General features: G+C 41.1%; 4 protein-coding genes and 1 long non-coding RNA gene across 27 annotated transcripts in view; 4 read left to right on the top strand and 1 right to left on the bottom strand.

The window, feature by feature from the left end:
- rgs12a (regulator of G protein signaling 12a) overlaps window positions 1–38689 on the top strand; it is a 40143-nt gene extending 1454 nt beyond the window's left edge. For 3 of the 16 annotated variants that reach the window (XM_078936461.1, XM_078936460.1, XM_078936459.1), the window contains 18 exons: window positions 2132–3901; window positions 5588–5680; window positions 22354–22375; window positions 24146–24268; window positions 25483–25649; window positions 26733–26825; window positions 27035–27178; window positions 28781–28963; window positions 29055–29205; window positions 29289–29380; window positions 29569–29760; window positions 29830–29903; window positions 29984–30110; window positions 30492–30588; window positions 32196–32254; window positions 32997–33099; window positions 33268–33828; window positions 37611–38689. In XM_078936461.1, coding sequence (XP_078792587.1) covers window positions 2183–3901; window positions 5588–5680; window positions 22354–22375; window positions 24146–24268; window positions 25483–25649; window positions 26733–26825; window positions 27035–27178; window positions 28781–28963; window positions 29055–29205; window positions 29289–29380; window positions 29569–29760; window positions 29830–29903; window positions 29984–30110; window positions 30492–30588; window positions 32196–32254; window positions 32997–33099; window positions 33268–33828; window positions 37611–37834 — 4224 coding nt within the window. In that variant the 5' untranslated portion in view covers window positions 2132–2182 and the 3' untranslated portion in view covers window positions 37835–38689. Of the gene's footprint in view, window positions 1–2131; window positions 3902–5587; window positions 5681–22353; window positions 22376–24145; window positions 24269–25482; window positions 25650–26732; window positions 26826–27034; window positions 27179–28780; window positions 28964–29054; window positions 29206–29288; window positions 29381–29568; window positions 29761–29829; window positions 29904–29983; window positions 30111–30491; window positions 30589–32195; window positions 32255–32996; window positions 33100–33267; window positions 33829–33998; window positions 34409–37610 lie in introns of those variants that run through there. The other 13 variants (XM_078936467.1, XM_078936466.1, XM_078936468.1 and 10 more) reach the window with 9 other exon arrangements.
- Window positions 3908–5421, top strand: LOC144987260 (uncharacterized). Its single transcript, XR_013651135.1, has 2 exons — window positions 3908–4862; window positions 4980–5421. It is a non-coding gene; the product is annotated as an uncharacterized LOC144987260 (long non-coding RNA).
- A 6375-nt stretch (window positions 38690–45064) lies between the features above and the next one.
- On the top strand, window positions 45065–64279 carry hgfac (HGF activator). 2 transcript variants are annotated; one of them, XM_078935737.1, is made up of 15 exons: window positions 45066–45179; window positions 45322–45400; window positions 45473–45536; window positions 45676–45763; window positions 49433–49506; window positions 49583–49726; window positions 50738–50869; window positions 52468–52578; window positions 53007–53181; window positions 54437–54534; window positions 58284–58548; window positions 60135–60283; window positions 60457–60597; window positions 62172–62311; window positions 63970–64279. In XM_078935737.1, the coding sequence occupies exons 2-15, from the start codon at window positions 45347–45349 to the stop codon at window positions 64141–64143; spliced, it is 1809 nt and encodes a 602-aa protein (XP_078791863.1). In that variant the 5' UTR covers window positions 45066–45179; window positions 45322–45346; the 3' UTR covers window positions 64144–64279. The 2 variants fall into 2 exon arrangements, with proteins under 2 accessions (XP_020567298.1, XP_078791863.1); XM_020711639.3 differs by lacking the exons at window positions 53007–53181; window positions 54437–54534 and having other exon boundaries at window positions 45065–45400.
- Window positions 64280–65852: 1573 nt separating this feature from the next.
- Window positions 65853–108780, top strand: LOC101161092 (protein Dok-7). Of its 3 annotated transcripts, none has more exons than XM_023966183.2 (13): window positions 65853–66127; window positions 66226–66271; window positions 67875–68105; window positions 76903–77103; window positions 82290–82409; window positions 90505–90603; window positions 92266–93029; window positions 94221–94272; window positions 94421–94948; window positions 96831–96919; window positions 98246–98315; window positions 104072–104251; window positions 106925–108780. In XM_023966183.2, the coding sequence occupies exons 1-13, from the start codon at window positions 66074–66076 to the stop codon at window positions 107059–107061; spliced, it is 2571 nt and encodes an 856-aa protein (XP_023821951.1). In that variant the 5' UTR covers window positions 65853–66073; the 3' UTR covers window positions 107062–108780. The 3 variants fall into 3 exon arrangements, with proteins under 3 accessions (XP_023821951.1, XP_023821954.1, XP_023821952.1); XM_023966184.2 differs by having other exon boundaries at window positions 65914–66127; window positions 92269–93029; XM_023966186.2 differs by lacking the exon at window positions 94421–94948 and having other exon boundaries at window positions 65895–66127.
- A 3469-nt stretch (window positions 108781–112249) lies between these two features.
- Window positions 112250–121464, bottom strand: LOC111946328 (uncharacterized). 5 transcript variants are annotated; one of them, XM_078935995.1, is made up of 9 exons: window positions 120114–121440; window positions 119858–119970; window positions 117790–117857; window positions 117418–117471; window positions 117116–117340; window positions 116636–116883; window positions 115796–116013; window positions 115051–115137; window positions 112250–114768 (listed from the first exon to the last, which is right to left on the bottom strand). In XM_078935995.1, exons 3-6 carry the CDS (start codon window positions 117823–117825, stop codon window positions 116737–116739), a joined length of 462 nt encoding a protein of 153 aa, XP_078792121.1. In that variant the 5' UTR covers window positions 117826–117857; window positions 119858–119970; window positions 120114–121440; the 3' UTR covers window positions 112250–114768; window positions 115051–115137; window positions 115796–116013; window positions 116636–116736. The 5 variants fall into 5 exon arrangements, with proteins under 5 accessions (XP_078792121.1, XP_078792125.1, XP_078792123.1 ...); XM_078935999.1 differs by having other exon boundaries at window positions 115051–116013; window positions 120114–121464; XM_078935997.1 differs by having other exon boundaries at window positions 115051–116013; window positions 119858–120004.
- Between the last annotated feature and the right edge of the window lie 22715 nt (window positions 121465–144179).

Genomic DNA, 144179 nt, shown 5'->3' with positions numbered 1-144179 from the left:
TAAAAGCTTTACTTCAATGAAGTATTTAAAGGAAGGGGTTTCAGATGAACAAAAACATATTTTTGACTGTAAATAGACCAAAATAGCGATTCAGTACCCCTATTCAATAAAAATGGACTCCACCAAAAATCTCACTGAGATAGTTGTTTAAAGAAATATCAAGGTTAAAGTTAAAATTAGTAATTCAACATTTATGAGTTCAAAAGTAACTTCAAAGGTTTTTACAAGTAGTTTTCACATATTTAATTATTTAGTCCAAAACTGGTGGAATGAAAATCATTTACAATTTTGAGATATTGAGATTAGGTTTTGAATTATGGTACTTCTTAAAAAAGAGGTACCGTATTTATTTCAGATTCATTGCGTTTGGAGTATCGACAATCACCCTGATTCTTTCTTCTTCTTCTTCCACTTTCGGCTTCTCCCATCAGGGGTCGCCACAGCGAACAAGTCGCATGGTAAATTTGGCAATGTTTTACGCCGGATGCCCTTCCTGACGCAACCTTCTCAAACCGGGCTTGGAACCGGCAGAGGTAGAGAAGGGAACAGGGAGCAGCCCGGAGTCGAACCCGGGTTTCACGGACGGAAGGCGCCGCAAACCAGCACGAGCTAAACTGGCTCCCTAATCACCCTGATTCTTTCAATGTGGGAAAAAAAACTCAGATTCACCAAATAAATACCCAATAAATAATTAACGAAGGTGCAACATCAGTATGAAATAAACACAACAAGGACTAAATAAAAATAAGACATTCAGTGTACACAGGTGCTGTAGTCCATGTTAATGTGCAGCAATGCAAAGTCCAGTTCACAGTTATTTCGAAGTGGATATGGTTATTGTGGAGAAAGTGTGGGGATAGTATATACAGTCTGATGGGATATGAAGCAGGGGATATTTATGATTTTACTGTTTCAGTAATAACAAGGCCGATGTGTACAGTAAATAATACCAATATTTAAACTTTTTTTTCTTTTGTTGAAGAAATTATATGAAGTCTTGAATGCTTTTGAACTAAAAGTGCAGTGTTTCTCTTAAATGTTTTTTTGTTTTTGTTTTTACCACACAGTACATCAGTGATGCTTTACATATCAAACTGCAATGTTTTTTGTCTCTTAAGTAAAAAAAAAATGATTGCAGGAGCTCCTAATTAAACTTTAATACTATAGGATACTTTGTAGTGGCCAATGCAAACATTTAGTTTTTGATGCTAACGTCGATGACACTGTTAAAATATCATTGTGCATTGCTAGAATAAAACGAAAAACAGAGAATAAGGTAGTACACAATAACAGCCCACTGTAACTAAGAATTGTTGTGTTTTTTTCAAGAAAAATCTACACAAGTAATAGTAGAAAATACAAAGCTGTAGACTAGTACTAAAAGTTGTTTTTTAGTAAATTGTACTGTTTTTTTTACCTTTCTGCGTTTTATGTGAATTATCCAAATTAAAAAGTCACAGCAAAGTGCTGCTAAGCTCATTAAAAGGATTATCACTAATTCATCTAGATAATGTTGTTCCTGTTACTGCATTTTCCATCGTTTTTAGTTTGTTTAAAATGCGTTTGAAGTGCACATATATGCAGATAGTCCTTTTCACGTTTTCAACATGCAAAGTCTGCAGTATATACTGTATACTGTAGTATCTGTATATATGTGTGTACGGTATATATATATATATATATATATATATATATATATATATATATATATATATATATATATATATACATGTGTGTGTGTGTGTCTGTGTGTATCATGAGTTTAAATGATTCTTATAGTTTAAATGAGCTAAATTGTTACAAAATATCAATTTGACCTCAAGGGCAACAGTTGAAGACACCAGTAATGTGACTCCTGTGTGTAGAAAATGACGGCGTCCTATTTGCATAAAACAGACTGAACTTACGGTATTTCATTTGGTTAAAGCCAGAAGTAAAGCATTTTCTATGGTGACGTCACACTCACTTGGTCTAGTTGACATGAGAACAAGAAAGGACTTAGAACATTAAACATTGAGCAAATTCTTAAATCTCTGAGGCTCACTCTCATGTTTTCCATACAAATATTTATGTTTTTTCTCATATTTTTTGGTGTAAAACTCTTAATCTTTGATCTTCCTTTTTCCTGTAGAATGACAACAGAGTAGTGTGGACTCTCACACGCTGAAATCCTGCAACAAAAATGAGGATTCAAGGACAGCCCGAGGGCACGCGGAGGCGCCTTGATTTCGGGGAGCTCAGGAGTGTGGAGATCATCCGAGGTCGCGCGGGATATGGCTTTACCATTGCGGGACAGAGGCCGTGTCTGCTGAGTGGAATCATGGAGGGGAGTCCCGCTTACCTGGTGGGGCTCAGACAGGGAGATCAGATCATGTCCATCAATGGGGCGGATGTGTCGGCGGTGTCGCACGAGGCTGTGGTGCAGGTCATCGGCAGCTGCAAAGGACCCCTACGATTGGTGGTGTACACGGAAGGCCGAGTAATGGGAAATCCCATCCTTAATGATGCCAAGTTTGGATTCGCTCACAAAGGTAATGTTTTCCAGAAGCCCAGTGTTTTGCGCAGCGTATCGGATGATCCCAGCCACCCCTCCTTTAACTCTAGCCAAGCGGCTGCTCCTAAGCAAAGGCCGGTTTCAGAGCCCGACATGTCGCAGTGGAGTGTTTCAGCCCATGGCTCAAAGAGGGAGGAAGCCTGGGTGAAGGATACCGATTCTGTGTTCACAGACACCGAAGAAGCTAGCCGAGACTGGGCCAATATAAATATGACCTTGGTGGTGGGGTACCTGAGCTCCACTGAGCTGATTTTGAACCCCAGAGAATCCGACGACAACTGTGTGAAAGCCATTCGAGAGAGAATCCGACAGCTGGGCATGGAGCAGGACACCCACACTCTGGTGATGATGAAGATTATGTTTGACTGCGTTCGACTGTGTGACGACTCGGGAGCTGTCTTGGCTGCCTTTCCTGCAGAGAACCTGGTATTGGGAGCTGTTTGCGCCGAAGACCCCCGATTCTTTTGTTTGGTTACCACTGCACACATCATCAATGGCCGTGTCCCTGACGATGGCCCTCTGAGGGCCTCCTGCCATGTTTTTTTTATTGACCCCGACCTGGGAAACCACGACGACCACTTGGGGATTGCTGGTCGTTTTGGCTTTGACTGCACTCCAGATCCAGAAGCTATGGGCTGTCTGGAGTTCCCTCAAACCCCCGCAGACGTCCTCCACTTCGTAACGGTTCTCTACAGTGACATGGGGGAAGCCGTGGAAAGGCTTCGGGTCAAGCTGGACGCAGAGGTTCAACACCAAGCCAAGGAGAGTGACGAAAGCAAGCAAGGCAGCACCAGTAGCAACGGGGACAGTGGGATCGGAAATGCCTCTCCCCCCGAGAAGAGAGGAGACAGGGATTTCCCTTCCGAAATCCAAAACCACCCAGAGGCCCACCTCCCCAGCTGTCCTTGGGATTATCCTCCGGCTATAGACCTCACCCAAATAAACCTCTCCAAAGATGGCCAAGGTCTTAATCCGGAGGACAGCTCTGGCACACATTCCCTTTCCGAATCACTACCAGGCCCGGATTCCCTAACTAGCTTTTATGGAGGGCCTCCCCCCAGGCTGGAGTTCCAGTTTAAGCCCCCACCCTCACCCCTACCTTTGTGTAAGAAAAGCTTCTTCTCAGGAGATCCCCTCAGATGTAGCCAAAGGTGGTTCTCAAAACCTAAGTGGCCTAAAGTACCTCAAGAAACAGCCAACAAAACATGCAGCTTGCCCCCTCAAACCCTAATACCCCCATCGAACCTGGAGTCAACAGATCTCATGATGCTGCCCCCCAGAGAGGAGTGGACCAAAAGGTTTTTGGAACAGAGACAGAAACAGCGGACAGATGGCAGCAATAAAATTGTAAGCACTGCACCCTTTTTTTTTTCTTTTCCTCCAAGTGTGTCGTACAATGACTCTTTGTGTTCATTTGTGTTTGTTTAAGGCCCTGGTGTGCCCAGTTGGTATTTAGGGCCTCCTCCACGTTAAAATAGGTCACTAATGAATCAGCACAGAAAGGTTAAACTCCTAAAAAGAAAAGTCTTTAGTTTCATATTTAGTAGATGATATAATGGGAAGTCATTGTTAGGCTGCTTTAGAGAGGTGCTTAAAACGTAATCCAACACTACCACTTTAACAGTCGGTTGTCAGCGTGAATACAGTTCAGAAAACATCTGGTAGGGTTCTTTCCAGCATGATTCGATACATAAGAGTCATCTAACTTTGTGGCGATACGACACAGTCTAGTTCTTTCAGCTAAATGGACAATATCTACTAGATATTCATTATTCAATTGGTGTTTAAAGTTATACATAAAAATGCCTTTTACATAACAACTATAAACATAACATAAGCGCAACATGACTTTGTGTTATGCTTTTATATGAAAAGTGCTTTATAAATAAAATTTGATTGATTGATTGATAAAACATAGGCATTTCAGGCCTGATTGGATGTATTTTTGTTTGCATCACGTGTACATGAAAAGAAAAAAACGTGTACATGAAAAGGCAGACAGGAGAGACACAACGGGAAGAGTCACAATCTATTTGATACCTTTTTACCAACATAATATTGTTCATATCTGTGGTTTTAAACCAATACTGCTGTTACTCTCTGTACTAGATGGGTTTTTCTCAATGTATCTGTCACATCCCTAGAATCACTGATGTCTCTGTCAGAAATTTAAAAAAGGAACTCCCAAGTCCGCTTCTGTTGTTAGTTTCTTCTTTGCCCACAAGAGGTCCCTCTGCATCCACATCCCGGTGCTCCTCTGAAGTCAGCATTCACCCGAAGCCGAGTGTTTTCTGTCATCCTCAACCCAGTACGGCCACGGGCTCCCGATTAGCCAACGTGTTGGTGAACCCACGCCAATGCGGGGTCCACACAGATAAAGTTGACCCGCTCCAGTCTGACATCCACCTACTTTTTCTGGTTCTAGTCTGAGCCGGATCACGGCTTCATCGCGCCCTCCCTCTTCCTCCAGCTCGCCTTAAGATCAGAAAGAAGACAATCTTAGACAGGAAGCCGGGCAAATTACAGGGTTCAGCCCATGTCATGCAGTGGTAATTATCTGCAATTCTTCAACTGCACTTTAAATATTAGGCACAGCCGCTCCAACCATAAGAATAAGGAGAGCTGGAATGTTTGGTTTAAAACACCCTGTGGTGGGTTTAATGGATATCTAAGACTTACCAGACTTGAAAGAAACAGTCTGCACTGGGATATTTCCAGGTTTTTTAGTGGCAATTCAAGGCATCACAAACTCCAAACTGTTTTTATCTCCAGAAAAACTCCTGCCGTTTAGCATGAAATGTGCATTATTCTAAGGGTTTGATATATATACCGTAAATATTTTTATGGGGTTAAAAAAAGAAAAGAAATATTTTCATATTTTGCCATGCGATGGACTGGCTTCATCCAGCTGGGGATAGGCTTCAACCCGTTGACCCCAAGAGGGAATAAGCGGGTTTGGAGGATGAATGAATACACTTTCAGATGCTGACAAAAGTGTCAGTAATGTTTGTGTCTTTGTGTTGTTGTTGTCAGACGTCCAGGTTTTGGGGGATGGGAGGGATCCGTGCCTCCAAACGGCGTTCGGCCAAACGTCTCAGCCTGGCTCGATCCCTGGATGACCTTGAGGTGGGCATCATCTTCTTTGTCTTTTCAAAATGTCAGCTTTCATTTGTGTACGTCTAATGACGGTTTCAAGCGATCCTCCGTACCTTCCATCACGCTTTCTGCTCGCATAGAAGCTGGACTGGTTTTTCTATTGGTGGACCGTCACCTTTTCAAACCTTTCATTTGCTCGGCCTTCAGCTGCGTTTGCCGCTTCGCTTGTGGCAGGAGGGTCGCTCACAGAGTGGTCTTTGTTGCGCGCCAGAGGCACGGACCAATTTGTTTGGTTGCTAATGAGCGCCGCTGCGCCTGCTGACTGTGCGGCGACATGCATTCCCTCGCATTAATGTCAGTCAGGGCCGCTGCTTCCTCAGTTGTCTGTGTTACTCATGCACTGTGAGTCATATTCAGATCATGCACACTCCCGACTTCCTCCATGCTTTTAATTGCTACAGACACACTCAAAACAAAAGTAAATTGTCTTGTTGGATACTTTGGTCCTTCAGAAAACAGACAGCAGAGCTATTCTTCATCTTCACCTCATTCTGAAACTGTCCTGGACGTTGCAATCACGTGTGACGTAATCCTTGTCTGCTTTACTCACCAAAGTTCAGGTTCAGAAGACAATTTGGATGACCTTTTTAGGGAGTTATTACAAAAATTTTAAGGTAATGGCTGCAACTGAAATGATTGTTAGGTCATCCTGCTGTATCTTGTTGCAATTTTAATGTCAGTTTCTTTTATATTCTTATAAATATTGCATTTTTGAGTTTCTACAGTCTCTCATAGCAAGAATTGGTACTTTTCTGCGAGATTTGGTTTAAGTATGTTTTCAATAATGTGAAATAAGTCTATAGTCTTTGGCGGTCAGGCTCTGGGATGACCCCTGAAACCCAGAGGCTACACACTAGCTGTGCTTACATGGAAAAAAGTATTTGGAAAGAATGACTGATCGGAAGAAACATGCGTCATACAAAACACGCCGTTCGGAATACTCTGCCCCGATCAGACTCGTTCGGATCAAAATTTCTTTCGGATCAAGATAGATGGATTATCCCAATTGTTGATCCGATCGTTTTGCATGTAAACGGTTTTTTCCGATCGTGTGTCTGGTTTAACGCCACACATAAACGATGCGGTGCTCCAGAGAAAGCTTTGGAGCGCATAGAGTACCGGCCGGCTGCTCCACACGAGTGAACCGTGTCTGCGAGCAGACAGCTTTGTGTTTGCGGACAGGGGGGTGGGGCTTTGTTACGTGTTTGTTACGGGTGCTTTGTTATAGGGGTGTGTATTGGCAAGAGTCTGGCGATACGATACGTATCCCGATATGCGCCCCCCGATGCGATACGTATCCCAATATTATATTATACCAAAACATTTTTTCTTTCTTTTTTTCTTTAAATATGAATTTGAAAAAACTAAACCTGAATTTTAATGTCTCATCTGTAATAAAATGGTCAAATTCCGTTTATTTAATAATCATAATGTTAAGCACTGCAACTGGATCTCATATATAAGTTGCGTTTACCAAAGCAAATTCCTAGTGCTTTCATTTTGGTAAGTTAAAATAAAGAAAGAGAACAGGCAACATTGTCTGACTTCCACAACAAAATATTTTTCAGTATAAGAAAAACAAAGAATGAATGAGCCTTAACCAATACGTTTCTATTAGGGAAATAAAATGCTGTTTATTTACAACAATGCTCAATGTAGCTTCACCAGTGCTTTTAAACAGTTCAGGAGCCTGAATGGTGATTCAAAAATTAGGGGGGGGGGGGGGGGGGGGGCGCACTGATTCTTTCCAGAAACAATAAACTGTGATGATGAGGCAGGATGACAGAATGAAGGAAAGTTGCTTTAATGTGACAAAGAAGGTGCTTTGTTTACATATCAGTCTGCTCTGCTGAACCTTTGCAGCCACGCTTCTCACACACAGAAGTAATAAACTAACGCTCCTCGCCGCGATGTCGGCCTTTTTTCAGAGCGTTCTACACATTCCTCTGATCCATCAGGTCGCTAAACTAGAATTCATTGCTGGGAGGTTCTGTAGAACTTTAGCCCGCTTTGCCCGCATTTTAGCCATGCTTCACTCGTATTTATCTGAGCCGCTAAAAAGCACCCCAATCCTTGCTTTTATATGTTGCTGGCAGCAACATGGCTCAGAGTTTCTGTTTGGTATCCATCCCAAGTAAAAACGAAGTAGTTCATGTCTCATAACAACAGAACAAGCTGCCTCTGGCTGCAGTCTTCCTGTTGTTTTGTGCAGAGTAGAGCTGCTCTAAGAGGCTCAGTGTGCTCTGCTGCCAACTAGCGGTCGGAGGGTGAAGTGGACATCAAGAGTCAGACACTGAAGGACACTCAAAAAAATATTAAATAAATATCGTCCTGGCAACATTTTGAATCGATAAAAGTATTGCCAAATGAACTATCGCAATTTTTTCTTACACCCTTACTTTGTTAGGCTTCCGTACCGCTGCTCTTAGAAACTATTGAAAAACAATCATGGATTTGTGTTTCCAGTCGTGTCCGACAAAAAAAGCCTGATGTTATTCCCACATATTTACGTGCAGCCAAGATGCAGGTTGCGGCATTTCCCGCATGGATTTTGTTGTTCATCAAAAAAAGGCTAATGTTGTTAACCTTCTTAGCCTACTCCTAACCCTGGCTTCTTCCAGCTCCGTTCTTCCACAAAAAAGCACTGACCACACGGATTAAAAAAAAAAGAGCGAACAAGCGCTTCATAATATTCATAACACTAATAAAAACACGTTTAGAAGATCATCTCGTATATTACCAAGCTGCCGCATAAATGTATGTGGCATCTCGGTTTGTTTACAGCGGGAATCATTTCCTCTTCCGGTATTTTCAACACCACTGCGCATGCATATGACATCACCCATTTGGGCAAAGTAAAAATGCATAACAAAGACTAATCCACTGTGTTCTGACAACTTAGATAATTTATAAAAAAAATATGTATATATACATTTTTTTAAATGAATAATTGTTCAAATGCAATGCATTGTGGTCTATATTTGCTAATTTAGTAAGCATGGAAATGGGAAATTTCTAGGGCACTGGATTTCAGAATTGTAGATTTGGATTCTTAAATGCATCTTTCAGTTGATGCTCAGTCCTTATCTGATCATCATCAATTTTTAATCTGCCCAGTTTCCTCTTATACCTCTATGCATTCTATCCAACTTTGGGAATTTATTCTGCTTTTTCATTGTTCTCTTTAGTTTGACTCGTTTTATGCTTTGTTTCAAAGCAACATTGCATTTTAGTAGACATTTTTTAAGCTTTTTACCTACTGTGGTTAAAGTGGGGTAAGGGGTTGGTTGAAGAACAGAGTGATTGTCAAGATCAGGTGTTTAACCTCCAACTAGTTGACTGATTGAGCAGCAAATCAACTTTTTAGGGGGTTAATTTGGGGAAAATGCACTAGACGTCTGTACACAAGTCTTCTAATTGGCTGAGATGAAACCAGATGAGACTATAGGTATATTTCAATGCATCCATGTAACAAGAACATGGTTAGCATTGAGTACCTGTAACCAGTGATTTCCAAATTTCACAAAAACCAGAAAGTCTGTTCCTGTAACTGAGGTAGGGATTTACAGAAACATGGTTTCCTCAGAAGGGCTGCACGGAAGCGTAGTGGCTAGCGTTCTCGCCTCACAGCTAAGCTCTGGTTTTAATCCTGGCTGGTACATTTCTGTGTGGAGAATGCATGTATACATAACTATACAAAATAGTTATATCTACTTTACATAATTATGAAGTAATTCAACATTGTCATGTGATTTATTGATAATTAAGCATACGTAATGACCTGAAACTGTGTTGGTAAAGCATTGATATCAGATGAAAAGTTATGAACCAGGTATTGATAAATCATGTAATAAAATGATTACGGTAGAACAGGGGTGGGATTATATAAATTCGCCTCCTTCCACCCCCTTTCAAGCAATCTTTGATTTAATATCTTATTATCCTAAGTTTGTTACGTCTTTGTATGAATGATTATTGTATCGTTTTGTGCATTATTCCTTGATTGCTTGGAATAAACCATTTCAAATCAAATTAAAAAAGAAAAAAAGTTGTTCTCTTGATCCCATCCCCAACTCACTTTTTGAGTCAGTTTTTTACATCCTGTGAGGAGAGTTACGGAACATCTTGAACTGCTCTCTTCAGACTGGAGTCTTCTCTGCATCCCTAAGGAATGCTATTGTGAAGCCCCTTCTGAAGTAGAGTGGTTTAGATGTCTCCAATCTAAACAACTGCCGGCCAGTATCCAACCTGTCATTTTTAAGTAAAATTTTAGGAAAGCTTGTTTTTATTCAACTGAATGATTTTATTAATAAAAATAAAATTTTAGAAAGGTTTCAGTCTGGTTTTAGAACTCACTGCTCAACAGAGATGGCATTTGTCACAAAGAAGGCTAATCAAATATGAAATAGGAGTTACAATCTTTATACCTATCCAAAGCAAAGTGATCAAGCAAAATACCCAAAATAAAGTTGGCAGCTTTTGGAGCCAATTTATACTTTTGTTCCCCTTATTTTACTGCTACGCTACTAATTTAGAATTAATTTAGACTGTTAACGAGTGTCTTTTTACCCTTGGTTGGGGTGTTTGTGTTCGTGTTCCCAGAGTTTTGGCCCTGTTTGTCCTCTGGCATCTCTTGTTCTGGGTCCGCCCACGTCGGGCACATTGGTCTGGGGGGTTTGGGGACTGGGAGGTGCTGGGGATGAGTTGCGTTCGTGCTGCTTGGATGCTGACACCCCGGTCAGCAGTTGGACAGGGCGGACGGCGGCGGCGCCTTCTGGGTTCTCTTTTTTAATTTGTGTTCGTTTTTGTGTATTTCATTATGAGGGGCTTATTTTATTGTTTTTATTGCATGTGTGGGGATTGCTGTTTTAGTGTTCTAGGTTCTTGTTTGTTTTTATGTACAGCACCATAAGCTGTTCTTTTTTCATGAAAGGTGCAATAGAAATCAAATTAATTTTAGTGTGAATTTAGCCGATTTCTTGTATGTACAAAACTTGTGGCGATATGCTTCGGGCACTAGTTCATGTGCCCTCAAAACGGTTGCTTTTACCACATCAAAATCCCAACTCTCTTTAATAGAAAAAGCAGAATGCACTTCTTGCGCTGGACCCACAAGTTTACATTGGAGTAGCAAACTCCACACATTTTTCGGGCATGCCAAAGTGGCTGCATGCGCCCAAAAGCGCTGAAATACTAGTCCACCTTAGATTCTTGAAAACTTTGAAAAAGAGCAATTTATTTACTTACTTAAAACATTTCATGAGCAGTGGATGTTAAGGGGACATCAGGAGCAGCTGGTTTGACTTTTTGCGTCTCCAAAGCCCGCATTCGCAAGTGCATTAGCTCTACTTCCAGAGTCTTCCACACAAGCTCCACTTTCTTCATCCAAAGCATGAGTTTTAAATCCTGTGGCAACCCCAGCCTGGAGCAATGGAATTGGGACAGCCCCTGCATTGGCTACGGCTGCAGGAACTTCCGCACCTGCCTGCGCCTGATCGGGGTTAGTGGTATTAGCAACAGCTGCAGCAGCCTCCACTCCAGGGAGTCTGGAGGAGTCTCCTCCAAGTCTGCAGGGTTAGGGTTAGTCTGCTCATTTAACTATTTTATCAAAATGCTCTTGATCTCAGGTTTGCGTACTACTGAGGAAACGTGGCAATAATCAACAGATTGGCTTTTTCTAGTGTCATCTAATTTCTCTTTGTTCGAACAATGACAAACAAGGTTATTTCAAGTACAATACAAATTATACAAAACTCAAATAGACCAATTACCAGCAAAATTAAATTAATCCATATGGTTACCCATCCCAGACTTAAAGACTTGTATGTAGACTTATATACTTCTATGTAGACTTATAGACTTTTTGTAGACATAAACTTTTATGTTGACTTCTATACTTTTATGTGGACTTATAGACTTTTATGTAGACTTATAGACTTTTATGTAGATGTATAGACTTGTATGTAGACTTATAGACTTTTATGTAGATGTATAGACTTGTATGTAGACTTATAGACTTTTATGTAGATGTATAGACTTGTATGTAGAACTATAGACTTTTCGGTAGACTTTCTAGACATTTATGTAGCTTTCTAGACTTATATGTAGTCTTATAGACTTGTATGTGAACTTGGACATTTGTACATGGCTTCATAGACTTGTATATGGACTTGTGGACTTCTATGTGGATGTATAGACTTGGTTGTGGTCTTATAGACTTGATGTGATTGCATACACCTGTAGGTGGCCATGGCACATTGATTTAAGACACATATACCCTGCTCTTTTTTTTCTAGTTTCACATTTACTATTGAAGTAAATTTGTTCCTTGCATTCACATCGAACACACAAGTCTTTGCTCATGTTCATTACCACTCATATGTGGCTGTGCAAATGTGTGTCTGGGCATGTCAAGGAATGTACTACTTTGGGTCTTCCTCCTCTTTCCAGAACTTGTCAGAGCACTCCTCCGGCAAAAATGCCCTGACATCACTCTGTATTGGTGCGGCCGCTGTGAGCCATTTCTTGCTCATCTGGTTTGCAGCTCGATTCAGACACGTTAAGCCTCAGCAGCTGACGGTGCGTTCAGCTTTTTAAGACCATTAGCCTCTGTTTGCACTGACTCCGTCTGAACTAGACGTGTATTAATGTCAATGTGATCCATTAGCAGGATTGTCATTCAGAGGAAACTTGTTTCTTTTCTCTTGCTTGAACATCCCCCTCTTCTTTTAGGTGTAGATACATTAGCAGCTCTTGTTTGCGCACATGTGGGTAATAGATCCATCCTGTGGGTGTAGCAGAAGACACACAGACAGGGAGGGGGGGTAAATAGAGAAGGAAAGAGGAGGAATTCACAGGGAAGGGAAGGAGGGAGGGAGAGGAACCGGCAGTGGAGGAAGAGAGAGGGAGCTTTTGAACTCCCAGTAGCTGTCAGGATTTTCGGTTCATCTGCACACACTCCTTCTCCTCCTCCTCCTCCTCCTCCTCCTCCTCCTCCTCCTCCTCCTCCTCCTCCTCCTCCTCCGCGTGCAGCTCTTGCGTCTGCCTTGCAAACAGACTCGCGCCGTTGAGATCCAGCCGATGGACTCCTTTACGCACAGCAGCAGCCGCAGGAAACAGCGCTGAAGACGAGCCTGGCACCCAGCGCCATACATGGAGCAAATTTTAACTCTTAACTCAGTAAGTGATGAAATCCCCTTATTTTGTCTGATGACTCCGCCGACTTTTCTCCCTGCTGTAGCTGCATAAAAAGCTTGTGTGGTCTTTAAGGAGAATGTTTTGACCCATGTGTCGTGTGACACACACCGCACTTCTGTATAAACCAACACTACAGCAAGAGGTGCTTCTGCAGCAGAACGCGCGCTGACTTTTTTGGCGTTTTAGGACACCCAATAGACTCATTCTCCATAAATGCACTCTGTTGCACTTGCCCTGAGAAATGACCCCCAATCCGCTGTCAGTTAGCCGCACTCAGAGACGTCTAAGTCAGTGTGAAGGACACTGAGATGTGAGCTTGTTGCTGCCTGATAAAATCAAGCCTACAGTGGATGTTCATCGCCATTGCGCTTTGAGGTCACCGCGTTACAGCCAGCTGTTTACTTTGAACTCGACACGGTCGCCTCTGGTTTTACTTCAGCTCTGATTTGTTTTGCAGAAGCCCGTTTCTGTTTCCAATCACTGCCCCTTCATTGTTTTCGTCTCGCCTTTAAGGCTTTCTTGCTCATAAATGAACTTCACTGCACCATAAGTTGTTGATGTTTCTGCTCGTCAAGGTGCAATATCTTTTTTATATGTGATGGGTTTTTTTCTTGATTTTTTTGTTTTTTTTTTACATCAGATGATGTAGTTGTGGAGATTAGCAGCACGGACCAGCTCTAGAGTGTGGGCGGACAGTTCTGCTCAAAAAAACTGTCCTTAGGCTAGCATTAAATGATGCACAGACCGTACAGTACAAGCACAGCAAGCTCCCTTACTGTCTTGCATTTTTTTTCCCCCCTGAAGCTTTTTTTTGATTGCACATTGATGGACCGAAACCCACCAAGTGGTAAAAAACCCCAAGTAAGACACCAGAAGTTGTGCAGTGGGCGTTCTCGTTGCTATGAGCATGCAACAGTCACCAGCCAGAAGACCAGATGTGGCTGTTGGCTGCTGAGTTTGCTGTGTGGTCACACTGTAACCACAAAAATACAAGCTATCTATCCCTGGACATCCATATTTAAGAAATAGTTTTTTTTTAGTCAAGACCAAGGATTAAACTTTGAGAATTGATTGATCCCTATTTGTTTTTTTGTGGTTTATCCTCCTTAGTATAACTCTCATTTACTACCCTGATTTTATGCTTCACTTAGGGACAAACTACTACAAGAGTTTGTGGAGATTACTCAACCAGAACCAATGTCTTCTCCTCTGTGTTGACAGTTTGGACATAGCTATCTTACGTGTGTCGACTTGGCGTGTTCAATCTTTTTTTTAACCTAAACACCCAGAGCTAAACACATGCGGCATGTTTGGGCCTGTTTCCTTCGTGTCCCTCCTTAAATGAACTGAAATAGGTGTGAATGGGGGATCTTTCCAGGCTTGGATTGATGCAAAATGTTTTAGCTCCAAGCTGAGGGTCTTGTTCTATCAGGCCTTCGTTGATTGACGGGGCCTTTTGTTGGCTTTAATTCTTAACCCCCAGCTTTTCTCTCATAGTCAAAAAGGAAACCTGCTCTTAAAGTGAAAGAACTGTGTGTCAAATGACTCATCATAACATGTTTTAGTTAATTGAAAGACGATTGGCTGAGCAGCATTAATAAGTGTGTCAGATAGACAAAGCATCCAAATTATGTAATCAAAATGTTCCACTAAGCCAAACACAGCCAAAATGAGAAGATGCCACCTACTGTAGATTCCTATATGAAAGTAAAAGCTTTCAATTGAAAAAGCACTAATTACAGTAATTCTAACAGATGCTTTGGGTAGTACTGTTAAGACATTGAGATTAGATGGAGGAAACATGTCACGTGTTCTGAGTTGGCACACTGTGGGTCCATCTTCAAACTGCTGCAGAGTGATGGGCACATCTGTCCATCCCTGTAGGGACCAGATCACATTTGTGTGACACCTGGAGACAGCCCTTTAACTTCCGGGTTGAAGCACGTTTAAAATCAAACGTGGCTTGAAACAGGTCAGGTCCCCAATAATCACCTGGAGTTTGTTATACACAGCAGATGTCAGTCTCTCCTTAGTTTGAACTTAAAAATAAATGAATATATTTTTTATTCATTTAGTAGATCTAATTTTTTGTTGTGTGTTTTTTTTACCCTCTTACACCAGAACTTTTAACTCCACTGTTTAAATTCTTTCAATTACCGTAACTCTTCAACCGTCTTGAAGTGGAGAAAAACAGCTTTGCGCTGATATGCAACACTTTACAGTAGTTTAATGCCTACGCAATTGATGTCGATCAGCACTTAATGTTTGGACAGTATATGTTCTGATTAAACAAAAAAAAAACGAACTCTTCTATCAGTAGATTGTTTTCTTATCCCTGATATTTTTTGTGTTAGTCAGAAAAGTCCCAAAAGTATTTGGGAAGACTTCACATATTGAATTCTTAGGTATAAAACGACCCAGATCTTAACGCCTTAAAACAGAATCAGTTTGAAAAATAAACCATCAGACTAAAGATCTGTGTGTTTCAAAAATCTTTGCCTACAAAGTAAACATTTACCTACAGGTTTATTTCACTTAATTGTCGGTACTTGTGAACCTCCAGGTGGGCGATACTGTTGTTTTTTTTTTTGTGTACTCGATATATCCCATCACAACAAAAACAAACATTTTTTCCCTTAAATATTGCACAACAAAGCCTTCCTTTGGTTCTGTGGAAACTTTGTGGAGACTCGCAGAGCTAATTATAAGTGTCGAGTTTCAGGTTGGAAATTCCGTTTGTGTTTTGTACTTTTTTTTATGGCAAAGAAAGGCATTGGTGGGAGGTTGTGGTGGCATCTCATGTGGTTGATCTACCCTAGCCCTTCAGGCTCATGGAAGCAAATCCCTCTCTGATAATAAACTGGGGGTTGATCACTAGTTTCTGTGTCCCTCCTGAATGTGGTGGAGTTCAGCTGTGTCTTAAATCAAACCTTTCATACTTACTTCCTATCTAGAATTTCCTCCACCCAGTTGGATCACGAACAAATTATTACTCCTCTGCTCTTTAGTACACAAAAAAAGCTAATTTTAGCAATTGGTCAAATCTAAACTTAGAAAAAAAAATGTATTTAGCTAGCAGAAAAGGCTGCAACGTGTTGTCATATTTGACATGCACCATAAACATGTTGATGCTTCATAATATATGATCTTGTTAGATAAACACTGTGCAAACAACAGAGGTACAATAAAAGAAAGGGGTGGAACTATTGTCTATTTTAGTTTTTCCTCTGTGGTTTTTCAGACTGTTAAATGTCTTTTGAAAAGTGCGTCCTTCAGGATAAATGACTTGACAAGGCCAAATAATTCCAAACTTAGCTCTTTCACACCAGAGAAGTCGCCGGCGACACCTAGATAATACGCTTTTTTTACAAACCGTAACTCTTTGACCGTTTATGCCATCAACATAAAACAGCTGCTTCTGTCTCGGAGAAAAGAGGCTTTTTATATTGGCTTTGCGCTCATATGCAACATTTTACGTTAGCTGCTTTGCTCCGCTTTGGAATCCGATGGAATTAAGTTAATTGCATAAACAGTTGAAGAGTTACGGTAGCTGAAAGAATGTCAACACTGGAGATAAAGCTCCATTTGGTAAACGTCATGGGGTTGCTAGCATTGTAGCATGATGCTAGCAGCAGTTTGCGAAGCTTTAATTTAAAGAGTAAATAAAACCAGAACCGAAGATCGTTTCTCACACACGTCAGTAGATAGAGATAGAAATAAAGCTTCCAAAATTTTTGCAACTAATTAAGAAAATCCAAACTGCTTGCAGCTGCGAAAAACCAACACTTAAGCAGCAACAAGTGGTCGATATAGCGGACTGATTAGAATAATGGCATTTTAATCCACGACACAACATGGCAGCACCCATCTGCTACGGCTTACCTGTTTGGGTTAGGGAACAGGCAGGAGGATTAGTTGCGATCAGAAGGATTAGGAGATGAAATGTGGCTTGATGATGACCTCGGTTTACATGTAAATCACTCTTGTAAGTCTTTTGAACGACTGAGATCACATTTAAAAGGCTGGATTGCTTTCGTAGTCAGTGTTTGATGGAGCGTCCTCATCCATGGAAGCACACTTTTGTCATTTCGGTTAGGGATCTTGAATAATTTAAATACGCTTTACTCATTAGAAAGACCATAGTTACCGGTATTCCTCATCAGATGATTCTTAATATAATGGACATTAATCAGAATCTGTTAAAATGTCTCGTCACTTGCTCACTAACTTTCAAAATAAAAGTGTTTACTCCTAAATATTGTCAGAGGACTTTCTTCCTCTCTTCCTCTCACACCCAAACTCCTTGCATGGTTTAGGGAGAAGCATGTCTCCCAATCTTATCAGCTCACCCCGCCCTTACCCTCCCTCAAAAGGAAGTTGCCCCCATGCTTGATTCTTTGTTGATGTTATTTTTCAGTGGTTGGTTTGTCTTCTGCCGCAGATAGCAGACTTGGATAATTTTCGAGACTAGGTTAAGAGGATTTCCATGGCTATACCTTCCTTGTGTAATTTTTTAAATCTATTTATTTGATGACAAATTGAGTTTTTGCATCTTAAATGCAGTTTGTTTGCATAAAAAAAAGAAGGTTTGAGATTTCAAAAGAGATTTTACTTTCAAGTGCTACAATATTCTCTGACCTTTCCAAATTATGTGACCTCATTATTATTGATAAGTTGTCAAGCAATAGATGTTATTTTCACACCAAAATGCCACCATTAAGTGTACAAACCAGTAAAGTCTTTCTGCTGCTAGTAGACCTCAAATTCATAATTTTAGTTTAAGAATAAGAATGTATCTTCAGTGCTCTTTTCTTTAGGTGAAGCCCCAAAAAAATGAAACCTCAGGTATTTCCCATTTTCTCTTCCAAGGTAATGTAATGTCGTTGAGCAGGAAGCTGAGCTCTTTATCAAATAAAAGCCTCATTTCTTCACTGCGATGTGAGGTCCTGCAGGCATGCACAGCGTTAGGATCATTGCGCGGAAAATGCATCGCTGATTAACAGGATGACTCCAACCTAACAAAATAGAAAATTAAAGACAACCCACCGGCATCTGCACCAAAATGTATGTTCAAACCATCCAAGTGATCAAAGAAGCTCTCTAAATTGGCCACACAAATGAAAGATCCGTCATTGAAGCTACTTCCAGTGGATGCCTGAAGCGGTTGAGTTTGGGTTGGTAGAAATTGTTAGAAGTTAATGTGTTGGAAGATGATCCGTTCCTTCCTCCTTTTCACTCTTTTCTAATTATATCAGCTCACACCGCTCCTTAGATATCTGCGCCACTTCTCCCCGCCAACCAGGAACCGAACGCACAAATCAAATAACTATGGTAGTAAAAAAAAAAAAAAATCCATCACAAACAGAAGGGGGTGGTTATTGAACGTCTCATCCGGTCATCACGGCAAAATTGACTTCAAAGATGGCGTTTCATCTCTGAGCCACCTGCGCTGGAAGAACAGCTGGGAAAAAGAAAAGTGAAATCTCACCTCAGGAGAGAATCCGCCCCCCCCAAAAAGAAGTATTTTTTGTTGCATGAGTTCAAGAGTTCCATTACTGGACGACCAAACTTTTACTTACACTGACGAAGAATTCATATGGCTTCAATTTTCCAGAGTGCCTGTTTCTTGTGTCTTTCATGAAATGCACCAAAAGAGAGGGTTTGTGGACCCTTGTGGTTTTTAAGTGTGTGTTTTTTTATGGGGGGGTGGGGGGGGTGTTAATTCCTCTGATTCCTTCTTGCCTCTGTGGCATAGTCAGTATGTATTGTCAGCCTCGTTCCCATGGCAACAGCCGCCGAGTAAGGGAATCTTTCTTTCCTCTTTTGTGCCGCCTCGTCCTGTTTGTTTCTCCCCCCTTTTTTCTTTTTTCTCTCTCTGTCCTATTACCTTGTCAAATCTGTGCCTCCTACTCCCTCCCTCTTTTTTCCCTTTCTCCAACTTGTACAGACATGGTTTGTGGAGATTTGGGTGGAGAGTGTTCAGGTATGCGTTTGCACACACACACACATATTTTGTCTGCATGCTGCTAGTGTAACAGACCAGGGAACAATGAGTCTTAAAAAGAGACTCTCCTTCAAGAGGAGCTGGAACTTTAACTTTGTAAGTAGACAGTGGCTCGCCCGGTTGCGCCTCCTCTTCCTCAACAGGATAAAGCCAGGAGCCTCCTTTTCTTCCGTCAGCTGTTTTTCTCATTAATCTCCTTCTTTTGTAGCTCATCTCTGCCTCTTTCTGTGTGGGGCTCTTCCTCTTTGAACAGCTGCTTGAAACGATCGGCGCTCCTGCTTGTTTGTTTGTTTGGAGGCTTCAGACCTGTGTAAAAGTGAACTTTTCCGAGCAGTAACCAGAAACCGGGAATGTGTAAAGTCAACGTTTAAAGACGGGGACATGTCTAAACAGGTTTCAAAGTTGAAACATTTTAATTTTGACCAAAAAAGTTTGACAAGTAGGGAAATATTGTGTCCTGTTGATATGGTATCACCTTCAGCCTCTTCTCCATGGAAACGTCAGACCGTACGGCCAGGTGGATCCACCACCACCCTAAGGTTTCAGACTAGACAGCTGAAGTACTGCTATTTTCTGCCCCATCGTTTGACTTTGGCATTGATCTGATTGACAATCTGAAGTGGATGACAACATTCCAGGTAGACAGCGAGAAGTGGTACAGACTGAGTCGCCCACCCCGCAGCCGTTTGTGTACAGAGGTGTTAGCAGAGGAAGGGAACGGACGTTCAAGAGGTGACGATCTCATCGGGTCATCTCTGCGACCAAACCTGTAGGCAAGAGAGCAGATTGTTAAGCGCACAGAGGTGGTGTGTGTTTGATCAAACCCCCTTAAGCATCAAATTATTTGTTTACGAAGCTTTTTTTTTTTTTTTTGCGTTCCGATCATAATAATATTTGAAAGTAGCCCCAAACTAACCATACGGCTAAATAATTAAGTGAAGATTTTCCATATTTTTCCAGCGTGGTTTGATGTTGGACGCCTCTTCCTTGTAAGGAGATCGGTTAAACAATGCGGTATTGCATCAACTCTGAGAATGATTAATTCTTACTCTTTCGCTTCCCAAATGTGTCATGAAGAGCTGTCAATAGTTCATGCCTTAGTCACAACTGTCCTTATGGGGCAAAAAACTTGACAAATGTGTTTGAGCCATGAAATTTAAAAAATTGTCAACAACTCTGAGTGAAAATGTTCATGCACATTTTTTTTTTCTACTGCAAACAACAGGTTGTAGCGAAGACTTAAACAAGACGTAAGGGTGAAGTAGATGAGACGCAGGCAGGTTGTACAGATTTTTCTTTACTTTTTTTCAATCTCCGCCCAGCTCAAGGGGCCTCTAAGTACTGTTCAAGTTAGAAGTGCACGCTCCTCGTCTGTCCACAGTCTGTTAGAAATGAGGAAATTAGACCATCAGAGTGTAGAATGTCTGCGTCCTACAGGAACTTTTGTATCACCTGCACACCCCGTCCATGCAGCTTCAGTACAGGAGTTAGTCCCATATGTCATAATGTGTGCAACTTCCATTACCGTAACAAATACTTAACGATACACTTACCACACGCATGACGATGGCATGTTCCATTTATCCCCACAAACCTCAAGGGAACTGCAAGACACACCTGTGCTCCTCTTAAGATGTGGTCTACGAGCCTTTACAGACCTGGACAACGCAAAATCCCTCAGCACCCGTACGGGTCAAACCCCTTACAGGTGCATGTGACCAAGCCATAAACTGGACTTCTCAGGGTACAAAGAAATGGACTTGACATTTAGCGTCATTATTCCAAATCTTGATCCTCGCTTGTATCAAAGGCTCGAGCCTGAGCTGTTTTTAGATCTAAAGAGACACATGGATTGAGTGGGTGTTTCTGTGTTCCAGCTTCACGTTGGTCCTCATCCCACCCATGATTACTGTACACATGCAAACCACCACAGAAGTGGTGGCCTGCTGCTGCAGGGCTGGACTCCTCATGGAGGAGTTGTAAAAAAAGGCAGTGACAGACAATTAGTGGCTCGGCGGTCTGTGTCTGATAGAGTTTTTACATGTGGAGTTCTGTGTCTACCATTGCTTTATGTGGGCAGGAAGACATCCACAAAAGAACCGGCCGGGTTTTTGTGTGTGTGTGTTTTTAACAAAACAACCACTATTGTGGCCCTTCAACAGCCTGGTGATCTGTTTAGGGTGTACCTCATCTTCGCCCAAGAGCAGCTGGTTTGGCTCCAGCAACCCCATGACCCCAAATAGGATCCAGCAGGTTCTGAAAATGGATGAATGGACCACTATTGTTCTTTTATTTTTTTCCTTTATTATCTTTTTGCTACATCCCAGTTCACTAAATGAGGAGCACTGCAGCAGAAAAACCTTGTGCTTTTTCTGCCAGCTTAAACCTAAAGCTTGGAAGGAAACGCATATTATCAGCCTTGAACATTCACACTTTGAAGTGGCAACTCTGTAAACACTTTTCTGGAAATAGTCTTCCCTTTTTTATTCAGATGAATCCACCGACGCATCAAGAAGCGAGTGTTCTTGGACAAAGTTTTTTTTAAGATGTTCTCCACGTTTAATTAAAACCGTGCCAACCCCGTCCAAACTTCTTTTAATTAGTCTTAAAAAACATCGTTTTAGTTCAGTCCTGGACAATTTTTGATGAATAATCGCATACGAAAATGACAAAAAAAGTCATGTATTTATCTGTGTAGTCTCCTGTTAATTTGTTTTTTCAGAAATCGCCACATCTCCCCTAGAACATTGGCTTTTACCTTGACTTCCTTTCTTTTTTTTATGTCGATCAGATACAGCAGACATCAGTGCAGAAACACTCAAAGGATAAAGCTTCTCAACAGGCTGTGAAGACAGTACCGTTTCCCTAAGCAGGTTTTTTTTTTTTTTGGTTCTTATCTTCTGACTCAACCTCAAGACTCAACATTTGCTCAGTTTTGAGGTCTTCGTAGGCAGAGCAAATACAGATTTCGACTTTTCCTTTTTTTTTTTGCTTTTGTCTTGTAGTCAGGGACCTTCTTCCATGTGTGAAGCACTCGGTGCTTCATTTGCATGTGAGCGGAGGGCCGTCGCACACGGAGACGGCCTCTTCAGCCCACTGCCTTGATGAGCTCTTATCAATGTGACTGCAGTTAGCAGGAATGCAAACAGTTGGAGATGTGGATGTGTGGGCATGCGCGTGTGTAGAAGAGGGCACTAGAAACTGAAGTCCAAACAGGGAGGTGTGAACAGCTGTGGGTCCACCCACTCGCAGATCAATTGGTGCGTTTAAGGTCCCAAACTCTTGAGAGCCAACCCAGCAGAGGCACACTCTTCAGGGACAGAAGCCAAGAAAAAAACAAAACTGCTCGGATGTCTGCAAAAACTCATGGTTTAGTGTCTTTCTCAACGCCGGAGGTCATGAGGGCAGCTTCTCACTCATGTCTCTCTTTGTTTTCTTCCAGTCTGCGGCTTCTTCAGATGGTGGTGAGTACAAATCCTTTTTTCTTTCTTTTAAAACCCTAAAAAAAAATCAAGAAAATGACAAAAAACAAACTTTTGTTTCGTGTTTTCTAAAGTTTTCTGTAAAAAAAAAACAAAAAAAACTTCCTCTTGGGTTCTTTCCCTTCCTTTGTTCATTTTCCCACTCGATCCTTAAACCCGTAAAATGGTCTGGTAAAACATCTTTCTTTGAGTAAGACTCGCCGTCGGCATCATGCCTCATTAACGATGTTTGCTTGGGGTGTTTTTTGGGATTTCCATATATTAATGCAGCTTGGCTGCACTGGTATGATTCATAGCACTTGGAGAAGAAAAAAAATAAGGGGGGAAATTTCAAATTTTGTTTCGACATCGGAAACTAAAACACAAAGAATGTGGAAAGAAAGAAGTCCGTCTGCCTCCATATGAATAGCGTGGGAAATAAAAGCAACAAGCTGTTCATCACTTGGTAAACTGACAATCTGTAGGTGTGATTGCGCCTATAAAAGCAGAAGTTTAAACAAACAGTCTATGGGGGGGGGCAGATGGAAAGCAACGTTTGCCGCCTGTCAATCCAGAGAAAGCTCATATTACATTTTCTATTGTGTGGTGATCCGTTATTTAGAGAATATTTACAGTTTGAAGAAATTCCAGACAAGAAGTGGATGTCCCCGCCAATCATGTCATGGTCAGACCGCAACGTGCCTGAGAAAGCAAAAATGAAAAAGTGAGACTGATAGAGAAAAGGGCAGAAGACTGGAAATGAGGAATAATTGATTAAAGTGAGCTTGGACATCATTTGATTGGTTGGAATCATGGGACTAGGGAGCCTCACAGCTACAGATCTAGAACTTTTTTTTTTTTTGTAGACACAAGGGATCTAGATTTAAGGTTTTGCCAGAAGTGGGTCATTTGATAGCCCAAATATCTCATGTATCCTTGAAGGTCCAAGACAAGAAGCTATCATAGAAAAGCACTGCTTTATCAGAGCTTGAAAAACCTACTGGAGTCATATTTTTGGAAGTGTCTAGTTTTTTAATGACCAACTTTATTGTCAACTACTTTAGCAAGAAAATATTAGAAAACAGCACTGTCTTTAAGTTAGAAATAGAGCTAAACAAATACAAATAAATATTATATATTATATATGCATACTCTAAAGGTAATTCTATATCTGCTGTCTTTTACAACAACATTACAGCAAAAGTATAAGGATGCAGCAGTAGATGTGGTAAAAATTTACAGTAGAGAAGGAAGAAGCAGAGGAAGAGGAGGATTTGTTTTGTTACTTTATGCAACTGTTGAGAAGATAATGAGGGGGGGATAAAAGTAGATTTCTTGAATCTGACCATGATTTCCAATCACAGCATGTGCCAAAAGGAAAGCCTTTTGACTTCCGGGTTGAAGCATGTTTGAAAACAGAAGATGCCCATTTAGCTTAATGTCAACTTTGTTCGGTTTTAAACTTTAGGCAGATGTAAACATGCTCTCTTTTTCAACTCTATGGGTGAAATTCTTACGATTTTATTTGTGTGTGTGTGTGTGTGTGTGTGTGTGTGTGTGTATATATATATATATATATATATATATATATATATATATATATATATATATATATATATATATATATATATATATATATATTTTAGAACTTTTCTCATTTTGAAATCCCCCACAGGGAAAAAAAATCCACACAGTTGTTCATCAATTTGACAAATTTTATATCATTTTAAGCTAATTTTTTTTTTAAATGTCCTACTTTTTCTTTTCTTTTAGCTTTGATCCAATATAGGCGCACAGGTAGCGACAGAGAGACAATTCTTCTTTTGTGTACATTCTTTATCAGCCTTCGTCCGCCATCTACAAATAAGAAGAGGCTCGGAGTGCAAAGTCAAAGAGGTGTAAATTCCACAGATCTTCCTCCAGACTTTTTGTTTTCTCAGCTCTGTTCTTATAAATGTCCGTATCATTTTCATCCGACCGGAGAAAAACCACAATTACTAATGTCTCCTTCGTGATCATGTTTACAACAGCTGGTACTTCCGTGTCTTGAAGCGAACGCCACCCACACGTCACAAACAAATCTGAATCCCCGATTGGTCACAGGGCTGTGTTGCTTTGACTTAAACTTTTCATCTTTTATAAGGTAACATTAAAATTCATGAACTATCCATGTAAAATTTCAATTTCTGTGATCACACCAAACGCCGAGTATCAGCAGTACCATACATTATGCGAACTTCCACTGACCAAAACTATCACCTTTTATTAAAAGAATAATTGCCCATCACCTTATGTACACAGTAATCGTTGACTAATCAAAAAAATAATCGTTGACTAAACGACTACTGAAATAATTGTTAGTGACAGGCCCTACCGTCAATGATAGAAACCGGCTTGTGTGTGTGGAAACAGGACTGTTGATGTACATCGGATTCAAGTAAACCCTCCCATGAAGTGAGCAGCACACTCTGTGGTAAACACACATCCCAAAAGCTCAGCCTGAATATATCAAAGCCAATCCAAACACGGGCTTGAAATAGAGACTCGGTGTGACACAAAGCAACACACCATTTGGCTGTGGAGTCGAACCCCTCCCTCATTGTAATGCTCTTCCCAAAAGCAAACATCAAGGCAATGATATGCAGGCTAGTTGAAGAGTTTGTTCAACTCTTCATATTCCAACACAGGTCAAACTTGCTCCATATTTTCTGATGTCAGACAGGTTTATTGCTCTTATACTTCCTAACTAAAGCTGTGTGTAAATTCCTCCCACCCACAAACAATGAGGATCTGCAAGATGGTTTTAACCTTTACAGAGTATCCATAACTAATGGTTGACCCTGACCCTTTTGTTTGTGATTCACGGAGCATTCTTTACCCTGTCTGCCCACAGCTTTAAAGTCTTGGGTAATATTTTCTTTACCACCTGTGAAAATACAAGTGCTTTATTAAAAAACAATTTTTTTTTGTCTTTTTTGAAGATCTCTTAAGTGCTGGTAAAGCAGATTTAAGAAAAGGAGCATAAACATGAAAGAACTAACCAAGAAGAAGGGTTTCAAAACGCTTACAGGACATACAGATTTCTCATATACGTCTCATTATCTTTGCAGACTACAGTGGGATCCAGTTGCAGGGGTGCTGCAGCCAGACCAGCTTGAACAGCAATGGCAGTCTCCCCGGAGCAGGCGGTCAGGGGAGTTCGGAGCATCGCGTTGAAAGCTGGTCCTCCTGCTTCGAGCGGCTTCTCCAAGACCCCGTGGGAGTGCGCTACTTTTCAGTGAGTTTGGCTTAGACAAAAAGTCTCATGGGTTAACTAATTTGACTTCAAGGAGCTGACCTGAATGCTGTTAGTGTCGTAGACCTGCTTATCCCTTGTGCTATCCAAGGCACTTTAACGTTGGGAGTGGGGTCATCTAGACCCACTAGACAGTGCACTAAACCTTTTTTCTTCAATGATTTGTGATCTTCACTGGTATTCATGGATTACTGACCCCACAAGATAGCACAAGGGTTGTAGAAGTTTGGCTTATATTAGTAGTTCCACTGAAAAAGGTAACAGTAGTCCCTTGTCTATCGCGATAGTTGTGTTCTAAGAATAACCCGTTCAAGTAGTGATCTTTATATTTTATGCTCTCCAATTATCTTTTGATCTATTGTAAAAACGTTCCTTGTTGACAATGATGATTATGCCTTTTTTAGCCAAAATCTTGTGGGCGGGATTGTTAACCAGGATTGAGCCCACCCCCGCTTCCCGTCATCCATCTGTTTACACGCTCTCCTGCTAGCTCAGAGCCCTTCATAACACCAACTTAACATTAGCGGTGCAACAAAAATGGCGAGCAATATTGGAGCTACCCAGGTCAGACGTAGAAAGCAAGTTTTCAACGGAAGCACTTTCATGTTAACAGCCAGTTTCTCACATACAGACAACTTGTATTCGCTAATAAAATCGATTCCAATGAAACTCCTGAGGTGTACTTGTCAGGAGGAGTACTCAGTTTCAAAGACTTAAACCAAAGTCACAGTTTTCAGCATTTTTGGTTTTATTACCAAGTACTTTCTCCTCCTCCTACACAAAAGATGTGTCTTTGTATCTGGTCCACAACACCTTCGGCTTGCTTCCACATTAAATTCTGGCTTCCCAGATCCACCTCCCTCCTCACCTTCCCTCCACACACCGATCAGCTGCGGTCGCCCACACCATCCTGTGCCCACACTGGCAAGCGCACCGTTCTCATTACACTGCACCCAGCAGTTTCTGCCTTCGCTAATGGCCTCAACAGCAGCACAACTGGCAGGACGAGAAAGCGATCCTCTTTCCACGTCTTACCAAAAAACATCCTCTTGTGTGCCTCCGTAGGAATTTCTCAAGAAAGAATTCAGCGAGGAGAATATCTTGTTCTGGCAGGCCTGTGAATACTTCAGTCATGTCCCTGCAACAGATAAAAAGCAGGTAGGTACAGCTACAGATGTGGTAAGAATTTATTAGGCAGGTGATTCATGTTGAGCAAAGAGGTGTTATTCAAAGGAAACACTGTCAAGTCTCACTTTCCTGGACTTTTTTTTGCTTCGTCAAAGCTTTACCCTTGGTAATGAAACACAGCTTTTATTGTGAAGGGTCGTCTTAGAAGACACACTCATTTCTCACCTTCCCTCCTGCAGCTGTCCCAAAGAGCGGGAGAAATCTACAACAGCTTCCTGTCCAGCAAGGCCACCATGCCGGTCAACATCGACAGCCAGGCCCAGCTGGCTGATGACGTCCTCACCTCCCCCCAACCCGACATGTTCAAGACCCAGCAGCTACAGGTGCACATCTACAGACTGAAAACACCTCCTCACGCTTCAATCGTTTCCCTGGATCTTTTATCGCGCCATAGATCAAGGCGTCTTCCAGAAAGCCTTAACGAAACGCAGGATTCCTCGTCCATCGGGGGAGGGGGGGGGCTTTGTGCTCAGCTGGCCGCCCCCTCGCTGGGCTTTTCCACATATTGGCTCTTCTTTTTGTGGCCGTCTGGGTGTGTTGACACAAACAACGGCGGCTTTCCCCGAGAGATAAACACAAACTGGCGTCCACCCACAGACAAACGAGACAGCTCTTTTGACACGCTTCCAGTCAAAGATCTGAGGATTTTCATCTCCCAGATAGGCGTGTTTAGATGTCAGTTGCTGAGACTGCTGTCATGATATTAGACTAACTACATGCTAACACGTTTCCCCTTGTGCATAATGTTGTTCTGATTCACTTGTTTTTTATTTTTTTTATTTTCGGAAACCAGTGTAACAATAAAAGCTCAGCAGTTAATTAGCAAAGACAAAGTAGTGTATTTTCCACACTGTAAGGCGTCAATGAATGGTCTCTTTTCAAACGTATGTCATATATAAGGAGTCCGATGGAAGTCAGGCAGACTTTATGGACTGCATTCACAGTTATTCTAGAACTTGTTTTTTTACCCGCTACACTTTAGCCACGTTAAAATCGTTAGCTGCATTAGGAAATTCACAATACCTGTAACTTTCGACCTTGCTTGCAACACTTAAAAAACACAGACTGATATCACTAAAACAAATGTTGCTGTGACTATGCTAACTCCCAATCTTGTAAAAAATAAAACAGTCCGAAACCGCTACATGTTAGCAGTGTTTGCATATTCACAATAACACCCAACCATGGTTTGGACATCAGTAAGCAACCAGAAATAATCCCCATTCGCTCCAGATCATATAATAGTTTCCTCTCTATTTTTAGTTCATAGTATTGGTAGTTAAAATATTAGTATTATTAGGGCATCAACATCATTTTTTGCACTATAGGTGTGCACCGGATTATGAGGCGGACCATCAATGATTGGTCTATTTTTCCCTTGTAACTCGCTCCACTTTAGCCACATTAAAAGCATTCGCCGCATTAGTCCCAATACCTGTAACTCCTAACCGTGTTTTCAACACGTAAAAAAAAAAAAACAACCGATGCAGCTAAAACAAACGTTACCGTGACTACGCTAAAAAACAGTCAGACGGCACTTAGCGGTGTTAGCCGCTTTAGACATTTAGACAGAGCGCAGTGAAACCCTTAAAATCATGTCAACCTTAGCAAGCACGCCTAGAATGGATCCATATATAAGGTGCTCTGGATTATCAATCAATCAATTAATCAATCAATCTTTATATCTTTATTTATGAAGCACTTTTCATATAAAAGAATAACACAAAGTGCATTATGAGGCGCACTGTCGTTTTTTTTTTTAGTTAAGGCTTCAAAGGGCGCCTTTAAGTGCAGAAAATCTAAGTGAAAAGAAGAAAATCTATGAGTTCTGCAGTTTTTCAACTCTGTTACTACAACCATTGGCTCATCTTCCTGAAAATCATTTTGTGCTTTTCATCTTTTTTCTTTTTGTGCCTTGTCTGCAGATCTTCAACCTTATGAAGTTCGACAGCTACTCCCGGTTCCTCAAGTCCTCTCTGTACCTGGAGTGTTTGCAAGCTGAGGCGGACGGTCAGCCACTTCCAGATCCGTACCAAATTCCCTGCAGCCCTGCGCCGTCCAAACACAGCGCAAGCTCTGACCGCTCAACGGTCTCTACCCCAAAAAAGGTACCCCAACCAACACCACCACTCCATCCACTGCATCAGCAGCTTGTTACACTTTAGGGTCCATTTCATTTCTCTGTTGTCTGATCTGCAGGAAGCCAGAAAGCAGAAGTCAGGGAAGTCGCTGAATGAAGATAGCAGGGACGAGAACGCAGAAAAGAAGCGTGGCATGTTCTTCCCGTGGGGCCGCAACAGGAGCTTTGGGAAGGGGCCAAAGAAGAAGGACATTGGTGACATCAGTCTTGGTGAGAATGGCGCGACGTTGTTGCCAAAGATCTGCGGGTTGTGTGTGTGTCTTTTTAGCTTCAGTCTTGTTTTTGCCGCGCAGACTTCCCAGGCACCAACGGACGGAGAGAGTCCCAAGGCTCCTTGTCTTCCAGCGCCAGTCTGGAGATTCCAACCTCTGGCTCTAAGATTGAGGTAAGCTGCCTCTGGTCAGATCACCATGGTAACAAAAACGCTCATAGAGCTGCCATAACACCACCAGAATTTCCTTTTATTTTCTTTTTTTTTTTCTTACTGGTGGAACCCACTCACTTTTTCATCGTACATAATACAAACAAAGATGATTAACCCTTTGAATCCTGCGGCCAACCTTTTGACTTTAGTCGGATAATCGCCACTCAGTGGGAGCGTGGGAGCGCTCACCCAAACACTGCGGCGTGCTGCTGCCTTCCGGCTCCTGCTCTTCCCTCACCCTCCGCCCCGGCGCCTCCATCCGAGAAGTCCTCCAAGATCTGTGTCAGAACATCGGTGTCAACATCGCTGCCGTTGACCTTTTCCTGGTGGGAGGAGAGAAGGTAAGGAGCATCCTGAGGAAGTGGGTGACACCAAGACATTTTTTTACTTTTGTTTTCCTCCTCTTGCAGCCTTTAGTGTTGGACCAAGACTGCATGACTCTTAACTCCCGGAACCTTCGACTGGAAAAGCGGACTTTATTTAGGTAGGCCTCATTCTAAATTTCCATCCTTTCGTGGTTATAAATGTTCTCTTGTTCACTTGAGCTCCTGGTTTTGTTCTCAGGTTGGACCTGGTCCCCATTAACCGCTCCGTGGGGCTGAAAGCCAAACCTACCAAGCCCGTCACCGAGGTCCTGCGACCTGTTGTGGCCAAATACGGCCTCCACCTCAGTGATCTTGTGGCCAAAGTAGTAAGTCACAACGCTTATGTGTCTTTCAAGCTGACGTGCTGCTCGTGACGCTGCAGCAGGGTGGAGTACGGTGGTCAGGAGACCGCATCCCCTTTTCCATCTCCACACAGTGGTTAGCCCTGTGACTCAGCCGAGCATGCGAAGACGGAGCAGCAGGGCTGTAATTAGGAATGACGACACTCCTCAAACATGCCGACTCTTTATTCCAACCCCTTAACCTCTGGATTTATTTTAGTCCGCTGGCTTGAAAAGCATCGCCGCTGCGTTATGCCATGAACTCCAGCTGAAAGGCAGCTTACAGGGCTAATCAGCGACATCCATATGTAGGATCTGTCAGTGTCCCGTCCAGCAGGAGAATCTCTAACAATCTTTTGCTCGTAGATCGGAGAAACCGAGCCGTTGGATTTGGGCGCCCCCATATCGAGTCTGGACGGCTTACGGGTGGTGTTGGAGCGAGCGGATCCGTGCTCAGGGAAAGGTCAGCTCCTTTTTCCGTGGATTCAAATCAGTATGGGTATCAGGGGCGGAGCTACAGGCGGGGCAAGGGAGGCCAGCTGCTCCCCCAGCGTAAAGCTCTGCCCCACACTTGCCCCCCAATTTTTGAATCAATACTAATAAATTATTGACAAAGATGAAAAAATCATCAATACAAGCCTCTTTAAGCTTTGCAAAAATAAAAAAGCAACATTTTTAAATAAAATAAAATTAATAACAATTATAAAAATGTATTTTTAATGCTTTAAGCCTTCCACTATTTTGCCAGCCTTCCAAAGCTCCGCCCCAATGAAGTGCTGGTTTTTAACCCTTTAACATCGGAGATGTTGGTGAAAGTGAAAGCTGACTGTCTCCACCTCAGAATCAGGTAATATATGTTGATTGCAAAAACCGTCAAAAAGTTACAATACTTGAAAAAATGTAAACACTGATGCTGAAGCTCCGATGTTAAAGACTTAGAAAGGTCAACATAAAAATACTTTACACCAAAGAATTGGCAGAAAATTCAATACTTTTGGAAATCAGTTGCTTTTTAAACCTTTTGGTGAAATCCACAAATAAAGTTGCAATGCCATTTTTTCTATGAAATATAAATAGCATAAATTATGATACGTTGGTAGGTTTTTACTAACAAGTATGTTAGATTAAGAAATATTAAGGTGGGTGTTCAGGATAAAAACACCTAAATTATCTGCTGTCTCAGATTTGATCCACACATTTTTAACATCCTGTAACTGTTTTAGAAAGAATCAGTTTCATATTTTACATTTTTTCTAAACAATAGATGAGTTATTCTCACTATAAAGTTTAGAAAGTTAGCTAAACCTTTTCCCGCCAAAAGTGGTTTTGAGATTTCATGGAGGCAGCCGTTTTGAAAGGAGCAGGAAAAGCCCTTCTTCTGCCCCTAGTGGAACAATGATGAAGTACAAGGCAGAACATATGGCCTAAGTTGTTTATAATGCATTTTAAAGAAAGGTCATGCTAATGACATATACGTCGCAGAAATGTGTGTATTACATAAGATATGGATAGTTATATCAGGTTAAAGTTTAAAAAAGACAAGTTTTTACTGTAAAAGTTTAAGACTTTCAGTTATTTGGAAAAAAAAAGGTTTTTAGGCTAATTGTGTTCATAATAAATTGGGGGCATTTTATATTACAAAAGCTGTTATTTTAGTCAGTGTTCATTACTTCACCTAAGCTTTTTCTCTTTTTATTAAAACAATTGTTATATTAATCACACTGCTTTTTTGACGGCTATAATTATTGAAAACAGTCTGGATTTGTACTTAAGTCAATTCAAAAATGAGTACACATAAGTGGAAAAGTTAGTTTTTTATTTTTAATATCAGGACAGTTTAATGAAATTAGTTTTAACCCCTTCATGCCTGACATTATTTCCAGTTATATTAAAAAAATGTTCTTTAATGTTTTTTCCGTTTAAGGTGGTAAATGAAGTGGAGTTCATTATTTAATTGTACATTCCCAATTAGTGACATACAGGCTGAAGGGGTTAAACAAAAAAAATGTTTTGCTAGAGCCCACCCTTCCATGTCCTTTCTGACTCGTATGTTTTTCTTTGTCAAAACAGAGAAACTCAAGTCTTCCTCTCTAAGAGGCCACCCTCCACCAAGGAGTTTTTCTGCCGCCGTGAGTATTTCCACCTTTACTCTCATCCATGTCTGTAAAGACAGCAACATAAAGGTGTTTTGTTTTTTCCTGCTGTGCTGCCTTTGCATCATTCATCATCAGAATGAGTAACCTTCTTTGGATACTAACTCCTCGTTGGGTGCTTCATGGCTCGAATTCTTGCCTCTATGGCTGCTTTTCCCGCCGCGCCACAATCGGGCAAGATGGTAAAGTCCCACTCCGATCAGCTTTTGATTTACTGTCAAACTGTTCCCAGTGGTCTTTTATTTTGATTATGTCATTTTTAGCCAAAGTTTAAAAAAACAAACAAGACAAACTGTCGTTTTCTAAGACGTCTTCTGCAGAGCAGCAGTAGTTGATTAAAAAAAGCAATAGCCGAGCCATACAGGTTGGAGCCTGATGCCAGTTTAGACGAGGAAGATGAAGATGACATTTCTTCTATTTGTCTACAAGTGGATGCATCGGAAGGGAGCGGGCAGCATTTTCTACGATCTATTTCAAACGACATCGTGTCACAAGAATTTGAAAAAGAAAGAGAAAAAAAAGAATAGAAAGGCAATTTCCAATGTTCACCGGAGTGGGTCTTTAAGAGAGTAAAGTCACAACACCAACAGATTTCTGTATATGGAGGGGTGGGGGTGGGGGGTCCTTCTGCAGTAAGGTGCTTAGCAGCTCGCCCCCTTATGCCCCCCCCCTGCCACCCCACCCCTAACAGAGTCCGTTGTTATTGTTGCATCTGCAGGGAGATGACAGGTCAACACCAAAGGACTTTGCTCTGAGAGCGAGTGGACCCGACTCAGCACTGCCAGGGAAAAACAGAAAGATTAATATAGATGAAGCCGAAGGTAAACCCTCCTCTTCCTCCGTTTGTTCACCTGTGTCGGATGTCTCTGCCTGCTTTGCATGGGGGCTCACTTTGTCGGGGGTGCTCCTCAGGGGGGGGAGGCTGCATGTTGGACGCTCAGCTTCATTGCTTTGCAAAAGTGTCCGACTTTTGTTTCCTGTTTTTCCAGAATTCTTTGAGCTGCTGAGCCGGGCCCAGAGCAGCCGAGCGAACGACCAGCGCGGACTCCTGAGCAAGGAAGACCTGGTGCTCCCCGACTTCCTGCGCGTCACCCCACCCACCTCCTCCTGCTCGGCCTCCTCCGACCTGGCCAGCTCCACCCCCTCCTCGCTGAGGCAGGGCCGAGAGAACGGGCCCCCCCCGCGGGGGTCCCTCACCTCCGGCATGCGCTCGGAGAGCCTGGACTCCTCCCTCAGCTCCAGCGCCAACGGACACTCCGCGGCCAGGCGCTGCCTGCTCCCTCCTCCTCGCCACCCGACGTTCGGCACCCACCTCTCCCCCATCCCGCGGCCCCCGGAGCCTCGCTCCAACCTGCGCACGGTGGAGGAGACCCCCGCCGACCTGACGCTGGTGGGCGAGGGTGACATCAGCAGCCCCAACAGCACGCTGCTCCCGCCTTTACCCACCCCAATGTCCTCCTTCGACAGCAGCGTCCCCGAGGCCGACTTCACCCCGCCGCCCCCCTGCTCCCACCCTGAAGGCACAGGCGGAGGCAAACAGTCCACTCCAGGTATTTCTACAGTGTAACCACCCAGTGTTTGTGCGTGCGCGCGTGAGTGTGTGTGTGCGTGTGTTTCCTGAGGTCACAAATGGACCAAAGTCATGACTTCCTCTATTGACTGATGCACTTTAAAGACTAATCAATGTGGATTCTTTTTGTTTCTTCCGGATAAATCTCAGTGAAGCAGCTGAAGGCAGACAAAAACAAACAAATCTCTGCTCCACGTTTACCTGGAGGCGTGCTCAACTTTTCTTCACTCCGAATCATGTTGTAATGTTTGTGGACGCACGCAAATGTGACTCCTCTACAGATATTTTGGTGATTTTGGAGCATTTTCCAGGTTTGTGCTGTAGATGTTCATCAACATGTAAAAGCTGTTCTGTCTTTAATTTCTAAATTGTTTGGTTTTGGACCGGCTCAGCAGACTGAGCAGTGGTGAACGCAGTTAGTCAACGGCGCCACCGCCGCCGCTGCCGCCAACAGTGCGTCCGTCCCACACTTCCTCTCTAGGTGCCTGTTGTGGATAATCACTGCCAATAAAACTCTGTACCTGTGATTGAATAGATCTAATAAATGTTAGAATTGGAAATCACTCTCGTTTGTCTTTTTACACGTTGTGCCCCCCCCTTTCCGTTCCTCCCCCGCACGCCTTTTTTGTCTGTCCTCCTTTTAGCCTCATCTTGTCTTGTGGCGTTCTCCTCTCCTCACCTCCCACTCCTTTGTGTGTTTTCCCGCTCGTTTTGCGGCGGCGCTGCTGTGTGTTTGCTTGGCCTTCTTACCCTTCAGTTTAAGCTGAACGCTCTTTTTTGAAAACCTTTTTTGCGTCACGTCGGTGATCTGTCGGGTCTTGCTTTGGCTAAATTTTATTATCAGATCTTATCAGATCCATTGCTTCATGTCTGCTTGATGCTGCGTTTCTTCTTTTTTTCTACCTGTTTGGATATTTTCACTCACTTGTATTCTTCTGGAATTTCAACAAATTTCACCATCAATCCAAAAAATGTAATCCCTTTTTAAGGGGGGGGGGGGGGGGGGGGGGGGGGCATGACCTCAATGCCGATGAGGAGATATGAGCAGACGAAGACGACGGATGATGATGGAAGCCCTTCAGTTCTGGCGCTCGGTTTCTTTTCTGGTTGCTAAGCGCATCAGGCTCATTCTCACTCCCACCGCCGGGCGCCATGGTAACCTTATCCATGGGTTGTGCTACAGATAGAAACTGTCACTTTTGTTTTTCACCCGTCTCCTTGCCTATTTCTCCCTGCCTTTTTTTTTTATTATTGCTCTCTCACGGACGGGCTAAAATAGAAAGTATGATTCAGTGCAGCCACCTCGCTGCTAGAAACCTGGAGAAGTGCAACAAGTTCCAACGCCTCCACTTTCCCACTTTTATTTTGAAATCTTCGCCGCGCCAATCGGGATTCAACATAAATTTCAAAGGCGTGAAGAATAAAGCGCCTTGTTCCAGGGAGCTAAATATAGCCTGAAAGCCTTTTTTCAGGATGCTTGAAAACCCCACTGCACATGAACGTTCGACTGTCACCCTCTGCTGTACAGATTGCCTCCCTTACCAAAAGAAAAAAAAACGCAGATCAACAAATCTTTGAATTTCATAAATAAGTAAAAAAACAAATGTCAGTGTGTTTAAACACACACACATTTGCACTTGTATAAGCTTTGTGTTTTCCAGCTAAACTTGTGGTTTCATTGTTTAATTTGATATTTTTTAAATGTAAATCAATAAAAAACAGTTTTTCTAATCTTAATCCAGAAAATCACAGCTCCAATCAGATCGGCAGGAGATAAAATGTCCACTAGGGGGCAAAATAACACAGTTATCAACACAGTTATCAACACCCAAAATCTGTTAATACTACCATAAGGTCAGCTTATTTACAACATTTTGGAGGAATAATAAATAAGAGATCGGATTTGAAATGACAGTTAGATGGCGTGTTATTACCAGAGAAAGCATTTTAACCCCTTTCAGATAAAAAAAAACAACTTTTTTGGAGCTTTTAAAGCAACACTTACTTTAAAGGAAGGAACAATTTTTTTCATCATGTTGGATTCACACCTGAGCCTCTGCTTCCCATTTTTATGCTCTGTACCTCTGAGCTCTGGGACAGTCGCTGCGGTCGGAGCCGGGAGGGTGGCGAGCTGAGTCTGTTGGTGCAACAGGGTTCATTCCAAAACGACTGATCTGCTGACCGGAGGCACGCTCGTGCTAAACCCTTGTTTTTTTTACCTTTCAGAGCAGTCAGAGCTTTGCTTCCTTTCTTTTTCTTATAGAATATGGTATATATGATATATTTCTTTCTGCCAAACAGCTTCTTTTTACATTTCAGTTGTAAACTGTCTGCTTTTTTCACTGTTTGCGTTCAATACTCATATTAATTTTGATTTATTCCTTTATTTTGAAAGGCAAAGTAAATTAAACATAATTTTTAGGTAATTTCTGGATCAAAGACTCAAGAAAACATTAATACAATTTTTAAAAATATAGCATCAACCAAAGCAGAAAAGTGCAAGCTACAAAATAAATATATTGGTATAAAAACAAGCTAACTTTTTTAAAAAAATGTTTAAAAAAAACCACCACTTTTGGTAAGGAGGTGTCAGCGAGCGGTTAGCCCACAGGGCGTGAGTTTACACTCGACAGCAGTGAATCACGGCTCCTGTTTACCGCCAGCGGGGGCCTCGCTTGAGCCACTTATCGCTTATCCTAACCACGATGTCGGCAGCACAGGAACGCTGTGACTCCTCACAGGACGGAGGGGGAGTTTTATTTACAACAGAGGAGCAAATTCACATTGCAGCCTCTAGTTTTCCATTAGGATTTGTGCTTTCTGTGAGTGTTTGTCATCACAGCAGCACTATAAGTCCAGATGACATCACTGCGGCCATAAATAAGGAAATGTCAAAGGTCAACGTGCTGATAAAAGTGTCTTAGGAAACAGGCTTTGGTTCCCACAACTATAGTGGCACTTTAGTCATTTACTCTAGCAACTTTTCAACCATTTGAAGCTACTTTTTGTTTTTAAATAGTGTGGTTTCTGAAAGAAAAAAAACAAAAACTTTTAAAATATGAATTGGCTAACAAGCTGCTAATTAGCGAAATACCTTACCAACCCTTTGTGGTGACCATAACAACGTGCAAATGACAGTGTGCCAAGCTTCGGAGGTTAGCTAGTGTTGTCGTATTTAACCTTTGCAAACTATACTGTATGTCCAGCACTATACTTTGTTTTAACGACCGTGCGCCTTTTATTCTGAAGCATCTTATACATGGATGAATTCTTGTTGTGTTTACTGATGTCGAAGTGATTTTGAGATGTACACGGCGCTCTGTCAAAATGTTTGGAAGGATGTTGTTGTAAATACGATAATGCGACTAACATGTAGCGGTGTCAGACTAGTTTTTTTTTTTACGTGTTATTAACAAAGTTGGGAGTTAACGTAGCATCAGTAACATTTGTTTTAGCGGTATTAGTCTGTTTTTCTTATGTGTTGCAAACAAGGTTTCAAGTCACAAGTAGTGTGAAAACGCTAACGTGTCTCACGGGTAGCGGTGTCGGACTTTGTTATTTTTGACACGTTATAATAATAATGTAGTAATAGCCATAACTATTACTACAATGTAAATATGTATTATTCTTTTTTTTTAATGACAATGGGAATTGGTGTTGATTTGGCAACATGCTAACAGCAGACATTAAGATCAACTACCTCAAAATACTTCATCGGTGTAAACTCATGAGAACATATCTGTCTTCTTTCTTTCTTCCCAGCGCCCCAGGAGGTGGTAAACGTGGAGGGGGTACACCTGGAGGAAGGTGCATCGGAGGCTTCCCAGGGAGAGGACTCGGAGCTGAGCCTCAGCTTCCAAGGCTACGTCGCCGAGCTGCGGCAATGTCAGACCAAAATGAGGAACGTCCAGATGGCTCAGAGCACCCGCACCTCGCAAGAGGTCAGCGACTGCCAGAAGGACCTGTACAAGGCCACCATTGTCTAGCGTTAACTCCCCCGCCTTCTCCCCATCTCCAGTCCACTACAGCACTTTGAAATCCAGAGCCACTGTCGTCTGAAACGAGTCCAAAAAGCGGCTGCATGCTTGAGCTGTCAGTTCTTTACTAACCATAGACGTTTGTTTTTGTCGCATTGTGGTTTTTTAGTTTTAGAGCTGATTGTACTTTTGGGACAGTGGCATGTTTTTGTTTCTTGGTTCTATTTATGATCGAATTGAAGTTTTTTTTGTTTTGTTGCCATTTTCAACTAGTCTTTTTAAAGCCATACATTAGAAGCGACTTACAAGTTACGATTTCCCAACCCGATAGCGTCAAGGTTTTCCCATTAAAAGAGGAAAAAACATTTCGATAAACTTATTTTCAACTCTTAAAAAAAAGGAAGAGATTTGATTTTATAGCCTCAACAAAAGAAAGGGGGAAAGTTGACTTATTTGAACTATAGTAGCTTTGTGATGATCGGATTCTTGGAAAAATCCGAAAGATTCTTGAAAAAGATCTGGGAAATGAGATGAGAGAAAAACAAGTTAACAACATTTAAATACAAATGTCAATGTTTTCTCTTGCCGTCTGCCGACAAACCATCAGCTCAAAGCTCGGAACGGAGGGCGCCAAAACGTTGAACAAAGTCCTTTTTAAAAGTCGTCGTCCTTTGAACAGCAGAGCACATTTTAGGATCAAATAGTGGAAAAACGCTATTATTTCAGTGGTTTTACTGTTTTTGTTGTTTTCTATATAATAATACACGACAGTGACTTTATTGTCTGTATTTCCCGCTTGTGTGGTTTCCAGGTTGTTAAATACTTTTTTTTTAATGGTTGCAATTAAAGGAAATAAAATGTAAATATTTGACTTGTGGCATGATTTTATGAAAGAAAAGCTTATGACATCCAGAGAGCTCTTTACTGAGCATGTGCAGAACTGTCTCCATGCGCTCCGGTTTGTAAACAGAGTCTAGCACTCCTGGCCCTTGTGACCTCCTTGCTAGCTTAGTTATTACTGTCAATAATTAGCGGCACAGTTGAAAAATTTGCGTCCTACAGGCTCCTTCACGTTTCGTTTTTTTTTTTTTTTTTAGCTCAGCATCTGGGCAGAAGTTGTTCCAGGTGGGGAAAATTACAGTTTCGATTGTGGGATCGGGCAGTTCTGTCTTGACGCCGCATGTCACTGCAGGAATGCTGACACAACGTGAAGCCTAATCGTCTATTTAAGCTCCTTTCTCTTTCTTTGAAGCCCCTTCCCTTATCTGAAAGCTACCGTCGTTAGGAAGGGCTTTTGTTTGAAAAGGAACTCCTTCCAGATGTTGTTTCAAGAGAAAGAGCCACCTGCAGCTGCTCAGGCTGCTCTCACGGCGCCTCAGAGGGACAATGCATGAGGGATCAGCTTTCTGGTTTGCAGCAAAATTCACTGAGCTGAGAAAGGAAGCTTCTTTTCTGCTCTAACAGGGTTACAGCCAACTAGTGTACAAAAGACTAGGTGAACATCTCCTACATTTGGTTAAAAACAAAAGAACAAAAATTTCTGGCACCATCTTTTATTTACATTGGAGAGACCTATAAAAGGAAAATTGTAAAATTTAAACAAAACTACCACAGGTAATTAGATGTTTTTGTAGAAAATGTTTTTAATTTGGGTGTCATTGTTTATTTTTCTGATTTAAAAAAACTTTTAAGTCCCAGTCTGATCATCTTTTCATTGTAAAAGCGTTCCCAGTGTTTATTTATTTATTTATTTATTTTAACTATGCAATTTTATCCAAAAAAAAAAAATCAGTGTCTTTTTCTAAGACAAAGTTTCTGCAGGTGTTCTTTAGAAATTCACTTGTGGGCGGGACTATTGGCATGGAACAACCCCGCCCCTTCTTCCCCTTACTGTTGCTGAGAGCTCTCTGTTTACATGCCCTCTTGCTAGCTTACAGACCCTCACAACCTCAACCGTTAGCGTTGCAACCAAGACGGCGAGCAATATTTGAGTTGTCCAGCCGTACAGTTTGGAGCCAGACGTCACGAAGACGAGGAAAACGAAGACGAATCCGGATGTCTGCAAGCGGATGCATCAGAATGATTGCAGAGAGATTGTGACCCGCCCAGCGTATTTTCTACGTCACAAATTCAATCTTACAATGCAACCTGCATTTTTTGTCGGATTCACAATGATTAGATTAAAGAAATACCCAGAAATTTCCTTTTGAGCTTAATTTCCTTTAGATATGTCCTCCAATCATGAGAAAAATGTGATCAAAGAGGGTTTTTAGAAACCTTTACACTTCACAGACAAGACTGCAGAATGTTTCTATTTTTTATTTTGCAAAATAAAAAAATATGTACATCAGTGCTTTGAGCTGGTAGCAGTTACAACGGTTCATTTCCTTGAAAAAATTAAGATAATACGCCTGTTCTTAAACATTGCATATTTTTTAACAACAGTTTAGTAGTAATTACTGCTTAATTATACTTAATTATAGTATTATGTGGAAAGAATCCCTAGTGTTGTTGCTGATTAAGCAGATTTGGTGTGTGTAACTGCTTCCCTGAGATTACAACAAGAATGATGAAATAATGATAAATCTCAAAAAGCTGCACTTTGTTCTGGAGCATTTAATGGAAGCCACCAATGTTGTCAAAGTTCCTTCAGATTTTTACTCTGAAATAATCTCCGTATTCAAGTTTTCAGCAACATGTTTGTTAACTCTCCCCCGTGAACCGCCACCTTAACGTGGTGGGGGAGTTTGAGAGCTCGAGTGATCCCAGGAGCTAAGCTGTCTGGGGCTTAAGCCCCTGGTAGGGTCTCCCATGGCAGACAGGTCCTGGGTGACGAGCCAGACAAAGAGCGGTTCAGAGCCCCTGATGAAAGGAAACAACAAGGACCCGATTACGTCGCCCGGATTGGCGTAACCGGGGCCCCACTCTGGAGCCAGGCCCGGGGTTGGGGTTCTCAGGGGAGCGCCTGGTGACCGGGGCTCTTCCCACGGGCCCCGGTCGGGCACAGCCCGAAGGAGCGACGTGGGACCACTCTCCCAAGGGCCCACCACCCATAGGAGACCTCAAAAGGGACCGGTGCAATGTGGTTTGGGTGGCAGTCGAGGGTGGGTGCCTCGGCTCCCTGGTTTCGCTGGCGGGGAAAGAGGCCGGAAAGACTAGGAAGACCCAAAAGTGCTGTGAGGGTCTGCTGGGAACATCTGGCTGAGCCCTCCGTCAGGGAAGTCTTTAACTCCCACATCCGGGAGAACTTCAAACACTTCAAGCTGAAGAAAGAGTCCTACCACGCCTGGCTGGCTTGCGGGACTCCAGAGGCAGCTGACAGGTATTGGCAGTCTAAGCGAGCTGCGGCCCGGACTGTTGCGGAGGCAAAAACTCCTGTCGGGAACTGTCCCACTGGACTGGCAGACAGGGGTGGTGCTTCCCCTCTTTAAGAAGGGGGACCGGAGAGTGTGTTCCAACTACAGGGGAATTACACTCCTCAGCCTCCCTGGGAAAGTCTATGCCAGGGTACTGGAGAGGAGAGTCCGTCCGATAGTCGAACCTCGGATTCAGGAACAACAGTGCGGTTTCTGTCCTGGTCGTGGAACAGTGGACCAGCTCTACACCCTATCTAGGGTGCTGGAGGGATTGTGGGAGTTCGCTCATCAAGTCCATATGTGTTTTGTGGATTTGGAAAAAGCGTTGGACCATGTCCCCCGTGGTATCCTGTGGAGGGTGCTCTGGGAGTATGGGGTCCGGGGAGCCTTCCTGAGGGCTGTCCGGTCTCTGTATGACCGGAGTAGGAGCTTGGTTCGCACAGCCGGCAGTAAGTCAGACCTGTTTCCGGTCCACGTTGGACTCCGGCAGGGCTGCCCTTTCTCACCGGTTCTCTTCATAGTTTTTATGGACAGAATTTCTAGGCGCAGCCAGGGCCGCAAGGTGTCTAGTTTGGGTAGTGAGGATGCTGTTGTCCAGGGTGCATTGGGGTGGTTTGCGGCCGAGTGGGAAGCGGCTGGGATGAGGGTCAGCACCACTAAATCTGAGGCCATGGTTCTCGACTGGAGAAAGGTAGTTTGCCATCTCTCGGTGGATGGAGTGTCCCTGCCCTAGGTGGAGGAGTTTAAATATCTTGGGGTCTTGTTCACAAGTGAGGGAAGACCAGAGCATGAGATTGACAGGGGGATCGAAGCGGCGTCCATAGTTATGCGGTTGCTGTATCGGTCTGTCGTGGTGAAGAGAGAGCTGAGCCAAAAAGCAAAGCTCTCAATTTACTGGTTGATCTTCATTCCAATACTCACCTGTGGTCATGAGCTATGGGTTATGACCGAAAGAACGAGGTCCCGAATACAAGCGGCTGAAATGAGCTTCCTCCGCAGGGTGGCTGGGCGCTCCCTTAGAGATAGGGTGAGAAGCTCGGTCACCCGCAGAGAGCTCGGAGTAGAACCTCTTCTCCTCCACATCGAAAGGAGCCAGTTTAGGTGGATCGGGCATCTAGTCTCCTGGATGCCTCCCTGGGGAGGTGTTCCGGGCATGTTCCACTGGGCAGAGGCCCCGGGGAAAACCCAGGACACGCTGGAGAGACTATGGCTGGCCTGGGAACGCCTCGGGGTCCCCCCAGAAGAGCTGGAGGAAGTGGCTGGGGCGAGGGAAGTCTGGGCATCTCTGCTTAGACTACTGTCCCCGCGACCCGGATAAGCGGAGGAAGATGGATGGATGTTTGTTAACAATCTGAACATTACAACAAATGCAAGTTTTTCTGCACGTTATGATGTAAAGATGGGTGGAGATAAAATGAAGCTGGAGAGTTTACGGGTGTATTCAGACTGGATTTATTGGCTTCCCTAAAAGCTCAACAACGTGCGTTCAAGCGCCTTCTTCCATTGGAAAGTCTAGATGAACGCACTTTCAGGCTTCTGGGTTCAAGCGTCGCTACACAAGTTGCTACAGCTGTTTCTATGAACAAAGCTCGCGGCCGTTGAACAGGCGTAGAAGGTTCAACCAGTTCAACTTTGACCAATCAGGAACTCTGGTTTAGGCATATGGATAGTGTCTTTTTTAGAGTCTGAAAATTAATCATGGAGGACTAATGAATAATTATGGTTTGTGCCCGACTGGAATTCTACGACACCAAGTCGGAATAGACCTAGGAAAGAAAAAGCTTGGAACAAGATTGAGTGATTGGCACCAAGCCTCTGCAAATTGTGAGTAAGTGTACAAGTATTAGCTACAGTCCAGTGTGAACACCATGTGCTAATGGTGCACACGCGCATCACATGCCTGGTGTGTATGTGGCTTAAGAGTAGATTTTCTTAGCAGATTCATGCTTTATTTATATAGAAGAAAACAGATCTAAAAAGGGTTGTTCTTGACAATTATCTTGTTAATATTTGTACCATATATTCTAGTGACAACATTAATATTGACAAATATATATATTTAAAGAAGAAAAGATAATTGTGTATCTAATAAAAAGATATCTGCCAATAAGTGTCTCCATGAAAATGTTGCATCCCTGAAACAACATTTTAAACCTTTGCTGTTTTATTAAACATGAAATCAATCTGTGGGAGTGCGATATTTGAATATAATGTTAGAATATATAATTAGAAAGAACACTGAGCCTATTGTAAAAGCAGCTGGTTAGTGGGTTCAAGCAACTTCCTGCTTCATGGGTGAAAGCCTTGTTTTTGCCAAAAGGTTCTAAACAAAAGGACATTCCTTTTTAGTTCTGTTATCTTAGGATTTTATTTGAACACTTTCATATTTTCGTTTTTTGTTAACCTCGTTTTGTGTTATAAATCAGAAACGTATAGATGGCTCTTCGGTCTTGAGCAGCTTTATTGTTCCCAAAATGTTGATGTTTCACCATCCAGTCTTTACTTCTAGAATAAAAAGATACTTTAGAACTTACAATTTTTTTGTTTGTTCACAAGATCCCTTTGGTAAGATTCTCTACCGCTAACAGCCCCTCCCACCCCCAACCTAACATTAGCAGTGCAACAAAAATGGCGAGCAATATGGGAGCTGTCCAGTTCTGAGCCAGGTGCTGATCGGACGAGGAAAACAAAGACGTATGTGGATCTAGTTGTCCGCAAATGGATGCATTGGAATGGAGCAGGGAGTTGCGGCCTTTTTTTCGTCTGCTCCTGATTAGCAATGATTTGAATAAAGAAATATTCATGACGTTGTCCAGTATGAGAAAAAGGCTACAAGAATGTTAAAAACGCCAAAAACACAATTTTCATTGGAGTGGGTCTTTAAAGCCTTGTTTCAACTGAGCAGTACAGTACGGTAAGGTGTGGTATGGTCCAGTTAATTCTGGTGAGCGTTTCCACTTAGTTGGATTCCACTTAGTTAAGCCTCGCTTCCACTGAGCGGTCTGTTTTTACTGTGTTTGCGTGGTGTAGACCGCTAGCGTATCGTGCGTCATTGTAGTGCGACAAAGAGGAAAGCAACAACAAGGGCGGTCATCCAGCAGCTCGTCTTTTCATTGCTTTACTTCTGATGCATCCTGTATAGCAAGAATTTTATTTAGTTTGTAAGAAGATTGTGGGCAGCTAAGAAGGCTTACAAAATTTGCTGACTTTAGCTTTAATGAGCGGCGCTTTCTAATGTCGTCATCACTTTCTGCCAAATCAACGGTAGCCACAGTGGCTCCGCCCCAACCGTTCCATTCCACTTATCAATGGACCTCCAATCGATAGGGGCCCTCAAGAGGTTCGGTCCGGAACTTTTTAACAGAAATGCTCAAAATACCGGTCAGTGGAGACTTTAACGTTTGGAGTGGGGTCATCTGGACCCCACAAGACAGTGCGCTGAACCTTTTTTCTTCTTTTCTTCAATTATTTGTGATCTTCACTGGTGTCTCTGGATTACACGAAATCCCCTCCACCTTTATCCACCTTTGTCATGGGAGGGATAACATGTCAATGTAAGGGTGGGGTCATTTTGACCCCACAAGGTAGCACAAGGGATACTTGAGTATGAGTACTACTACAGACCACGCGTGTGTAGTGTAGGAAGTATACTAACTAAATACTTCTTCAGACTAAATTTGAACATTTGAAGTTTGCTATAGATAGTATATAAAAAGTCGACTTTAAGTATACCACCCCACTTTCAGTACAGACTAAGTATATTTGGATTTCCTTTTTCCCCTCCATGATATTTCAGTAAAGATGTCTGCATATCTGTGCAAAAACGTGAAAATGGCAGAAAAAAAAACAGAGTAGTTTAGTGAGACTGAAAGGAGCTGCTCTGCACACAGTTGAAAGAGTAAACCCTGGGCGTGTGCGCAGAGGGAACACCAGCCGGGACATACATATGATGCCTCAGCCTGATGACGCAACAGGTTTACTCAATCGGCCCTGAAATGGTGAGGGACAGGATAATACATGCAGGCTTTCTTATGACCAAAAGCGGGCTGCGGACTCTGTCACTCACAGCTGTAACGTGACATGGTTACTGTCTTCTTCTTTCTTACTTCCCCCCCCCTTCTTTCGGCACGAGGAAATTAGCTTCCCGGGACCCACGCGACCTTTAATGATGGCGCACGTTCGGCTTCTGCTGGTGTCGGTCGTTTTCAGCGCGGTGGCGGTAAGTTTTAAACGTCGGCGGCCGTTTTGACACCTGTAGCGAAGAAACTGAGCGCGTGCCGTTTGATTTCAGCGAACTTCAAAGGCGGCTTCTGAACCTGGGGTTTCCACGGACGCGTTCAAAGACAGCAGGAAAGGTAAACTTTCACTTTAAAACCAAAAATTATTTGTAGATGCACAGTTAAGCGATTATATGCTTTTTCGTGTAAAAAAAAGCCAATTACGTTTTTTTAGCATCAAGATAACACATTTTTTTAACTTTTCTTTTTCATTTAGTTCTTACTACATCAGGAAAAGAATGCAAATTTCCATTTAGACAGGGAGGAAGGATCCATCACCACTGCATCTCCTCTTCCAGACCCTGGTGAGTCCTTTTCATTGACTTTATAAGAGAACTGGACCGAATCAAGTCATCCACAGAAAAAGACTTTCGTCGGGCTTCATCAACATAAAGTCAATTCAGTGGCCTTTTTTACCCTCTTCTTCTTCTTTTTTATATGGATATCGCTAATGTGGAGCCAGACGACATCAGTAGGCAGTGGTTGGTCCGAATCAGTCTGAGTCATTGTTTCTATGGCAACTGCTCTTGTCAATCTTGTTGTTGGAAGGCGACATCCCTACTACTCGAAAGCAGGCTACGCAAAATCTATCGAACGTTTGCCGTGAGACCATACTTTTATTGAGGCTTCTGATTGGTCAGTTTACAGCTTGATTACTCTTAAGAAAGGATATAATAATAAAGAATAGGATTAGCAAGAACATTTTTGAAATAAGTATCAGAGCAAGAATAGTTACTGTGACAAATAGAATAACTGAGTAATAGCTGTTTGTTTCTCTATAGAAGTCAGCAGGTACTTCCTGTTTGGAATGTGAGTGTGTGTGTTTGTGTGTGTGTGTGTGTGTATGGGGGGGGGGGTTATTCAGTCCACTTCTCATATACAGTCAATGGTCATTCTCCATACGTTTTAATGTAAAAGCTGCTAAAACAGGTCAAACCTTCTTTATTAGGTTCACATGTGTGGCGCCTAATGCAGCGCACATTGATGCTGCTACACCTAATTTACAGCTGGCAGTGATGAGGCAACACTTTGTGGTTTTTAATGAGGCAAAAGGAACTATTTTTTCTACTTTTTCTAAAGATCATGTCAGGAAAACCCCACATTATCTCACATTCCTACGATTTCTCCTGGGGGATACATCAACAGCTGCCACAATAAAACCTTTCTAATGAAACACATTTTTTCTCTTTTTTTTTTTGTAACCTGGCAACATCATCTTTTTTATTATTTTGGAAAAAGCGCTAAAGGGCTTTTCCAGCCCTCTTTGCTTGGAAGTGAGATAGGGGGGGTGAATGTTAAAAAGCTGAAGCAACTTGTTTTGCGACTGTTGCACGCGGCCCCACATCTTTTGTCCACCTACACGAAAAAGTTGCTGCAATATGTCACCACGTGTTTTTGTGTGTGTGTATGTGTCAGTAAGTGGCAGAGAGGTGAGTCACGCTGTTAGAGAGTGTCACGCCGCCTTCGCCGCTTTATGTAGGTTGGTTTAACCAAAACAATGACGTTTTGGGAATTTTGAGAACGTTTTTGCTAAGTAGGAGGCCAATTTTCTGGAGTAGATCTAGTAAGTGGGGATAGGCTCCAGCAACCCTGTGACCCTGAAAGGGATTAAGTGGGTTTGTAAAATGAATGAATGGATGGAATGTAGAACCACATGAGGACAGCTGTCATTTAGAATCACTTGCTGAAAAAAAGGGTCATAAGGCCCATAGGTCTACTACGTCAGGAATTATACAAAAAAGCATTTTAGCATATAAGCAGACTTCAGTGCGTCAATCATTGGGATTCATATATGTCTGGACACCCCACATCACAGAGTCCTTGTCCAAGGCTGCAGCAAGCACACAAAATTGCTGTTTTTACCTGTGTATCGCTCAGTCGCACATGTCTACTAGCTACATTTTAACTGTTGAAATGCTGACATTCTTCCGCATACTGGAACTCTTCAGCTGTTGATGCATTTCATGTAATTCCAGCAAAGTAGAGAAAAGGGATCTTGCACTGAAATGCAACACTGTACAATAGTGATGTGCTTATGCAATTTTCGTAAATTTGCTGAGAAAAGCAGCTTTGCACTGATATCCAACAAACTTTAAGTTTACATCAGCATAAAGTGTTGTTTTTTTCCGCTTCAGAATCAGCTGATTAACGTCGATCACATAAAGGCTTGTGATATGTCAAAGAGCGTGACTTATTTAGGTGTCATCGCCGAATCTCTCCGGTGTTAAACCTTGTGCTATCCTAGGCACTTTAACGTTGGGAGTTGGGTCATCTAGACCCACTAGACAGTGCGCTGAACCTTTTTTCTTCAATGATTTGTGATCTTCACTGGTGTCCATGGAATACATGAAATCTTTCAACCTTTATCCACCTTTGTCATGGTAGGGAGAACACGTCAATGTAAGGGTGGAGTCATCTAAGATAGCACAAGGGTTAAAGGGTTATTAAAGAAGCCATAGAAATCCCCCAGTCACTGTCATGAGAAGAAACTAGCGCCCCACTTCACGCCCAACTTTGCCCCCAAGTTTGTAAAACTCAAATATAAGGCTTTCAATTTCCTGAAATGCTTTGGGACTTGATCCATGCTCCTGCAGCACTGAGCTTGTAAAAATAACCCCCTTTGTGTGTAAAGAGCTGGACAAGTGAAGTACTTTTGCTGTATTTTTTTAATACTTATGTTTGAATACCGAAAATCTCTGGACTCGTATGGAATAACCACACACAGCTAGAAAAGTCTCATTAAAGGCAATATTTACACAAATTTTGGTCCAAGGTTACTTTGCTCCGTCCTTTGGGTTTCAGTTTGAGTCCTATCAGGAATGCAGTTTATCAGTAATCATCCACCCACTATGCTGGAAGGCAATGGCGGAACTAAGTGCAAATGGACACGAAATTGGGGAATATCAAGAGCAGTTACGGCCCGAAACATCGACAGGATAGATCCTTACTGTCTAAAGAAAGCCCAATCTATGATGGAACCAGCTCCAGAAATAATATATCTTGACTTGGTGAATTTTCTCCTGTCATGGAACCGGGTTTACGCTATGCTAAAGATGTGTCCACACAAGGGGCTACACACTCCAGTGTTCGTACACACACGCATCGGCTACACTAGCACGAGTGCTAAGTCCTAGCGGATAAACTCTGAAGTCAAAGGAGATTTGGCAATAATAACATTAAAAACATCAATTTTATCTGACTTTTGCCAAAATGAGCAAACTTATAGCTTAGTTTGAGTCACGTCCTGTTCCTGCTGTCGCTCAGTCAATACCATTTTTTGGTGGTTTCTCAACGATGACTGCAGGGGATCTAAAATATCCACGATCTGATCGTGGTTTTATGGTTTTTCCAGTTGTGGCAACCATAAACATCAGAGGTGTTGACCTTTATGGCACCTCAAATTTAAAAGAATCAACTCAGTGTCCAGCTTGTTGATGCTAGCAGTTGTTAAAGTATGTTCGGCATGGCGGACAGGAAGTTCGGGGATGTCATTTGCAACCCCTCTAAAGACTGGCTTTGGCTCCATCCACAAAGCTCTTCTTCCTCTCATCATTTGCTCTTCCTTGTTTCGGCTTGGTTTCCATGCCGACTACTTTTGTAATTTGGGATTTCCTGCCAGGGCAGCAGTTTAAGTTCATGTTCTACTCCAAAAAAACAGCATAAATCAAAAAAGGGCGTTTAAAATACCGACTAAAAAAACTGACAGGTAAAATTTAGCAGAGATAAAAAGAAAAGAGTAAAATGATTTTTATATAATAGTTTTTTGGTATTAAAATGTAAAAACTTCATTTTTAGTGTTACTTTTGTTGTTTTAAAAGAAACGTGAACAGATGTGGCATGTTAAATGGTGGAACCAAACAGTTTTTTTGCTGAGGGAAATTCCCGCCTTTTTGTTTACAAACCCTTTGAATATTTAGTTTAACTTAAAGGTGACTAAACCATGACTGTGTGGCCTTCCTGTTTGTCCGCCGCAGGTGTTCTCTCACGCACAACTTTGACCGGGACCGGCTGTGGGGCTTCTGTGCCTCAGAGGAAAACCAACCAGAGGGTTCGTTTATCCAACAGCGGAAATGAGCCGTTGATGCCGCTCCTCCTTTTCTTTAACTCTCCATCTCCACTCTCAGTTTTTCTTCACTCCCCCCGGCGGCTCGGTGATCCGTGCCGGCTGAAGCCGTGTCAGAATGGCGGCGACTGTAGGCATATCCCCGACACGCTCTCCTTCGAGTGCCTCTGTGCGGAGGGCTTCGCTGGAAGACTGTGCGAGCAGAGTACGGAGCTTTTCTGTGCTCATTTTCTCTGGTTTCCATTTGGAATGAGATAAAACCTTTCTGTGTTAGCCAGACGATGAGCAAATATATTGCACCCAAACTTGGAAAATTTTAAAAATATGTAATAATGCAGATTTATTTAGCAAAAGAAATGACAATTCTCCGTATTTTCCGCACTATAGGGCAAACTGAATTATAGAACGCAATGCAATGCCAATGAATGGTCTATTTTTTTTTCAGGTGCCACATATAAGGCGCATAAAGTGAGACAGAAGAGTCAGAGTTTTGTCTGTCAGTCAGACTTTATCAACTAAATTTATAGTAATTCTAGAACTTCTTTGTAACACGCTACACGTTAGCAACGTGTAGATTGACATTTTGGCAGAAAGCCATGTACCTATCAAAACTGCTTCATGATCAGTAAACACAACCAGAATAAAATCCTATAAAGTGCTCCGGATAATAAGACACATTGTCATTTTTTTGAAAAAACTGAAGGCTTTTAAATATACTATAATTATAGTATATGGAAAATACAGTATTTTTTTATGCATATGATGAATGAAAACAAACAAAGAAGAATCACAAATGTAAAATCTATCCTTAGATTGGATTCTCCACTGGAATTACGTCAATTGCGTAAACAGTTGAAGAGTAGTCAAAATTATGTCAACACAGAAGTTAGAGCTAATATGTTAAAGGGTTAAGCATGTAGAAAGGGCTCTATGGTGCCATTGATCGGCTTCAGTCTCCTCCATGATATGATGAAGCAGGTTTGGATGACGAATAAAAGGAAAATCTTTTAACGTATTTACCTTTTTTATGTAATAGATAAATAATTCATTATTCATAATTTCTCTTGTCTCCCAACAATTCAGAAAAGCCACATTTGTCTTGCAACCAAAACAGACAAATATAAAGGGAAAAAAAACCAACCCATCCATCATTTTTGTGCCTTTAGACATGTCTTCTCTTTGATCCCTTCTCACATTTCAACCTGCCTCCTTTCAGAGAAATGCTATGAAACCACACACTTGCGCTTTTATGACACCGGAGAGTCTTGGGGACGGATTCACCTGCGGAATGTGGAACAGTGCACGTGTGTGGAGGGGGAAATCCAGTGTCAAAGAGTTCCCTACACAAGTAAGAGCTGCGGCCAGCCTCCTTCAACTACCTTTACAGCTTCGCTCTGTGGCTCCATTTGTCACTGTTTGCTTTGACGACCTGTGCAGGTATCCAAGCTGTTAAACGGAAAAAAAAAGAACAAATTTCCTGATTTCCTGGCTCAGACGGATCGGACCTCCACCCAACCTAAAAGAACTGGTGTTTCTTATACGTAAACTCTCAGCAGAAGCAATAAAAGACAGGCCCCACCCTCTCTTTGATCACACCTCACCGCTCTAACCTGGCCATGGAAGTGCGGGCTGATTACATGAGTCATTGTGACTCAGGTGCTGTGTTACGGGACACACCCCGTGGGTCCTTATGGCGTGTTTTATCTCCACTTGTGGGATGATAATGGCTGTTCTCTGCAATTTTCTTTTTTTTCGTTGGACATCTCTGACACTGTGACGCAAAAAGAAAAAAAGAAAAGAAAAAATAGTTTTGTTTTACTTTCAGTTAATCCCCGTTTGTTTATTAAAATACAGTTATTTAAGTGTTTCATTCTGGCTGCATGCTGAAGAAATTGTAAAATATGAACGTGAAAGCTTTTCCCGTTTTGGGTTTTAGACTGGTGATGCGATGCATTTGTGTTTTGTTTCTCATGTTGCTTTGATGATTTATACGGGTTGACAGCTGTTGAGAATGAAACCAGTCGTGTTTTTTGCCTTGCACAGAATGCTGCTTCTAGAGGATAGATGTAGAAGTAGAGCAAGAGGTAACCCTTTCACTTCCGAGTTGAAGCTCTGTTAAAAACAAAACCAGCTGGAGCCAAGTCAGTTCATGAATTAACCAACAGGGGGCTGTTATACAAGGATATTAGTCTTGATTTAGTCAGAGTTTGAACCTGATTTCAAAGACTTTTGTTGTCTAAACCAGCCTGTCTGAGGCTGAATTGGGCTTCCATTTTTTTAGCCTGCAGTTACCCTTAAAGTCCAACTCAGATCATCTTTTGATCTATCTTCAAAGCGTTTCCAGTGGGTTTTTAAATTACGATGATGCCCTTCTTAGCCAAAATCAAAAAACCTGTGTTGTTTGCTAGGACATAGTTTCTGTAGAGCGGCAGTAGTTAGTCAGAAATTCACCCCTGAGTTGTGGGCGGGACTGTAGGCATGGAGCAACCAAACCCCCCTTTCTGTCACCCATATCTGAGTGGTTGCTGTTTTACATGCTCTCCCTCTAGCTCACAGCCACAAGCTAACATTACCGGTGCAACAAAAATGGCGACCAATATTGCAGATATCCAATAGTTTAGAGCCAGATTCCAGCTCAGACAAGGGAAACAAAGACGTACACGGATCTATTTGTCTCCAAGTGGATGCATCAGAATGGAGCGGAGCAGGGAGCTTGTGGCCCACCCAGTGTCTTTTCTATGTAAAAAACAACAATTTGAAAAAAGAAAAACTCAGAAATGCAAATTAGGCTTTATTTTCTCCTCCACCATGAGAAAAAATGCCACAATAACATGTCAAAAACACCAAGAACACCATTTTTATCAAAATGGGTCTCTAAATGTTGTACACATGCTGGTTCAGAGTCCGTCATTCAAAGGTTTTTTGTTTTGTTCTCTCTTTGTCCAGCGTGCCACTCAAACCCTTGTCAGAACGACGGAACGTGTCGTCTGATCACCTCCACGGGAAAGGAGGTGTGTAGCTGCCGGAGCAGCTATGCCGGTCCCCACTGCGACCTTCGTAAGTAAACCTAACAGGATCTGGCTTCATCCCAAAAAGTGGATGTTTCAGGCTGAAAATGCAGAAAAGCCCGAGTTTTTAGAGGATGCCGCATGTGCGGGAATGAGCTTTGGCTCCCATTAATCAGACTGGTGAATGACACACGCTCCCTCTTGGTAGTTTGTGACGTCTGCATGCCGGCAGTGTTCCTGCATGTGCATGTGCTTTGATGAATGGCGGCAGCTGAAGTCACCGCCGAGCGTGCATGCAGCTGCTGCAGGGAGACATCCAGGCATGCTCCCTAATCGCCTCATCACAAAGAAGTCTGTCGTCACAAACCGGCTCCGCTCGGGGGTGGGTGGGGGGGATGGGTGTGGTGTTGCCAAACCTGCAGAAACCACTGCATGTTTTTTTCGGCGTGTGACTCCCTGTGGTTTTTGTGTGCGCAGAGCCGAACACAGAGTGCTACAAGAGCAGGGGCACAGCTTACAGAGGAGTGGTGGACACCACGGTGTCCGGCGCCCGCTGTCTGCCGTGGAACTCAGATCTGCTCTATGACGAGCTGCACGTGGGCACAGTGGTTGCGCCCAACCTCAGGGGCCTGGGCGAGCACGGCTTCTGCAGGTGTGTGCGCTCAAAGCAGCTGATTGATGCAGCAGAAAAAGGATGTCGAGGATGTTACCGAGCGCCACAAACACGGCGGAGGTTATTGGGGAAAGTTCGCCTGTCTATACATAAATTCTATTGGAGCATCCAGCTTATGCTCCTTATCCTCACTTGTCGCTCAGGGGGTTGAAACATGAAAACAGGTGCCTAGCTTTGACAGTTACTATGGCAACCCAGCAGTCGCGGGACCCGCCATCCAAATGTTACGACCTAAAATGTCCATAAAAAACATTGGATTCAAAGACAGAGTCAACCAGCCGCTACGTACAACTTGCGCATATTGCACGGGTGGGAACTGGTCATACGTGAATAAGGAAGTGAGAAAAGTTGTTGTCTATACGAGAAGTTTTCACAGATGTATCACAAATGCACCACGGTAAAACCACGGAAGAAGTACAAACAAACGGAAACCGGCACTTCATGGAATTATTTCACTTTGACATTCAGAGCACTGAGCAGAAACCACATCGCGTCAACACCACGGTCAGCTTTGTTAATGTGCTAACCATTTAATTAAACACTCAGATTCCCCTGGTCCACACCGAGGGGAGGGAAGGGCCCCAGTGGGTGTCCAGAGCTGCAGCCACGCCCACTGCACCTGGCCACGTACCACGACTCAACTTCCGTCACATAAAAACGCCAATCATACGTGGGCCGTGTCTGATAATTGCACTTTCTTAAACGCAAGTCATTATTGATTTGTGCAGCAATTGCACAATTTTAACGTGATATGTGCGTTGTACACGCGCTATAAAACGTAAACATTGGTGGTACATACGTGAAAAGTCCATTAGGCATACATGGAACAGTCGCAGAAATTATGCACAATTGCATTTGATTTATGTAATCATTTTGCATAAAATGCGTAGTAATCAAACACATTTTTTTTTCAAATCGGTAGACTCGTTGGGTGAAACCCTTGACGGACATATGCACGCATCGACAGACGCAGGGAACACTTTGTATTATTATGAATTACGTATGTATCACAAAAGATCGAGATTTCATTCCTGGAAAATGCACAAATTGTACATAGCGACAGCGTGACACGGTCTTAAGCTCACATGAATGTGTAGCAAAAACTGGGACCCATCTGGAAAAGTTCTGTAAGAAAAATTTCAGCTTTAAAACCAGAAGCAACAAGAATAAATCATAGCTTATTTGAAAAAAAAGTTTAGAAGCTGCTGCTATAACTGTGTTTCTGTGTGTGCAGAAACCCAGATGGGGACCAGAAGCCGTGGTGCTACACAGTAAATGACAGCGCCATCTCCTGGGAGTACTGTGATGTCCCTACTTGTGTGAAGCCTTCGTGTGAGTAATGACAGGAAAGGGGAGCAAAGTGTCGCCTCTGTGTGGTCTGTTGAAAGCTGTCTAATGTCCTGTGGATGTCTAGGACACACTAAATGGCAAGAAAATCCACAAAACAAGACAGAAAAGGCTTGTTTCGCTACAAAACACAATTTTAGAACTTGTATTTAAATTATAAAGCAGGTAAAGATGGACAGAAAAAAAGATGACTAGAAATACTGGAAAAAGACCACAGAGACAGAAAAAAAGCTTGATAATTTATTTGCATCATTAGGCATTAGGCAAATGTCCTTTTTTCTGTCTGAATGTCTTGGCTTTGTTGATTTTTACAATTTTTTGGGACTAATGTAGCCTTAAACATTTTTTAGGTGTAAAATGAGAGAACTGAGCTTTTTTCAGGGTGGCTGGAATGAGGTGGGGTGCTTTTGGGATGTGGGAATGCCTTTGTCTTCTTTACATGGAGTGTATATGAGAACTGGACTGAGTGACTGAAGTACGCACTGGCTCAAAAAAGTCAAAATCCCAAAGATTTTTAGTAGGAACATTTTTTTTTCACGATTTTTTCTCTGTAGTAAAAGTTACTTAAGTTATAAACTGACCAATCACATCCATCGATAAAAGTATGTGGTCTCACATCAAACATTTGAAACGTTTGATTGAACAGATTCTACCAAGTCAGCTTTCAGTTAAATTCAATTTCAATTCAATTTTATTTGTACAGCCAAAATTCACAACAACAGTCGTCTGGGCTTCGTATCGGTTATAAATGGTAGGGGTGTGGCCTTTCAACAAGCTCACTCCTGATTGGAGAGAGTAGTTGCCATAGAAACGACGACTCAGACCGACTCACTGCTTACTTACTCTGGTTTCAACATAGCAGCGTATGTATTGCGAAAAAATGCCGACTAAATTAAGTAATTTTGTCAGAACCGGAGGTTAAGCATTTTCTATGGATGACATCACACTCACTCTGTCCAGTTCTCATATACAGTCAATGGTTCTTCACGGAAAAGCTGGAGGAGGTGCTTTGGGAAGCCACAAACGGCCTACTCCCCCCCCCATGTTGTCGTGTTAATGCCATCTATTATCACATCAGCACAAAAATTCTTGTGATGACGAGATGTCATTATTGCAAAAAAATGGAAAAAAATAAAGGTACATGTCGTTATCACGAGAAAGTTGGGGGGGGGGCAAGGTAGGCCGTTCCATAAATACTTTGGCCCAATAATTGTAAAAATAACTTGAAGGTCTTGTTCTGTTGTCATGGTAACATTTTTTCCAACGTTGCTTATTTTGCTAAAAATTCACACCCTTCATACATAACATAGTTCCACATGAGAAAGAAAATCTGGTGGCGTGTCGGGAAAAAAAGTTTAGAAGAATCTCAGCTTCTCCTTTCATTTGCCTTTTTATTAACATCACAACAAGTGATACTGCATATATATAAAAGCAATAATTATTCATGAATGTCCTTCAGTATCCTAAACATCTCAGCCTTGTTTCTTTTTTGCCGTCACTGACACTTGACATTTTAAAAAAACAGATCTGCAGCTCATTAAAAGCTCCCACGTTTGATTAGAAAGCTTGCAGTTAAAATCAGAGTAAAACGTGCTGCGAATGCAGCTCATCTCTGCTGAACCGAGCACTTGAAAGCTGAGTTAAGGTCCAGTTAAAACCTTTTTTTCTTTTCTTTTTAAACTCAAGGAAGATATGTCAGGTGGAGCCAAATGTTTATGTAGTGAGTGGGATATGGCCCAGTTGGCTGTCTGACACCATGCCAAGGCTGTGAACAGAATTCACAAGCCTTCCCCATCTGCTGGGCCCTCTTCAGCATATGATTTATGTCACCAGGATGCTCCGTGGCCCAAACTTTATTAACATAAAGAACAGGAGACGACAGGTCGGTTCAAGAATATTCTGAAGTCATAGGAGAACCAGGAAAAATCCAGGAATTTATGCATCCATGCTAGGGCTGAAGGGGTTCATAGAATAAAAAACAAAAAAAACTTTATTGATACCACGAAGGTGGAATTACTGTTACCAAAGCTCTATTAAAAAAAGCAGATAGATCATAAATAATGCAAAAATACAATTTAAAAAAATATTAAGAATTATTAATTAATAACAACAATAATCATTGTTCATTGGGAATACTAAGCCATTTTAAAAAGCTAAAAATGTCCTAAAGATAACAGGTTAATAGGTGTTAGCTAAAATAACGGAAGTATATACAGTACAACATACCAAAAAGATTTAATGAAAAAAAAAATGAAAAAACATTTTTTAGGTTGCAAACTCTTGTAGCTAACTTCCCTAAAATAATGAAAAATATAAAAAGCTAGGCTAAGCTAAAGCCAAAATGTGAACTTTTTTTTTCAGTCAAAGCTAAAGCTAAACAGGATAGTGAAAAAAATAAACGCTGTGTGTTACCTATTTAAACCAAAAATGTTTAATGATGCTAAACTAAAGCTTTTATTTGTTTTGTTTTTGTCCTTTTTTGCTAAAGAATACGGATGAAAATGCTACATTTTACTCAAAGAAGAACAAATGATTGGAATTATCTGCTACACTTGTCAAGTTAAATGCTTAATGCTACATTAAAGGGCCTATTTTATGCCATTCTTTAGCTTTTCAGAGTAGGAAAAATGTATGACTATATTTGATAAAATATTACCTTTGGCACACTACAGAATTATATTTTTAATGAAATATTAGTTATTTATAAAAATGATAAAAGGAAAGCGTAGCTCAACGTGAAAAGTGTTAGCCTGGGGGCGGAGCTGGCAGCACAGACACTTCCAGGAAGGGGCGGTTCCCCCACCTTCATGCAAATGAATTTGAGGACCCACCACTTATATGGATTGGTGCATGAATGGATCAAAATACGCTTTGAGGTTGTCGTTTTTTGTGTGGGATGAACATTATAATACACTTAGAAGCTCAAAAAGTTTATATGACCCTTTAACTTCATAAACTAAAATATATGAGAAAAGCTGAACAATACTGTGAAAAAATATTATATTACATACCAAAACAAGTGACATTAGCTAAAATTCGATATTTTAAAATTGATATAAAAAAAACATATTCACTCATAAAACCTTCGTAATTAGTGCTAAATTAGCTGAACAATGTGAAAGTGTTTAAAAAAGCAGCATAAAGCTGGAAAAAAAACTATACTTAGTTCTAAAAGGACACTTTTATAGATCACATGGTTTGGGCATTCTTTGCATTATTCTAAGTAAAGATGTATTCCACCATAGCTAAATAATCTTTAGCATATAGCAGAGCTAGCTTTTTCATGCCTTGTTTTAAGCAAAAAGAAATGTTTTTTTAGTAACTAAATACACCAACTGGTGCAGCTCGGACACATCCTCAGTGATGAACCCAGGGTCTTGGGGTGTTTCGGGTCTTAGATCATCATACACCCTCACCTGGGCGACCCAGCCGGGGGTGATCAGTCCCCAGGTTGTGTCCGAGCAGCGCTACACCACGAATCTGCCCTCTTGATCCACAGCCACCTAGAGGCTCTTTCTGCTGCCTCACTGATGGTTTTTTAAAGATTTATATAAAGTACAAACTGATTTTTTTTAAAGTCCAGAATTTATTTTTGATTTTACATGCTGAAGAATATTGGTAAAGTATATAGGTAACACGACCACATTATTGTAAAATGTTGATTAGTTTTGAGCAGATTTGAGTTGGAATTGCCCGCCTGTTTCAGAAATAATCTCCGTTTTGAACTTTTTCAGCTTTTTCTCCGAGGACTTCGCCGTTCAGGGTTTCTACAACTGTGAAAAAGCCCACCTCCACCACAAAAACCAAAAGCCCCACGTGCGGGATGAAGCACAAGAAGAGGCTAACGCTGCCCAGGGGCCGAATCCTGGGTGGATCGTCAGCTTTGCCAGGTAGCCATCCGTGGATGGCAGCCATTTATATTGGAAAGTCAGACTTCTGCGGCGGCAGTCTGATCTCTTCCTGCTGGATCGTCTCTGCAGCTCACTGCTTCCTTAGCAAGTACGCAATGCCACACAGGTGCAGTTGTCATCAGCTGTTGTGTTCGCCTTGCTGCAATTTAAACCACATTACGGCAAATAACACAGGAATACAGGCTAGTTTGGGGGAAAAAAGGGAACTGTGCTCTTTTAATGGCTCTCAGATGCTCATGGTTGAAGAAGAGGTCAGAAGCAGAAAAAAAAATTCTAAGGAGGAACATAAAAGAGAACCCAATAAAGCAAAAATGACAGCAGCACAAGCATCTCCTTTGATGTCAGAAAGCAGGAGCCTCGTTACCCACCAAAATCTGACTCAACAGAGCTCAATTTTTTACAATCACGTCCTATTAAATAGATCAAGGCGTCATCTATCAAAGGTTTGACATTGTAATTGCTAAATGATGTTTAGGCCTAGTTTTAATTGATCGGTTTATGATACAATTCCATTTATGATGAAATTTTGAAGGAAGAGATCAAATTACCTTAAAACAAAGCATTTTGAAAAAATAAAAGCTGACCACAAAGAGAAGGTAAAATGCTGATAAGATTAAAAAAAAAACTTTTTGGAAAATATATCTGTTTATTTAAGGAGCACAGAAAGTTTAATCAATCTCTCCACTGTTTTCTTTTTTTGACAGATGTGCTAAAAGGGTTTAGTTTGATCATTTTCTTTTCAAAATAAAGTCTTTTTTTTTCAAGGTCTGTATTTTTAGGTCATAAAAACACTTTTTTTTTTTTTTTTTGTCTCTCACAGCTGAAGTGTATCCATGACACTTCAACATTACAGACCTCTCTTATCTTTTTAATAGAGACACAATCAAAAGTGGTGGAGATACAGAAATAAGGACATTTCTGTCCTAGTGTGCAAGGGAATGATGTGTGCTGCAGACAAATCTACTTTTTTCCCTCATTGCAATGACAAAAATGCAAAAAAGGGTCTTCTTTTATTTTGCAGTACAGCTATATGGTTACTGCAATAAAAATAATATTGTTATAAAAATGCAGAGAAACTCATACTTTTTATTTATAAATTTACTTGTTTCTTTTTTATTTTTAGTTTATAGTATTGGTGTTCATCAACTTCATCAGATTAGTACTATTACACCTACTGAAAGGTTACAATTTAGACATTTTAAGACTTAAGACGCATTAAAATTGCAACATAACTGACTGAATAGTTCAACTATTCGAATTGAATTTTAAAAACATTGAAATAAAGTCCTGCATTTATTCGAGAGATTGTAACTGTAAAAAACAGTGTGCAAACCTTTATGGAAAGGTTTTTCACATTTTTCTTTCAACAACAATTTAATTTCTAGCATAATAGGTTTGTAAAATGATCCGGAAATAGCAAAACAAATGAATTATTTTAATAAATAAGGATGCAGGATCAAAATTTTGCAGCAGCATGCGCAGGTTGTTAGAAAATCTCCTCTGAACTTTCCCTTATCTGCCTGCTGCAGCTGTCCAGCAGACCTCAAACATGCAATGGAGGAGAAACGTTGTGTTGAGATAATCTGGGATGTGCCCAGATGGGAATATTTGTAGGGAAAAGTACAGGTGTTTTGTGAGATTCTTTGACTAAACATGAAAAGTGTCTCCGTACAGCCCCCTGAAGTCGCAGCTGCGCGTGGTGCTCGGCCAGCACTTCTTCAACAACACCAAATTCCTCAGTAACCACTCGCGGATCTTCGAGGTGGAGGACCTCATCTTACCCAAACACTTCTCCGTGTTTAACCCGACGCTACACGACATCGGTAACAATTCAGACAGTCACTCCTGACCTCTCTCTGTCTGCGCAGCTGTGCATCATTAAGCAGCTGCTGCCCCCCCCCCCCCCCCCTCCCCGGCATAAGCACAGTCTCAGAGTCTGCCTTCTGCTTTCAAGCTCATTTGCCTGTTTATCATCGGCCGGCTCTCTGTTTGGCAGTTCTGATAAAGCTGAAGAAGCAGGACGGGCGGTGTGTGAGGAAAAGCCCCTTCATCAGGCCAATTTGCCTCCCAGAGAAAAACATGCAGTTCCCTGACGGCTACTGCTGCACCATCAGCGGCTGGGGGTACACGCAGGAGAGTGAGTGATGCTTGCTTTGTCCCGAAGATTTTTATCCCCTTCCAAAAGTTTGAATATATTTATTTACAAGCAAAGAAAACAAATAAGTCATTTTTCAGGAGCTGGATTTCCTCAATTATTCCCAAAATGCATTGCATACACAAAGTACAAAAAAAAGAAGTAACAGTCCTTTTTCTTTGACATTTATGACATTGAATTGGCCTTCAGTTTGGAGACGGCACTAAAAGTCAGGGAAGCAACTTGGTTTAGCCTAAAATGATGACGATAATGTAAGATAATAGAAAAAGTTTTCCGAAAAAAACTTGTACCAATACAAAGGAAAGATGGGATTTCCTAGAACAGTACCACTTTAATGACCCACTAGAATGAAAATGGTGTTTTTGGTGTTTTTAACATGTTCTTGTGCATTTTTCTGATGATGGACGACATATGTTAAGAGAATTAAGTGTAAACTCGTACTTCTGAGTATTTCTTTCTTCAAATCGTCGTGATTTGGGAGCAGATGCAAAAAAGGCAGTCAGAGAAAGCTTGTAAGTTTGATGTAGAAGCTTTTACGGCAAGCCACAAGCTCCATTCGGATGCATCCGGTTGCAGACAAATAGATCTACGTTTTGTTGCAACATAGTCAGAGATTCTAGGATAAAGTGAGAATTGTCCCTTGTTTATTGGACAATATAGACTATCACGTAAAAGTTCAAAAATGTCCACAGACTTTTTTCTGTTCTCTGCAAACTTTTCTACTCAATCTTTTCATTTTCTAAACTCTCTTTATCCATTGTGGAGTCTCAGAGTAGCTGGAGCCTATCCCAGCTACTGTTAAACAAAGGCAGGGTCATTGACTGTATATGAGAACTGGACTGAGCGACCCCCTCCCCTCTTGCATTCTCTCTTTGACGTGGTAGGGATGTGAACTTCCAATAAGCTCGCTCTTATTTGTCGGGAGTGGTTGCAATAGAAACGTTGACTCATTCTGACTTGAACCAACACAGTGGAGCCCATATCACGAAAAAATGGCGAATGAACCAATTTCATTTCATCGGAGCCGGAAGTAAGCCATATTTATTTATGGATGAGATCCCACTCCGTTACAAAGTGGGCGAGGACAGCTCTGGACAGCTCGCTTGTTCAATATTTCACAATGTTAGCAACTGCTAAGACAATTGTCTAGAACAAAAAGAGAACATTTGTCGCATTTTTTACTTCCTGGTGTCACATTCTTCACTGTTGCCTGTTTTAAAGACCAAACAGGCTTTCCAAAAAAACGTAATTTTATTGCCAAAAAGTGACGCAAAGAAGTAGAGAACCTACAAAACACAAACTGTCTTACATTTTTGTATAGCAAAATATAATTGTTCCTTTACAAAAAGTAGAAGATATGATGGATTCTGCATTATTTATTATTATTATTTTGCTTTTATTCCCCTCAAAGCTAATAATGTCAAGTATAAAGAGTATCTGCACAATTTTTAGATACTTAGTATTATAGAAGCTTGTTCTGTACAATCTGTACAGATAGAGGAAGACAAATATTAGACTAGAGTGGAGTTTCATTTTCTATTTTTTTGGTTTTACAGAAGCTCGGGATTATTCTCCACTGCAGGAGGCAAACGTTCGACTGATTCCTCATGAAACCTGTAAGAAACCGGAAGTATATGGAAACCATGTGACGAGTGACATGATCTGTGCGGGCCTGGACTGCGTGGACGCATGCCAGGTAGGAAAACACGTCTCCATACTGGCCGTTTTGATCAACTAAAGCTCATTTTGACAACAAAGTGTCCAAATGCAGATCGATGTTTAAGTCAAGCCTTAGTCACATGCACCCGTGCGGGTTTTTGGGTTGTCCGGGCCCGGGCGCCATTTTAGCTGGAGTACAGTTGTACCTTTGAGGATGGAACGTACCATTGTTGTGCGTGTGGTAAAGGCCGTGTCACACAGTCACCACGTACATTTCGTGCATTTTCCATGTATGTAATTTCGTTCTTTCATGATACATGCATGATATAAGTAATTCAGAAGTTGTACACGTCTGCACGTGAAATTAGTTTTGAAATGTTCCAAAACTTTGGTCGGTTGAGAATTACGCAGTTCATGTGTAATTTACGTAGTCTATACCCAAAATTATTACATAAATCTTACGCTACTGTGCGTGATTTTTGCGAGATGTTGTAAATTTGTGGCTTTCCACGACTGTTCCACATATGTTCAATGGACTTTCCAAGCCTGTATAACCTTTTAATATTGCACGTATGGCGCACATATCACATCAAAATTACGTAATTGATTTTAGTGTGGGTCACCTGTGTGCCCCGTACAGATATTCCCATTTTTTTTAAACCGTAGTCCGTATCCTACAACGGAGTTTTACGGCACGGTGAGAGAAAATTTCTGGAGGATACTTTTATTCTCTCCTCATTTACAGGAAAAAAAAAGTTGAAATGGCAACATTAAAGTCAAATCAAAGTTTCGAAAAAAAGGCGAAATGTTAATTTATGTTACTTTATTTTCCTTTTCATTCACATACCCAGACGTCCATTTGTCACATTACGTCATTAACCTGTCATGTGCAGAACACCAATGGAGGAGGGGGGAACATTGTTTTTCCCGTTTCAGCATAAAACAACAAAGATAAATGAAAATAGTCTTGTTATATTAGCATTAGAGCGTTGAAATGCCAAAAAGAGTGTGCCTCCTCAGACTGATTGAAGTGGACAGCTGCAGGGTTACCGATGTCTTCATCAACGGGCTGCAGAGATCTTGCAAACCACCCATCAAGACTCGGCTTTACTTCTCTCGTGCAACATTTCGACTTTTTTCTCGAAACTTTATTTCAACTTTAATCTTGCCATTTCGACTTTTTTCTCTGTAAATGAGGGGGGAAAAAATTATCCTCCAGAATTTTTTTTCTCACCGTGGCCCTAAAACTCCGTCATATTGCATATATGGCACACATATCACATCAAAATCACGTGCGGGTCACCTGTGTGCCCCATCCAGATTTTCCCATTTTTTTATTCCAAAGTCAGTCCGGATTCACCTGGAAGGGCAGTTGTGACTTCAGTATAACCCTTGTGCTATCCTAGGCACTTTAACAATGGGAGTTGGGTCATCTAGACCCACTACACAGTGCAATTAACCTTTTTTCTTAAATGATTTGTGATCTTCACTGGTGTCCATGGATTACATGAAATCTTTCCACCTTTGTCATGGTATACCATGTTCTCCCTATAGGGAGAACACGTCAATGTAAGGGTGGGGTCATCTAGGATAGCACAAGGGTTAAGACAGGTGAGGTTCCAGGTCAACAGTGTTAAAAAGTGGGGCTCAGCCATCACTCCGTAGACTTTATTTACCTGTGTTCTTCATCGCCAGGGTGACTCAGGAGGCCCTCTGGCCTGCGCGAAGGGTGACGTGAGTTTCCTGTATGGGATCATCAGCTGGGGAGAAGGCTGCGGGCGCGTTGGGAAACCCGGAGTTTACACAAAGGTGGTGAATTACATCGACTGGATACAGTCTGTGATCAAACGCAAGGCCAAAGCTTCATGAAAGCACCAAACGGACATTATAGAATATCTCTTTATTGCATAATATATATATATGTGTTAAAAATAGTTTTTTTATGAGATGTTTCTCACTGTGAACAATGTTTCTGACTGAATAAACTTTTTATGACTTGACAAAACTTTGTGTGTCATTAAAGGGAACGTTCATAACAGTAGGAGCTGAAACTGGGTTGTTTACCAGCTGTCTTTACTGGAATCCTCAACGAAAACATGTATTTCTAACACAGTTTGCATCATTTATAACACTTGAATTTAACACTTTTTTACCTTGTGGTCTATATTCGCCAATCTACTGAGCATCGATGCACACTGGTTTTTTGCAGAGAATTCTGGGAAATTTCGAGGGCACTCAAATTCATTTGACTATCAATCTTGATCGTGATATGTAAAAATGGCCTTTATGCATGACTTCAAAGTATTTTGTGTTTATTTTTTTTGAATAGATTCTGTGCTTTCAGTTTTTGTCGTTTTTTTTTATCCTATCATGTTTTTGTACATATCTGAACCAAATAGTAATTTTGAGCTTTTATAATTGATCTATTTCCTGGTTTATTGGTCTATTACTTTATATTTAAAAAGAAAAAAAAATGATGACAATATTGAAGGAAAATCAAAAGTATTAAATCAAATCCAAAATCAAACAACAGAAAGATTACAATATAGTACCACTTAAGAGATATACAAGTACGTTCTAAAATATGTTCTTAGAAATGAATTTTATTAGAACAAACAGCAAAAACTGCTGCAAAAAAGTGAGTTTTTAAATAGAGTTTGTACCTTAGGATTCTGGATTTTATTATTTATACTTTTTAGTCCATACAATCCAGACATGAATTAAAAATGCAACTTTTTACTTAACTTTAATCTCAGAACTTTCAAAAAAAAAATTTGAAAGATTTTCTAAAATTTACATTTATTAAAAATTGACTCAATTTGTAATCACTGCAAAAGAGAAAAATGAAAATAAACCTTTTCTCCAAAAAAAGTCTAAAATCCTAGAATTTTTTATTTTCTTGGGTCTTTCAGTTATAGAATTCTGACCTTTGTTCTGAAAAACTTCATTTAAACTTTTTTATTATCATCAATGTTTTCTGAATATCCGACTTTTTCCAAGATTCTGATTCTAATTTAAGTAAAACATATTTTTACCACAAAATCAAGACTTTAATAACTATTTTCCTTATATCCAGTTTGATCTTAGAGCTTTAATCTTTAGTCAAAGAAATATATATTAATCTCAGAATTGTGTCTTTAGCCGAAAAAGTTTAAATTTAACTTAAGACATTTGACACAATATTCTAAAATAGGCCTGAAATTAATGAGGTTTTTTTTTTCTCCAAAATTCTCTTAAATCAAAATTTATTGTTTTTCAATTATAGAATTCTGACTTTTGTTCTAGAAAAATTTTCTTCTTATTAAAGATTTAAGAATCTATTTTCATCTTTTCCTTAGAATTTTGCCTGTTAGATTTTTACTTTTCAATAAGTTAAATTTTGAAATTTAGCCCTTTTATTTAGCAACGGGTTTTCTTAGAACTTTAGAGTTCTGACGTTTTATAACATTTTCTAATATATCTCAGAATTCCAAATCAGCTTCAGAATTCCATTTTCCTCTCAGAAATCTGGTTCTAGAACCTGAATCCAGGCCAGACAGCTGCTGGATCACATTCCTGATGATGAACCCGCCGCGTGCGCATTTCCCAGCAGCGGTAGCGGCAGGTGGGTCTGACTGACCGTCCCGGGCTGGAGGCAGCAGGAGCGGACACACGCGCGAACTCTGGCCGTGGCATTTTCCACCCGCTCTCTTTGCTGGGGGGGCGAGTTTGCGCCACACGAGCGGAAGAGCGCAGCTATTTTGAAAGTGACCCTTCATTCGGACAGCAGCACTGCAGCTGTCAGGAACCATGACTGAAGATGACGGATTCTGTTATCGTGGAAGGATACGCCAGACTCCGAGATGGGAAAAAGGTGCTCGCTTTTTCTTAAGTCGCTCGCGGAAAAACAGCTCGTGCGCCCCGCACTTTCCTCCGGAACTAACGAAACTTTTGTCTTTTTCTATTCGACAGTGGAGAACTAGGTGGCTCGTACTTCGAAAACCGTCGCCTGTTGCAGGTAAAAAAAGTCTTAAGTTTACAGGATTGTTTTCATCAATTTAGCTTTAATTCGGAAATGTGACGTAATCATACACAGCTTGTCCAGGGGCGCTTCCGAATATTTTCGGAGAGGGCCAAAGGGGGGCATATGGGGGACTTTAAAGAGAAACCAGGAGAGCTTTATTGAAAGTGTACGGTTAAAGCTTAATCAATCATACAAGAAACAATTTTGATATATATATATATATATATATATATATATATATATATATATATATATATATATATATATATATATATAAGAAAGCAAAAACTAATGTTTTGTAGCTTATTTGATTAGTTGGTTTCTTATTGCACAAGGCAAAGTTAATCAGTTAAACCTGTGGATTCATTTTTTTATCAAAGCAGTTTCTTATATTTTTGTTCTGGCAAAAAAAAAGATTATTATTTGAAACTTTTTTTTTCATATAAAAAATTTCAATGTTAGACAAAAATTGACATTAAACAAAATCAATCAGTATTTTTAACAAGTTGTAATTTTTTTTACTATAAACTAATAAAATCTTCTATTTATTAAAGTCTAATTGATTTAGGATCATGACAGTTATACGCAGCACCAAATAACCATCTTTTTAAGTGTTTCATATTTACACTTCATTTATACTTGAATACAGATTTTAAATAATGCAAAAATGTATAAAAAAAATCTGCAAGCACCTTTAAAAATCTAAACACATACTTTCATTTAATTTCAATAATTATGGTGGCAACAGCCTTACTTGGTCCCCCTCTATACAAGCCCCTGAAGAAGCTCCACCATCACGTCTCGTTCTTCAGTTGATTCAGTCTGTGGAGGGTCGAATCTTAGCCTGACAAAATTGTACAAATAAAACATACATTTACTTCCTTTCACCTCAAATTGAGAAGACAGGCAAGGACAATTTTTTTTAGATCTTTATTTTGGTAGTTTTTTTAAAAGATGGCTTTACTGTTGTCACTAATCTTACATGGCTAATATTACAATATGTGAGACAAAAAAAGCACATTTTCTTGGGTGTCTGTCTTATCAAAGGAAATGGACAGCCACAAGTCATCTGTAAAGTGTTGTTTTCCTTATTTTTCTGAAAGCACATTTACGATTTCTTAAATTATTATTTATTTAGTTGGATTTTCTAAATGAAACATGACATATTGCATAATAACTCAGCCTCTCATTGAAGTAGTGGGTATGTGGAGTGGGGCAGCTTAACATGCTGCACAGGTTGAGCTCTACTCCTCCTCAGGTCTTTGATGTCAGTGTTGTTGCAGCTGTCTTCACTCGTGCTTCAGTTATGTGTGGAGAAGTGTGTATGTGTGTGTGTGTGTACGTGTGAAGATCACACAGACACACACCGAGCTGTTTTGTCAGCCGACCCCGACTGAAAGGTGCTTGAAAGGTGTCAACAGTCCAAAGTACACTGCAGCAGCAGCTACTGTAGGTCACAGCGTGATCTAAAATAATCAAAGATTTGATGTTTTTTTTTGTTTTTGTATATTAATAACGTGAGTGAGAAATGGGAACTAATTTGACATCAAAGTGTTTTTGTGTTTCTGTTGTATGTTTGTTTTTTTCATCGATCCAGATTGCTTGTTGTTGCTGGTTTTCAAGGACAAATCAGACAAAGTTCAGGGCAGCAAAGAGAGAGCGACCATCACTTTGGAGGAGATCTGCGGCCTGGAGGTTGGGCAGTGCTACGAGGGCGTGGCTTTTACTTTGGCCATCCTTTGCCTGAGACAGACCACTCTGCTCGGCTTCGACAGCAGGGAGGCCCTTCAGGCGTGGGACATCCGAGTGCGGTACAGCCCCGGTGAAGGTGAGAGCATCTGAAAGTCCTGTTTCAGTCTGGATGTTGCCGTTTTAGCATTGCCACATTTTAGTGCTTTATAAACAATTTAGGAGGCTTTTATTTTGAAAAATACTTCTTAACCCTTTACTACCAGCTATGTTGTTATTGACATACTTTTTGACAAACCGCAACTGTTAAAGCGTTAATGCCAGGGGTGGCGAACAAGTTTGACACCAAGAGCCAAATTTTTTCACTGTGAGAGTCAAAGAGCCACACTACACACTGACCTGCCAAGACGCACACACACACACACACACACACGCAATTAAAGCCGTATTATTGTCCATAACACACTCCTCTCCCTACAACAGAACAGCAGTACTGTACTTGTGTTTATTTCAAGGAAAGTGTCCACCCTCAATACACACATCAATGCAGCTTAGCCAGGGTTAACACAGAGACTACCCTAGAGGTCAGATACCCCCTCCACACACACAGGCACCTCTCTCTCATTTCATACACACACTCTCTCTCTCTCTTCATCTCACTCTTTTCTCTGCCTCTCTCTGACACACAACTACTCAGTGACGGGCAGTAAGGTTGATGCTGGTGAGAATGTGACTCCTCTGAAGTCAGATTTATGATGATAAAACTGAATATTTCATCGTTTATCCAACAGCATTCAACTTGTAATTCTTTGTGTCTCAACATTCCTCTTTCAATGATACTTACACCAACAAATACACAAACATCTGTACAGAGCATCCTTCCGGTGTCTGAGTCATTCATATTCACAATAGACACATTAAATACATTACATTTCAGATGTGTGCAACTTAAATTAATTTTGACCTTCATTATAATTTCTTGTTTTTATATGTTTTTTTATTTAAAATTGTATGACTGACATTTGCGTCAAAAGCAAATAATTTATTAAATATTAATACATTGCAATGAATCAGTTTATACTAAGGAGTAATATTCCAACAAGTGCTGAGTTATAATTTAACTGACTGCGTCATTCACGTCCTCTCCTTCCTGCTCACAGTAGGAACCCGGTAACTTCGATACAGCCAAACGGCATGCAACTCAATTCTGCTAACAGCTACCTGGCTCATGGTTTTACAATGAAACCCCCCCCCCCCCCCCTTCCCATAAGTCTTAAGGGCTGAAGGCAGGGCTAAGCCACAGGCTAGTTGTTGTAGCCTCTCTGATCAGCTCCTTTACCTGAGTGTCGGTCAGAACGGCCCGATGTCTGTTCTCCAAATTATAACAGGGCCTTCTTTCAAAGAGATTTCTGCTTAGTCATCTCCGGTTCTCTCGCTGCCTCATCAGTGACCAGCAGGGATCTCAGGGAAGCAGTCTCTGCATTAAAGGATCCATTAGAAAAGTGATCTGTGGTCGTTTCCGTCCAGTTGCGCAAGCAGCGTCACGTTCTGCGCTTCATTCATTCTGATTGCAGCTTTCTGCTGTGAGCTCCACAAAGAAGGAAAGTGGGATGATGGCCGTTTTGAATGTGCACTTTGAAAAGCTTCAACTTGTTAATAAAGGAGACAATTTGTGTCAGATCAGGAAGTTTTTCATTTTCTCCGGGATACGCACATAAATCATTTTTATCTATGTGTTCCGGCAGTGGGCGTTACCCGCGCAAATGATTGGCGGTCACGTATGTGAATCAAACACACACACACTGGCAAATTACTTTTATTATTAATTGTTTATTTTTAATACCCTCTGATGGTTTGAGTGTGGTTTAAGAGGGAAAAAATTATGAAATGAGGCACAGTATATGGAAAATATGACGAGACGCAAAGAGCCGCACGCTCATTGTCCAAGAGCCGCATGCGGCTCGAGAGCCGCGTGTTCGCCACCCCTGGTTTATGCGATCAACGTGAATCAGCCGATTATGCCACGGAGAAAAGCGGTAACACATAGGTTATGTCTGAATTCCTTCACTACTCACCACATAGTGCACTATATTGTGCGTTCACCATGTTGTAGTGCTGTTCGAATCTGCAATTCCATAATCCATCACTGTTGTTCAAATTCATTTGAACAATTAAAGAAAACGTATCTAAACTATTTTTTTAATATCAACGTTTTTATCTTAAGAACACAGTGTACTCATAGATAATCGTCGCAAAACGCTCACATCTATGAGATTTCACTTCATGAAATCGAGGACGTCATATTTGTTAATTTAAAAAAAAAGCAAACGATAAATAGTGAGCCTGGTGTCCAAGCTGCTTTTAAAATCCAGGACACTAGATGGTCCCACACTGTATAGTTTTTTAATAGTGTATTGGGTTGGGAATTCAGACACAGAAGTTACTACTGTATAGTGTTCCATATCACAGCAAAGCTGCTTGTTCCCGCTTCAGAATTTGCTGGAACTACTCTAACTGTGTAAGCTGTTGAAGAGTTAGGATTGTTAAAACGATGTCAACACTTTAGGCCGAAGCTCAGGTTTAAAAGGGCTAAAAAAGAAATCATAGCATTGTCTTCGTTCCAACTGTTTTTGTTTCTCTGTCAATTGTAGTTGAATTGACCATTGGTCCAACTTTGTTAAACTAGTCTGGTGTTCATCAACAAACATTCTTTTTCTTTACTCATGCTGAGTCATGGTAACCAGCGCTGCGCTGATTCCACATTTGTGAACCCCCGCACTCTCCCTGGCACGGATGGAAGCAAATACTCAATAGTGGAGCAGCTGCGTTCAAATGTTGCATAATTAAATCCAACGCCAAGCAATGCAGTGTAAAACACACCACCAGTGGACTGTGGGGCTTTTGAATCATGCTCTGCTGAGTGACGGGCAACGTTTTGCCAACAGACACGTCTAGATTTCACGTCTGGATTTGACCAAACACGCACTGAACGCATCATCTATAGCATTCTCAACGGTGAAAAAAATGAAGCCTGAACTGGTGACACTAAAGATTACCTGTCTAGTACTTATATGTCTATGAACCAAAGTGAAAATTTGGTTGAATTCATCCGTAGTCAACCCAACTTTTCCAACAAGTCAACAAACAATTGGTATGGCACAATTCTTACTTTAAATTCAAAGCGTGTGACACTATTGGACTGAATCGTCTGGATACATTGAAAGGATCAGACACATGTGGTGATAAATTGAATACATTGAATATTGTTCTATTACTTTACATCAGGCTTAGTATAGGACAACGGTTGTTGGCAAATATCTTTCACTCTACTGCCTAACTATGTAGCCACAAGGGGGCCTTTGTCTGGGTCCGCCTGTGAATAATACTACTGAACCCTTTACCACGGCTATGATGCCGGTGACACGCCAGCCCGGACCAAATACAAGGTTGTGTCAGGAAGACCATCCAGGGTAAAAATCTCTGCCAAACCACCTGTATGAATCAGTGAAAGCTGATTCACTGTGGCAACCGCTGATGGGATGTGCTGATAGGTGAACGAACGGAGCAAATAAAAGAAAAAAAGATTTTTCTGAACTTTTTAGTCTTATTGTATTGTAACACAGATCATATTTTGAACCAAAACGAAACCGTGACTCAAAAATGAAGGTTTGAACCTAATCGTGGAGAAAAGGAATTTTTGCATCTAAAAAAAACACCAATCATTTTTTGAAACCGTTACATTTTATTCGTGGTCTGAAGTCAGACTTTTTTAACATCAGACTCAACAATGCTTCCTTCTAAAACCTGCCTGCAGCTGCCTCCAGTGGTCAGTTGGGGAATTGCACCATCTTTTGTGACATGTTTTTCTTGATTTAATGTTTTTGTTTTATGTTTTCATGTTTTTTATTTTCTTCTTTGTGTGTGTGTGTGTGTGTGTGTGTGTGTGTGTGTGCGCGTGTGTGTGCATGTGTGTATGTGGTAATGCCTCTTGGCCAGATCTCTCTTGAAAAAGATTTTATTTTAAGGGATGTACTGGTAGAATAAAGGTTAAAAAGAAAAATAGAAAAAAATAATTATCTGGCTTTAGATTTGGGGTGTAAAAGCTGAGGCTTGGGTTAGATCAGGGGTCGGCAACCTTTTTAGCACTCAAAGAACCATTTGGATCAATTTCCTACAGAAAGGAAAACACAGCCTTTGGAAAACCCAGTGTTTCCAGTGAACGGCATCATTTCACTCATTTTTAAAGTTTGTGAAGAGGTGTTCATTTTTTTATCTTTTGTCATTTCATGGGATCTGATGAGAACTATTTCCCTAGAGGCCACAACACTAGCAAATATGTGGTAATTAACTATCAGTTAATCCGTTTCTCCAATAGATTTTTTTCAACAAAACAATGTTTTTGTCTCATCTCAATCAGGATGTTTTGGACAAAAGCTGTGTGTTTATTCTGGAATGTCTCGCCACATTTGAGACTTTGTTGTTGGCTAATTCCTCATTACAAATTAATCATACTGGTAAAGGTTTTGAACGCAAGCAAATCTGCCCAGGTGCCGTTAAATGTACATTTTTCTTCAGGAACTTCAATTTTCTCAAAAATTTCCATTGTTGTCCCACCTGGGTCGGAACATTGTTGGGATTACACGCCGGTGGGAGTCGTGGCGGTGACGCAGGCCGACCGTCGCATTGAACTTTACTTATAAAAAGTCTACATTCAGATTTTTTCAAACGACCCCTAGGTTAGACAGTAGAGTATAACTCATCTGACTGCTATAAAGAAGCATGGGGGAGGAGTAATAATGGTTGGTAGCAAGGTTTTAGCAGTTTAGCTGAAGCAGTTTTTAGTTTAGGTTGAACCAATGTGACATAATCAGACAGAACATATTTTTTCTTTTCAAAAATTCCTTTTTAACGTGCTTGTTGGATACATCGTCCTTCCCCGTCCACAGCCTCCCAGGAATACAGTGGCTCGTAAGACGATGGGAGGCGTCTTGTTTGGATGGATGGATGGTTGGTTGGTTGGTGTCACTCAGACAGGTTTGTGCATTCCTCAGGCGTTGCCTCTAACTTCTCTCACCGCGGTGCTGAAGGCGTTTCCTCACAGAGGCGCCCAGCTTGTGCTGCGGACCAAACCAACTGTTTTGCAGTAAGAGCCATTACAGGACAGCAAAACGCCCCGAGGAGGGGAGGTCGGACTCTCATCTATTAGTGAGATGTTGCCAAAGGTTTCACCCACTGAGAGACTGTGCTGGCGTCTAATGGTTTCCCCTGTGGTTGATGCTTTTAAGGTCTGGGTAACGACCCCCGCCATCTGTCACTCTTTTAGGGAATGAGTCTGCTGTTTACCAGTTTCTCTTTTTATTTTTTTCACCAGTTTTCTGGCTAGCTCTAAAAAGGATCTTGGAGATGCGGAGAATTGAACCAAGGGACTCATTCATGTGAAGCAACACCCTAAACTATATAGCAAAACATTAAAAAAAGGGAATTTAGAGCATTCACAACATGAAGTGAGAGAATTCAGTTATTTTTCTCCTCAAGCATTCCAGTTGAGGTTTCTGGTTGTTTTTATACATTTCTTTATTAGCTTAAGCTGCTACGTGTTATGCTGAGAAAGAAACTTGTTTTAAAAAACATTGATTATAGATAAGAAATGTCCCATAAAAGGTGTACTTCTGGATGAAAAAAAGGCACCGTGGGCTGCAACTTTCCTTTCATATCATGGCAAAAAATGTAGCCTGGCAACCCCCTATTCATTAAACTGGTTGAAAGGTCACATGTTGAATTCCTGCTCTGCCAAGCTATGTGTCAAAGTGTCCGTGGGATAGAAGCTGAACCTCATATTGCTCCTGGTGGTCTTACATTGCTGCTCAGCCACCATCAGCTTGTGTTTGAACGACTGAATGGTAGTGATGGGAAGTTTGGTTCTTGTCAGAGAACTGACTCTTTCAAACAGCTCTTTTTTTTTCTTTCTTTTTTTTTAAGGCTTTTTACCATAACTTTGCAAAAATGAATGGTTTGTGTTTTAAAAGCCCTTTTAAGTGCAGAGTTTAATGAGAAGCCGAAAAGCCGAATTTTGTGAATTTATTCCATTACAAAATCATTCTTTTGCTTAACACTTGAATGTCGTATTTTTATTGCACAAGTTAACAACAAAACATAAAAAAATAAAAATCCAGAGATCAGAGCGGTATTAATTTCCTCAGGGAAGTTTGACATCTGATGCCTCAGCCATCGATTTGATGGTCTGTACTGTTTTTTTCCCAGAAGATTCTCTCAGAAGGAACAAATGTTGTCACAGTCCATTCTCCCCTCCAACACCAGATATGGAAAGGCTGAGGCCTAAGCCTGATTGCTGACCAGTCATAATTAAAGTTCTTGAGAAGAGCTCAGGCTGAGCACTGAGGTCAAGCCTTAGTCATAACTGCCCTTATGGATGGATACAGGCTGGGGAAAAATGGCTAAACCTGTACGGGGCATTAAGGTGGCCTGCATGACATTTCACAGTTGTAGATGACTCAGTGACCCTGTTATTGCTGGAATCAGCAATACAACAAAACCGTATTAACTGATTTATTCGGAGCAATAAGCTACAACTGGTTCTGTCACACAGATATCCTCCCACATGGGATCACAACGTGATGTAAACACTGTTAACAATAATCAAAGAACATATGCCCGTAAAAAGAAGCATTTAAACATGGCGAGGATAAGTAGAAATCATTCTAATGTGCCAAGAACCGAAACGAAACACAAATAAGTGCACAGAACACAAATGGCGAGCTGAAGAGTCAGCCGCCCTGGTGCTTGGGCCACGTCAGCTTATGTGTCCGTGCCTCCAGCGCAGAGGGGCGGGGCCGACGCTGCAGATGGAGTGACAGGCCAACCAGGACGACGAGGCAATGACGTCCAACCTAGAAGAAAGGAGATGGGCCGATCGCCTCCCAGATACCACTGCGTTCAATTAACATAACTAATAATCCAAAGCAAGAAGAAAGCTCATCCACCCCCGAAAGACTCGGCACGTAACAGACCCCCTAGAGCAAAAATGTTTCTGCACATTTTCCGACGGGCATGCTGCGAGTCACACATTGTAGCGCACACTTACACAACACGGAATGGGTGTGTATCAAACAGATTTTTCATTTTTTCAATTCCCCCCAAACCCTGCTCACTGCACAAGGAGCCTGTGAGTTCTGTTTCAGTGATAAGTGTGAACTCCTAGCTTGGAGTCGAGCTGATAGAAATGAGGAAATTAGGCAATCACAGTGTAGTTTCATTGTTTCTCTTGAGCCTCGTTTTCACTAATCCTGTCCGGTCCGGTTTAGAATGGACCAGGCACATCAGGTGAGCGTTTTTACTCAAAGTTGGAGAAGGACATATGCAGGCGGGGTGAAGCTGACATCAACAATGGAGGTCATCCAGTATTTCATTATTTCCCCTTGGCTTTTGATGCTTCGTATATACAAAGCCTTTAATGTTGTTTGAGAGAAGATTGCGTGCGTAGTGGAGGAATACAGCGGCTTTCTTGGCACCTTCTTTTGTCGCAATGACCTTTTGGCCAGTCAACAGGTTTTAACCGTAGCTCCACCGTAATCGGATCTTTTGCATTTTTCTATGGACCTACAACCCACGGGGGCCCAAAAATTGTACGGTTCGGTCCAGCTCAATGGGTCCCTTTTGAAATGGAAACGCTCAAAATTCCGGACTGTACTGGACTAGACTGGAAAGGACTGTGTCATACAGGACCGGACCGTACTGGTCTATCGCTCAGTGGAAACTAGACCTTTACCTAGCTCTTTGAGACAACTAAGGTTGTCTTTTTTAATAAAGAGAATTAAATTAATTTGAAACAAAAAACAAGTCTTAAGGTAAAAACACAACACCAGATTGCTCAACTTGGTTCTATAGGAGTTTTAAAACATTACATTTAGCTACAAAATATATAGCAACAAATCTTTCGACAAAAACGTAAGTTACTGGTATTTTTAGAGTTTAAAGACTGCCTGACCTCAACATTAGAGCAGTTTTCATCACTAAGAATGTGTCCTGTGAGAACCTATTATATAAGTTACATCAGCAGTAAAATTATGGGTTATTAATAGCTTTGGACTGTTCTTCAGTTGGCAGCTCAGCGTCACAGACATATACCTAATGACAGCATTGAGAGACCTGCATGTTTTGAAGACGCCAACAAAAAATTATGCTGCAGTTGCCTCTTGCGTGTGTGACCCGACCGCTTAATGCCACATCCACGCCTCCAGAAATGCCACCTGCACTGGGCTGAAAGTCACCGCTCACTGTGCTTTTGTTGTCTCGTGTGGCGCCACATGAATCTTGCTTAGCTCCAGTGATGAGGTGAAGGCGCCTGCCAACGTTTCCTCATCATTACCTTCATCAATCTCACCTCAGCTTAGAGTGGTGAAAGTGTCTGGTCGCTTTGGAATAAACTGCTGCCAAAGGTTTTGATTTTGAATATAAAAGAAAAACAGCAATTAATGTTTTCAAAAAAGTTTGTCCAAAAGTTATTCGTTATATTTTTTTCTTTTTTTCCACTTGTTTCTACAACTATGTAGATTTAGGCAAATTATCGTAGCCCCCCATAACATCAGAGATGTTGCCGGTGACACCTTAATAACACCCGCTCTTTGAAGTACTGTTACTCTTCAACAGTTTAGGCACTTAACACAACCCCAACGGATGCAAACGAGGAGACAAGTAACACTTTTGCACATTGGTGCTATTCTCTACTTCAGAATCTGCTGGAATTATTTCAATTGTCTAAACGATTGGCGTGCTACGGTTGTTCAAAGAGTGTCAACACTGGAGCTAAAGCTCTGTAAAAGGGTTAAGAGTAGGCATGAAATCCTGATAGTTGGTAGATGATGCTACAAGTTGTCTTGTGTTTCCGTTGTTCAATTTATACGCCTTTGTTTGTTCAGTCCATAGGTTCAGTGTTGGAATCTTACCAGGGACCAAGTTGGAGAGCGGTCCCGCCACCCTTCACTTGTGCAACAACCTGCTGGCCGTTGCTCGGGACATCCCTCCGGTCATAATCGCATACTGGAATCTGTCAGACCTACGCAGATACGGACCAGTGCCAAATGGATTTGTATTTGAAGGAGGGACAAGATGTGGTTACTGTAAGTTCACTGTTAACAAGTTGGATGTTTTTTGTTTTTTATTTGCTTTTATGCTAGGTACACACCAGGCGTGTGATGCGTGATCAAGAACGCGCTAAACGTATATTCTTCACATATATTCTTGGTGTCATATAATTCCGGCTAGGCACAAACGGCAATTATTAATTTCTCCTCCACGATCAATATTTTCATGGTTGGTACCCCTGTGTTTTACAAAGGCCGCAACTTGTATGTAACTACCAAATCGGGGTCCCTGAAGTTACACTTGTTGAACTTTGACAATGGCCATTCACTTAGTACGTAGTGCCTGAAGATGGACTTAAAAACTTGCATAGTGATGTGTAAACGTGAGTTCTAAACGCAGAAGCCTGAAATGCGCATATACACGCAATTACATAGACTTCTCATTGAAAGTGGCCGCTTGAACGCACAATTCCAAGCCCGGTGTGAATGTAGCTTTAGATTAAAGAGACTACTAGTCATACATGTCTCTTTATTTTGATATGCTACAAAAATCGAAGTTTTAAAAAAAGAAACTTGCTGTGTTTTTATTGCGACCAGAAAGTGCTTCACATGCTCATTTATTTATCAGACCCTCTAAGTTTTACTTTGTCCTTGTGTGATGAAATCCTGTTAACACACAACAAATGGTCTTAGGCTAATTTTCTCTTTCCTTTATGGCTGCGAAAGATTTTCTTGATTTCATAAAGTTTGATTTTTTTCTTTTGTTCTGCTCTTGAAATAAGATTTTAGGTAGTAGTGTCAGGCAAATGTCAGGTCAATTTCTAGTTTCCAGTTGTCTTTTTCCCTGTGTACCAGAATAAGACGCTTTAGGACTACTCTAAATATCGGGGATGTGTGTAGACATACCAGTAAATTTGACTGTTTTCAGTGATTTTTATTGCTAGACCCAAAGGCACACGTTGAGAGTAATAATTTCAAGGGAAAAATAATCATTGTGATTAAAGAGCTTATTTGCTTTGTTAAGATTTTGGTATAGATTCATGCACAAGTTGATTGCAGCCTCTGGGGTTTGAATTCTAAATTTTGTCAAAATGTACAGCAACCCCCCGTCCTTGATTCAATTTGGGACATTTTTTCTTGTGAAAATTTTGTGCTTAAACCTGCCAAAAGTCCACCAAGTTTAGGCATAATGCCACTACGGGACAACATTACAAAGCATTGTTGGTTGTTTTTTTATTCCCCCTTGAAATCTGTTCAAAAGGACTAACACTATGAACTTAAACACTGTTCAACACTTGTGTTTTGTCGGCAGAAACATTTTTTTCTCTTTCCAAGGCTTTTTTTTAACAGGCTGCAGTGGATGCAGTTTATATATTACATCAGAAATGCACCTGTGCTGATTTTGTTTATTCACTCTACTTCGCTGGAATTAACTTTGTGAGCAAATCTCAGTATGAAGCAGAATTTGCCACAAAACTGCTTTTTTAAGTAAGGAGTATTCTACCCGGCCAGTAGTCTGCTGAAAAAACAAGTGTGTTTCAGATTATAGCAATCACTTTGGTTACAATTGTTGGTTAACATATCCAAATGGAAGAAATTGACCTTCACCATTGGCGGAACATCACTTAAGGTGTTGGTGTTAGACAGCTTGATGGGATAGGAGCAAAAAAATATAGATTTACTAAAATAAAAGCTCTTGAAGTGTAAAATGAATGTTAATGTTAAGCAATACAAGAATACCTAGATAAAGCAGTACTTATGAACCCTTTAAGAAACTTATTTTGATGAAGTGCTGCAGTAAATGGGGTTTGCAGATGCAGGTAATATACTATCTTTTCATTTAGGTTTTTTCTAAATTTTCTGTAACCAGCTAGAGTGTGTGAGCAAAACATAACAAAATGATTGTTACACTTTATGACTAACCTTGTCTTTTTTTGTAAATATTCGGAAACAAGTGAAATATATTTAAGCTTTTTGAAAAAAAGTAATTTGAAGTTCAAATCTTCTTCAGTTAGGTTCTATTTTAAAATGTCTGTTGAGTTTCATAAATCCATTAAACCTTTTTGTGTAGCGCATTTACAATTCTGGTCTGCTTTGCAAAAGGTTTGGACACCGCTGCTTTAGACAATTCATGCAAAACAGATGTCGAATGAAATAAAGTGACATGGGGGAAAAAAGTCCTTGCTTTATTTAGAAATCAGAGTCATTTCTCCGGCGGAGGTCTTGAGAAATGAAATATCCTCGAAGTCAGATTTGACACGCGGTGGATCGAATTAGCTCAAAGCCGTGTTGATAGAAAGTTGAGGATCCCTGCCAACACCGCCCTCGTTTTTCACATGGCGGCTTTAGAAAACTGGAGACAGCTGAGATTAACTGATGCTCTGCTAACATTTTATTAAAGCTAGACTGACTTTCCACTGACTGTGTCAACAAGTCAACTTCCATCAAAATAAACCCAAACCATAAGGGTGCAAGTTATACATGTAATCAGTGCATCCAACTAAAACAAGCTCCACTGATGGAAAAGCCAAAAAATGGTAAATATTGGCTTTATTTGGGCGTTATAAGAAAATGGTAGAAGTACAAGATCACTGGCAATTTCCCTCCATAAAAGATCTCCCCTGGTGGGGTACAAATGATGTTTACGCAAATGTTTACTCGCCATGTGGCGGCTAACCCTCTAACTTTTTCACTTCTACCTTTTTCTGGCCAAAGAAGAGAAAATGCTCACAGCTGGTGATTGTCAATTTTGGCCCCTTCAAAATAAAAGTCTATTGCTATAGACCTTATTCTTCTTTCAAGGAAAAATCTATTGCAATATATTTAATTATCGCTTATCCCCCAGCCCTACATGTATGATGAGGTTTTGATCAGTAAGATCATTTAGGATGAATCATGACTGGAACTTCCAGGATGACAATGATCCCGGACGTATACAATAGCAGTAAAGGAGAGGCTACCCAATAAAACATTTCAAGGTTCTGGAGTTGCCTAGCCAGACCTTCAACTAATCGAGTATCAGAGAATTGGAAAACGTAAAAAGTCCATGTTGCCCAGCGACATCAGAAGATCTTAAGTAGATCTGTATGGAAGAATGGACCAAAACAGCAGCTTCAGTTTGTGCAAACCTGGTGATGACCTATAGGTAACCTTTGACCTCCATCATTTGCAACAAGGGTTCAGGGTACAGACCAAACTCACCTTTTTAAACTAAACTAACAGAATCGCTGACAGACAAATACTTGTTTTGCTCTCCTGTATGTGCATCTATAACACATACAGGATAATGTATGATAGTGATAACACACTATCAAGGAGTATTTTAGTATGTCCATCTGTAAACTTGGTTGCAGCTTTTATGAACCCTATAGATCCATTTTTATACAGACTTTTTAAGAAACAGTTACTTTTTTGGCAGCTCAAATGTGTTTTCTGCTGCAAAAATAAAGATGCAAGCTGCGGCTCCTCAGCGTCTGGGAAGATCCAAGCTAATTTACACTTCCCACTTACTGAACCCGATTTAATGAATTGTGTTACTTTGGGTGAAGTCTGTTTTTTTTCCCACTTCTCTGAGGAGAGACTTGAAGCATCTACTTGAGTTGTTTTTCATTCTTTACAGAATGATGAAAAACCAAAGAAGCTCTGCCACCTGTTCTTTGTTTTCCTTTGTGTTTTTTTTTTCCGGTTTCTGCTCTCCAGCATTTGGCACCTGATGTTTTTTCATCTGCCATCCAAAGCTCCTTTAGAAGTGCTTCAACATTAGTCTGTATGGTAGGTCTTCATTTGACTTGTTAGAAAGGCTAGGCTACTTTGGTATTGCAGAGTATGTTGACCCCACAGCACCGGACAGGCGAGTCACATGGGTGGTCTTAGGGAAAGACTGACACTACGACCCTTTGATGTTGACACCTTAAAATGAACACGCAGCTATATTGTTGGAGGGGCTCCAGAGATGTTTACAGAATGTGACATTTAAGCCTCACAGGCGAGCTGTCCAACACATTTTACTCTTGTTGACATTAAATGGAGACAAAATGGAGACAAAGCAACCTTGCGCTGATATCCCACTTTTTCTGGTACTTGCAGATCAAACATTACATACCCAAAACAAAACACACCCCCAAACTAACATTTTTAGAACGCATTCTTACACAACCCCAACCTACAAGATTTATCTCCCACATTTATAGAAACTTATCTTCAAACATTACCCATTCTACAGATTACCTCAAAAGACAGTGGCAGACTGACTTAGGAGAAGAAATAAATGATAATGAGTGGACCATGTGATAGAGAACATGCTAAAACTCCTAACTTCAAACTCACATAGAGAAACACAATTAAAAATGTTACACAGACTCCATTTTACACCATTGTTGAGGAGCAAGCTGGGCTTAGACTCTCCCCACTGCTGCAAGTGTAACAGTGAAATAGGTACATATGCACACATGCTGTAGAAAAAAAGTGGGATACAAAAATACTGGATTGAAATTAAAAAGGAAGTGAAAATTCTGTTGGGATATAGTGTGGAACTCTCAACCTTTCAGTGTGTTCTTGGCACTAAAGTGAGTGGCACTAGGTACAAACACAACGCCAAGCTGGTTGAAATTCTTCTGTTTGTAGCAAGAAAAACCATTCTGAAATTCTGGATTTCCAAGGACATTCTAACAATGGAGGACTGGTACACAGAGGTTTTGAAGATTCTTCCTCTGGAAAGACTAACGCATACCCTTCATAACAACATTGAGGAGTTCAAAAAAGTCTGGCAACCAGTTCGGGATAAGACTAATCTTTCTTTGGATTGAACTCTGTTCTGGTGAAATGCGAAGAAGAAGAAAAAAAAACCTGTACTAGCCTTTTGGCGCTGGTGATGAAGGTTGATTGGTGATTTTTTATTTATTTATTATTATTTTATTTTTTAATCTGCTGCCTGTTTATGTTAGGTTGTGATTTTAAAAAGAAAATATGGGTTTGTAAACATCTTGATGTTCTAAACTGAATTATGGTCATAGCTTTTTTAATGAGCTGTTATCTGATGGACTTGATCAACTACAAACAAATCATTTTTCAAAAACTGGACATAAATTAGGCTTTATTATTGATTCATTAAAATTGTTCCCATAGGTGTCTGATTAAAATCGTGTCTGTGTTGGAAAAACTGGTAAAAAGCAGACAACTGAACAAAAACAGTCAGTAAAATAATAAAGCCTTATGTCCTGCAGGGGCTGGTGTTTTTCTGCTGGCATCTGCGGAGGGCGAGCAGATCAGCTTCCTGTTCGACTGCATCGTCAGAGGCATCTCTCCCACCAGAGGCCCGTTTGGACTGCGTCCCGTTTTGCCAGGTATGCGAAAGTATATTTCCTGCCACGTTGTTTAAAAGTTCCTTCTTCAGACTCTGAGCAAATAAAGCCCCCCCCAATGTCTTTGTTGCTCAAAACAGGAAAGCAGGCTTCATGAAGAAGAAACGGCTCACTGATAGAAACCAGCCCCCACGGGGCAGGGGGGGTTGACGGGTCGGGGTCTCCGCTGAGGCCATCGGCGGTTTCCCCGGCCGGTTGGCTGCCTCGGTCCCGTCGAGGCCTGACCAGAGCTCTTCTAGGGCCGGCGTTTGGGGGTGGGGGCCTGGGCTTGCTCCGGGGGGAGCAAGCCCCCGGAGCAAGGGGCTCCTCTCTCTGGCTCCTCTCTCTCTGTGTGGGGGGGGTGGTGCTGGGCCTGGGGTGTCGGCGCCTCCGGGGGTGGGGCCCCTGGGCTGGGTGGGCCTGGCCCCCTTGCTGGGGGGGGGGGCGGGGGAAAGCTGTTTGACCACCGGGGGGTAAGTTGGGGACAGTCTATCAGCTGTCCCCAACTTACCCCCTTCCTCATATAACCTCATAATAGTGTGAGGGGGTGGGGGGCTTAGCCTGCGATGAGCCTTGGGGGGGGGTTTACTAGGCAGTGGCCCCCCTCCTATGGTTGCCGTATGGAGTGGGCCCCCCCTCTTTCGGTTTTATTTGCACCTTAGACATGCTTGGACATCACTGCCAGCAAGCAGCGGATGTCCTCCTAGCACCATACCCGCCAATTTTAACCGCACCTTAGACATTTAGGGCCCTTTGGTGGGGAGGGTGAGGGGACGTCACTGTGAGTAATCAGGAGATGTCCCCTTAGTGCCCTACCCGCCAATTTTAACTGCACCCCCCTTAGTACACACACCCCTCCCCCCTCAATATATACATCCCAACATAAACACACACACATGCACACACACACCCTCTCAAACACACATACACGCACACACATTTTGCAAGGAAGGTGGGACCTGGGTCCATCTGTCCCCTGCCTCTTCCCTGGTGGGGGGTGCGGGCCCTTTTGCAACGGCGGCCGTGTCCCCGGGGTGCCGGCTTCCTGGGCCCGGCGGTGCTCTCTCCGCGCGGTGGGGGAGTTCACATTACATCTGAGCCGGGGGTGTCTGGTCCCTGGGGGGTGGGTTCTGGTCCTTGCTCCTGAGTGCTGGGCCCCGCCAAATTTCCAACTATGGCCGAGCCTGGTCGGGCCATATTTATAACACCCCTTGTGGGCCCTCTTTTTTTCCCCGGGGTTCCCCCCTCCTGGGCGGGGGCGGCGGGCCCCCTGCCTCGCTCCTCCCTGGACCAACCGTGGGCCGGGCGGATGGCTGCCTGGAGTGCGGAGCGGGTCTCCCTTGGGGGGTCCTGGCTCGTACCTGGGGTTGGGGCGGGGGGATGCCCGGAACTCCTGGGTGGTGGTGGGGTGCTCATTTGGGGCTGTGGGCGTCCTTCTCCGGTGGGGCTCTGCGTTGGGTTCTCCCGGCGCGGCGGGGGGGCTACTCTCCTGGTTGGGCTGGGGCGGCGCTCTCTTTCCCTCCGTGCTTCCCTGGCCTCTGGCTCTGGGGGCCTTGCGGCGGCCCTGCTGGCACTGGCCTGGGTGGCGGGCTTGGTCGCCCGGGCGGCGGTTGTTCCCTGCCGGTTCCCGTGTGGCGTTGGGGGGATTCCGGCTGCCGCTGCTGCTGCGGTGGGGGTCTTGGGGTGGGGATGGCTGGGCACTCTCCCTCCTTCTTTTCACGTTCCACCATCCATTTTAGAAGAACATAAACACTCACCTTAGCTCACCTTTGCACTAATAGCTTGCATGACTGAATGACTGAAATATTTCACACTAGTTGGTTTTAAGGCATAAGTATGCGTGTGTGAACACTATCTGTTTTGTGTACATGTCGAGAGGTGGACATTTTTGCAGCTAGCAGGTGTGTTTATAACATTTGAGTGTGTGTGTGGACGGGCCCCATCCTTTTTGTACTGCATTTGAACCTTACCATAATGATTAACAACCAGTAAACTTGTTGCTGTATGCTGCTTCATGGTCTTATCCCCCTTCCCCTCCTATTATCACCCCCTACCCCCCCTCTCTCTAGCGTCCCTCTCTCTTCTTCCCCTCTTTCCTTTTCCGTCCGGTCCAACACCAAAAATTTTCAGACATGATTGGAATTAATAAAGTTTGGCCTCAATTACAAAAGGGGTTTATTCAGACATACCTTTGGTTTGTCTGAAGATTAATAACCCCTCTTGTTAAAGCAAAATATATCCAACACAAGAGGCCCTCAGCTCTCGTCTGTCTGCCGAGCTGTTGGACAGGACAAGTAAAAAAAAAAAAAAAAAAAAGAAACCAGCCCTCTGATAGGTCAACTGCTGTGCATGTGTCATGTATTATATACGGGATAATGTTACGGAGTATTTAGATTGCAATTCAGGTTCCAGGGCTGCATGCAAATCTCAGCAGGTTTACAGATTTGGGACGACGGTACAGCTGGCAGATAACGGGGTCATGATATTGCATGTATAGCAGTTAAAGCAGTCCATGCCTTTAGACCCTGGTGTCACCCAAAAGCTATTTGCTGATTTTGAAGCCACATGGAACATCTTTTCATTAAATTCACGATTTAACCCTTGTGCTATCCTAGGCGCTTTAACATTGGGAGTTGGGTCATCTGGACAGTGCTCTGAACCTTTTTTCTTCAATGATTTGTGATCTTCACTGGTGTCCATGGATTACATGAAATCTTTCCACCTTTATCCACCTTTGTCATGGTAGGGAGAACACGTCAATGTAAGGGTGGGGTCATCTAAGATAGCACAAGGGTTTAAACTATTATTACAAAAAAATACTCTTCTGATTCATGGAAGAAGACAAGAAAGGCTCTTTCAATGACAAACTAAAACAACGCCCCTGTTGACAGGTAATCAACAACTAACAGCAGGGTAATTGCTGTTTGTTGTTGGATTTAACTGCTCCAACAACAAACAATTTCTTCATCATTTTAACATTTGTCACATTTAGATCCACTTGGTTCAGTTGCTGACAGTGTTTTACATTACAGTAGAGCTTTTATCCAATCATATTTCAGCTAGCTTAAATTGGCCTTCAGAATCCACTACGGATGCTGCCGAGTGCTGTAAGCCACAATAGCAGAAGGTTACACGCCAACTCTGACAATTACGTGTCCAGTCAACCTGTGAACCATGTTTTTAGACTGTGGGAGGAGAAAACATGAAAACTTCATACAAAAAACCCAGCTGGGGTTCAAACCTTTGCTATGAGGCAACAGTACTGTAAACCTAAACTAAAACCACTACCTAAACTTATACATCCGGACATTTTTATCCCTATAAAGGCCCGTACACACCGGGACGAATATTCGCCAGCGTTTTTCGCCACGTTTTTTGTGTTCACACCCAGGCGATTTTCGCTGACGATGAGCCGAGCGAACATGCAATTTCATTCCCTGACATTAGATGGCGCTTAATGTAAACAGAAATACTCCTGTACACAAGGTGGCGCTGCGCAACTTTACGCTTCTTAAAGTCGCTTTTCACTCAGAAGAAGAGAGCAAGTATTTACGCGCTTGTCAGAATCATACAATGAAAACATGAATATTTCAAGCACCAGTAGCTCCAACTGGTGCTTGGTTAGGGGATATTTTAGAATGTCCGTCATTATTTCTTCGCGGCAGTGTAGACGATACTTGGCGTCTATCTTCTTCGCTGGTATGTGTGCTCAGCAAGGCAGTTTTGTGTTTGAGCGCCCCCAAGTTGTGTTTTACTGTAACTTCAGAAGCTCCAGACACGTGTGCAAAAGCGCCGTTCTCATTGGTCGAAGAGATTTCGACGGTGTGCACACTCACATTGGTGCCCTTTGTTTAGTCACGAGGCGTTAAACGAAATTGGTCCCGGTGTGAACAGGCCTTAACACTGGAGATGACAACGAAATAACGCAACTCTTTGACTGTTTATGCGATTGATGAGAATCTACTGATTCTGACGCAGAGAAAAGCTGCTTTTTTGTCTGCTTTGCACTGCTACGCAACAAATGAGTAACAAGAGTGTTGTGTAATGCCGCAAAGTCGCTTTTCTCCACAAGAGAATAATTTGAATTATGTTGATCGTGCAAACACTTCACTACTGTAAGGTGTCGTACATCAGCAAAAGGCTGCTTTTCTCTGCTTCCAAAGCCGCTGGAATTACGTCCATTGTGTAAACGGTTGAAGGGTTACAATAGTTGAAAGAATGCCACTGGAGCTAAGGCTTTGGTGGAAAAGGGTAAAAGTAAACACGTCTTTAATTTGCTAATAACCATTGACTGGATAAGAAGACCTGGACTGAGCGAGTGAGACGCCACCTATAGAAGAATGACTTACTTCTAAATTCCAACCAGATGTTGGAACCAGATATCGTCAGTAAGCCGTGATTAATCTGTCGGTCGTGGTCTACATTTCTATGGCAACCACTCTCTCCAGTCAGCAGTGAGCGTGTTAGAAGGCCACACCCCTTCCACTAAAAGCAGGCTCGGGAGAATCTGTCAATCAACACTTGGATGAGAGGCCACCTACTTTTATTGAGGCATCTGATTGGTCAGTTTATGACTTGAATGACTTGCACTACAACAAAAGTATCATGAAAACAATTAGAATGAGCAAGAACATGTTAAAAACATGTATCAGAGCAGGAATTTTGATGCTGACAAATATAATAACAGAGTAGCAGCTGTTTATTTTGAATTAGATTTAGATTTTGGCTTCCTGGAACCAGTAGGTACTTCCTATTTTGAATGTGAAGGGGGAGGGGCTACTCAGTCCAGGTCTCATTTAGAGTCAATGCTATTAACAAAAGTAAAGCACATCTTATAATTCTGAATGCCAACATTTAGCTTAGGAAGCTATGTAATTCGTTGACAAAAATGTAATGAAGAACACATTAATATTCAAATTACCCTTAAAGAAAAAGGACATTAGTGTGTTTGTTATTGATAACCGGAGATGTTATTTTTGTTAGACTCATATAACATTTCTATATTTATGGATATCAACTACATGACTGCCAAGCCTTTTTTAGGTTTAAATCTTCAAACTTCTACAGGTTGTGGTTGATATTCACAAGTTCCACATCTGTAGTTGACAAGTAGGAAAAATGGAAATGTTTAGCTCACTTTTAACCCAACAAACCTAAACTAAACGCAAAAATGAGAACATGACAACACATCCGCATGAAACAATTTGAGAGCTTCTGCAGTGTAAAGAGGCTAATTAACAAAGATGAGGCAGCTGTGATGATGGCAAAACAAGATTCAAATGAGCAGTGATGAATATCAAAAAAGAAATACTCCAGTGTGGAAATATGTAAATCAATAAATAAAACTACCAATTTGACACATACTTATCAATAAGTATGTTCTTTATGATTATGAAACGTTTTCTTAGCATTAAAATAGTCAAAGGATGTCCTGCTTTCCACACGTCTTGCCGCTCAATAACTGGTTGAGCTTGTGCTGTTATGACAGCGGTGCGCAGTAGAATAAATAGCGGGGAGGACGTCGAGAAGGGAGTAGAAGATCAAAGTCCCAGTTCACCCAAGCACAGCAGCCTAAACCTCCTAATCACCCAGAGCAAGTATGTAACCTCATCCCAGCAATTCCACTGCTGCCGAACCCGATCCTTCTCACTCACTTTGACTTTTCCATTCTTTAAATCCTCTCTTCTTTCAAGGTTTCACATTTGTTTTGCTCTTTTCCGCAGAACGTACATTTGTTTTTAGTTTTCCTCCTTTGGGTTCTCCTCACAGTTCTTGTCTGGTCCCAACCAGATCTTTTGCTTCTGTCTTTTTGCGTCTGTTGTGATTATTGTTCTAATCCAGGCCTCATATTTTCACCCCCAGGCGTTGTGTTTGCCTCCCCATCCATTTTACTGCCTTCTTTCGGCTTACTTTCTTTCCTTGCAACATTTTTTAGTCGTACACCCATGTTTCTCCAGTGACACGGTCGGGAGCTCCAGTGGCACCATGAAAGAGAAGATAAAACTGATATTTGACATAAAGTTCTAATAGTTCCTACACTGTTTGACAATCGTTCTTTTCCTCTTAAGCTACTATCATTGTCATTAGATATTGTTCAACCCTTAATTCACAGCTATAGATGTGACAAAAATGTGGCGAGGACACGCTGGAGACTTGTTAATAGCCCAGAGATGTGTCCGCCAGGCCCTGGAGTCATAAACTCAAAGTTGTTCAGAGGTAGAAGGCGTTTAGCTATGATGTCAGATCTTTATAAATATCACCCTCTGTGACTGGCTTGGATGCCTATCAGTCAGGCAAATGTGACCCAAGACCCACTTTTCCACCCGTGTGCTTGTTTTTGTTTTTTTCTCGCTTGTTGTTCAGTCCAAATAAACAATGGTGTCCCATGAAACACTAAAGGGTGGTGGAGTGAAACCGGATATTATCACCTCGATATTTACAAGAGCAAAAAACTTTACATGTAAATAGGCTTTTTGCATTCTAAAAGGTCAGCCTACAACAAATTTGTAGTTACCGGTAGCATAATTATAAACATTTGTTAATTTAACAAAAATTAACAAATATTTTTCTTTTAAAATTTAGATTATGCCCTCATCTTCTTTTTAAATTTGTAAACAAACCCAGGAGTACCAAACATTTCTGTTCCTAAAACGGAACGGGGGGGGGGGGTATCAAAAGTGGAGCAATTTCACATTGACTTCCATGTCAAAAAGTTAGTTTTTAAACCAAAAATCAAGCTGCTGTAAAAAAAAAAAACCATTGATGGTTCAAATCACAAAACAGCACCTAAAGGTCAAAGGTCAAACAGAAAAGCTATGAAGAACCTGGGCTAAAAAGAAAGCAAAACACAAGGTAATATGGAAGCTGGTTGCCTATTCATGCACGCTCTGAGCATATGGTGTTCACACTGGACAGACAAGCAGCTTTTATTTTTCTAATGTCTGCCACTTACTGTTGGCAGAGGCTTAGTGCGAAAGGTCGAAACGGTACAAATCTTGCGAATCGTGCTCCAAGTTAGCAAGATTTGTTCCAAGTTCCTGATTGGTCAACTGGTTTAACTTTCAACACGGGTTCAATGGCAGCATGTTTTGTACGTAGTGACTGAAAACAGTTGTTGAAACTTGCTTACAGAGGCGTGAAAACGAGAGTTTTGAACCTTAAAGCCCAAAAAGCGCATAAATGAAGGCGAAGGTGGTATGCTTTACAAGACAAAACACGAAATGTGTTCTAACAGATTGCAAAGCAGCACAAAAAACCTAATTAATCATATTGCTATTCTAATTCTAATGTGATCTCCAAAAGAAGTTTAAGTTTTTGATCACAAATTGATCCGTTTAAACTAATTAATGAAATTGTTAAATCGAGCAGACGTTCAGAGTGCAGAAACAGAAATAAATGAGGAATATGACTTTTGGAAATTTCTGCAAATTAAAAAGAACCCACTGGAGTTATGACTTTTTCAGATATTCTTCTTCTCATGTTTTTTTGAGAGAAATCTAAAACTCAGACAAATACTTTTTGACGTACTGAGTCTGTTTGTTACATAAAAAGGCAAATCAATGGTAAAATTATGCACCAAAAAAAAGAAACACACGTGGTAAAAATAACATAGACAAAACAAGAAGTTATTAAAACAACAGTTTGTTGTCATCAGAGTTACTTCAGTGTCTCTTTGTGGCATGGAAACTGAGAATCTTTGTTTATTTGAAGCATCAAATGAGCCAAACAAAGTATAAATACAAGGAGGAGTCAACGCCGGGGTTTGACCTTGGTGGTGCAGGCTACATTCGATCCTTGTGCAGCACCAAGAATCTTTAGCTCGCCGGCAGCACAGCGCGTAGCGATGGAGCCACGTGAGAGCGCTAATAATAAACCCAGCGGTGTTAAAAACACTGCAAGGTGCGACCCTTTTTCACGACAGCCCAGTGGCTCATGGGGTAAATTTAACCCTCCCAAGGTGTTTGCTTTCATCTCACTTATGTTGTTTACAGATTCTCAGAGAATATGCCTCTTTTTGTATTGCTTAGGTTGTTGGATGTGTTTTTCAGGACACAAGACTTTATTGGAAGCAGAACTTCTGGTTGATCTTTTTTTGCAGAACTCGGTTCCGGCCAGACAAGTTCAGAGGAGAAGCTGAGTCTGGAAGCCCAGGAGCTGGAGAGGCGGCTGAGCATGCTCTCCCATGGGAGCAGCACAGGTTGGATTTCTGGCTTTCTCATTGAAATTACCGATCTTCCTGTGGTACCGTTTCATTACAGACCAAATCTGGCCCTTTAGGCAACAGTGGGGTAGAGTTTTCATTCACGGAAACTCTGGCTTGGGCAAACCTGTGAAACAGGTTTGCAACAATATGAAAACAACATATAAGGGTAAAATAAGTAGGTGAGACTTAGGTGCATCGGATGGATTTTTCATTTTTTCAGCCCCCCTGGACCCGGATGCAGAGCGCAAGAGGGCGTCAATACTGTTCAAGTCATAAGTGTGCTCTTGTTGCGCGCTGACTGCACGCTCTTTGTGTTAGACTGTTAAAATGTAAGAAATTAGACAATCTGGGCATAGTTTGTTTGGGTCTCCTGTCCTGTGGACACTAACATTCCACCTGCACACCTCATGTCAGTAAGGGCATCGAATGACTGCATCATCTGTACATCACAAGTGCATATAACTTATAATATCCTTACAAATGCTTAACGATACACTTAAGACACGCACGACAATCGTATGTAGCATTTTCATTACGTCCCCTAATAATAATAATAATAATGGATTGGATTTATCTGCGCTTTTCCAGACGCTCAATGCGTTTACAATGTAACTCCATTATTCATTCACTCCTCATTCATTACTTGGTGATGGTAAACTACTGATGTAGCCACAGCTGCCCTGGCGTGGCTGCCAGTACGCGCCTACGGCCACATCACCGGGACAGTCATATGCATTCACACATGGAGAAACGCTGGAGGCAGGGAGAGTGAGGTAGTCTGACTAGGGGAAGGGGGATCAAACTGCTAACCCTTCGATCATTGGCCGACCCACTCAACCGCCTGAGCCACTGCCGCACAAGCTCATGGAACTGCAAGATACACCTGTGCTTCCATTAAGATGGAGGCCCTCTTTCTATAAACTACCACTGGTCTGGGCACGAACCAAAAACCAGCAGCACCCGTATGGGTCAACCCCCATGAGGGTGCATGTGGCAAAGGCTACATTCACACCAGGCTCGGACACACGACAACTTCCAATGAAAAGGTTGTGTAAAGACGCATAAATGCACGTTTCAAACCTCTGTCATTCAAGCATTGCTACGCAAGTTTCTATCACCTTTTTCGGGCTCTACATAGAAGATCCACGCCCATTGAATGCGTATTGAAAGTCAAACCAGGTCATTCTTTGACCAATCAGGGACTCCGATTTGGTAGTGACGTGTGGACGGCGTCCCTTTTATTTTTCGAAAGTGTCAACTGTTTAAAAATTAATCAATGAACAATTGCACTTTGAAAGGCAGCGGGAGGAGCAATATGTTGGCAGTCTGATAGGCTAGTAAAACAAATGAGGCTTTTTGGTAAATGGTAAATGGCGTATACTTATATAGCGCCTTTCTTCCTACAAGGACAAAGCGCTTTACAGTCACAGACCCATTCACCCAGTCACACACACATTCACACACTGGTGGCGGCTCCGCTGCCAAACACAGGCGCCTGCCTACCACCAGAGGCAAGGTGGGGTTCAGTGTCTTGCCCAAGGACACTTTGACTCATGGGCGTGCAAGGCGGGAATCGAACCTGCAATCTTACGATCATGGGTCGGCCGCCCTACCGCCGCGTTTCAAAAGAGCTATAATCATTTTCTGTTTTGTCAGCAGTCTCGTCTGCCGGAGGAGATGACCGCAGCATATCGGGCTCTTCCGACACTTCAGATAACAGCCAGTCAGACTGCAGCGGTGGCAGCCGGCTGGCGATTTGGAGCGAGCCCGCGTCCAACCCACCTGGAAGTGTCAGCCGCCTGAGCAACAGAGCGCCCCCCCCGATGGGCGAGAAGCTCTCTGCCGTCCACGGAGGCGGCGCCCGCCCCGCAGCCACGTCCCAGCGGCAGCTTCAGGAGATCGGCCGTCAGAGTTCCTCCGACAGCGGAATCGCAACTGGGAGCCACTCCTCATACTCGGGCAGTTTCTCATCATACACAGGTAGTCTGGATATCAACTCTGGAGAGGACTTTGGGTCTGTATTCAGCTTGCCCCCCCACATAGCCCAGGATCTGTGTCGATGCAGCTGCCCCGGCGCTCCTGGACACAGGTACCAGGTTCCGACCTCGCTGCTGTGTCTTTACGACAGTCCTAGGAGTCTTTTACAGGAAAGCATGGAACAGGAGCCTTCCACCTCAACCAAAGACACTCCTGCCTCTTCTGGCCTCGTGACAGAGTCAGCAAAAGGAGATAAAACGACCTCTGAGGATCACTCAGAAACTTCTGAGACACTATCAGTCAGTGAACACTGTCAGGGCCTCACAGAGGAGGAGGAGAAAACCAGATTAGCGCCCTCTAGTGACTCCTTTCATTCCTGTGCTTCTCTCCTATTGGAGCCCAAAACCATTGTGATCATCTGCTCGGTGTGTGGTGGATTCAAGGTAAGCGAGGCAACGTCAACATTTTTTTTTCATTTGTCTGAGCTTTAATAAACTCTGAGATGAAGCCGTCAGCTTTTCAAAGTCAATTTGCTTTTTGGATAGCTCTGCTGTCAGGCGGCAGCAGCAGCCTGTGTACACAGGCTTTATCAGGAGTGTATCATCTGCTCGGCAGCTCGCTGTCAAAGTGACCTTCGTGGTATCGCGCAGGCTTCAAGCGATGAAAGTGTGTTTGGTGGTAGAACAACCAACAATCCCACAATCCATCTGTCCAACAAGTCAGCTTAGCAACCGATTCGCTTTGACACCCTCTCTGAAAGGAGCTGCTTCACACTTTGTAAGCTGTAAACGACTGCTGATCTCCTGCTCGCCGCGACTTTCCTCACAAATATTTTAGAGTTGTTTATATGGACTGTTTTTGCTGAATTCTATGGCACCTTAAAAAAACAAAAGACTTGTCAGACTCTTGTGGGGTTTCCTTTAAAAATTAATTGCAGCAGATGGCTGATCTCCACTTTGTAAACTAAACCAATTTGACAAAAATGTGTTTTTGAATTTAAAGCACTGGAAAACCCTGATAGGAGTTTTTTCTAACTGAGAATGAGGGTCTAAGGGCAGGGATGCCCAGTTTAGCTTAGTCTGTTTATTTTGGTTTAACAATTACGATATCATGACTGATTTTATGTTCTTATACAATCACTGCTTTGAAGCCCTTTGAGATGACTATGTTTTAATATTGGGCTATTTAAATAAAATTGAATTGAATTAATGAAAAAAATGATTCTTTACAAAATAACAAGATTTACTTTTTTTCCCAAAAAAACACTTTTGTGGGTTATTGTCTATCCAACTCTGAGTTTTACTCTCTTATTTCTTTGTTGCATTTTACTCTCTGATGAGGAAAAAAAGTGTTTACTTTGATTTCTCAGCACATAGCTTACATCTGCGGTGCTGAAGTTTGAGTTGTGTTCAATTTCTGCAGGAGAGTAAATTTGTAACGACAATGACAAAGTTGGACTTCCAATCCCATCCTAAGGACTCTTGGTCTGGCTCCATGGTGCTCCTCGAAGGGGCTAAATTCCTCTGTCTTTATCCAATGCTTGCTTGTTAATGTTGGCTCTATTAAGGGAGATTTAGCTTCACTTTCTTAATGACGTTTCCTTTCTTTTGTTTTTTCTTTCCCTCTTTTCACAGATGGGCCCCCCACACCCTCACTCAGGTTCTTCCTCAGTGCCAGTCATACCAGGTAAGAGTGGTCTTCCCAAACTCCTGTTGCATCCTTGCATGGATTTTTCTGTTGCATGCATGAACTCAAGAACTGATGCATGCTGGGAAAAAAGAGGAAGAAAAACTTTGACTAAGCAGCCGCGGACGACTCACATATACTGTTTCAGTGAAGGGAAGTTGGCAGGAGTCACGGGCCTCTCCTGGCTCTGGAAGCGTCCGCAGCACAGAGCCGGCAAACTCCAGAACGGGCGTCGAGTCGTCGCTGCCAAAGAAAGCTGGGAAATTAGTCAGTCTTTTAACAGATTTGCTCAGATTTCCAAGAGCGGACAAGCCTCCTGTGGCAGAAGGGCACAGATTGACCCCGTATGAGTCAATGAGCCCCGCTTTGGGAAATCAGCTCCGTTTGGCAGCAGTTGGACCATTACAGGAGTCACGGCAAGAAGAGAGAGCGGCCATTTATGAAAACTGCTTTAAGTGTCAGGTAGTGCACTGCCACCCTCTGCCTCGCGCTCTGCCTGCTAAAACGTACAGCGACAGACACTTTTTGGCTTCGCAAACCTTCCCAAACGGGTTAAATGGGAGGACGAGCCAAGAGGAGGACAGTGCTGATGAGGAGGAGCTGCTCTACGAGGTTCCCAGAGATGTAGCGAAGCAGCGCTGGTGTGAGGAGAAGAGTCAAACGGCGACCAGCGAAGGTAAGAGACTGCACAACTTCAGGTCAAACCCCTGGTGCCTGGTCCTCTCAAGCGGATCTCCTTTTCTTCATCCGTTCCTTTCTGTGCTTCTTCTATCGTCTCTCAATGACATCTTTCCATTTCTTGATCTTTTAACTACAACTGAAATAAATGGGAAGGGAAGTTAAGGCAAAGAAAACTTCCACTTTTCAAAAAGCCCTACCTTATTTTCTGGAGTAAAAGTCGCACCGGAGCCAGAAAATGCAAACTAAACAGGAAAAAAACATAGATACTGTGTATAGGTCGCTCTGGAGTATATGTCACACTTTTAGGAGAAAAATACAACACTACAAAAAAAATCTGCCAAATCCGGCATAATGCTGGCTTCACTCCGAATGCGTCAAATTTTCATCCACTGGCCCTTTTTCCTCAAATTCATTGCTCAATGTTTTTCTAAAAATGCCCAGACACTTCCGTCACGTGTTGGAGAAGCTACCGTCAGGTTTCTAGCCTCCTCGCTACATGGAAGCATCGACTGTTCATCTCATTTTCAATAAACAGAAGACACAGATGACGTTGAGAGTTTAGGTTTATTTCTTTTGAAGAGCTCCACAAAAGCATCGCTAAACACGTCTCCATGTCTGGGTTCAGGAATCCAATCAGTCCTTTTATTTTTATTTGTTTTTCATGGCGATCTTTACCATCTGCTGTAGAGACTGCATCTGAAGGACGCTGCTTTCAGCGGTTCTTCCATCCGTCTATAAGCCAGTTTGATGACTTGCTGTCTACAGGAAGGAAAAATAAAAACAAGAACAATAATGTCTCAGTGCAAATAAGAAAAATATAAAGTTCAGGAGGGGACAGATCTGATATTCCTCCATGTTTGTTTTGGACGCTTCTTCTTCTTCTGCGTCGATGTTGGTAGCAAATAGTAAATGTGAAGGTGATCTGTTTTCTCTCATTCTCTGTCTTGCAGCTCTGTATTAAAAATTGAAAATGTTTTGACAGTATTTCTCACTAAAAGCACTATTAAGCTTTTATTATAATTATGAATTTTGTTAAACCTTATCTCTATATATTGTTCTATTAGGGCTGCACGATATGAGCAAATCTTGCGATAAAACAACCACAAACATAATTACCATTTCACTGCTACAGTTTAAAAATTATACTCCAAATGACCCTCGTCGACGTAGGAGGCAAACATCTAACATAAAAGAGCTTATCTGATTGGTCAACAACGTGAAGGAGTTCCTCCAATTGGTCCAATGCATAAATTGCATTGGACCATAAACATAAATAAATGTATTTGATTTGTTAAATACTTTAAACTGCCATAAAATTGTTTTAGCACATTTAAGGTAACCATTTATTGCAATTTTTGCGAGCTTTTGCGATATGGATATTCCACAGGTTAAATTTGCGGTATATTGTGCAGGCCTATGTCCTATCAAGGCCCAGTTTTCATAAAAATACTGCTTCTATTGGTAGGAAGCTAAAGGTGTGGCACTTAAGTTACATTTTTTACGCGTTTACCTTTACTGTGGGAAAAATGAAACATTTTCAACGCCAAGGATTAACATTCTGCAAGTTTTATTGGTTTGAACAGACTCAGACTGACTTGGGTTGACTTAGATGACACAGGGTGACCGAAAGCATCCCAAAGGTTAACTCCATGGTGAATTGCTGTCCCGGCACGTCTGGTTTGCTTCCTGCAACTTGCATGTCAAATTTGAAAACCAATTTTATTGTTGTTTGTTTTAGCCAAAGGTATTAAGTGTTAATCGCCAATCTATTGACCCTACTACCCATTTTTTTACTACAAGAAAGAAAATATTTTTTTGAATGCTGTGGCATCTTTAAAGAGCTTCTATTGTATTGAATCTGTCTCATCTTCTACTAGACAAAAAGCTTAACGGCAAAGAGCAAAGACGCAGAACCGATCCTGCTTATGAGATCATGGAGAGCCGCATGGCAGAGAGGAGCTCAGAGGTAGGTCCCTCTGAACACGTTCCTTCTGTCTGAAGATATTTGATATCAGATGACAGATCTGAAGCTGAACGTTAGATTTTACCCTTTTTTTATGCCATGTGTAGAGCTCAAAATATTTGAAAAGGTCGGGTAAATCCAATACAGTAAACCCTTGTTTTTCACGGGGGTTACGTTCCAAAAAGAACCCGTGATAGGTAAAATCCATGAAGTAGAAACCTTTATTTTTTCTTACAATTAATATACAATTAAATCCTCTATTATACATTGAAAAGAAAGAACAGACTATTTTACAGGCTCAAGCATTTGTTTCACAAATAAAGGTACTTTATTTTTTTCAACTTAGAAACGTTTTTTTTTCAACAAATATCTTCTGTACTGTACTGTCAAATAATAATTTTAATTATCAATGTGAACAGAATACTTCAAATTGCGGAGATTAGCCCCGCCCACCGCGACCCGAGTACCGTACTTGGATTAAACGGGAGAAAATTTAAAATGATTATAAAAAAAAATACAAAGTACAGTGGGACAAATGGTGAGTCAGGTGTATTTACTGCTCTACAGACTGAGCCGCTGCATCCTGACTCCACTCTGCAGTGTTTTCTTTTTCTGAAGCCCGCGGTGCAGCTGTGTTTGTTTGGGAGAAGAACATAGTGATAGGCAGTTGTTGTCGTCGCTCTTTTTTCTGTGGGTTTTAGAGAAACTCGAAATTGCAAGAGAATTTGCACGTACGTAATGTTAATTTGGCAAGCTGTATTACGTACGTGTACATATTAAACTGCAACGTTATTGAGGCACAGGTAGAGAAGAAGCGGAGTGACTTTTTAGCCAATCAGAATGCAGAACACAATGCACCATGCAAATCCATGAAGTAGCGAAACCGTGAAAAGTAAACCGCGTAATAGACAGGGATCACTGTAAAGGTATTTTTTGTTGTTTTTTGATTAAAATTAAAGCTGCAAATTAAACAATAAAGCCCAATAATGATGTAATGGTTTAGTTCTTGGCTCATCCATACGTGAATGTGGTTCCATCACGGTATGCGTGCAGCTCATTGGGGCTGAAATCAATACGACTCGGAGATTTTACACCCCAGTTGCTGTTGGGAATCAGAGATTATGCGAAAGAAACAGTTGTCCTCCTTTAATGAAGACGTATGGAGACAGCTTTCCTACATGTGAGATGCAGCCCTCAGAGCTCTATAAATACTGTGCGCACTGAGCTGTTGACTCCATCCCTAAGTTGTGTAATAAACGGACGCTCTGATTATGGGCACTCAGTGCAAATTGTAATCAACTGCACCCACTATATGTGTGTGCGTTTCAGGCAGAAGAGAAAAGCAAGTACGAGTTAATGGGCAGCTATAGCCACAAGAGGTTTCTCCAAGAGGCTGACGGTAAGTCACTGTCATCATAATCAACACCACAGGTTGCTTTAGGGTTTTTCCATCATATGCACATTGTCTTCTTAGACGGTACATAAACAGTTACTTCAGCAAGTCACACTTTTGAAATTCAGGGTCAACCGATAAATCGTCCGACATTTGCTATTTTGGCGTGTATCAGTGTGTTTCTATTCTTTCTACTACCGTAACTCTTTAACTGATTACACAATTCATGTCATTCCAACGGACTCTGAAGTGCCGTTATGCAGCACTTCACGTTAGCGATGTGTTACATCACTGCTACGTTGATGTGAGATCAGCTGATACACATTGATCAGACACGGGTTGAAGAGTCTGTCAAACAGCTTTTGTTATTAACAACATCTCTGATGTTAAAATCCCAATCCCATCATCTTTTTTGGCTATAAAAGTCTTCCTGCTGCTCTTTTAATTATGATGGTGCCGTTTTTAGCTGAAATCAAAAAAACTTTTTCCAGGATCAGGAGAGCAGCAGGAGTTCATCAGAAATTCCCATCTAAGTTGTGGGCAGGACTGTTCACTCGAGACGATTTCTTTGTTTTATTTGATTTATTTAAACATGAGGATAAGCCCCCCCAAGTTGCAACATCTCGTTTTCAAGGGGCTCCTGTACAGCAGACATTTACTAAAGTAGATGAGAAGCAAAAGGAAAAACAAGCGAAAAAGGCAACACAATCAAGCTCACAGGATGCAGACACTCACTCACAAACGCACAACTCTCCGTATTCCCTACTCTGCTAAATGACATTTCAGAAAATAGGATTTAAAGTTTAAAGGTAAAAAAAGAATACAGGTAAAAAATAAAAATAGGAGTCATCATCTGAGGGGGAAAATAATAATAGTAATAGCAAAAATAAGAAGCAAGTAATATATAACAAAAGTAACATTAGAAACCACAAATTAAAATAATAATACAATTTAAGAAACAAATGGCAAATTTTATTGAAATGAATAAAGAATGATTTTAAATGATGAGAGCTTTGAGAAAGAAAGAAGAAAACTGTTCCAGTTGCTAGGTGCCTTAACACAAAATGCTTTTTTCCCAGCCTGCTTTTTTATCTAGGAACAGAAAACTGTAGTCTGTGGTCTAGATGACTATAGAGAACGTAGTACTGTTTGCAATAAAAAAGGGAGTAACACATTTCAAATAAAATTGTAGCCAGTGAACCTTGTCTTCTGTTTGATGGCGTGAGCAACCACGGCGTTAATAATAATAAAATAATAATAATGGATTGGATTTATCTGCGCTTTTCCAGACGCTCAAAGCGCTTACAGTGTCTCCATTATTCATTCACTCCTCATTCAGACTTGGTGATGGTTGATACAGCTGTAGCCACAGCTGCTCTGGGGCAGACGGCCAGTTCGTACCCACGGCCCCTCTGACCATCACAGAGACATTCACACACCTGCCACACTGGAGGCAGGGAGGGGGAAGTGTCTTGCCCAAGGACACAACAACAGCTGGCTGGGGGGAGCGGGGATCGAACCGCCGACACTTTGATCATTGGACGACCTGCTCAACCGCCTGAGCCACTGCCGTTCATATGAGCAGCGTTGAGTCAAATAAGGGCAGCGAAGGACAAAACCACATAAATTGTTGTAGATGAGGGTAAACCAGCTGAATGAAGTAGCATTAAAATAAAGAAAGTCTGCATAATCTAGAATGGGAAGATGTAAGTGTGACATGTAAGTCAAAGCAAACATTTTTAGATGTTGGTTTAACTTGTTAAAGATTAGATTTCCCGTGATTGCTTTGTTTACACTCTCTCCTGCTAGCTTACAGCCCCTCACAACCCCAAGTTGACATTAGCGGTGCAACAAAAATGGCGAGCAATATCAGAAATCTCAAGGCTAAATAATTATCGTTCCTATGAATAGCCTTACTGAATTGGCTTTACCTCCAAATAATGCTGCAAAGATGGTCAAATATCTGCTGGTATTTTGAATTTCACAAACACATTGATTTAACACAGTGACAACCCTTCTTTTTTAAGCTGTGAAGTTGTAAATGTTCAGCCCCAAATGGACAAACAGAGTGCACTGACGGGTTGCAGGGATGCCGCTGAGGCGAAAGGACCGGCGTCGGGAGAAATGTGGCTACTTTAGCCCACACCCCGAACGCCCTCAGTCTAATACAGACCGACTGGAAGACTCCCAGCGCTCCCACAACATGGTACCAAATCCATTGTGGTTTCGCTGGCGATGTTTTCTGTCGCCATTCTGACTAATTTAGGTTTGAAAAATCAAACAGACAGAAGAACGGAATAATTTCTGTTTAGCACGATGTAAACTATAGCTTCATTGATCAGCTCAGATCTGCTTAAATAGATTGAACTAAAATGTACAAAATAAAATCCTTGAGTTTGAAAATGACTCCACCAGTGTTGAACTTTAAACATGCCTGATTTGATCAGACCAACATGCCAATATGAACCTATTTCAACTAGACAGCTATTGATGCTGGAGAATCTGATCGGATCTACTTTTAATTGCAGGGCTTGTCTTTAAGTCTTTATTTAAAGACTGTCGAAATGGGTGTTTCTTTGTTTTTTAAACATGATTGTGTCATTTTTTCTGATGTTGGAGGACATATACTATGGAGTCCTATACTGTTCATAATTAAATAAATAAATATTTAATTCAATAAATAAATATGAAGTCATGCAAATACACAATCAACCAATAAATCTCTCATAAATATATAAAAAGATCATGAAATGGTGAAAAACCAGCACACTGATTTTAAATTAGCCATTGTATTATTCAATATATTTCATTTTGCTTTAAAAACATGTTCATTATTTTAAAACAGCATTTTAAAAATATTCATTTTAATCATGTGGAATATATTATAATTTTACGTCTTTTTTCAGAACCTCGGATTTCAAAATCAATATTTTCCAAAGTAGCTTTGTTTTTATTTAACGTTGCTGTTTTTCACAATGGTTGATTTATTTCATGAAGAGCTTTTTCAGGAGAATGGGTCTGTCTGTCAATCAAACTAGACAAGGCGGAGACACTTTTGTGATTGGCTATTCCTTTACCCAGACATGAGCAGCAGCACCCTAACTCCCCTGACTACATCGATCGAAGATGCTTCAGCAAACGTGACGGCGCAATGCACACCCCTCAACACTAGGGGGAGTGTGCACCTCAACACATCCACAGTGTTACAAGAAATTGGGCAGTTTTGGTTCTAAATTTGCGGATAAAAGTGGCTTTGGGCGAGTGTGCATAATTCAGGTGATTTTGTGGTCGGTTCGGCAATTTTCATCTTCTCATGAACATCTAGTAGTGGTCTAAGTTCGGCTGAGTGGTTGTTGGAGTTCCACTAAGCTTCTATGAACTGGAGTTCCATGAACGCACCGTGCCGCGTGTGGGAGGGGCTACCAGCTAATGTTTTTAGCCTTATAGCCACATGGAGCGGTTGCTTGTGCTTATCTCAGTAACAATGCATGGATGCACAATGTACATGGAGAGTGTTAAGATGTCAGAAACGTCATCGCAGGAAAGGTTCAACATTTTTCTTGAGAGGGAAAAATAAAACCAGAGGACCTGATTATAATCATTGTCTCATTGAAAATAGAAAAATATCATAAGGTTCAGGCCCGAGCAGGCTTGTCCCGCTTTGCACAGCTGCCTGGTCTCACTCTGTCGATCCTCCTGCGAGCCGACATATGTCACGATGTGAGCTGTGAGTGAATGGCGTAAGAATGAGGAGTGTGAAAGATGTTGACGACCGGAGCTCCTTTGGTCCACACAAACCCTCAAACTACAAAAACAGAGTCGTTCATATTTGCATCTTCTGCAGCAGACAGATAGTTTGTCTCTATTTGATCCTCTAATGTCAGCAAAGCCTCGCGGATATCCCTGAAATATGTCATCTCTCTGGCACACCGCTGAGCGGGTATCGAGGAATATGAGTCGATTTCCATGGATCAGCCAATGAGCGTTTAGATCCCGCCCACTTTCACTGATTGACAGAAAGACCCATTCTGCTGAAAAAGCTCTTCATGAAATAAATACGCCATTGTGAAAAACAGCAACATGAAATAAAAACAAAGCTACTTTGGAAAATATTCGATTTTGAAATATGAGCTTCTGAAAAAAGACAGAATTATAGTAAAATTCAACATGATTAAAAATGAATATTTTAAAATGCTGTTTTAAAATAATGAACATGTTTTTAAAGCAAAATGAAATATATTGAATAATATAATGGCTAATTTAAAATCTGTGTGCAGGTTTTTCACAATTTCAGGATCTTTTTATATATTTATGAGAGATTTATTGGTTGATTGTGTATTTGCATGGGGTCATATTTATTTATTGAATTAAATATTTATTTATTTAATTATGAACAGTATAGGACTCCATAATATACAAAGAAAATTGAGCTTAAAAATTGATTTTCTGATTATTGGTTTATTCAAATGGCTATGTGGCTAACATTTAGTGTGTGTTACTAACAAGGCTGGGAGTGAGCTTCGTCACAGTAACATTAGTTTTAATCTCTTTTTTGTTACCTGTTGCAAACAATGTTGGGAGTTATAGGTGTTGTGAGCATGCAAACGTACGTAGCTTCAAACAAATGACTAAATACTGCTAATAAAGTCTAAATAATGACTTTTCTTTAAATATTTTGTCTCGATTATTGCATCTGATAGGTCAGTGCGCCTTATGTATCACATAAATTCAAAATAAACCATTTATTGACGCTGTACCTTATAATACGACGCACAAAATATGGTCATCCCAATTAAAAGAGCAGTGGAAATACTTTTAAAATAGATCAAAAGATGACATTAAAACATTCCATAAACACACTGACGATCTTCTGTTTCTTTCACTTGGATTGCAGATCTTCACCCTCGCTCACGTTGCAACAGATGTTGACAAACTGCCTTTGAACGCCTCGCAGTACTAAATCACCTTACCTGGAAAGCAGTTGACTCAAAGTTTGGGTTCTGAAGGTGTTTTCTCTCAGAGCGTATGCTGTTTTGTAATGGGAGCCATTACAGGAGGGGGAGGTTACTCTGTCATCTGTCAGTGAGACGTTGCCAAAGGCTTTACCCACTGAGAGACTGTGCTGGCGTCTAATGGCCTCTCGCTGGCTGGGAGAGCTTTTCCTTGTGGTTGATGCTTTTCAGGTTTGGCCTGCTGTCACTCTTTTTGGAAAAAAAAGGCTTCCGTCCTCTTTCTTCTTCATGAATCTTTACTTACTAGATCTTTTCAGAGAATCAGAAATCATGACGATTCTGGGGATTGAGCCCAGGACATCATAGATGAAAAACCTGCTAGTTATGATCTTCTATTTTGGTTGTAGCTGTTCAAAGTGATCTTAAAGTAGGGTTGGAGGTACTGTGCTATCCAGATGATAAGAAAAAGAGGTCAAACTGAAAAAACAAACGGTAAAGAAATGAGTGACAACTACAGATGATGTCATTCTAAGAATGTACTATAGAAATGATGGTAGCAGCTGTGAGTTTCTGGCTGTTTTCTTTTTTAAAAAAGGGCTTGCCTAGCAGCATAAATTCATACTTTAATGCTATGATACTGTAATATTGAGGCTTTGACATTTGTAAATTAGACTTCAGGAGTAAATGGCAAAGGAAGCCCTGCAAAGGCATACTCGATGTAATGTAAAAAAAAAAAAAAAGAAGCAAAAAACAAGCATGCAGACCATCATTTCACTTCCATCATTCCAGTTTCCTCTTGTTTTTCTCCAGAAGCAAGCTTCGTTTTCTCCCCGGAGGCTCCGTTTCCCGAAAGAGCTCAGAGCGACGGTGCAACGTATGTAAATATCCCTGTCAGCCCCACGTCCAAGAAGCAGCTGAACTACATGGAGCTGGAGCTGCAGGAGCCGGGGCACGGGGGGAGAGGGGCAGCCGGGCATCTGCCGGTTCAGAGTAAGGATGGATGAGGATTTTCCTTCCACTTCCCATACTAAAAGTCGTCTATTGGTAGACGCCTACGTGTGTGAAATGTGTTCTCTGCATTTGACCCATCCCCCCGAGGAGAGGTGAGCTGCAGACAGGAACCAGTTGGTGGTTAAACCCCTGAGCCCCCCCTTAATGCTGTGTGTCAAGCAGGGAGGCATTGGGTCCCATTTTTAGTCTTTGGTTTGACTCGGTCATGGATCTGTGTACTGAATTTGATTCAAATCAGATAGAATGTGGTGTACCACAAGGCCTACTCTCAGGACACTACAATTTATCTGAAACCTCAAAGATATTGCTGCTGCATCCAGGATTCGACTTTTTTCTACTGCAGTGGAAATATAACACAAGTGCTTTTGGAAAAAAATGTAAGAAAAAGGCGGCATAAAATAAAAGTTTTTGACTCTGTGCTCCTTTTAATTCAGTTTCTTCCTATTTTTTTTTTGGGAAACAAATCCAAACTAGAGAATTAGCTGTCAGATTGACCGAGGCGTCCCTTTTTAAATGCTAACTTGGGTAATTGATAAATATGATAAAAACCGCATCAAATTTATTAACAAGAACACAGAACAGCACCTTTAATTGCATCTGGGTTAGCAGCAATGATTTATGTAAAGAGTAGCTTTTTTTAGATCAGTTCTTATACAGCCAGAGCAGAAGTCTGAATTAGATTCAATTAGTTTAGAATTACAGCCGAATGACCTCAGCGCTGCTTTCTTGTTCTAGTTTGGTTCACACAGCGCTCAAGGATTTCTTTTTTTTCTTCTTTCTGCTTTTTCTGAAAAGCCGATTTTTTTAATTCATCTAATTTTATGTGCAGCCACTGCAGAGTGAAATAAAAGAACTTACCCACAATGCATCTGCATGTCATGATCAAGCAACAGTGAAAAAGTCTGCAGATCGACAATCGACCTCATTAGACGTCTAGAACTGAGAGGACGGCTTCTCGTCTGACAGCAAAGCAGCTGAGTCCTCGTCATTGGAGATGAGGCGGCGAGGTGCGGCCGCTCGATAAGCCGGCTGTTAATGGCGCTGACCCCCCCGAGAGCACGAGGAACATTCGAGCGTTGACGCGAAAGGAGGTTAATGTGGAATGTCAGCGTTACAGTTTATATGTTGGCTTATTAATCCGTCACCTGGGAGGAGGGGGTGTCAGGGCTCCCATCAACACCTCCACATCCCCGCTGCTCGTACTCTTTAAGGCAGAGGTTCTCAAAGTTCTTCTAGCAGAGGATTTGGAACTCGACATTAGACTGGGGACTAATTGTGGGGAAGAAAACTGAAAAATGTTGTTTTTAATAACTTTAATGACCAAGTGTCATTTGTACAGTTAACCAGGCCCTCCAGATGTTTTCCCAGATGCTGCCGGAGGTCGCTGTCCAGATCGTCTACTCGTCTAGTAATTGTATCATTTGACAGACTTATTTCTTCAAACTCTTTTGCTTTCAGCATACAAACGCCGCTTGCTATTGCGGGCCATTTCCAAAGCCACAACGTAGCTAGCTTCTGTCACAGCTTCACTGGATTTAGTCATTTTTGTAAACTTTTCCTGCTGTGCAGCATAGCCTCGTTGTTCATCTGATTTAGTAACCATCAATGAGGATATATTAAAGGCCACTTTGAGAACCTCCGCTTTAAGGAGAAAAGGTTGATTTCTTTGACTGATTGTCAGGAATGATCACAGGGCTGGACTCAGATGCAGAGATTTTAGTGGTTTTAATTTCTTGAACAAGCTTTAACTATGGCTCTGGAAATAACCAAACAAAGTGGCACAGGACAAAGAGAGACTGAGACTATTTAAGACATAAAGAAGGGGCAAACAGATGGAACCAATCAGGGAAAATGACACAGTGACACCTGTGGGGAACAGACAAGGGCAGGAAGGAACAAGGCCTGAAACGAGAGGAGAGTTACTGTTTCAAAATAAAACAGGAAGTGCAACACGAGACAACACAGGTGACAGCCATAGACCAGAAGTGCACAACTCAGGACAAATGACAAGACATGACACTGATTAAGTCTTCATCTGTCAGGAATTAGTAAGAGCAGAGAGCACGCAGACGTGGCGCATACTTACCATTTAGCATCGGAGATATCGTCGGCGACACCTATATAACACACAAAGCTTCCAAACTCGTTGACTTTTAACACGATCGACGTGAATCAGCAGATTCTAGCGTGGAGACGATTTCCTTTGATTGCGTAAACACTTCACTACTGTAAAGTGTCGTGTGTCAACGCACAGCTGCTTTTGTCCGCTTCAGAATCATCTGTTCAAGAGGTATGCCATGTTTACACCAAAACACGATTTGCCCGTCAGATTTGTGTCCACTGCCTCTTTTTTCGATGCTCGGCAAATTGGCTGATCAACGCTTTTCCAAAAATGTGTTCATACGTCAAAAGTTTTTAGCCTCATCACTACATGGGAGTGTTGACTGAATGTCTACAATTTGACAGATCAGGCCAAAGTTGAGTCGGTTGACATGACAACCATTCACAGATACTTGAACTCTTAAAACGCTGTGCGGTGAAGAGCGAAATATGCTGCTGCCAGACCGCCAGCCCTCTGACCGCGTCTGTACATTGGCTTGTACTTCCAACCTGATGGATTGGAGCTAAATGTTGGGACGTGTGTCTTAACAGGAAAGGGCTCCACCAAGTACGCCCAGATCGACATCACCGCCACCGAGACGGCTCACAAAGTGGGAGCGCAGCACGCCCTGGGGCGTCAGGAGGGCCTGCACACTCTGGAGCTGCGGCGAAAAGGGACGCCGCACTGACAGCAGCGGGACGGTTCTGATGAGTGGTGGCGCTATGGAGCAGGCTGACGAGTTTGTAGGAGCTGAATATTTGAGTCATGATTTCTTTTTTTCTTGTTTCAAATTGGGTTTTCCTTTGTGAGCTCAGAGATGCCATTAAATGACATTAAGCTAAGCAGAGGATGATGGACCAGAGCTGAGCGAGTTCCTAACCACAATGACTAAGAACAATGCACAGTCATGTTCTCTGACCTTCTTTCTTTGCACGCAATATGCAGATTTTTGTTTCTTTCATTGTAATGATGTTAAGTTTAATATTTAATATTCCTGAGTGACCGGGTAATTCCACATGTAGGTGCACAAAGGTGTTCCCGACTTTCCATAGGTGTTAAAGTCAGCCCTGTTTAGAGTGAAGAAAGGAAAATAAGTAAGTGTCAAAGCAGAAACAGGAATGGCTCTGAGTTAGTCAGGCCGTCACGCCGACCTTTGACGACAACAGTCAGGAAGCGATTCTGAGTTTCTCTGCCTCTAGAGAAAAAGATTTTACTTTTGGAAAGTATTTCTGAAAATGCAAAGCTGAGAAAAAGTTGGAGGTTTTGCAGTCGGAATGTCAGTTCTGTTGAGTGTGCAGCATTTTATTTTTCACCTATTTAATCTTTGACGTCATTTAACCTCTAATTTGTAACCCAATCTTAGCAAAAGTTCCATGAAATTCACTGATCACGTGTAACCCCATATTTCCCTTTTTTCCTTGTATTTCATATGAAACCACTCCCAAACAACTAGTTGTTCATACGTTTTAATTGTATTTTTAGAGCGTACACCATCAGTAACTATTACTGCAGTGGCGCCATTGTCACGTCAACAGAATCCTGCTGTTCCCGTTCAGGACAGACGGGCATCAACCACAAAAATCCGGCTAGCAACCTCATTTCTCACTGATGTTGTGGTGAATTTAAATATTTACGTTTTTTAAAGATTCATCTGTGAATAGTGCAAGAACTGCGCCTTCTAGTGTTCCAGATCACTAATTGCTGTCAAATTAACAGCTTTTAAAGATCCATGATTTTAGATCTGCCCATATGCCGGACTCTACGTAACCGAGCTCGTAAATGATTGTCACCCAAGCCAAGGAGGGACATTAATGAAGTCCAAAATAAATATATATTATTATATTAATATAATTAATTAATATAATATAAATAAATATAAATATTAATATAATGGCAGTGATTTTTTTTGTATAATTTTTGCTTTAAAGGGATTTGTTTTATGTCGGAGATTAAAATTACATGGTGGATTTTGTCGATTCATTTCTATATTTATTTTTTTATTCATAATTACAGATGAATTGGTTAAAAAGTTTTGCTGACCCCCTTTTGTGTGTTGAATGGACTCATCCGTAGCTATAAAGCTTCCAGTGTGTTGTTTTTTTTTGATGGGTTCAGGCTCCAAATCTGTTCATTGAAGAAAAAAATACAAGAAGGAATAAAACAATCTTTTAATGAAATGACCTTTTGTCAGATAGACTGATGGTTGACCCTCACAGTGTAGCTGTTTCAATCATATTTGATGCCTCCCTAAACATTTATGTTTGCTCGTTGTTATTAATATTTTGTAAATTCAGATTGAACCGAATCATTTAGATCAATGGAATATGGTGTGTTTTTGTTGTCGGAGCAGTCTGTATATATGTTTCTAATTATATACCTGTTTTCAGAATAAAAGTAAGAAAAATGATTTGATTATTTTAAATGTTTTCTTTTTTTTTCAAGTTTGATAAAAATGTATCAGTTTAAACAGACTAAACAGTAAAGCTAAAAGCAATCTTTAAAAAGGTTTCAGAAAGGCTGTGTCACAAAGTCACAAAGAAAAACGTATGCATTACGGATGTGTCACGCATGTACCACACATGTACCACACATGTATCATGAAACACCAACATTTCTTAGATGAAAAATGATCCAAATGTACGTAGTTGCTGTGTGACACCGCTTTCAAATACTTTTTCTAAATATAGCAACTGGTCACAAAGATAACTGGGTAAAATAGGCAGCTGCAGGTGGGATTATTTTTTTCTATTTAGAGGAAATAATATAGGAAAAATATTTTGATGTAAGCTATCAACCTTTTTTAGAACATACTTACTGTGTCCAGACTGTTGTTTTCATATTATCTGGGGTCACCACATAGGTTTGGCCCAAGTGCCTTGTTACAAAAGCTAGGCAACAATTTGCCATTTAGATTTGAACCACCAACCTGCAGAATCAAACCTGCTACCCACAGCCAACATCTGATTGTTGGCAAACAAAAATTAAAATATTCATCCATCATTGTTTTACACATTCTAATTCCTCACCTCCTCACCTACCCAACTTTTAAAATATTGGTATTTAAATGGGAATTGACTTCCGGACCAAAAACTAAAAGAACTAGAGCCAGGTCAATTTACTGTACTAAGAAAACTATTGGAGAGGAGTTGATTACAACTTTACAACAAAAAGGAATACAATTCTTTTTGGTTTAATAAAAAGTATCGATGGGATGTATCATTATAATATGTAACAGTATTTTTTGTTGTTTTAAAAAAAAAAAAAAAAAAACTGCATCCACTGCTGCTCTATTGAGCATCTTAATAAATCCAAACAATGGAGGTACTTCTACTAGACAGCCCAAAATCATACTTACTGATTTTATTAGGAGAATGTTGTAACAGCCAGCCTTGCTGTAACACCACCCTAGACCCCTCCCCTCCCACCACCACCACCCTTACCCTCCACCCCCCATGGCTTGCCCGGCCTATCAAGAGTCTGAGATTTTCTCACATCGGAAGTTTTATACTCCCTTTGGGAGAAATATGCTCAACAGGTAATTTGGGACTAAAGGAAAAAAAACAGTGTGCACTTAGAATTGTACGGTACTTAAGAAAAAAATGTAACTTTTAAAATCTCATTTCCTTCAAATAAATGACATTAAATCTAGATATTTCGCTAAATGTACATATTTATTGCAAGATTTCATGATCAACTTGTATTTCCTGCAGTGAAGTGGCCATGGAAGCTTCAAATGAACAGCCTCCACACAGAAGGTTCACTGATCTATAGAGATGTTGACATCCTCAAGACGCTGCTCCATATTCAAACTGACGTGCAATACGTCCACATGCTCAATTCCCATCAACCTCACTGACTTGGAACGAAAACACACAGTCCAGGAGATTGATTCTCCAAAGGTTGTTTTCTCATTAAGAAGTCAAAGAAAGCAGAAAAAAATGTCTCAACCCTCTCTGTGGTCTGGCATTAGTACAAATAAATGTATGGTGAATGCTGGGAAGAAAGTGACAGGAGTTTAATGAACCTCTTGACAGCTTTGAAAGAAAAAGAAAGTTGTTTTCATCTCTTGTCTGGTGCACTGCAGAGCCATGGAGGTCCATGTGAGTAATGAAAGCAAGAGGTGTAATGAAGAACCTCAGTAAAGTTTAGCTCTGTAGAAATAATAATAATATTAAAATAACTTTTCAACATTTTCCACGTATGAACTTTTGATTTTCGTGATTCATGCGTGTTATACGTAATTCATTTTTTGTGTGTGTTTGTCATACGTTGATACGTGCAGATGACGGTCGAGGGTTTCGGCTGATGGGTCTTTGTGCAAATTTGGTTTTGAGCTGTGCAATGTGTAAATCTAACGTAGTATGCAGGTCTGTGGCTTTCCACCACCGTTCAACATGTGTCTGATGGACTTATCACGCATGTACCACCGATGTATAATTGTTAGATCGCGTATACGGCGCACGTCACGTTAAAATTATGTAATTGACGCACGAATCACTAATGAATTGCATGTAAAAAGTGCGATAATCACACTTTGTTCATGTTCTACCTTGATACATGTTTGGTTTAGTCATTCTTCTGTGGTTTTGGCATGATTCATTTGTGATACAACTGTGAAAATTTCAAGTAAAGACCACAACTTTTCTCACTTTTTCCACGTATAAACATGCATGGGCGATTCTCATCTGTGCCATATGCGTAAAATGTGGCACATCAAATATCCAAGGGGTCTATAAAAACGAAGACAAAGGAAACTTTTTATAAAAGATTTTTTATCACAGATTTGATGGAAAGAATCTTTCAAAGTAAAAAAAAAGGTCCATCTTTCTAGGCACACAAATGTTATACGTCCACATTTATCTAGAAATTCTTTTAGCTAATTCATCCGTCCCAAAGAATAACTGACAATTAACTGTGTATTTCCCTCCAAATTACAACAGGAACCCATTATTTTATGTTGTTGCACAATCATGGGAGGTTTTTTTCAGCAGCTTCTTTTTCCAACTTATGGAAGGAATGACTTTCCACCCAAACGTGCTTCCCTTGCTCCCCTCCAACCCTGTTTCCTTCAATGATAGCTGGCATCTTTGTGCAAGTTTTTCTTGTTTCTTCTTGACTGTGCCCGTTCCAGAAAAAACATGAAAACAATCAGTTCCTGCATTTGACAGTGCCATGTCTTGATTTTTAGTGGAGCTAATGAGCTCAAGTGAAGTGACAGCTCTACTTTCTCTTTAGCTGACAGTTACATGAAATTCAAAAGTAACCCATACAAGGAAGAGAACAACTTGATGAAATAATATTCAAGCAACAAAACAGCTTTTGCTCTTCTTATATATTTGTGGTGTTTCTCACATACAACAGCACATCACAGTGCAGCACATTATTTGTAAACGGCCTGTACAGACCAATTTTTATATGTTTAGTAAATATTTATTTCTAATATCAAAATTTTTACCTGTCCGTCTGTCTATATCTGTCTGTCTGTCCATCCATCCACTCCAGTGGTGGCTACTGGTCTGTCAGAGAGGGGAAGCTCATTTTCGGCCTACATCATAAAATTGTCTATTTATTTAAAAGTAAATTCTGCCCTTTCCTTTTCAAGAAAATGGTCTGTGACCCTGTCGTACCAGCTAGGAGTCTTTTTAACTGACTTGACCAGTGTCCTCTCAAAGGCTAGCAGAGCTAGGCTGCTTAAACGGCCTTGGCCCATTGTGTTTTCAGGTCTTATCTTTCATTAATGAAAGTAATGAAAGATAAGATGGAAAAAAATTATAAAAAATGTAGCTCTCCGGAACTAAGCAAACATGTTTTAGCCAGAAATATAACCATAATACAGAGCTGCATATTGTATAATAATATTTCAGTCAGACAACTCATGCAATAAAATATTTATTTCACATCTTTTCATTTGCGTTCACATTCTTTGTTTGACATTCTCTTTCCTTTAGGTAAACATTTCACATTCCTCTTAGTTAGCATTTAACGTTCCTTTATAATTGCCATTTCACATTCCGAAGAACACAGTGCTGCAGTAAAGAAGGATAAACAACTTCCACACCTGGACTTAAATAGGATGCTGAACAGGTGAGTTTGATTAACTGAACCACCCTAGGGGAGAGACCGTAGTAAACGCCTGCCTGAGTTGCCTGCCCGAAATGCTCCCGTGGTCACTCACTCCTGTACTGTGGAATAAAAACAAAGATTTGATCGTAATCGAACATTTATGTAAAATTATCAAACTGAACTTATTCAGTAAGCACCGGGGTCCGGCTTCTTGGAGTCGGGTTGTTTGGGAATGCAGGCTAAAGCGGGTGGTAAACTCCATCTAAGGCTAAATACCGGCACGAGACCGATAGTCGACAAGTACCTTAAGGGAAAGTTGAAAAGAACTTTGAAGAGAGAGTTCAAGAGGGCGTGAAACCGTTGAGAGGTAAACGGGTGGGGCACAGAAACACTTGTTTGACGAGGGTCTACAGCCAATCAGGATGCAGAACACAGCATGCTGCAAAAAGCAAGACTATCGCAACTGATAGGTTTGTATTTATAAATGTTATGCTGTTACTAGTTACCTCTAGGAAATAAGATTACCAGCAAAAATGACATTAACCCTTCAACACCAGAGGTTAAACCGGAAGACGTTGACCTGATAGACTCACAGCCTACTACATCTGCTGCATCCTCCACCTCATCTGCCTCGACTGCCTCAACCTCACAGAACTAAAAGAAGATTTTTAGTGGCTTGGCTTTATATTTTAGTATCGTCTTCGTGTCATTGTTTTATTGTAAAAAAAAAAGTTTACCTGTACAGTAGTATATTTATTTCTTAAATGTTACATTTTCCAGAATTGTTTAGATCTTGTGGTTGAAGTAATTGTGGGAAAACATTTCACTGATTTATTGAAAAAGTGAAAAAACACTACTTGATAAAACAATGTTAATGTTCTCCTCTTTGCTTTTCATTGAAATGTGTAGATATTTCAGTATCAAGGATGCACATGTAGAGATTTGACTTGTTTTACAATTTTAAAAATTCCATACAAAGACAACTAAATTGCATTTTATAAAATGTTCAGCCGCGAATGATTGCTATATGGCACGTGTCAAACTCAGGGCCCCGGGGCCAAATGTGGTCCCACATGTCATTTTATGTGGCACGCAAGAGCATAAAAGTGTTTATTTTTTTAAAATAAAAATTGGTGTGTATTTATTCATAAGCGGGGAATTGGACTTGAAATATCGGATGGGGAAACTATATGATAGGACTTAAACACTGTCCATATAACCTGACAGAATCAAATGTAAAAGGATTTATGCTAGAGTAATGAGAACACATTTGTTTTTTTATGCAACTGTAATTGTCACTTTAAAAAGTTATGGTAAATAAATAATGAGTTTTTGAACATTAAGGAGTAGTTACATTTATTTTTCATTACATTTAGTTACATGTATAAGTTATATCTGGCCCTTTGAGGACAGCCACTATGCTGATGTGGCCCTCGGTGAAAATGAGTTTGACACTCCTGCTATATGGCAAAACTCATAGTTGGGTTTGCATTGATTATAAGTGCATCTTTCATGTAAACAAGACAAAACAAATACTTTGGGTGAAATTAATAAAAAAAAAACGTTTTTAAACTCTTCCTCTAAAATGCAGTGACTGTTTTCACTTGTTCTGTATCTACTTTGGATAAAAGTACTTTCTTTTTTTTTTTTTTTTACTTGTCCTGTCCAACAGCTGGGCAGACAGACGAGAGCTGAGGGCCTCTTGTGTTGGACATATTTTATTTTAACAAGAGGGGTTATTAATCTTCTGACAAACCAAAGGCATGACTGAATAAACCCCTTTTGTAATTGAGGCCAAACTTTATTAATTTCAACCATGTTTGAAAATCTTTGGTGTTGGACCGGACGGAAAAGGAAAGAAGGGAAGAAGAGAGAGAGATGTTGATGTGGATAAAAGTACTTTCTAAAAGTGGCCTATATCATTCTTTAAGCCTTTCATACTAAACTATTCCATACATATGTGAATATATTACCTTTGGCACACTAAGAACAATTTTTAAGGAAATACTGATATACATATATCAATGTAAGGGTGGGGTCATCTAAGATAGCGCAAGGTTTAATTATCATCTTCCTCTTCACTCATCAGGAGAGCAAACCTGTTGCTGATCTCTTCTCCACCTCTACCCCCACCAAGAGCCCCTCTTCCACCTCTCTGTCGTCCTCTTCTGCCTCTTCCTCTCTTGTTGGATGCTGAAGAGCGAGGATTCGCTCTGATGTTGCAGTTCCTCACATCATCCAGCAGAATGACCCCTCAGTTAGCAGCGACTCTGCAGGCTTGCCACCTTTCAGGTACATCAGGAGGCCATGTACCAAAGAACCACTGAAAATCCTGAGGAGGGATAAAAAGCTAGTCAAGTTATTAAAGAGATTAAAATACATCTCTGTCACTATTCTAATAGATATATCCTATTGTAATCCGTTATCTTAAAACATACACTTTTTTTATACCGTTAACTGTTCCAAACCCCATCTTTGTTATGTCTGAATAAGGTGTTTTTTTCAGGTGTTCAAATCTACAATTCCAAAATCCAGTGCCATGGAAATTTCCCAGAAGTCTCTGTGAAAAATCAGTGTACATCAATGCTCACTAGATTGACAAATCTACACTCACTGGCCACTTTATCAGGCATCTGTCATGTGAAGGCCTGACTTTTGTTCTGCTGTGATCTCTCCTGGAGGTCCTCCCCTTCTTGAGGTCCTGAGAGAATCACAGGTGTGTTTCATTTGATTCATTATCATTTTATTCTATTTCAGGATCAAGTTTCTGAGGTGCTGTGACAGATCGTTTTCTTCCTATACTCCTTTTCGAGTTGGTTTAGCTCTTGGCATTAAAGCCCTCTACTTGGATTTTGGATCGGTGTCTTTTCTTCCTGCTCCTGGTCCTTGTCTCCCCCGATCCCCCGTTACAGCATCATTCATTAATTATTAGGGGACATTTGGATGGTAGCATCAGAATTTGGCGTCAACAACATCAAAGCATGGATCCATCCTGCCTTGTGTCAAGCTATTCGAATGCCACACTTGATAGCCCCTGTGAATATTTTTTTCTTATGTAAAAATATGATACAACATGAAAATAGTAGAGTATACTACATCCTTATATTTAAAAAAAATGTACAAAATGAACAATAAGAAGGAATGCAACTGTCTGGTGTTACTGTGGGCTGCCCCAAAATCAACTCCTCGTCTCTCCCCTGGTCTCACTCGTTGTCGATTTATTAGATTTCGCTGTGCAGTACAGTTATGCTGTGGGGCTGGCATATACAGTTCATAAAAGTCTTTTGCCTGTTTTCACTTATGGAAGATAAATTGCAAGTAAATTTGAAACTTAAAAGAACAAAATTGGCTTAACTAACCAGCATGGCGGTGTTGAGGAGCTCCAGACTGGCTATTTAGTGACAGCTCACCAAAGATCATGCCCAGAACCAAAGCCTGCAGCACGTTTTGTGAAGGTGGTGGTACTGCTTCCCGTGACTGCCATTGCCAGCCGCAGGTGGGCAGGAACAGGAGCCAGGACGGAGTCGTTCACGACCAGAACATCCAACAGGCCACCGAGCCGCTCAGCCTCAGGCCCCTTGATCAAACGAGAATGAGCACAATCGCATAAAGCAAAACCATGTGTCATTTCTTTGACCTACAACTAATTGGGTAGTAATCATTGACTGTAAAAGAGAACTGGACAGAGTGAGCGTGATGTCACCCATAGAAAATCCCTTACTTCCACTTTTTTCAGTCTTAATTGTTTCACGATACAGACGCCACCATGCTGGAGCCACATGACAGAAGTAGTGATTGGTCCCAGTCGGGGTGAGTCATTGTTTCTATGGCAACCACTCTCGCCAATCAGGGGTGAGCTTGTTGGAAGACCACACTCCTACCACTTGAAAGTGGCCCACACGGAATCTGTCAAATGTTTCGCATATTTGACATGAGACCAAATACTTTTACTGAGGCATCAGATTGGTCAGTTTATAACTGAAATTAATTTCACAAAAGAAAAATTATCATGAAAAAAATGATTACAAAGAATGTGTAAAACAAGGCATCGGAGCAAAATGGTGACAAACATAACGACTAAGTAATAGCTGTTTATTTCGCTATGGGATTTTGGCTTCTTGGATTTTAGCAGGTACTTCCTGTTTGGTACTTCCTTTCCAGTTCTCAGTTACAGTGAATGAGAGTAATCAAATGTTCACCTGGCAGAGTTTGTTTACATGTGCATGCTTCCTGGGGTTGCATGCCTCCACTTGTTTTCTTTTCAGGTTTACGTCCAAACGGTCCTACTCTTCAACCAAAATCACTTCTGTACTTGCTGCCCTAAAGCCCATCTGTTCAGTGCCGGACTGACCGCTGCCTCCCTGCCCTCTTCCTCCTTTAGTTCTCCCAAATGGATTGCCTCCACCTCTTCCTTGAGTTGCTCTTTCTTGCTTTTCTGCAGTAGAAGCTGATATATAGAAAAAAAGGGTTAACAGGGAAGCAAAAATTACAAATCAAAATAAAAGGGGCTTGCTATTTTTCATTAAACAGAAGATAACAAAAAGAGCCAAAGCAAGCAGCTGGATTCCCCTCTATAGGAAAACTTAACTATTTTAAGGTCATTTTATTCAAAGAGGTCAGATCTTAAAGCCTGAAACACAACTTTGCCCTACAACTCTAATACAGTTTTTTTGATTTACCTCAAAGGTGTTTCTGAGATGAGGAGGGTAATCCAGATTTATGTTGTAAATAAGGCCAAGCAGCATGGCAACTGCCACTCTGACACTTGGTGGGTTGACCACCACAGCCTGGGAGATGTGGACCACGAGAATGTCCTCTTCCCCACCACTGCCACATTCCATTAGGAGGGAAATTCCCACCGTGGTGTCCTCAATTGCCTCCTGGATTGCTGCATTGTCTTCATTCTAAAGAACACAGACAATATTTGTGTATACAGTTAGCATTTGAAGATAAGTTAGAAAGTCTAGATTACACGACTCACCTGTACTTTGAATAAACCCCTGCACTTGCATATATTGGCGAGAAGGTCAGCAGTCTGAAATACAAAGTCAGAAATTTTTAAATTCACATGCAAACCTCAGAAAAATACAATTCTTACCATTGGCTCATCAATAAATGTTATAGTTACTGTGTTAACAAAATCATAATATTCTTAGTGTCATGTTAACAGAGATGGTGGGATAACTGATCAACCATCAATTTCATTATTTATAATGTATGTATCTTTCTGCATAAAAGGTGTGTGTAAAGAGTAGGGCTGGCAATCTTGATTACCTCCCGATTCGATTTGATTACAATCCAGGAGACAATAATTCCAATACTATATGGTAAATGCATGGTGAGGGGGACCCACCTGACTCAGTGAAGACTGGAGCATGGACCCCAGCATCAGGGAGGACAGTTGGTAGTGTGCGATGAGCTCTGTAATCAGGAGAGAGATTTATGAGTTTCATGTTAAATTTCAAATAAATGTAGAGTGACACTTCCATAGCATTGTTGTATCATTTTACTAACTAAACATGCATTGGTTTGAAATCAATAGCTGCAAAAATATTCTGAAGAAATTAGACCAGAAAGTACATTTGACCCCCACCTCACCCCTCCCCTCACAGAATTCAAACCGCGCTTAATGAGAAACCGCGAAGTTTGAAATGGAAACTGTAAACTCTAAAGCAGGGGTCGGGAACCTATGGCCGCGAGCCATATATGGCTCTTTTGATGGTCACATGTGGCTCGCAGACAAATCTTTAATTATACTTTTTTTTTCATTAGACCAGTCCTTCTCGGGCGCGATGCGATGCCAAAGGCGCGCAGTAGTAGCGGTGCTTAGAGAGAAAAATCTGCGCCAGCGCTATCAGTTACTATTATCCATTATTTCACAGAGTTTGTACCAGCCGGAAACCTGTGAATTGCCGTGCCTAAAACTGCGCGCTCCCGTTTCTGAGAAAGAGCGCGCAGATGCGGGGACGGGATGTGTGAGGAAGAAAGCAGAGGGTGAGGCTGAGGTGTTGTGGGGACAGGCAGCAGGTGAATCGCGCAGGGATTGTAAAAACGTAAAACCCGCTGCCTGTCACTCACTGCAGCGTGTGAGTGTGTGTTTGGCTCCGTATCTGCATGTGATCAGTCTGTCTCACATCTACAGAACAGTCAGACCTACGATCACGTTTAAAGTCTCAACGCCTGCGTGAAGCAGAAACTCACCACGTATCAACCAGACTAGACCATCAGCAAAACTACCACGAGAAATACTCATCATTTATTAGCAACAGCATAACAATGTTATTAAAAAGAATCCACAGACTTATTGTACTTTAAAAATGTTGAAATTAAATCAAATGCACACATTCACTTGTATTTTTAGTTTTAAACATATTGTCGCGGTCTGAGTTGGATGGCTGTTGGGCCGCATTAAAAGTTCTGGAGTTCATTGAACGCATCAAGCAGTGATCTGATTGGCCCTCAGTTCTGTCGCTCAGCCTGTTGTTAGGTAGTTTGGACCAATGGGGTTCAGCTATGGGCCGAATAAGGGAAATGGGAGGGCTGCAGCGGGAGCAGGGGAATATAAAGTTGGGAGAAGCGCTCTCATCTCGGCGGGAGAGATTCAGGAGTTGCTGAATTGATTGTACTGCGTTTGTTGTGGTCTGCAGTAACCCGAATAAAGAACCTTAAAAGAGGTTAAGTCTCCGTGCCTCAGTGTGGGAAAGGGACGCTACATTATTGTCTGGCTCTTTCGAAATTACATTTCAAAATATGTGGCGTTTATGGCTCTCTTGGCCAAAAAGGTTCCCGACCCCTGCTCTAAAGGTAGCATATCGGGAGTAGCTAATCCCCCCACCCATGTAAAGGATTCCCATATTAATTTATCACAAAATACGGGGGAATCTGTGAAGTACGATTACAGACGTTTTATAAGGCTGTAAAATTTTACTACACATTATAAATTATACACTTGTTCCATAAGGACATGAATATTTTCACTCCATTTTAAACTCTCAAAGCTAAAATTTCCATAGAAAAATAAGTTCAGCGTCATAGAATGAAAACAAAACTCTGATTGAAACCGAAGACTTAAGTAAACTGGACAAACTGAACGCATTCTGTGCACGAGACGCGCACGGAGAATGATTGACAGCTGACTCAGACAGAAGTGTGCTGATGGAAGTAATGCCGTCCTTTAAGCTAGCTCATGGGTGAAACGGTATGGAAAAGCTAAATAATGACAATAGTAATGATAGCTTCTCACACTTTCCTTCAATTGTGGTCTCCACAACGCGGAACTTTACTAGCAAAAAGAAATCCACTGACGATGAACCCCCCTGGCAAAACGTTGCCCCTGTGTGTGAAAGAAAAAAAAACGCCGTGCCCGCGAGCGCCCACTGCCCCCTTTGTCAAAAGCGAATTCCCACGGCATAACTACTCACCACTCTTCCCCGCACATCATTGGAAATCACCGCGTTTACAGCTGAATCTGCCTGCGACGTGGAAGTCCAACATACCGTGCACACCTCCCCCTACCTGCCGTCGAGGGCTGCGCCTGACAGGGACAAAAGTGGGGCGCAGAGCCTTAACTTTGATAAATACGACAAAAGTGGATTACAAAGCTCTTCCCCGTGAAAAACAACGCTAATGATAAATTAACGCAGTTTCATTTCCTTAAATTAGAGTAAATTAACTTACCTTTAACAAGTTCCTCCAGCCATGCAGCTTCTCTAAAATGGCTGACTGCAAAGTTTCTCCTCCTGGAATGCTTCTTGACATATGGGGTTTACTTATCCAAATTTAAGGGGCAAAGGATCAAGCATAACTATTTCATGTTTTGTCAACATGATTTAAATATATAAAGGTAACACAGCAAGAATTATGTGTGATTTTCAAGATTATATTATGTTTCGAAGATTAACATAATTTGTTCATATTTAGTATTTGTAAATCGAAAACCCCCACTTTTCCAGTTTTTTCAGTGTTCTTTCCTCTCTTTCTTCCACTGCCTTCCTCCCCCATAACCCTGCTCACCTCTTCAAGAGCCTCTGCCACGTTGGAAAAAGAGGACAGCCAAATGAGGAGACCCTCGATGCGAGAACTAGATGATCCACCTGTACGTCTTCCGCCACTGCTGCCTGCGTGAGAGTTTATCAGAGAAAGCAGCATCTCAGTCCCTTAGGAGTTGCGTAGTCATTACCAGTAAGAACTGCACACAGTGGTAACAGCTCCCAGTTCATACCACCAAACCAGCGACAAAGGCTGTTGGTGGTGTGGTGGCGAGCTGATATGTAGCATCGAGATGGTTTTCCATTGACGTTGGTCCACTGGCAATAATGAAGTGGCAGGTAACCAGCTAACATGAGAAAGCAAAGGACACAGACAGCATGTAAAAGGTCATCGCTAGAAACAGCTCATATTACAAGCAAAAAAAAAAAAAAAATAGAAACAGCTGGTTTAAAAAAAAAGATTTAAACGCACTCCGATCATCTTTGGATCTATTTTCAAGTGTACCCAGTGGTATTTTGTGATTATGCTGTTTTTAACCTAAAAAGCTGTGTCGTTTTCTAGGACAAAGTTTCTGAGCGGAAGTAGTTCATTACATATTTGCCTGGGAGTTGTGGAAACGAGTTGTGGCGAAGAGCGATTTGCCCCCCTTCCCCTGAGAAGCTGAGAGCTCAGGGCAGGGAGCTTGTGGCTGGTGCAGCGTATTTTCTACGTCACAGATAAGCTCTTTTTCATACAACAACTTTTATCTGCGCCTGATTTAGAACGATTTTAATAAAGAAATTCTCAGAAATGCAATTTTCAGCGTCATTTTCTTTATAAACGTCGTCCATCATCAGAAAAATGGCACAAGGACATGTTAAAAACACCAAATACACGATTTTCATCAGAGTGGGTCTTTAAACTAACCTTAAACTAAACTAAACTACTTGAACCGGGTACACCCAGAACAGGTCACCATGTCTGTTGCACAACCCCACTCGCATTCATACCTAGAGACAATTGAGAGTCATCAATTTACCTATGGGGCATGTTTTAGGACTGTGGGAGGAAGCCGGAGCGGAAAAACCCACACATGCATGAAAAGAACATGCAAACTCCACACAGAAAAAAGCCAGCCGGGATTTAAACCAGGACGAGAGCGCAAACCACTTTGCCGCCATGCAGCCTAAAAATTGAGTCATGAATTGACACAGCTGCTTTCACATTCACCTGGAAGGTCAAAGACATAAAAGTCACTGTCATTTGTCAGCACGGGACACTTCCAGTTGTATGCCAGGCAGGCTATCTCCCAGTCAGCCTCAGCCGGACACTGAACCAGCGGGATTCCTTTCTGGATGAGGACCTGGATGAAGACGTCTCTGGTGAGCAGTGGCAGGACAGAGCCGTTTCGACCATGACAGATGTGATCTGCGTCTCTGATCTTGGCCTGCATGCGTTCCCGCATCGTAGCAAACTTCTTATCACTGGGGTCCATTCTTTTGTAATAATGAAAACACAAATCTGTGTTACAACCTAACAAACTGCAACTTTCCTACACGTGTTAAAAAAACAACAACAAAAAAACGGTGCAAACTGATATTTCATGTAGATTGTTGTTGTCACCTTTTCGGCATGTCCAATCAGAGGTCGCCACAGCGAATCACAACCGTGACACAACACTGTATTTTATCCGGGCTGGGGACCGGCACAGGGACCGAACTCACTGCACTGTGCAATTTCTCGTAGAAGACGGTAACATAACATAACCTTAAAGGGGCTGTAAAAATAAAAACCTTGGAATATTTACATGAGAAAAACAAATGTTCCAAAGTTTTATCATTCAAATCACAAATAATGCAAGGTTCAACATAAATTTTTTTCAAAAAAATACAGCCATAGAATATATTTTATTACGTTGGGTAAAGTAGGCCATTTATTACATTTTGATTAATGATTGTAAATTAACTGTTAAAAATAAACATTGTTTTAAAAGAAGCTTTGTTGTCATGGTAACTTTTCTGTTTCATCCCAATCTTTTAGAGACGTTTTCTTAAATTTTAAATGTATGAAACTACAGCAAAAAATTTGTAATATTGGCAATGAGACAAATATCCATTGTGAATATAAAAAAGTATTCTTGATTAACTGAATCAGAGCAGTGGGGAATGCTCAACAAACATTAAAATCTTTTAAGCTGCGTGAAAGATCATGCTTTTCTAACCAGGCAATGAAGGTGAAAAAGGTTATTAGTTAGGTCTTTAAATAAAATAGTACTTTTATCAAACCAGTCGTGATTGAATATAGATTTTCTACAAACTAAAAAAGTTGTATAATTTCATCCATGAGAGATGAGGTTGTGATTGAAAATAAACTTGCAAAACTAGAGGATTTGTCTGTGAAAGTTGGATAAAACTGTTGGAATATCTCTAATCCCAAAAAGAAAATGTCAAAAGTAAGTAATCTGTTCCTCCTGTTACTGTTTGAAGAGGGGTTTTGGAATATGGAACTCTGATAACAGCTGCAAAAGAACAAGGACCCTGATAAACACTGTCTACACACATGACAGCACAGAGAATTTCAAGAACTATGGTCACCCTTGTGCTAGCCTAGGCACTTTAACATTGGGAGTTGGGTTACATTGACGTGTTCTTCCTACCATGACAAAGGTGGATAAAGGTGGAAAGATTTCATGTAATCCATGGAGACCAGTGAAGATCACAAATCATTGAAGAAAAACGGTTAAGCGCACTGTCTAGTGGGTCTAGATGACCCGACTCCCAATGTTAAAGTGCCTAGGATAGCACAAGGGTTACAGTACAGAATCGCTGTCAGTCACAGACCCTGCAGTCATCACGCAGAAGCTCGGAGTCCGGGCCAGCCCACTCTCCATTCACCCCCAGAGACACATTTTTAGTCAATAAAATGTTAATACAATAGTACATATTTGACTGTTAATTTTGTGACATTATAAGGGAAGCCGAGCTTCCCTTGCAGTCTTAAAGAAATCGCCACTAGCCGCGTTTACATGGGCAAAAGTAATCGGAATGAACGCCTGATCGGAAAGAAAATGCGTCATGTAAACGCGCCGTTCGGAATACTCTGCCCCGATCAGACTCATTCGGATCAGAATTTCTTTCCGATCGAGATAGGTGGGTTATACCGATCGTTTATCTGATCGTAGAGCATGTAAACAGTCATTCCGATCGTGTGTCACTACTGCTCTGGGTTACGTCATGCATAGACGGTGTTTCGCTGAGAGAAAGCTTTGGAGCTCATACGGGACCGACCAGCCGCTCTGCGGACGCCCCGTGAAAAGCGCCGCTCCGCTCTCGCCCCGCTGGCTCTCCCCTCTCTTTCACCCCTCACCGGGGAGATTCGGAGGAGGAGCGCTTCGTGCCCCCCGACGCTCACTCGGTCCACTGGCACCCGAGTGAGCAGAGCAGCTGGATTAATAATTTTGTGTCGGGGGGGGTTACGTGTGCGTTTTGTTGTTTTGTTATGTGTGGGAGAATTCAGACTGCGAGCCGTCCCGCCGCTCTGGGTTAGTGGCTGCAGGACTCAGGAGGACCCGTGTTCGAACAGAGCTCGGGGCGCCAGCTCACAGAGTGGCTTTCGGGGCGGTCTGTGTAAACTTTTCAGAGCAGAAAATAAATGTCGCTCAGTCCTTAGAAAGCTGCAGATTGCTGCGTTTCTCGCACGGTTGTGGATTTTGTGTCCATCCATCATCAGGCTAATGATGTTAGCCCGTGTTAGCCTGTCCTAAGCTTTCGTCCATCTTAATTCTTACACAAAAAGCACTGACCACACAGATTAAATATAACGATGAGCAAACAGGCACTTCATAATATTCATAACATTAATAAAAAGCACGTTTGGAAGATCGTCTCGTATGTTACCGAGCTGCTGTATAAATGTCTGGGGCAGCGGTTTGTTTACAACGGGACCTATTTCCGCATCCGGGTGATTTTACACTACTGCGCATGCCCAAATTATTCATTCCGAACGAAAGTGTGAGCCATGGGAACGTTTGTTCTAATCGGAAAAAAGGTTTTCTGTGCCCATGTGCACGGGTGAATTTTAACCCGACCATTGATCCGATCAAGATATTCTGCCCATGTAACCGCGGCTACTGATCCATTCACTTCTGAGTTTAGAGTAAACTAAATTGTGCCTAAAGGAGAAATTGAATTTATTTCTTGTCCTTGTTCATTTTTAAAACATCCCTTTTTCCTTAACAAAAAAATTCCACCTTCCTATAAAATAATACGAATTGCCAAATCAAACTGTCTGTTTGGCTCTCATCAGACTGACACTCACACGTAAAAAAAAAAACAAATTCAAACAACCGAGTCCTTAAATTATTCATGCGGGGCCTCGTCTCCTGTCTCCCTTCATAGGACTCAAAGGAAATTAAGACTAATATCATCAATTATGTAAAAACTGTGAGGAAGAGCAAAGTCCAGCAAAAGCACTTATATCTTTTGATCTATTTGCATGAATAATTCTTAGAGAAAATGATGATTGTTTGCTCAGGCAGAAGTTATTCTTTAGTGAATCCACCGACCAGCGTCTGATTTTCAAATTGCACACTGATCTTTGACAAGTTCATATTTTAAAGCCAAGCAAATAAAAACTTCTTAACCTTTTATTTGGGATCCAATCAGAATCATCTTAAAGGGAAGGAAATAACAAGTTAAATATTTAAAAAAAAGAACACTTGAAAAAAATTTTAAACTTGAAAGAATTACAAAAAAAAAGAAGTAAATTTGAGACTTTTTCATCCATCCTCTGATGTGCCAAGCTTTGGGAGATGCTAGCTGTGTTTATATTGACTATGGAACTGCACAAATTGGATTTGCAATACTAAAAATGGCCTTTTTGAAACACCACAATTTAGAAAAAAAAATTGCGCTTGGAGGAGGTGGTTGTTGAGGCTAATTATAATTGACATGTTTCACAAAACTGCAACAGAAATACTATTTTCAAGTAAATGAGTCACATGACCACAGTTGCCAGTTTGTAGATAGTGATGGCAATCCTTTTCTCTGTAAGGAACTGGTTGCCTTGGGCACTGCACAGCGGGGGCCACAAGACGTCCCACAGCATCACACAGCTCATCAAAAGTTTAGCGTGTCATGCGGAATTGTTGGATCCAGAGGTCCTCTGTAAAATCACCAACCATGATTCCCCAAAATGTCTTCATCTGTGGTCGCTCCCATGTACAAAGTTGCAAATGTCTCCTTTCATAGATGACGATGAGCGTCACGGCAAAAATATGATCCGCTGTAAATCAACGTATTGTTCACATCCGTGTTTTTTAATGACTTATCAAGTTAGTTGGTTTGTTTTTATGCAAACAATTAGGATTCAATTGAAACTGTGTAATTGTGATATACATGTATGTATATTTTTTTACATTTCTAGAATTTCGATAAAGTTTTGCGCAAATGTGGAACGAAAACGCATCTAATGTCACTGCTATACACCAGATCAGACACAGGCGGCGCCAACAACACACGCTGTTTTGGAGCCGAAATGACGTCACCGTAACTTCTGTCCCCTGATAGCAATCATGTTCCAGTAGCCAATGAGCTCAAAGCCCCGCCCCCATGTCAAATTAGGGTCAAATCTGGAAGCCGGAAAAAGTCTGAATAGATGATGTAGATTAAGGACCGAAAGCGAAGAGGGAGAGACACAAAAAGAAAAACAAAAATTGAAATAAAAAACAGCACTTGTTCCAAAACCTTATTTTTACCTGGTAACAGTATTATGTTTATAGTTTTTTAATATGAAGTTTCAATTTTCAAAAAATTCTTTTTAAATTTAAAATATATTTTGTCAATATACAATTTAAATTTTTAACAATTCCTTCAAGTTAATAACGTGAACTTTCCAGTTCAAAGCTATTTTTTCATTTTCTTTCATTTTTTTATTTTTCATTTACATTTAGGTTCAGCTGATTCTGATTTGACTTCATACTTTTATTGCATAAATCAGAATCAGAATCAGAATCAGAATCTTTTATTATCATTCTGCAGAGCACAATGAAATTTTTTCCAGCAACTCTCGATATAAAAAGGTAGAATAAAATAAAATAAGAATAAGGAGCTATATAAGGCATAAATACTTAAATACTGTACAGTAGAGTGGGGTGAATATTGCACGAGTGGGTATTCCACATTAGAATGGATATTGCACATACAGCATGAATATTGCACACAGTTTAATGAACATTCAAAAGCAGAATCAAAGCCATGTGGACATTTCACAAAGTCAGACATGCTTTTATACAATAATAAACCCATTTTTATGTCTTATATGTCTTAATGGGAAATAAGAAAGGCTTGACCTTTCCTGCTCTCCTCTCTATCAGACTTTTAACCCTCAGCCGAAGTCGATGCTTTCACTCCTCCACCTATTTCCCCCTCACTGTGAGTGGGCTCTCCATGCTCCTCCTTATAGTTCTCATTTTCTGCATGGATGATTTCTCTCCTCGCACTCCCACATCCAAGGCGAGTGGAGGAGGCGGAAAGCAGACATGAGGAGAGTGGAGGCGGGGCCACAGGTGTTTAATGAAAGGAGACATCTCGCCGCATTGTCTGTCGGTTATGTGACTACAGTCTGCTGGATGTCATAACCTTCAGATCAGCTTTTGCCGCTTACGTGTCGATGGCGTCAAATGACCTATGTGGACCCACTGGGAGAAATGCCTCCTAAAGCGAGAATTAAAACGACTAAAAGTGCACCTTAAGACCAAGACATAAAAATTATGTTTATGCTTTTTGTTAATTACAAGGCTGTGCTTCTTTTCCCTATAAAGCTTTAGTCACAGCTGCATTTACGGGTGGAATAATGGAAATTTGGGGAAAACCCGTACGGGTGCCCCGCACAAATATCAGGGGACTCAAGGGGGCCGCAAAGTAAAAGCATGCATGCGAATTTTTTTTCTACCGGTGGTAGCAAACACTCAAACAACACAGAAGGGTAAGTAAAGGTGAAGTAGGCGAGATTCAGGCGCGTCACATGGATTTGTCTTTTTTTTTTTTTCCATTTACATACCTTTCACATATGTGACTCAGGTAAGAGATGTTTGTCAGACTGACCAAGAAAACCATCCTTTAAAGACCCACTCTTATAAAAACGATGTTTTTGGTGTTTTGGACATGTTCTTGTAGCATTTTTCTCATGATGGAGGACATATATCAAGAAAATGAAGCTTAAAATTGCATTTCTGAGTTTATCAGAAAATGCTTTATTGCATACGTGAAAGGACAAAGCAAGCAGGGGCAAAACATAAAACAGTGTAAATAAAACAATAAAAACAACGGTGGTTTCAAAGTTCTCATGTTTTCATTCTTTACTCAAGTCACTGTGAATCAGAAGCAGATGGAAAAATGCAGTTTGAAAGAGAAGTTCACAATTGACGAAAAAAAGAGAAAACAGTAACCCTTGTGCTATCTTAGGCACTTTAACATTGGGAGTTGGGTCATCTAGACCCACAAGACAGTGCGCTGAAACCTTTTTCTTCAGTGATTTGTGAACCTCGGTGGTGTCTATGGAATACATGAAATCCTCTCCACCTTTGTCATGGTAGGGAGAACACGTCCATGTAAGGGTGGGGTCATAGGAAAGCACAAGGGTTAAATGTGTTAATCTTTCGTTACCAAAACAGCTACAGAAATTACCCCACCCACATAATGCACAGAGTGGGCGGAGTCATCACATAACGAATGCTTGATTCTTGATCTTGAGTATTTTGCATTATTTCAATAATTTAATCTAGCTCAGATTCAGATTAGCGAATGTCTCGACTCTTTCTCCACAAACTGTTGATTTGTGGTTTTTCAGCTCATAAAGCTCAAAAGCTTAAACATCAACTTTTTTTTCTCTCCTAAGTGAATGCTACTCGTCCACAAATAGCGACTGATTGGTTTATCTGTCGGAAGTGATTTATTCCAACAGGTCTGACCCTCCGGGACTCTGCAGCATTTTCCAACGCCAACCCAATAAACTGCGGCCATTGACCTTTTTGTTCTGGTCATTGGCCTTGTTCAGCCCAACTCAATTACTGCCCCTAATGTCTGACAAAAACACACTAAGAGCCCTGTGCTGTCACCGCCTACAAGCTATATCAAGAGAAAATACCCTAATCAGGTTCCCCTCCCCTTCCCCTTTCATTGAACAGCAGCTTTCCTGCTGTTCCTGGGATTTTTTTTTTTTATTCTTCACCATCAAATGTTACATCTCAGTAATTTAGGGGGTTTGAGTGGATTCAGGGACAGCTAAGTATACAAACAAAACCTACTCCAGGGCTGCTCATTTCTGGTCCTCAAGATCTACCACAGTGACTGTTTTCCAGATCTCCAAGCCCTGCTAGTGGCTGATCAGCTCATTCAGATGTCTCCACATTCTGACTGAATGAATACACCTGGTCCAGGTAATCAGCAGCAAGCAGTGCAGGGAGAGCTGGAAAACAGGCAGGGTGGTAGATCTTCAAGGACCAGGAATGAGCAGCCCCGACCTACACTGTATTACCAAAAGTATTCACTCACCCATCCAAATGATCAGAATCAGGTGTCATGATATTTTGGCCTGGCCACAGGTGCATAAAATCAAGCACTCAGGCATGCAGACTGTTTTTACAAACATCTGAGAGCTGAGTGAATTCCACCATGGAACTGTCATAGGATGCCACCTATCCACTCATGAAATGTTCTTGCTCCTAAATATTCCACAGTCAACTGTCAGCTCTATCATAATGAAATGGAAGAGTTTGGGATCAACAGCAACTAAGCCACAAGGTGGTAGACCACGAAAACTGACGGAGAGGGGTCAGCGGATGCTCAAGTGCAAGAGGTCGCCGACTTTCTGCAGTCAATGCAGCCAAACTCCGAACTGGAATGGGTTTCCATGGCCGAGCAGCTGTATCCAAGACACACATCATCAAATGGAATGCAAAGCGTTGGATGCAGCACGCCGTAAAGCACGCCGCTGAAGGTACCATAACCGTTTGGCCTGGAACTTCCGTTCGGGGTCCTGGGACTAATGCTGACGTCACATTATGTGATTGGCTCCTCCATTGGTCCGATGACATGTCAGATAGTGATTGGTCTGGACAAATTACGATACTACCATGGAAGAAAATAATATGAAGTCTGTTGTAAACAAACAGAGCTCCGATGTAAAGTGAGATTGTCTTCTAAATTTGCCTTTATTATTGTTATGATTATTATTGAATGCATTTTTACTTATAGTTTTTTTAATCTGTGCGCCCATTGCTTTATTATTGGCAGAACGGACCCAGAAGAACATTATTTAGACGTGATTACATTTTCAGCCACGGCTGAACTTAAACTGGAATAACAAGCGGATTGTGGCAATTTTTTTTAATAAAAACTACAAAGAATATTATCAGACACAATTTATGAGGGAAAATAACCTTAGATTACTTTAGATTAGAATGTGAAATGAAAATAGTAGTAGTAGTTTGTCCAAGTGGGGTTACCGTAGTGTGATGTTATCTTCAGTCAAAAGGACCCCGATCTGAAGTTCCAAGCCGAACGGTTGTGTTACCTACACCGCCACTGGACTCTAGAGCAGTGGAGAACTTTTCTGGAGTGATGAATCACACTTTTCCATCTGGCAATCGGATGGATGAGAAGTTGCCAAGAAAACGGTACATTTCGGACTGCATTGTGAAAGGAGGAATTATGGTGTGGGGTTGTTTTTAAAGACTTGGGGTTGCCCCTTAGTTCTAGTGAAAGGAACTCTGAATTCTTCTGGATACCAAAACATTTTGGACAATTCCATGCTCCAAACCTTGTGGGAACAGTTTGGAGTGTGCCCCTCTCTCTTCTAACATGACTGTGGGCAAGTGCAAAAAGCAAGGTCCACAAAGACCAGGATCCGAACCTAATTGAACACCTTGGGATGAATTAGAGAAGTGACTGAGAGCCAGGCCTTCTTGACTAACATCAGTGTGTGACATCACCATTGCGTTTTTGGAAGAATGGTCCAAAAATCCTATAAACTCTCCTTAACCGTGTGGACAGCCTTCTCAAAAGGTGGACCAACATCATTTTGAACTCTATAATGGTTAGGAATGGAATGGCACTTCCATTCATATATAAGTCAAGGGAGGTGAGGCAATACTTCTAGAAATATAGTGTATTTTCTATGCCTGGGGAAAAATTGTGCATGAACATTTTGGCTCTTCGGGCTCACAGAGCTGTCTGCGATCTTCATATTTTGTGTGGACCACCTGCATATACTCTACAGATTTCCTGATTTTTCACCTGCAGACAGGTGGTATCTACCTGTAAGGGCAGCTGTGACTAAATAAATAGCTGCAGCCTTTGACCAGAACTCTGTTTCAAGCTCTGACAACAGCCGGATTTCAGAAATACACTTTTTAGAAATACTTTTTTTTTTTTTAAATACAGATAAAGTTGCATATGATGAAATACTTTTTTCCCAAGTGAACTTATTAATACAGCAACAAAACTATACAGAGGAAAAACATTTTCAGTATGTCTTATGAAATATCAAGTTGTCTAAGGCTGCGTTTCTAATATTTGGCTACGACTCAATCTCAAATAACTTTGTGACACACGATCATTCGGTCTATAAATCTATAAAACAGCTTTTTAGTAATGCAACTTTTACAACGTTAGCAAATTACTAAACATAAACGTGATATAAACTGATAACACTTTTGTTTTGCGAAATGTGAAACTACTGATGGAACAGTAGTTTCACATTTCGCAAAACAAAAGTTTTATCAGTTGAGAGCAAGTCAGAAACTTTACCTAGAAAGCAGAAAATAGTGAGATTTTCAGCAGCATAGTGAGGCATACAGCACTTGGTCTGTTTTCAAGCTGAAAGGCCAGGGCTCCATGAAATGACGTGTCTGCGGCGTGTCTGTGTGATCACACACAGACATGGTGAGGTGAACAAAAAGGGGCACAGCTCCATTAGTGGTTAGCTCTCAGCAGAGACTCCTAATGTGACACTTTTGACCCAATGTAGGAAAACACAACATTATCCCTTTATCCGGGCAGACGATGTGGATCATTCAAGGCCCCAGACGAAAACAATTCCCTTCATAACTTTTAATAACTTTCATAACTGAGCCTGGTGGGAAGGAAGCATGGTAGCTATACTTTTTAAGTAATTTAATTTTTGTAATTATGTGCTTCATATACAGTTATGTTCATTAGTTGCGGCGTTGACCATGTGACACAATAGGTCAGGTGTGTCATAAAGTTCCCTTGAGGATCGTACAGCCACCTTCAGGGATGCCTATGAACACACGTACGGATGTCGTACATGTGTGGTAAGTGTATCGTGAAGTATTTACAAGGGCAATCTCAGCTACCCGAACTTACAAGTGATGGTGTCGTATGGTGCCCTTATGCCACACTCTTTTCATTAGTGAGGTGGACGTACTGGCTCCTTACTGCACAAATGCTGCACGCACAGGGTGTGCACGTGGTACGTAAGTGGCTGTAGGACGCCCACACAGACTACAACCTGATCATCTGATTTCCTCATTTCCAATAGTAGAGGGCAAGGAGGGCACACTTCTCACTAGAACAACACTCAAAGGGTCTTTGCACAATGCACAGAGTTTGGGGGGGGGTTAAAACAATAAATAAAAAATCTGGACGATGTACCTGCATTGTGCCAACTTCCCTGTTACTTACCCTTACGTGTTGTATAAGTGTTTGATACAACCTATCGCCCGCGGCAAGCCTCTAGAAAATGATGTGCATGGACATTTTTGCGTCACGTGCGATCCATAAGGACACAAGCTTTTGATCCAACAAAACCCGATCTGGCATCAGTGTTAGTCCGACAAGTTTAAGCCTCATTTCAAGCTTATTTGAATCCGTCCCCCCACTGCAGTGCTCTTGAAAAAAGGCCAATGACCTCAGTTGCGTTGGTGCATCATTGATGGTTGAATCTGAAGTGGATTTGGGTGAGTTTGAATGTCAATTCATTGGAATAAAAAAAGGGTTGTCCCTAAAAAAGTGTGTGGGTGGACGCTGCTCGAAATGTTGAGTTGTCAAGAGACTAGAAAAGATTTAACGTGAATGCAGTTCTATTACATTGTAATCCCATCATTACTGTCACACGTTGATACACAATACAATATAATGACGGTCTGTCGGTAATTATACCCATCCTTTCAGTGCTTCTTTTATTTAAATGATAAAAAACTGTTTTTAATGCCTCTGTAATCTGACTGTTTTTCTCTTTTTCGCCTCACTTGGACTCGGAGCGATGAGTGGGTGTCCTCACAGCACGTCACCTCCAACAGATTTGAACAATGCAGCAACATGGCACCTCTCTCAGTCTGTTGGAGACTGCTCCTACGACGATTTGGTTCAAATACTCTCTGATGCAGTGTTATGGCATATTGCAGTGTGTTGGCGTTCGCTCAGCGAACAGAGCTGGGACCGATGTCCCTCGCTGGCTAGCTGTCACAGCTGATAAGCCTTGGCTGCTGTTAGTAGGGAGTGTGTCTCTTACACCTGTTTAATGTCACCGCAAACTGTAAAATGATCTGCAATCAGCATTGCCCCTTGGATAGTAGCTGTCTTTTTGTGTTTGAGAAGCAGAAGCGTTAAATGACAAACATTATTACTACCAGCTGTTTACACGTGTATTAGGCTTCATTTGGGCTCTAATTACCTCAAATGTAAACGACATAGGCAAGAGGCTTATTCTGTTCTTTACAGCTGGCTGCCGCTCTCCTTCAGCAGATTTATGTAGTCATCATTGAGATTATCTGAGTGAAATATTGAATTGCAGCCATTCAAATAATAATTATACGCAAACTTGATCAATCTCATTTGGAATTTTGGGTTTTTATCCCCAGCCTGAGGGGCAAATTTTAATCAAAATCTCGGAAATTTTGAATTTAACATCGTAAAATGTTAAAATTGTAATGTTTTCTGGTTTAAATTTAGATAAAAATTCTCAAGGGGTCAAAGGTTAAATATTTGTAGAGGCTGACAGGTTTGCACTAGTCCACACATTTGCCACATAGGATAGGAAAATGATATGAATGTGGGTGTGGTTAGTAAAAGGCAGGTGGCGAGGGAGGGGGGCGGGTAGATGGGGGTCATGAAGGTGGGGTCAGGGTCATATATAACACCGCTCACGGCTTTATTATATGATTTTTTCTTCTTTATTATGCTTTTTTGGCTGCTTTTACTAATAGTCAAAAATGTATGGTACTAAAAATCTCTGACTTTTTTAAAATTACTGGATGTGTTCACTATCACACAAATATTTGATCATTGTGCAATTTCTGTAAGAGAAAGTAGTAATAATGAGATCAGGATTAACATGAAAATTTCTCCTTCAAATGCTGAATCTATCTATCTATCTATCTATCTATCTATCTATCTATCTATCTATCTATCTATCTATCTATCTATCTATCTATCTATCTATCTATCTATCTATCTATCTATCTATCTATCTATCTATCTATCTATCTATCTATCTATCTATCTATCTATCTATCTATCTATCTATCTATCTATCTATCTATCTATCTATCTATCTATCTATCTATCTATCTATCTATCTATCTATCTATCTACCTAAGCTCAGGCAGTTGAGCAGGCCGTCCAATGATTCAAAGGCCGGCGGTTCGATCCCACCAGTCAGCTGTCGATGTATCACCCTCCCTGCCTCCAGTGCGGCCAGTGTGTGAATGTCTCAGAACGGTCAGAGGGGCCGTAGCCGCGAACTGGCAGCCACGCCTCCGTCAGTCTGCCCCAGGGCAGCTGTGGCTACATCAGTAGTTACCATCACTTTGTATGAATGAGGCGTGAATGAATAATGGACACATTGTAAGCGCTTTAAGCAGATAAATCTAATCCATTATTTTTAGCCATGCAGCATCTCCGAAGTCATTTAGCAAAACTCCAGGTATTTTTGTGGTCATGTAAACCGGCTAACTCCATCTTTAATGTGATGTAGCTGCCAGGACCTAAATGATTAAAAAAAAAACGTTTTAACGTAGCAGAAAGCATGTCTTTTGGTGTCAGGTATAAAGTGGGAGGTCACTGTTTAAACCCTTTCAAACTGGCAGCAAAAAGGCATCTGTGTGAAGAGGAAAGTGGGTGGAACACAAAGCAGAGTTTTGTTACATGTCCTTAATTCGTTGTGATTCACAAAACTCACTAAACAATAGAAACACAACGAATAGAGGGTTTTGAGGGGGGTGGGGGTCATAACACAATGGTTTTATAAATAAAAGGCAAATGACAGACGGGAAGCAAGTCACATGGAAAATGTCAAGAAGGAGGAGGAGCAAACGTGAAGCACTTTTGCAGCAGCTTTCTGTTTTGTTCACATCCAGATTTTATGGACCACATAAGACTGAATCACAATATGAGATCATTCTGCTGCTCCTTGTTTAAGTAATCATCGCACAAAGACATGACCCATTGGAGCTAAAAAAGAAAAGAAGCCCGCTTTTCCTCTGCTTGCTGTTGGGTTTGATATTATTTTCTATCTTAATTAGTTTTAGATATACAAAGAAGCTGCCCTTCTTAGAGTTCACCTGCAGTCTGTGGCAAAGACGTCATCTGACTGCATCTTTGTCTCCAATGACTACGTAAATGGAAAATTCAGCTCAGTTTAAGTGATTTTCTGAATTGGACCTCAGATTTTAGGGGAAAAAAAGCATTAGTTTGGGTTTGTGTTCATCAAGAACATATTCAGACATAAAAAAGACTCATTTTTTGGATAACAGTTGGAGGTCAGCACAGAGATCTCCAATCCTGAGTGGTTTTTGTGTCAAATTTAATAAGCTCTTAGACAATTCAGCTCCAAAATAAATCAAAATTGAATTGAATTCAGGCTAAAGTGACATGAGTATATTTAACCAACTATAGGACAACCATAATGTGAGACGGGATAAACCAAAAACATTTAATGAAGAAAAACTTTGACTTTGCTGGAAAAGTAGTTTTTTTTTTTTTTTGCATAATTTTCAAGTTCTTTGGTCAGTATTCCTTTTTAGATTTTTCCTATTCTGATTCGTCAAGAGCTCTGCAGCCTTTTATCATATCCGGTAAACGCATTTCTCCGCGTTGTCTCATTAGCATTATCCAACTTTTTCTAATAAACCCATTGTATATAAATTGGTCCATGCTCTTTGTCCTGTAGTTCATTGTCGTTCCACTAGGGACAGTTTTTTTCCCCCCACTTTCTTTTATCATTTAATACAAAAAAAAAATTCCACCTCGAAGGCATCAAAGCAATAAAACACTGGAGGCTATTTATTTTGGCATAATGTGCAGAAGGCATGATCAACATTAATAAAGTTTAATACAGATGGTAATATTTGAAAAGCAGACATCTAACAACCTTTATCCCCAGAATGCTGAAATTATTAATAATATTTAACAATATCTAACTGTTATGAGGATTCTGCAGTTTAGTTCTCTCACTTATCTACATCACAAAGTGAGAAGCCGCTTCTTTTCGTGGGTTTGGAGGGATTTGCTGCTCAGAGAGCAGGTTTTTAGAGGAAATCTCTGAAATGCCTGAATGGATCAAAATGCCGCTTTGGGGGTTCTTTTCATGAGGAATGGACATTAAAATAAACTTCAAAGTTTAAAAAATAGATTTTACGATTTTTCAAATTTCCGTTCAAAATCCATTATTTTAATCAAATGCTTTCCCAAGACTGAGGGATTAAAGTATACAAAGGTGGAACTTTATAGATAAATTAAGATTTTTTTTGTATTAAATTATAAAAGAAAGTATTTTATTTGCATGAAAAAATACCAGAAAATGACTTAGATGACTCGACCTTTCCTTTTCTGAGAGAGGATCAATTTGGTTATTTATTTCTTAAAACCAGCTTTTTTCAATTCAGGTGTACATGCTCATACTTTTATATTTTTTTCATACTTAATGAAGGAAAAAAAAGCTATTTTTTTCTTAAATTGTTCATCTTGATGATTTTCAAATTTATTTAGATTGACCTTAATATTTTTAAAGTAAAAAAAAAAAAAAAACTTAAAACAAATGTAGGTCTTGCTGGTTTAAAAAAGAAATATCTCCATTCAAGGCCAGCAAAAAAACAAAAAACTTTTGTTCCAATTTGTTGGAGATCAAGATAAGCTGTTGACTTGATCCTTGAGTTTAGTGGCGTGACATCCAGACATGGTTTAGCACTTAAATGTGACCGCTGTTCATGCCTGCGGGGATTAGAGGAATTGTGAAATGAAAAAAAAAAAAACACTCTTGAGCCTAATATTTCCCTGTCACACTCAGAGACGAATAAAGAAAAGATTGATAGATGAGCAATCTGGAATTTTACTTTGAAAGGAAGCACATTTCTAGCAGGGAAGAGCACTGGAAAGGTAGCTTGAGAGGTTTTGGGGTCAAAGCTTTTGAAGATGGAGCTCATAGACAAATTCTGAAATAAAGTTGACACCACAGCTCAAGGTCCAAGTGCTGGTTGACTTTGTCTCGTCAAAAAAGGCGGTCCTTGTGGTTGTAAAATCAGGTTGATATAAAGCAACTGGAGGCTGAAGTATTACGTTTCGGCCTCCAAATCGTCCTAATAAAGACCACTGAGGGGAAGGGCTAAGCATGGAGTATGAAGGTGCATTCACACTCATTAACTTGCTTTTGTGATGTGTTTTGGAAGCCAGGATTGCACAAAAGTAAAGAAAGTTCTGTTTTGCTTGCTTCCACAATTTTTTGACATAAACTTGACTCCATAGGAGTGCAACGAGTTTCCCTACACAAATATTGAATGAATATTCAGCCTGACAACAACAGCAAATCTCATCTTCCTGCCCATCCATGTGTCAAAGTGTCCTCGGGCAAGACACTGAACCACACATTGTTACTGGTGGTTATAGGCTGGTGTCAGTGTTTGATAGCGGAGCCGACGTCAGTGTGTGAATGTGCGTGTGAATGACTTGCCAGTGTAAAGCACTTTGGGCCTCCTAAGAAGGCAGTAAAGCTCTATACGTGTACGCTTTTTGAAATTTACAGTGCGCACAAGTGTGGACAAAGGTTTTTGCTTTACAGGTGACCTTTGAACTGTCACCTCTTTCACAGCCTTACCGGGCATGCTCCAATAGCTGAAAGCATGTTTGTTTCCCACAATTTTTACAAAGAACAGGGTTTAGTGATCTCATGAAGAGTAACGAAGTGATGCGAGAGAGCTGAACTGGTATCAGATTGGTCCCAAAACAATTACTCGATTATAAAAATCACACCCTACGTTCAACTTTCTATTATAGTCATGACAACATACTGCACATCACCAACAATAACCATGCTCTTCTGTTTGAGTGCACCTCATATTTATCATAATTGAAAGAAGGACCAGCAGGTGTGATTAGAATATTCATTTAGTTGTAATATAGCAGAATTTAAGACCAACATATGACTGAAGGTTAGATTAGGTCAAGGGTTAGGCCTCATCTGGGTTTGTCAGGGATAATGAAGGCGATGAAAAATCATCTTTTTATCTATTTCATAATCATTCCCAGAGGTATTTTAATTATGATTATGCCATTTTTACTTTAAATCCAAAAACCTGTCTAACTTTCTAGGACATAGTTCCTGCAAAGCGGGCATAGTTCATTAGAAATTCAACTCTGAGTTGTGGGCAGGACCGTTGGCGCAGAGCAACCCCGCCCCCCCTTCCTCTCCCTCTTTCTGGGAGTTCGGAGCAGGGAGCTTGTGGCTCAACCAACCTTTTTTTTTGACATCACAAATACTTTCTTTTTACAACGGCATTGTTTTGTCTGCTCCGATTTATCAGAACCAGAATCTTAATTACTTTATTGATCCCACACGTGGGAAATTTGTTCGTTACCATAGCAACTGACAGCAGAGAAAAAAAAGAATAAGGATAATATTAAAAAAACAATAACAATAAAATGTGGCATAAATGCAAACGGTAATTTTTTTAAATACAGAAATATTCAGAAATGCAATTTTAGCTTAATTTTCTTCATATATGTCCTCCATCATGGTAAAAATGCTACAAGAACATGTTAAAAAAACACCATTTGCATTGACATAGGTGTTTAAAGACACCAATTTTCAAAGGTTAAGCAGCGCAAATAGTCTGTCAGACAAAATGATAAATCAAGACTCTACATTTTCTTTCTTTAGGTAGCACATGTAGTTGTTTTTAAGTTTTTCTCACAAGTTTCCCCTCTAAAGGATACAAACTCTGTTTGACATTTTAGTTAGTCAAAAGCATTCTTCATATTTGAACCTGGCCTTTGCGTGACTTGACATTTATCCTTCACTTGATTGGCTCCAGGAGTGGAAGTAGTGAATCCTCTTCCATCCTCCCTCTCCATTCCTTGTTCTACTTGTCTCTTTCAATTAGGGACTTTGCCCTTGAGGGTGCCTCGAGAAGCGTTGAAGCTTTAAAGCGTCTTGTGTTGTCTCACAAAAGGGCAAGAATTTTAAATTTGCTGCATTTTTCTGTCTGTGTGAGCGGCCTTTGGAACACACGTGCACGTCGTCTGAGCAACACAGGTTAAGCTAACTGAAAGGCGGACTTTGGAGCGAACAGCAGTTTTAAAGAAATCATAAATGCAAAAATATTCTCAAAACCAAGAAGGCTTTTAACCGGGTTTGATTTTAATTGAATTCAAAGTAGCTGAAATGCATTCTGGGCACATTATTTGATGATTCATAACAGGCCTAATCAAATGATAATCAACTGAGTGTTTCTCTCTTAGCCGTCCAGCATGCAGAAAAAATTGAATAATTTGTTTTAAAGGAGTTTTATAGAGCTTTTCCTCCTCTAAGTAAACCAAAGAAATCCTAAATCCAACCAAACTGCTTATGCAAAGGGTTTTTATTTTTTTAACCTAAATAATCGCAGTGGAGGTAAATAATTGTACCAATTTAACCGAAAACGTTGCAAAAAGAAGACATGTTATGAAAATAATTGTTCAATCAACATTATACAGAAAACAATGGCAGTTCATACATTTTACTTCACATTTTTTTCATCTTTTATGGTCTTCCAAAGATCACCTAAAAGTTACAGAGATGACACAAAATAGCTAACAGCTGATGAAAACAAACAGGTAAACGATAGGACTAAAGAAATGCTACGCTATGTGTGACAGAAATTAATATTAGAAAAAGAGAAAAAGGATGCTTTTGCTGAGACTCCAGCCGGCGTTGGTTCCAACACAGAGATCCGTGACTAAACCTGTGTTTGTAGCTGTCTGTTGGGACTGCAGCATCAGCTGGACCAGACTGAACGGAATTCAAAGCTTATTCCCAGGAAGTTTTATTCATTCAAGGACTCTGGGGTGTTTTTCACGAGCTCTGTTTATCACAGTCTCTGCATCTAACTCTGAGCTGATGAACCTTGAGATGAAAAGCGATGACTTTTTGGTTCTGAAAAGTTTGCTCTTTCAGCTCAGATTAAAACCTTGGTGATGAATAAAAAACAGAAAACAATCCCTTAAACTGTGATTAACAAAAGGGGCTGCATCCAGTGAACTGTTTTTTCCTCACACAGTTAACAAACATGTGCCATGGATTCATTGGACACCCTGAAATTGTCCAGAGATCTTGCAAAACTTTGGTAAACCTGTTTATCTCTGTGGAAAATCTACCATTGTATTGGGTTTTATTAACAAATTAGTCCAATGTAGAGTAGACAAAAAGACACAGAACATAAAATCACATGCATCCACTGCTAATACAAACTTTGGAAATGAGAAAAAGACAAATGTTTGTACATATTTTACACATATTACGTTTTATTAACAAAATTGTCCAATATAGAGTTGACAAAAAGAGACAGAACAAAAACTAAATAATCTACAGCTTCTAGGTTCTCATCTGAAAAAGAAAAAGAAACTGCAACCACTGCTACTTGATATATATAAATGTTGGAAATGAGAAAAACACAAATACTTGTACATATTTTTGTATGCTTTTATCTTCTGCACACTCTGAGGTGAAGGTTTTTCTTTACAAATATGATTGAAATCCAGCTATGGACTGGACTTAGCTGTTTGTAGACTCTAAATTTCTAGTTGAGATTGTAAATAGATGACAAGTAACTAAAACTCATACTTTCTCAGTAAATTTTTATTGCTCATTTTTGGAGAGAAGACAGCATATGTGATTGTTAACATGAGGGTTGTGCTCTCTGATTTAAATGTTAATAAATCCATCATTTGTTCTTCTCATCTTCTGTTTTCAAGACTCCCTCTGTCAGTCACACCAGGTTTAGGTTGTCAATCATTCACAGCTGTCTTGATTTGTATTTTGTATTTAGGGGCCGGTTTGGTCAGGGGCCTGTTTCAGAAAGGAGGTTAAGTGTAAACTCTGAGTGCGTTAACCCTGAAATCAGGGAAACCCTGGGTTTTCCGTTTCAGAATGGGAGGTTTGTTAAACCAGAGAAAGCAGAGTAAGTCAAACCCGTTTCTGAAAGAGAGGTAACTTATACTCGGAGTCAGTGTCCATGGTTACTTACGCTGTGAACCTAACCTGGTCGGGAGCAGGTTTTATTCTCCAAACTCAAAGTTTCTGCCGGTCCCCTCCCCTTTTTAAAGAAGAAGCGGTATTTTTCGCTTTAACCTTCATTGCCCACATTCCCGTCACACAGAGACAAGTGACAAGAATGGCTTGTCCTTTTTTGGAGGACCCAATAGACGAGGAGGCTGCATTAATTCGTAGAGAATTACATTTACGTCGTGCGAGGATTTTGAGAAGACTCGATTTTTTTGTCATTTCCCCATACGTTTTTGTTTGAGCGTTACCGTTTTTCGTTGCAGTCAATTACATATACAATGAAAACAACATTAGGTCTTGCTATGTAGATGTTTCATATGTCAAATATTGTCAACAAAGCCTACATCCATGACATGCTCAAAATTGACCTGATTGAATTATGTTTTTATACTTCATTTTTAGCTGCTGCCATGTTCTTTTAATTCCTGCAGGATTGCATCTACATGAAAATGAAATCAGGGACATTGAATTAGATTAATGTAACAATTACTTTTTAGAAACACAATTTGCTAGTACTGCTTACTTTCTTAATCCCATATAAACCTATACCACTTGATCAATACAAGGGTAGTGTTGCAGTGTGTGTGTGCTGAGCGGGGTGCGATCCACGAGAGAGAAGGGGAGGGGCGATTGCAGGTGCAGATGGGGGGGGGGGGGGGTGAGCACGGAGCGGAGGTGTGTGCGTGGGATATATTGTGTGTTCGGAGGACGGAGCACTTAGTTAAATAAAGAGAAGGTGTCATTCCCAGAATAACTGTTTTGGAGTCATTCTTAATCCGCTCTGGAGGTTGAGGGTTTCCAACGGGAAGTGAACCCCGAAGGAGAATTCCCTTCGGCCCTGAAGGAAATCTCCCCTGCGCTTCTGACCACGGTCGGTCGGAAAGACGAGAGAAAAGAAAGGAGAAGTCTTCGCGCAGCGAAAGGTTCAACAGTAGACAAAGGTTCACTTTTAAAAACACAATTGCATGTATTAATATTAAACTGACCAACGTTTGCAAGAGGGGGAGGTTAACAAAAAAGTCCTCTAAACATTACCGACGTTAAATGCATCTTCCCCCCAGATTGGTTCTGTACACTATGCAGCATTTCATGCATTTACACCAGGAATAACACTTCAAAAGTACACCTAAATATCGCCATTTTTTATTTCACTCCTTATGCTATTTAAAAAGTTATTACAGTCAATATTTCATAACAATGATTTAAACGCAAACTTACGCATTAACTTGAGCAGCTATGTTCTCCCACGCTAACTGTCTCTGTTTTGCAGATGCAGCGGTGTTGCTTTTCTTCTGGAATATGTGCTCATATTCACTGTAACTCTGCAGCAGCACGTCAAGTTCAGCTGGCGAAAAATACGCAGACCTCTTTTTTTCACGGTTGCCATGGTGACTCGTGATATCTGCGCTCCATTGATAATGGCTTCTTATAGTCGCGGTGCGCACGCTTAACTCTGAATCAGTCCACTCAGAGTTGATTGAGCTAACTCGGATCAGCTTCTCTGAAACAGAAAACTCAGAGTTGTTAATCTCCCGATTGACCAACTCAGAGTTAAGGTTCATCCTCAGAGTTGGTTGAACCTCCTTTCTGAAACAGGCCCCAGGTCAGCTGTTTCATCACCTCATGTTCGAGGTTTTGTTTTTGTTTTTTTGCTTTTCTTATTAAAATGACATGTAATTTTTGTTCTCTACGTTTTGTTTTATTAAGTTGCTGCCCTGCCACAAAGCCTGATCTTCTGCATGTTAAAACCTACACCACCAGTTTCTGAAATGTTTTAAAAACAGACTAACATTTGCTCACAGACAGAAGAAAATGAATTTCAGCGTCTATCTTGGACATCGGTTGGCATTCTCTGGAGATGGGAAAACGTCTGTTCCCATCTCCATAATGAAGAGACTCTTATTCATGCAACACAGTTTTTTCCCTTTTTTCACTCTACTGACCAAACTAAAAAACCACTACCACGAACTACATAAATACAACAAAAACACAAAAGTCAGTGTAAAAGTCCTGGCAAAGCAGAAAGTGAGTATTGCTTCAGTATAATTGGGAAATGCAGTGAAGCTGTTGCTGTTTTGTGTGGGCAAAACAAACGCTGCATTCTCCCTACTTTTGAATCTGCCTCTTTTATTGTGGAAATTTGCTGGCCACTGTCCTTCTGCGTCTGTGTGGACTTCCTGTACCGGAATGGCTTTTGCTGGACCTCAGCGGTTCTTCCTCTCAAACGGCCGTCCAACAGATAGGAGGAGCTGCTAGGATCCCTCCTGCAGCTTCAGCGCTGGTGGGTTGTGATGCACACGGTGCGTCTCATCGGAGTCTTCATCCCTGCTGCTCCTGTCATCTGTCCACTCACTGCTGCCGATTTCAACACCTGTTGTAGAAAAAAAGAAATTGATTTGAAAAAGAGCAGCATGTTTATCTGTTGAATGTATTTTCACATTTACATTCATAGAGACAACAAACAAGCTGAAACTCTACGTCTTTACTGTCCTCAGACTGCTGGGGCTCAACTTTACACAAACTCAAAAAACAAAGCAGAAACGGAAGAGAATGGAGTGACAGTGAAGTTAAATTGTGTGGCAAATACAATCTCTACACTGTTGTCCATCATGATTTGGAGGGTGTGCTGGCTCTTCCTCAACAAAATTGTAGTCCTCCTCATATCCTTCAAAGGTGTCATCTGTGTCTAGGCATATGTTGTATAGAATGTTATAGAATGAATGCAATGGACTTGGAGTGTTTGTGATGCAGGACCTTCAGTCTTTGGGACTTTGTCTTGAGAAGACCAAAGACATGTTCCATGACCACTCTGGCTGAGTTAAGTTTTTGATTGAAGTGCTTTTGCCTGGCTGTTAAGTGACCATTATCAAAATGTGGCCATGATATAGCAGGACATCTGTCCCCGTTAGATGTGGATCCAAAAGCAGAGCTTTTGGATCCACATCTAACGTTTGTGCCACAGTTCTGTGGCGGACAGCTCTAGCGTCATGCCAGCTGTCGGAGGAGGCCTACAATCACGCTGGTGGTAACGGAAGCCTATCAGGAGCACAGAATTGCTCTGTTTCCTATTGTAATAGGTATCAGGGATATGTAGGCTTTGGGATATGGATGTGACACCCATCCACTAAACACACTGTGTTGGGGAATCCTAACCCCTGAATGCCATCTATTGTGTCATGTGACTTGTCTGGTGTTGGCCAGGTAATATGAAAAAATAAA

This window comes from Oryzias latipes, chromosome 18, assembly GCF_053564925.1.
Source record: "Oryzias latipes strain Hd-rR chromosome 18, Olatipes_Hd-rR_3.1".
Lineage (NCBI taxonomy): Eukaryota > Metazoa > Chordata > Actinopteri > Beloniformes > Adrianichthyidae > Oryzias > Oryzias latipes.
The sequence above is the reverse complement of the archived record's forward strand: the minus strand, read 5'-3'. Positions and strand labels throughout refer to the sequence as shown.

Coding starts and splice junctions, on each gene's coding strand:
- hgfac (XM_078935737.1), top strand. CDS start 45,347: ATGATGGCGCACGTTCGGCTTCTGCTGGTGTCGGTCGTTTTCAGCGCG. Junction 45,537..45,675: donor GTTCAAAGACAGCAGGAAAG/GTAAACTTTCAC, acceptor TTTTTCATTTAG/TTCTTACTACATCAGGAAAA. Junction 49,727..50,737: donor TGGAAGACTGTGCGAGCAGA/GTACGGAGCTTT, acceptor GCCTCCTTTCAG/AGAAATGCTATGAAACCACA.
- LOC101161092 (XM_023966183.2), top strand. CDS start 66,074: ATGACGGATTCTGTTATCGTGGAAGGATACGCCAGACTCCGAGATGGG. Junction 90,604..92,265: donor CTCCCATGGGAGCAGCACAG/GTTGGATTTCTG, acceptor CTGTTTTGTCAG/CAGTCTCGTCTGCCGGAGGA. Junction 93,030..94,220: donor CGGTGTGTGGTGGATTCAAG/GTAAGCGAGGCA, acceptor CTCTTTTCACAG/ATGGGCCCCCCACACCCTCA.
- LOC111946328 (XM_078935999.1), bottom strand. CDS start 117,825: ATGCTGGGGTCCATGCTCCAGTCTTCACTGAGTCAG. Junction 117,472..117,789: donor TCCAGTCTTCACTGAGTCAG/GTGGGTCCCCCT, acceptor TTTGTATTTCAG/ACTGCTGACCTTCTCGCCAA. Junction 116,884..117,115: donor ATCTCAGAAACACCTTTGAG/GTAAATCAAAAA, acceptor TCTATATATCAG/CTTCTACTGCAGAAAAGCAA.